The 114622-nt window shown below is 34.7% G+C and overlaps 3 protein-coding genes across 3 annotated transcripts; all 3 read right to left on the bottom strand.

The window, feature by feature from the left end:
* Positions 1–9331: 9331 nt before the first annotated feature.
* Positions 9332–33807, bottom strand: LOC123542638 (fibrillin-1-like). The gene is made up of 31 exons (XM_053531569.1): positions 33687–33807; positions 33029–33160; positions 32759–32887; positions 31678–31791; positions 30630–30890; positions 30224–30346; positions 29867–29992; positions 28725–28850; positions 27900–28031; positions 27474–27551; positions 26255–26425; positions 25721–25840; positions 24728–24850; positions 23470–23595; positions 22576–22698; positions 22185–22442; positions 21466–21723; positions 20342–20448; positions 19801–19957; positions 18961–19218; positions 18368–18646; positions 17762–17788; positions 17311–17417; positions 16924–16985; positions 15362–15504; positions 13067–13169; positions 12658–12680; positions 11766–11883; positions 11473–11549; positions 10748–10827; positions 9332–9961 (listed from the first exon to the last, which is right to left on the bottom strand). The coding sequence occupies exons 1-31, from the start codon at positions 33787–33789 to the stop codon at positions 9896–9898; spliced, it is 4110 nt and encodes a 1369-aa protein (XP_053387544.1). The 5' UTR covers positions 33790–33807; the 3' UTR covers positions 9332–9895.
* A 218-nt stretch (positions 33808–34025) lies between these two features.
* LOC123542030 (mucin-like protein) lies at positions 34026–50047 on the bottom strand. Its single transcript, XM_053531306.1, has 22 exons — positions 49897–50047; positions 49523–49686; positions 48809–48976; positions 48005–48172; positions 47459–47632; positions 46499–46666; positions 45847–46014; positions 45508–45687; positions 44650–44826; positions 43864–43986; positions 43409–43533; positions 42964–43293; positions 42299–42530; positions 41617–41888; positions 41211–41421; positions 40311–40553; positions 39170–39328; positions 38730–38924; positions 37184–37435; positions 36603–36792; positions 35525–35694; positions 34026–34198 (listed from the first exon to the last, which is right to left on the bottom strand). Exons 1-22 carry the CDS (start codon positions 50022–50024, stop codon positions 34026–34028), a joined length of 4170 nt encoding a protein of 1389 aa, XP_053387281.1. The 5' UTR covers positions 50025–50047.
* A 5484-nt stretch (positions 50048–55531) lies between these two features.
* On the bottom strand, positions 55532–81571 carry LOC128551035 (deleted in malignant brain tumors 1 protein-like). Its single transcript, XM_053531305.1, has 13 exons — positions 81512–81571; positions 72414–72507; positions 71852–72011; positions 70491–70651; positions 69471–69635; positions 67502–67652; positions 66336–66505; positions 63147–63303; positions 59052–59218; positions 58385–58543; positions 57542–57698; positions 56400–56566; positions 55532–55692 (listed from the first exon to the last, which is right to left on the bottom strand). Exons 2-13 carry the CDS (start codon positions 72490–72492, stop codon positions 55532–55534), a joined length of 1854 nt encoding a protein of 617 aa, XP_053387280.1. The 5' UTR covers positions 72493–72507; positions 81512–81571.
* Between the last annotated feature and the right edge of the window lie 33051 nt (positions 81572–114622).

Raw genomic sequence — 114622 nt, 5'->3', positions numbered from 1 at the left:
GACGGAAAAGTTGGACTGATAGTGCAGGTGTATCTGTCTGAACCTAAATACGCTTCAGTGATTGGTAAAGTCAGTGCAGCTGTAATGGTCTGACAATAGCCTATTGTTGACAACAGAGCTGCGACTCGTAAGATTTGACAATTTAGGATTGCGAGTCGTAAGATTTGACAGTTGAGTTATGTGTCGTAAGAATTGACAGTAGAACCGAGAGTCGTAATTATGTGCCAAAACGATGTATGTTTTTATGTGACACTTAAACTGTTAAAGGGTTAACATTTTAGTTATTTTACTGTTTGGATTTTCACCTGTATTACAGGAATATATTGAAAAGTTTCTTATCATACGTTAATTGTTACTGTAATAATTATTAATTGACAAGTCAGTTTCAAGATGACTAATGCCTCGAAATGTGTAATATACATTATTATCAGTGCTTCCACAGTTTAGGAGAAATTTTTCAAAATATTCATTTGCACAATGTAAGACAAAAATGTTTATATGACACTAAAAATTGATCAAACGGGTGAAGTAAAAGATATTGGTAAAAAAAATTCTGCATTATTTCAAAAGCGCTACAATGGTTTACTAATTTCTGCACAATATCTTGGTTATTTATAAGAATATATCTTGCAAAAATCTCATATTTATACGTTTGTACCACTAGTCACTTTGAGAGTATTCACCTTTAGCTTACCTGAGCACACAGTACTCTGGGTGAGCTATTGTGATCGCGCACTGTCCGACGTCCGTCCGTCTACACTTTCCTTTAAACAACATCTTTTCCTAATCCATGTTACATCATCTAGTGGTCCTCTACCAAGATTGTTCAAATTAACGCCTGGGGTCAAATATGGCCCCGCCCTGCGTGGTCACATGGTTTATATAGACTTATAAAGGGAAACACTTTGAACATCTTCTTGTCCAAAACCACAAGGCCCAGGGCTTTGATATTTGGTAAATAGCATCATCTAGTGGGCCTCTACAAACAGTGTTCAAGTTATCTCCCTAGGATTAAATAAGGCCCCGCCCAGGGGGTCCCAAGTTTTACATTACCTATAGGATAAAATCTTTTTTAAAATCTTGTTGCCTGAAACTGCAAGGCCTAGGCATTTGATATTTGGTATGATTCGTTGCCTAGTAGTCCTGTACCAAATTTTTTCGAATTATGCTAGTGGGGTGAAAGAGGCCTTGCCCTGTGGATCCAAAGTTTTACATAGACTTATATATATAAAAAAACTTTAATAATCTTATTGTCTTGTCAAAGCGCGAGGATTAGGTCTTTGATATTTGGTATGTAACCTAGTGGATCTGTAACCAGATTGTTCAAATTATGCCCTTTTTAAAGCGAATGGACTCCAGATGTTGGCTAAATTTAAATGATTTTTCTTTAAAATTGAAGTTTGCCCATATAACGAACATCAGACCATGAGTTTTTATTTCTAACCTTTTTTAGAAAAAATGTTTAATCAAGAAGATAAACATGACTGTCTAAGCCGGTAATCGAACCCGGGTTTCCTCGGCAGTAAAACCATACCAGCTTGACAAATACACCTTGGAATTTCGAAACTAACTACCGTTTATATAAAGCTTACTTAAGACAGTTTACATTCGGTACCATGTTTCAAAAGCTTTTCAGTTTTTAATGGACAAATTAGTAACAGTTAATTCAAAAGTTTTTTTTTTCTATAAAATATAGTCTGTCAGTAAATAAGTTTCGAAACCTTTTTAAGGAATTGAACAAAAATTCCGTACTATTCTAAAACAGTTATCTTTGTTGTCCTACGATCTAGAGGGTCAGTCCCAAATTAAGCGCCATTGAGATAGCAAAAATTAGTTTACTATGCCAAACTACATACTTGACAATATGGAACGCCGTAGCTGTTATATGTCGGGATATTTCACGTTAGTATGACAGAGCGTAATGATAACATTTCAAAATGGCGTTTCATAATGACATTAATGTTAAGAAGTATGTTATCCTGTCGGAATATACTATTATTTTGCCTACCGAGCTTGCTATTATGTTCAAAAGCTTTGTTATCATGTCAACGTGTGTTGTTAACTTGTCCAAATAGAGTCTTATTATGTCAGCTAGGGATGTTATGTCAAAGTGAGGAGCTGACTTGTCAATATGATGTCTTATTATGTTACAAAGTTCTGTTATCTTGTTAAAGTATAATTAATCTTGTCTAGCTTTGTAACATAATACTACACACTGTAGACAAGATCTCTCGTGAATTTGACATGATAACATAGCTTGTTGACACAATAAGACACAATATGGACACTTTGACATGATCATGATGATAATTTGATTACATGTAATGCCTCGACATAAGACAGCTGCGTTGTTCCATATGAAAACAAGTTACTACACCCTATCTATGTAAACACTAGATAAGCTTCTATGATATTAACAGAACTTCGTGCTAGGCTTAAAATATACATGTAACCTATATCATGCTGGAAACGACTGGCTTTGCCTTAGTGACCAGTGTAGATCATGATCAGCCTGTACATCCTTGAAGTCTAATCAAGATCTGCACCTGTTTGCCATTCAGTCCGTATATTTTTTATAAGCACCCCTTTTAACAGTTAATGGGGGACAAGTTCATTAAATAACGTTTATGGGTTAAGGGTTGATAAATGTATATCAAAACAAAATATGAATTTGTGATACCACTAAAAATAGCGACAGTTTTTTGTCAAGCCCTCTTGCGGAAGCAAAGACATAGTTGTCCAAAAGGCTGTCCGATGTATGTGCGTGCGTCCGTGTGTCCGTGCTAGCGTGCATGCGTGCGTCCAGATTTGTTTGTCCGGACCATAACTTTGACATGCATGGAAAATTTAGTTTATATTTGGTATGATTGTTAACCTCAATGAGAAGGGACGTCATGTGCAGATCTCAGGATCCTAACTGAAAGGTCAAGGTCACAGTTGGAGGTCAAAGATCATGGCAGATCTTGTCCGGTCCATAACTGTGACATGCGTTTGGGAATCTTGTTAATATTTAGCATAGTACATGTTTAACTCAATGAGACGGAGTGTCATGTACAAACCCCAGGCCTCTATCTTAAAGGCAAGGTCACAGTTAGGGGTCAAAGGTCATTTTAGAGCTAGTCGAGGCCATAACTTTAATAAGTATGGATCAATCTCTTTTAAGCTCATCTTATATTTTGAAAAACAAAAAGATGACTTACTCTCATCACTTGATCGCCGCCGACGTCGGCGTTGTCTGGTTAAGTTGTATGTTTATGTCAGCTTTTCTCCTAATCTATTGCTTTGAAACTTACAACCCTTGTTCACTATCAACAGCTGACTCTGTACAGCAAGAAACATAATTCTATGCTGCTTTTTATGGCACCTTTGGGACTTAGAAAATATCAGATTTCTTGGTTAAGTTTTGCGTTTAGGTCAACTTTTCTCCTTAACGGTCAAAGCTATTGCTTTAAAACTTAGAGCAGTTATTTACCATTACATGTTAACTCTGCACAGCACGTATCGTAACTCTACATTGTTTTTTGCAGGAATTATGGTCCCTTTTGGACTTAGAAAATCAGATTTTGTGGTGAAGTTTTGTGTTTAGGTCAATTTGTCTGTTAAACTATCAAAGCTATTGCTTTAAAACTTGCAACACTTATTCACCATTTAAAGCTGAAGAGTAGGAAACATAACTCCATCCTGCATTTTGCAAGAGTTATGGCCCCTTCTGGACATAGAAAATCAGATTTCTTGGTTAAGTTTGGTCTTTAGGTCAGTTTTTTTCCTAAACTATTAAAGCTATTGCTTTAAAACTTGCAATTCCTATTTACCTTTAAAAGCTGACTCTGTACAGCAAGAAACATAAACTTCCTATTGCTTTTTGCAAAAATTATGGCCCCTTCTGGATGGTCCCTTTTGGACTTAGAATATATCATAAATAACACGCAGGTAGGAAAATATTTCTACTATACAGATTAAAAAAATCATAAGAGCGTCTGCACCCACAAGGCGGTGCTCTTGTTTTTCTTTGGCGTAAATTTTCACCTCTATGAGATGGAGTGCGCAAAACCTCGGGTCCCTATCTCAAAGGTCAAGTTCACACTTGCGGGGTCAAAAGACATTTTAGAGATTATATGGGCTGTAACTTTGCCAGTGCATAAAGCAATCTTTGTATTATTTGGCATTAATGTTTGCCTCAATGAGACAGAGTGTCGCGTGCAAGTCCCAGACCCCTACCTCGAAGGTCTGCATCATAGTTGACATTTGTATACAAATTGTGCACATTTACACTGCGGTTAGCTATAAATGTAATGATAAAACAAAACCGGAACTAAACATTGTTGTTTGTTTTGAAACGTCATGACGTTTTTCCTGTTTACGGACGTTGGTTTCCCGCGCTTTGTTTAAATACACTGCCATAAGAAATAGTTCTAAAAAGAAAGCCGTTCGATTGATATTATTTTTATTATTATTTCTTGAAATCGGTATGCAAGAAAAAGCTTCTGTCACTGGTTATAGGTGCAGATGGAAATATCCGGCTCTCGGTTAACTGATTAGGCGGTAACTCGGCAGGGAGCCTCGTTACCGCCTAAACAGTTACCCTCGAGGCCGGATATTCCTACCTGCACCTACAACCAGTGAAATAATCTTATATTCTTATGTGTTTCTGTTATGTATTTATCTGTCAGTAACTAAAGTGCATAGCCTTCTTAAAAATATAGCCATAATTTTTATGCCCCGGCATCTACTGATGCGGGAGGCATATAGTGATTGTCCTGTCTGTCCGTTCGTCCGTCCGTACGAGGTTAACCAAATGGGGTCGTTTCGTCTAGCATCAATACCCCTTACTAGAATGACCTGATACTAATGCAGATGTAACCTGTGACCATTCCTCATCTTCAGACATCACCTGACCTCAGTTTGACCTTGACCTTGACCTAATTTTGGACTTAGGTTGCTTTATATGGGCCATCTCCTGGTTAACCAAATGGGACCGTTTCGTCTAGCATCAATACCGCTTACAAGAATGAATTGATACTAATATAGATGTAACCTGTGACCATTCTTCATCTTCAAACATCACCTGACCTCAGTTTGACCTTGACCTCGTTTTGGACTTGGGTTGCTTTGTATCGCAAGGATGCCACTGGGGGCATCAAGCGTTTATTGAACACAGCTCCTTGTTTATATAGAAATCTCGTAGTACGTTTTCATTTACAACAGCACCATAACAGCATTGGCGTCGGTATCTATATATATTAACATTGCAGCCCAAGGAGACAGTTTCAGAAAATGAAAATATTAACCATACAGACAAAACATGCATGCAGAGCAATTCTATCGGTAGACATGGAGACCGATATTAAATGCGAGAAAATGTCCGTACCAGAAGAACAGCAGAAAAATGACGAAACAGACCATGTTGCATTATTCCCACATACAGCTATTTGATGTGTAGCCGCTGTTACACGATGTTGTCAATATTGTTCCGTTATTTGATACAGACTGTTTGTTTGTTCTTTGGTTAAACACCGTTTTTCTACAGTATTTCAGTTATGTAACGGCGGATAGTTAACCTAACCAGTATTCCTGGATTCTTTACCAGTACAAACCTGTTCTCCGCAAGTAGCTGCCAATTTCCCCACATGAGTCAGAGGTGAAGGACGAATGATTTCAGGCACAATGTATTTTATCAAATCGTCACGGAGAACATAATCCTCGCCGGGGATCGAACTCGCGACCCCGTGATCTGTCGATCCGTAGATCTGCGCTCTCCCAACTGAGCTAAGCGGACGAGCTTGATACAGACGGTATTTTACCGTTAGTAACAACGATTTCTCCACAAATGAAATAAAATACATACCGGAAGTGTCTCTTTCCAACAGTCTTCATGTATTTAATGTCATGTCGAACCTCTAGTGCTATGCTATGCATGTGCTAATCCATTGGGGGTGGGGTGAGGGGCTCCCCGGCGAGTGGTTGAGGCCGCTGACGTCAAATCACTTGCCTCTAATCGATGCGGGTTCGAGCTTTACTCGGGGCGTTGAACTCTTCATGTGAGGAAGCCATGCAGCTAGCTTAAGGAAGGTCGGTGGTTCTACCTAGGTGCCCGCTCGTGATGAAATAATGCATGGAGGGACACCTGGGGTCTTCCACCGCCATCAAAGATGGAAAGTCAACATATGACCTATAATTGTGTCGGTGCGACGTTCAACCCAACAAAACTAATACACGAGAAGGAGGAGGGTGAGGGGTTATGTGACTCGCTATTATACCTATCTATATAATGCAACTGAATGCTTCAAAATCGTTTTCATGCAGGTATTCCGTGTTGGTTTTACAAACATTTACCCAAATAAAATACAGAATTAGAAACCAAAAGTATACACAGGATCCCTAGTGTGTCACGCAAGAAATTACCTTCTGTCAATTCCCTTTGAATACCTTCCGAACGACGTCAAAAGTTCGATAAAGTGAGACAGGATGGGATTATAGGTTTACCCGTCTGTCCGTGTGTCTAACTGTCTGTCAGTCCGTGATCTTGACCAAGGAACCAGCTGGGGCAAGTCTTATCAAGCACCATATCGTATCGAACGACCAAAGTTTTGCCTGAACACTACTGCTAATATCAGTAATGTTACTGATTTCATGAGTAACTGTTCAAGATTTTATGTGTAGGCCTACGGGCAGGTAGCATGTTTCCTGTATAATGTGTCCATTTTCCAAGAAAAGAGATATCACAGTTTTGACCTACGATCGATTTTAGTCGTACTATGTTTGATATGTTTGTGTCTTATGCGCTACACATCGACTCATTATGGTGACTATTTGTGACTAGTTATTCAAGAATCCTTCATGCTTAAAGACGTTATGGCCCGGACACGAAAAATGAACCGATCTTATTTTTTGACCGCTAAGTTGTCATTGACCTTAGAGCCAGGGACCTGTGTCTTGTGCGCGACACATTGTCTTGTGATGGTGAACATTTGTGACAAGTTATTTAAGAATGTCTGAACGCATAAAGAAGTTATGGCACGGATACGAAAAAAATGACCCTTTTTTACCTATGACCTCTTAAGTGTAACATTGACGTTAAAGACAAAAGAAAACGGAGAGGATGGGCATTAACTACATATTGCCTATGTACGAGAGGTAGGTGTAATTGTATTCAAGTAATTGCAGGACCAAGTTTATGAGAGCACACATACAAGCAGACCGGAAGGACAGACCGCATGGTGACTCCAAAACGTTGTCGCAGAGATAATAAAAAAACTATGAGAAACAATCCCTATGAACACTACAGAAGTACTTGTTTAAAACTTACTGATATACAGTACCAATAAAATAACACAATAAAAATATTTGAAAATATCATAAATTAACTGTACAAAGCAGTATCCGGAATTTCGTCGGAATAAAAGGTCTATACCCACTATCATAATAAATCAGTATTTAAAATAAAACAAACTAAAATTATTACACACGAAAAAGGTAACCTTTCTGGCAAAAAAACAACAAAAAAACGAAAGGAATTTTCAAAGTGATGTCCGACACAATATGTTTTTTTTTTCTGCTCCTTGATTTCTTTCCTGCTTCTTTTTTTTTTCTAGTGAAACTTATTTTCCTCATTTGTGTTGTTTAATCTGATGCCATTATTATTGGCCAGATCAGACATTAAACATAGAAAGTTTGCAAATCGAAAGGAAACATCTTCATTTACAACATAGACTGTCCACTGAACTCACAAAAATCCATCACAAATACTCCGCGTCTGTGGGCGAGGAGAAAAACAGCTGAGAAAGGCTTTTTACCAATAACTTCAATACTATATTACTATTGAAACTTGCAGGTTTTATTGGAATAAACGTCGACATAGAGCGGAGAGGTACAACTCGTTTTAATGGGTCAACCGTGTTGTTGTACTTATAAAACAGACTGGCCCGATTTATAGGTTGGTCAGGGCTACGGATATGTATTGTATTTTGCCATCGAAATATTTCTATTAACTGCTTCTTCCCCTTCCATTTGGATCCGTCCATGTTTACAAACGTGTTTATTTATTTTATGTACTATAAAGTGAGATAACCGAGGATAAGAAGAAATCAATCAAATTAAATACAGTACAATGAAATGCAGAAATATATCAAGGAAGTACTCGATTGCAATACGTTTCTTTTATTAAGCTGATAATATAGCATATCAATTGCTTACGAATACAATGTATATCTATTATAAAGATAATATATCACCGATAAATCATCAACATTAATAACAAAATGTAAAGTAAATAGTGTTGTCTAAAAACACATTAAAATAGTACAAACATGTTTTAAAGTGTTGAAGTGTATATAATGTTTATCCGTTACCATGCACGATTTTTGCTAACAAAAAAAATAAAATTTTAAAGTAATGAATAAAGGAGAACATTTAATGAATCATGTGATTGTTAAATAAATCCATCTGCTTAATTAAACGGTTCAAATCAGAAGATTCAATGAATATTGATATATTGCATGCTTGTTAATGGAGGTACATCCGTTTCTAGGATACTAAATGTTAATTCCAAATAATTTTATTAAACTACAGAAATAATTAACATGTTTAGAAATGTTTCAAGGGTTGATAAGAAGGCTGACATCTACGAACACACTGTTATTAAATGCTATTGTTTCAGTTGATTATTTGTTTAAAAACAAAGCAAATTGTCTGTATACTATAGTGTAACAAGTACTGAAAGGTCAAGCTATTGGTTAATGAGTCAGCTACATAATTATATTAATCAGCATTACTTCCAGATTCCTATTTTTAATGGATAAACAGCAGGCAGATGGGCAATCGGTTACCAATCTAGCAGGCGTCTTCTTTAGAACAATTTAAAACCTGCCTCTGAGAGGGATCGAAACTTCAATATTTAGGCTGAGAGGACGTGCCTTATCCATAAGGGCACTGCAGCTCGGCATTGTCTTTGACAAAACAACGTTAAATTATTACTCATTGTGATTAGTTTCTGTTTTTGCTCAACGACAGAACAGAGAAATACATAAACCAAGGCGACATTTTGCCGTGGAATCATCTAAAATACCTCCTTAATGTTGAAAATAAACATTTGACAAATCTAACATTTGTAGTCTTAGTATGAACGTAGTATGAAAAAATGTAGAATTTTTAATGTAAAAATTAATTGTTATAATGATTAGTAAGTAATAAAATGTACGAACAGATCCTTTTAGAAGCAAAGAATGAACCAAGCAACATAATACCAGTCCAGACTTGGTTCGACTGAATCTGTACATGAGAGTGTACGATAAAACGTGCACACCCCCCCCCCCCCCCCGCCCCCATAGGTTTATACAGTTTTCATGATGATGAAAATTGATGTACTACATGATCCTAAATGACAAGAAAATCTAAAAGTTTGGTGCAATAACTATAACAATTCAACTAAGCATGAATGAAATATATAACTTATTAGTTACTTTATATACTACACATATATAGATACTCCTGGGTATATAGTTCTTTAAAGTTGTATCATACATTTCAGTGCAATAAAAACTGATAACTAAAATCACTAATTAGAAAAAAGAACCCAACAAATTCCTCAATTTGATGTCTAAACTCGTAACCGTCTTGAATAACGTTCATACAACACTCGATCAGAACAATGTTTTTTTTCCAATAGATAAAAAAACCCATTGACAAAAAAAACAACACCACTGACCTCTTAATTTGATAGTCATAACACAGAAGCATTAAAACGGTATATTATACTTAGAATTTATAGTTATATATATTGAAGTCAGTGACGTTCACAGACGTTTTCGTATTGTTAATGATATAGAATAAGAAAACAAGTTTCGATTTCATCCAAAGATTGCATTAGAATACGTTGGGTAAGCCAAAGATCGGTGGTCTAGATCCAGTTTTCATAGTTGTATTCAGTATGTCTATCTCTAGGAATGTGGTACGGTTGGCTATACTGAAACAGAATGATTCTAAAATTTAAATTACAAAATCGTATTTCCATGTAGTAAAGTGCTGAAAAGTACACACGGCTTCAAAATGGAAGAACATCAGTAAGTGGTCATCTTTTGTCGAGGTTTCACAGGTAAAAATGTGTTCGCTGAGAGGAACTTTAAGAAAATGTTGAACAATGTTAAATTCATGTAATTCTTTCGATGTTTTTGTTGTAAAATTGCGACTTAAAAAATGCCATCAGCATGTGTTTGAAACTGTAACTGGTAATAAAGGAAAATTAAGGAAAGCCAAACAACAGTATGTATTTATTGATAGGTTTTATCAGTAGTTTCAATCATTTTGAGATAAAAAGAAACAAATATACGCGTGTGGAAAACTAAACATTTAAATCTCCTGAACGAATCGTATTTTTTTCCCAGTAACTTTACTTCCGTTAACAACGTTCGTTTACTTATATATTTATCTTTTATCACAGTGACAGGTACAAAATAAACAGATACAGTGCAGTTTTTATAAGAATTAGATCAGATCAATACCCAGCCTAATAAGGCTTATCAGTCACATAATACATTGTTGAGAAGTAATTCATTATGCAATTTACATTTACTGAAAAGAAAGTAAATATAATGTGGTGCATATATAATAAAATTGAGAACCTAACATTTGGTTGAAAAATGGACAAGGTGGTTCAAGCTTTAATGAAACTAACATTAAAATATTTCTATCTGTTTAAAAAGGATTTAACCAAATCACTTTCTAGCAGAGTTGATACAACGTTGTTACTTACAGCAGGGCTATTTCCGTATGATGACCCAGATAATTTGTTTTTCCATCTTAGAACACTACTTTTAGTGTCTGCAGAGTTACCTTCAATGGAAATGGTTCCAATAAATAACCTTCAGAAACACGAGCCATGCGAACGAGATGCCATATAAAACTAAGTAATACAGAATAAATATCGTGTACTTTAAACTACTACAATGAAGCGTTTTAGTGATAATTCATCCGTCATTCAAAATTCAGCAATCAATATTTATTCATTTTGGAAATATTTACATTGTTTAAATGTTTTATTAATTAATGTCGTCATTCATATTGATTATAGGTTTGATAATACCAAATCGTGAACGAATATTGCTAAATATCAACAACATCCAGTAGTAAATATGATAGCTGTTGGTCAGTGTTCATGGAAATCATCCATTGAAACATGTGAGCAGTTAAATATAAATGAGCCGCGCCATGGGAAAACTAACATAGTGCGTTTGCGACCAGCATGGATCCAGAAGAGCCTGCGCATCCGCGCAGTCTGGTCGGGATCCATGCAGTTTGCTAATGGTTTCTCTAATTGCAATAGGCTTTGAGAGCGTGCAACATGGATCCTGACCAGACATAGCGGATGCGCAGGCTGGTCTAAATCTATGCTTGTCGCAAATGCTCTATGTTGGATTTCTTATGGTGATGCTCAAATGTATTTAAATGACCTGAATTTCTATAATAGTGATACAGTACCTCTTTGCATTCCTTGTAATTTGCGGGCACCAGGACCAACCCTATATGGACTGTGACCGAACAAGCCAGTTCTTGCTCTGAATAATATTGCTTAGATATCAAAATCAAAATTATACTTAGGTTGAACAAATCCAGAGAAAAAAAATCAAGTTTGATATTCAAGTAAAAACAATTGCCATCTCTTAACTTACAACTTATTTTTGTAATTTTCATGAGATCTTTCGTGTTTAACTGGATCACACTGGAGTTTTCATATAAACAATACTTGTTTAAAAATATTTTTAAACGTTTACCTATGTTTCTTCATTTCCTGTTTTCTAGAGAGATGTCTAAAGCACACGCCAGTAATAGCCACGATAAGCACGAGAAACAGTACCGCCGCCGACAGTCCAGTGACCAACGACCAGTTTACTGAAAATAGGAAAGTAATGAGAGACAAATTTCAAAACATACTGCATTTCTTAAAGACATTTATAAATAGCATTTCAATGCCTGTTGATCCATGTCTTTTGTTTTATCTGAAAGTGTTGTGTCTGCCGCACAAGTGTTAGTAAATAGGATGACCATGAATAATAGGCAAGAATCACTACAGTCACGTGTGTAACTGCGAAATGTTAAAATCTAACTCTGTAATAACTGGATTTCTGTTGAGGTATTATTGAAAAATATAATGTAAAAATAATGAAAATTCCGAAACCTAATTTTTGCCATACTTTTGATTTGTAATTTCTGTTTCAGTAGACAATACACTTTAAATGTTACCAAAATTTAACGTGTTTACCAGGCATCAATATTTGTTATATTCTGATACCAGTATAATAAAGTATTTGCTTATTTGTGGATTGGATACATTAAAGCATAAAGGGTCTCCGTGGCCGAGTGGTTAAGGTCGCTGACTTCAAATCACTTGCCCCTCATCGATATGGGTTGGAGCCTCACTCGGGGCGTTGAACTCCACCTGGGGTCTTCCTCCACCATTAAAGCTGGAAAGTCGGCATATGACCTATCATGTGTCGGTGCGACGTTAAATCAACAAAATAAAAGAAAACAACAACAAAAAAAGAAAAAAAAAAACAAGACAAAAAAGCCCCAAAAAACATTAAAGCATAAATTATTAACTATATTCACAATACCGTAGTAGACCGTCGATGAATATTAACAAGTATTGTGTACAAAGGGACTTACCATCAGTTCCGTCTTCTATAAGTCTACAAGTAAGGAGAACATACTTTTAAATGCCATTAACATTATCATAGGTTGCAACTTGGTAACGATTTTATCTCTGTAAAGATATTGTGATTTTAAATTGTCCTTTAAGGACAAAGTACTGTAACAATAAGTTTGAATTGTAGTTGACTGCAAAATTTGTATAGTAGGTAGTGTACCTATTGAAAATTTGCAATTCATAGAATTCATACTTTTATCGCTTTTCCCTCACTTAATATAATAATCATCGACTTGTCTAGGAGGTAATAAATCTGTCTGGTTTTGTTATGAATTGGAATTGGTAGGTTGTTTTCTGATAACAGCACTTTCTTGGTCTATATACTTCAACACAGATAATTCAGTTTAGTAAAATAATCTCAAATCTTACCTGCAGGTAGGATAGTCGTTTTCAGCTTTGCATTCGTAACCCTCATTACAGCCTACAGCTGTCACGTTGTAAACTTCGCACGGTTTCCAATCTTTATACACGTCTGTCAAATACAATAAAGTAAACAGAAAAATAAATGAGCCGCGCCGTAAAAAACCAACATAGTGGCTTTGCGACCAGCATGGATCCAGACCAGCCAGCGCATCCAAGCAGGATCCATGCTGTTTGCTAACGGTTTCTCTTATTACAATATACTTTTAAAGTTAACAGCATGGATCCTGACCAGACTGCGCTGATGCGCAGTCTAGTCTGGATCCATGCTTGTTGCAAAACCACTATAATTTTGGTTTTTTCATGGTGCGGCTCAAATACATTGCAATGTATCGTAATATTTATAACATAAACTATTCACAAAACAAGAGGGTCATGATGACCCTAGATTGTTAACCTGAGAAATATGAGCTTCATGTTTCAAATGTCAAACTGATGCTAAATTATCAAGAAAATAGGTAAATAGATTACATTCATAGTCACAGAAAGTCAATGTAAAATAGCTGTGCAAAACTGTATATGTCATTCAAATTTCAAAGCAGTATCTTAAAAACAAGAAAGTAGGTCAATTGGTCAAGGTCATAGGCAAGTTACCCCTTATTTCATGGGATATCAGGTAATAATTAAACGGTCTAGGAAATATCATAAGATAATATTTAAAGTATTCTTTTCCTATATAGCTGATATATAACCCTGTGGTATAATTTGAACAATATTGTTAGGTAATATCAAGACTATGCTAAATATCAAATATCAAAGGCCTATGCACTCAACTTTCACACAAGAAGATTTTTATTTTCTGTCCTAAAACACGGGACCACCAGGACACGGCCTTCTTTCGCCCCAGGTCCATAATTTGAACAATTTTGGTAGAGGAGCTCAAGGCAATGCAACATATCAAAAGCCTACGCCTTGTAATTTCAGGCAAGAAGATTTTAAAAGTTTTTTTTTCTACGTAAGACATTGTAAGCTTAGGACACCCTGGGCGGGTCCTCTTTTCCCCTCAACAGCATAATTTGAAACGAATTTGAATCTTGGTAAAGGACCACTAGCAATGCTTCATACTAAATATCAAAAGTCTAGGCATTGTAATTTCAGGCAAGAAGATTTTAAAAGATTTTTCCTACATAAGACTATGTAAACTTGGGACCCCCTGGGCGGGGCCTCTTTTCACCTCAGGAGCATTATTTAAAAAAAAAATCTTGGTAGAGGACCACGACCACTAGCAATGCTTCATACCAAATATCAAAAGCTTAGGCCTTGCAGTTTTAGACAAAAAGAGTTTTAAAGTTGTTTCTCTAAACAAGTCTATGTAAATCTTGGAACCCCTGGGACTGGGCTTTTTTTCAGCTCAGTGTAATAACTTGAATAACTTGAATCTCGGTAGTGAATCACAAGACAATGCTACTTACCAATACCAAATATCAACGGCCTGCGTCTTGCGGTTTTATACAAGAAGAAATTTAATATTTTTTTCCTTTATAAGTCTATGTAAAACTTAGTACCTAAGGGCCAGGTGCCTCTTTTCACCCCAGCGGCATACTTTGAACAATCTTCATAGAGGACCATATTAGATAACGTCACATGCCAAATATCAGGTTCTATGCCTTACGAGTTTGACCAAAAAGATTTGGAAAGATTTTTTCCTTTCGATTGCCATGGCAACCGGAGTTCTGAGTGTAATTTAACTCTTAGAACAATTTTGAAAGGAGATCAAGCAAGAAACATACAGGCCAAGTTTCATAAACTTCCTCCAAACGGTTTTAGGAGAGATATTGTTTAAAGGAGAGTCTGGACGGACGGACGTCGGACGATCACAATAGCTTACCCAGAGTATTTTGTGCGAAGGTGAACTAAAACAAGAATACCCCAACACATGAGTTATACATGCATATAAAGGAAATATTCCAGTGATTAAACTACAAGTATGTTTGAAAATAATAATAATCTATATTTGTGTTTTTTCAATATGTTTATACAGTCAAACATGTACTACAGACGAGCTCCGAATTAACACTTCTGTAACACCTTCTGATAAAGACCTTTTCACGGTTTACAAGCAATAGTGTATATGCACGTTACCTATATTTAGGGTCTGCGTGTCAAAAAAAAATCAGTTATCTTTTCTTAGTGGTAGTATTACAAACAGGTTTTACATATAGACTAGTTTTGTTACACATTAGGTCTAAGTTTTGTTAACATATGGTAATGAAATACTAACCGCATCAGTTTCGTAAAACTCACCTGATGAAGCCGTGATATTCTCACCATATAACGATATTTCAGCACCCTTTTCAAGATCCAAGACCGCTCTTGTTAAATTCAAGGCAACGTCTTCCACTTTCTCACCATACACAACAGTGTAATCGACGAGGATGCTTCCTGGCCTATCGATATATAATTTCAAATTGAGCTTAGCAGTTAAAACCAACTCATTGATACAAAGTAAATCTAAATGTTTGGCACTGAGATCAAGAAAAATAATATAGCGACACTTAACAAAAACATTACTTGTCTGATAGCGTCATTTGAGTATAGAGCCAAGCCAATGAACTTACGCAACAGAAATGTAAAGATATTAGTAGGTTGAGTTGATTTTGTATTTTCTATGACAATTTCAATGCATTATTGAAGTCAATGAAGTTCTACTAAGAAAGATTACAGCCTTACATGCATTCAAAATAATTTGCACAGTTAACATTTACACGATACTTTAGTGATACTGCTTATCTACAGTAAATAAATATGGAGCCATGATACCTTCTCCTTTGTTTATTTTTACATTTAGTTTTTGGTAACCAGCCCCGCCACGACAATATCAAGTAACGTTTGCTTTTTTATCAACTAGCGTCCAAGGAAGGTGAAAACAGAGTTTACAAGGCATTCAATTATGCAAAAAACTTCGTTCTTCAGACATAAGTTCATTGATGTGTTACGTTTTATTCACCGATTTTATAACAAAACCAGTTCATGGTTATAATATTGTCAAAACATTCCAATACTTCAATAAAGTCACCACTGCAATAAACATTATTTTGATAATAAATAGATGCGATGTTAAAATTTTATCAAACCATACAATGCATTACTCCGAAAAGAAAAAAATAAGATAATATAGCTAAATCATATATCAGTTCAATACATGAACAATGTACATCTTAGAACATTCTTGCGTCCAGTGTATAATTTCTTAGATAAAGATAAATAACCAAAGATAAAGGCTACGTTTTTAAGAACGGAGTACGATAAAACTGCAGCGGAGTACGATAAAACTGTAGCGGAGTACGATAAAACTGCAGCATCAGAGAAACACAAGTACAAGATAAACGTATACACAAAAATAAGTAGAAAATGTAACATATGTAGACAACAGAATCTATGTCTAATGGGCATTTATAAGGATTGTATAAAATCTGATCAGCTGTACTCGTATTTTATCTACACGAAATGTCTGTTCATGTAAATTATGGTCGTTTGTTTGTTTGTTTGTTTTGGGTTTAACGCCGTTTTTCAACAGTATTTCAGTCATGTAACGGTGGGCAGTTAACCTAACCAGTGTCCCTGATTCTGTACCAGGACAAACCTTTCTCCGCAAGTAACTGCCAACTTCCCCACATGAATTATCAGAGGTGGAGGGCTAATGATTTCAGACACAATGTCGTTTATTAAATAGTCACGGAGAAAATACGCCCCGCCCGAGGATCGAACTCACGACCCAGCGGTCCGTAGACCAACGCTCTTACCTACTGAGCTAAGCGGGCGGGGGTCGTTCGTTTGATTATAGTACATGTATAAGTTAAACATACCGTATATCATGGATAATAATGTCTATTGGTGCAGAGGTATATCTCTTGAAATAGTCCAGTAACTGAAACAGTTTAAGATATTATGAATAAAATCTGGAAATATGAAGTCAAACGTTTATATAACAAGAATGACTTTTTTACATTTCACTGGTGCTTTGCTATTAGAAAATAGCATTTTGTATGAATTTAATCTTTTTGTATTTAAATCCAAGAAGGAATGTCTACTTGCAACATATTTCATTGGTGTTGTTGTTAAAAAACATTTTACTTTCAATTGTGTTTTATTATAGTAACACTTTATATTTTATTTAAGACTGACAGACAAATATATGTAGGAAGCGTTATTTTTATACACATAAAATGTATTGAGGTACTAGGCGAACTTACGCTGCGTTTAAGTTCCAGTTGAAGTGTGTTGAAAATGTTTGCGGAATCAAGATTAGTTCCAGCAGGCAAATCAGTTTCAATCGCAATACTATGGCCAAACGATATACCTAAAGATAGCTTAGATATTTTAAAATACTTGCATAAATGGTTGCATGAAGAAAGCAAAATAAGACTCAATTTAATCTTTAAGCTACAAACACATTAAATAGGAATATTAAAGAACAATTTGTTAAAAGAATGTAACATTGAAACATTTTATGCATATACACAATGTAGATAAACAGTATGCACACCTTCGAAGTCTGTTAAACGAACGTAAAGCAAAATGTATGTGTCATTATCTACATAATTATGCATGACAATACAACAAATGTATACTGCTCCTTCATGTTTACATTCAGTACCACATTGAGTAAATTGTAAAAATAATAACACCTTTATTCTAACTTACCAGGTTTTGGAATTGTTGGTCGAACATCTAAAACAAGAAACAGTGGAATTTTAGACACAAACCAAATTCATTTACAATTGGAAAAAATGATTCGATCATCTCTAAATAAAGGCACTATGTATTTCTTTTAGTAGATAACGTTTACCTTTGAGTCAAAAGATTAGATATTGCTTAATAAAAGGTCAAACGATTTCCTCAGGAAAATATTATGTAATACATCTGTTTAAAGGTCTGTAATAGTTATATCTGAATTTTCTAATTTTGCATTTTTGAAGAGTGGTTTTTGGAGGGGTTAGAGTTGTTGCACTTTCCATTATCTCTCATGAACAGACTCAGTCTGACCGAGTCTGCTATTATTTTGCTTGGTTGTATTTGACCTTCATACATATTTTATCAACTATCACAACAGCAGTCGTAAAACGTCTCCCCTGTACTTGGATTCAGTGTTGTTATATTTCCCATTCCTTAGAGATCATGGACTTCATTCAATATCAATATAATAAAGTTCCACTTAAGCCGGTGTTTGGTTGCATTCTATGCTTCCAAAGGCTCTTCTACAGATTTTGTAATTTTTTCCCCAACCAAAAATATTCAATGTTGTTTCACCTTCAACACAGAATCCGCCTGTATCCTTTTTAAACCCTCTCAGGCAGTCACACAGGAACGATCCTAAGGTGTTAACACAAGTTGTGTTTTTCATCGTAATACACGCGGCGGTTTCCTCGCATTCGTTGACATCATCGTTGCACGTGTCTCCAATCCAACCATTTTTGCATTTACATTTTCCTGTTACTGTGTCACATGTTTGGTTTTCATTTACTGTATTGGTCGCGTTGCAGTTGCAAGATTCAGAGCAATTTTCACCATAGGTACTTCCGGTGCATTCTGAAATTAGAAGCATGCAAAGAATACTGTCGGTGGTACAGGATTTAAATGAATTCAAGAAAATTATAAAAATAACATATCAGTTAAGCCTGCATTAACTTAAATGTTCATCTTCTGGAAAGTCATTTTGCTTTTAATGACTTATTGTCAGTTACTTGGTTTACATTAAGAGAATGTTTACTATTTCCCGAATACCGAATACCCAATTCTTTTTATACACACAAACTGTGTAGTACATGTCTGCATGTTCATGATTTTACAAGTGATATATCATCCAAGTTCAGTTAAAATATACATGTACTTCGAAAACTTACCATCACAGTTTCCATTTTCTTTTTTTGAATAACCTAGGTTGCACCTGCATTCAAAGCTTCCCAATTTGTTTACACATGCAGAATTATCCGGGCAAATATCTTCAAAGTCACATTCATTGATATCATACTGACAATTAGACCCTTTCCATCCAGATTTACACATACATATTCCAGTTTTTGCGTTACAGAACATTGTTTTCTTCACTTCGCATGTACAATGTGATTCACAGTTATCTCCGAATTTCCACTGATCGCAGTCTAAGAACAGAAAAAGAAAGCAAGACTGGTTCTTTAATAATCATCTGTCAGGTGTTTACGTAACCGTTCAAACGTGTCCATCTTACATGGATATGTGAATGATATATTTTTAAGCAGTTTAAACGTATATTTTCAAGAACTTAAAATAATGGATAAGAAATGATATCAAATATAAATATATATCTCTGAAAAAAAAAGTTAAACTTCATTTGATGTCTAGTTTGTATAGTGACACCTTGAATTATCTAATTTCTGCAATTTATTTAAACACTGTAAATGTTATCTTCTTGCATGGTATATGTTGTGTTGTAAATAGCAGTGTATAGCATCACTAGACCTAGCTGTTAATATTTGTTTTACCTGTTTACAAGATATGAATGAATTGTTTGCTCTTAACAAGTATACATATACCTATCCATAATAGACTTAATTCTTAACTCTGCAATACACTGAGGAAACAGGTGGTGTATATGTAGCGTTGACAAGATGTGATTTATATCAATGCTAATAAAAACATGTACAAACACAGCATGATGCTACATATTTTTGAAAAATCATTTAGTACATGTTTTATGACCTAACCTGTACAAACATCGCCTTGTTCTCGAAAGCCCTTGTCACATTCACACATATAAGAACCATCCTCATTTATGCAGGTGGAGTTTGCTTTCGTCTGGCAGGTATTAACATTTTCTGTACACTCATCTATATCACGAGAACACTGTTCACCTTCCCAACCCTTTCAACAGACATCAGAGTAATATGATAATATTGTTTACTATCCACCCACCCATCCCTTTAAAACAAAACGCAATGTGGTAAGCATCTAAAATGTTTACTGCAATAATTACTTCGGAGAACATGGCATATTTCCAGGCCTCAGAAGAGTGTGCATTCGGTTTTAACTACCACTAAACTGGTGAACTGGTTGTCAATGTGTGAATTCTACTAAACCTTAACTCTCCATACAGTACACGTGTAAAATCCAAGCAAAATAAACTAAATTTGATTATTATTCTTTATAGATTTTATAAGAAGATACAAATGTCTAGATATAGCAACGGCACTATTGGGCGCACATACAAATGAGATAACTATATATGCAGAATTAACAAAAATATACCTCTTTGCAATAACAACTTCCGTTTTCATTGTTACAGGCATGGGTGGTATCCAAATTGCATGCGCAGGGTTCACCGCAGTTATCACCGTACATGAAATTGTCACATTCTAACAAAACAAGACAAATATTTGTATTCAATTTATTAAAAAAAAAAAAAAAAAACTTTTGTATTAGGATAAAATCATACCAAAACGTGTAAGTCTACCCGTGTGTTTAATCTTGATGCGACAAATACACAGATAAGTAAAGTAAATCGGAAAATGCCACTTGTAAGTTAGTTCCATTATTGAAATAATTTGTAACTGATATATACTATCATTTTTGTAATCATAATAATAAATAACATTAAAGAGAAGATGCGCTCGTAATATTCCAAATCAAAAGTCATCAAAAAGGACACATCAATATGAACAATAATTACAAATACAATTATATATTTGAGTAAAAAAGCTTTTTGCTTATAACTGCTAAAACTTTCATCAAAATACTAGAAGGTACACAAACAACTTTACGAAAATAAACATCATTACCGCTAATAAGGAGATTAAATCAAGTCCAATATTGCAAAAATGACCCACACTAAATTTCATAAAAGTTACTAATCAAGCAGAGTCATCGGTAAGCATTTCTTGAAATAGGAATGACAGTACCATGTTGTACTGTCATTTCCTTGAATGTTTATTGAAATTCTGAAACTAACTGCACTGTACAGGATGCGACATTACCACAAGGTCCTGATTTTCATGCAATGTTCTTTAAATTATGACCAGGGTTTTCGACAAAGGGATTAAAATGTCTTACTTTTTTTCCTCAGTGGAGCATAATGCTCGAAAAAAAAATGGACGAAGCATGTCGGTGAAATGTACAAAAATATTATAATAGGTTATGTAAACTATTTAACTGAAAACCGTCGAAGCCACAAGTCTCCCCAGGCCATTGGGAGACAATTAATGCAAATACAGACTACCATGCAAATGACGTAGGCATAAGGGAACATGCATGGCCTTAAATTCTATTTATTTTTTTGCCAAAATTCAGAAATTATACTTTTATATAACTGAAATATATAAATAAATTAATGACCCTGTATTTAATGAAAAATGGTTAAGTTATCTTCTACATACCCTTGCATAGTTTGCCACTTGTCTTTGAATATCCCCTATTGCAAATACAGTCAAAACTTCCATTCAAATTCACACAAGATGAATGTTCCGGACATACAGATTCATCGGCACACTCGTTGATATCAACTTCACAGTTGGTGCCCTTCCATCCTGATTTACACGTGCAGTCACCATTTTCTGCATTGCATGTTTCTGTGTTTGAAATCTCACATGTGCAATTTGATTTACAGTCGAGTCCATAGTTCCACGGTTGACAAGCTGAAATATTTTCATTATCGCATACCATATATATTTACTGCATTACATAGAGTCTACAGTATCACAATTGTAGCTAATATACACCTGAGAATGATTGTAATAAGTACTGTAACTGAATGAATTATTACGGCTCTCATTATTATGGAAACTAAACACAGGAGAAAATGCTTCAACGAGCAAGATTGCGACGTCTTAAAAAGCTTTATGACCAGAAATAAACTTGAAAAAAAAAAAAGATTTACATGGGAAAAATGTAGATTAGAGGACATTGCAGAATGTCACAGTAGCAAGACTCGTTCACATTCCATAACCCATTTATGTTTGTAATATTATAATAAATCATGATACGCGTTTGTCATTTTGTCAAACCTGTTTTATTTCTCTTGTCTATGATGTATAGACGATACATGGTTTTCTAACCATCGACATTGTTTTATCATAAACAGTTATTTTTAACCTACCTTCGCAGTGGGTAGCTCCGGTTTTAAGATATCCTCTATTACATTTACACTCGTAACTTCCGGCCGCATTTTCACAAATTGAAGTATTAGGACAAACAGTGTCAGACTTGCATTCATTCACATCCTCATCGCATACAGTACCGTTCCAACCAGGTTTACATATACACATTCCAGTTTCAGGGTCGCATTCTTCTGTTTTCAGTTTGTCACATGAGCAATTCTTTTTACACTCAAGACCATATGTCCATGCATTACACTCTGAAAAGGGGTGTTTTAGTGTAATATATCATTCTTTAATAATGGAAATTAGAAACAATGACAAAATTATAAAGTGCGCGGCTGTGATTAATTTTTGAGTATATATTTGTAACTACTTCAACTACACAATTACCTCGGCATGTTACTCTGTGTTCTTGTAAATAATAGCCAACGTCACAACTGCATACGAAACTTCCATCAGTGTTATTGCACTGCTGGGAACATGGATTTTCATCTGCCGTGCATTCATCTATATCTGTAATATATATTTATATATGTAATCATATATGTAATTATATATATGTACGAAGATTGATCGGGAAGTTCGTAGATTGTTCGTATAACGGCCTTATTATTTGTCGCATCACGACGGAACATAAAATAAAATTTGATAAACATTTTCTAATAAGCTTGGGGTTGAAATAAAAATACATATGATTTCAACGCGTGTAGAGTTGTATTTATTTTAAAGTAAAAGTCTAAGAACTTCCCAATCACCTCTCCTATAAACGAGTTTTCTCAGTTCCACTGAGTATCAAAGATACAATTGTAGCCTGTCAAACCTGTCTATAAAGACCACCCTAAAGGGTGCCAAAATGTTGTCTTTATTGGGAGGTGGTCTTTATTCACAGGTTAAAATACACTGTAAATGTTAAAATGGGAAACAAAACATGCGGTCTTTAGAGCTAAGTGGTCTCTGTTCAGAGATGGTCTTTAACACAGGTTTGACTGTATATTTAATGCGATACTTTTTAAATGAAATAGACCAATTATGAAGACAAGTAACGGGATATACTGTGCATATCATTTTTCTTCTACTTACATAATTACCAGCCGTTTATTTGCATTTATATATTTATGTAATAGTATATAATATTTTTCTCACATATTGCAAACAGTAAAGGTGCAATGGTTCGATACTATTAATTCTCGTTATAAGATTCGTTATGTTTATTGGGTATTGTACATGCATGATATAATATTACGAATTAACAATCATTTTATTCTTGCTTATTGAGCTGCTTACCATCACAACTATCTCCATTTGGATGAAAACCATTCATGCACGTGCAGCTTACTACGCCGTTGTTAACATAACAGAATGCATGTTCCGTACAGTTTTTCATTTCCTCTTCGTTACATTCAATTTCCGCTAAAATAGTCCGGATGAGAAATCAATGCATACTCAGATAAGCATTTCTAAAACGAGTTCAAGGAAGTTTGCATGTATACAATATTTATGTTATTCTTAAACATGTTAATGAAACAAAATGGTGTCCATATATTACGGATATCCACACTATGTTATATTAAGACACAAAAGTGTGAATTCGTTATTAGCTCTTTTACAATAAAACACGTAAACTGAACTGAACTTTGGGACTGATAAAAGGAGAAAATTATCGTAAAAATTAATCCGTTAAATGTTACTTCCCCTTGTTATTGCGAAAGTTGTACCAAATTCTTTGACAATCCTTTTAAGATACAGGCTATACGACAAAATGACATACATATTACATCTCTGAGCTAAGTATTTTTATTATGGTAAATATTTGAGCCAAACTATTAGAATAATAGTTATTAATCATTGTAAATAACAACAACTCAGAATAGCACAGAAAAATGAAGCAATGCCCTCCGAGGGTGACCTTGACTTCTTAACCAGAGGTGCAGGTCTGGCATGTTACGCTTTATTTAGTAATGGTAAATGATTGTTCAAGGTACTTGAATATCCCCACATTCATACAGAAGTGATAGAACAAAAATAATTTCAAAGTGTGACTGTGACCTTGAACATAGCGACAGGGTTATTAAACGCAACACATTGTCTTGTTATGGTAACTTTTTTGCTGTTTACTTGAATACCCATCTTTTAATGAATAAATCTATTGCGGACTGAAAAAAAACAACCTTAATCCTTTGACATCTAAGGATGACCTTGGCTATCAAAGCAAGGTATAGGTCCCGAACGTGAAACGTTGTCTTGTTATAACTTACATTTGTGTCAAGTAGTCAGAACATTCGTGCATGCATTAAAATGTCACGGGTGATTTTTCCTAGTTATTCTTAGTTATTCAAAAATCCAACATTGCACAACAAAGTTATTGACCATACAACAGATTCCGTGGTGCCTCGATGTGTATAAAAATTCAAATGTAAACACAATATGGAAATCAAAAATATATAAAACCAAAGTGTGGAATTAGGTTATGAAAAATAACAAAGTTTTAACACAGGCCAATCAAAATTTTTTTTTTTAATTTTAGAACGACATTTTTACTAACGTTTACAGGATTTCCTGTCAGTCAAATCAAGTCGGAAACCGCTTTTACAGGAGCATATATAGCTCCCGACAGTGTTTTCACAGACTTGATCGCAATTGTGACTGCCTGAACATTCATCCAAATCTGCAATGATAATAAACATTTTGTAAGTTATGATCAATCAACACTTAAGACTACCTTGTGAGTAGATTTTTTTATTATTCATAACGCGTTGTTAAGGAAAATTTAGTTGATTTAGGAAGATGTACAAACACTTCCTCGTTCTTCATGTTTTATATGACAAAATGTCTAAACAGAACTGACCTGCAATGACTTAATATCTTCAGAGAATTTAGTTACACATATATCGTAACAAAAGCTTTAAAAGCTTTACGATGATTAACTACACTTCCCCTTTTGCTTTAGCCTAACCTCAGATGAATGACCCTTAAAACGCATCTTATAAAGACCAGTAGGACTGAAGTGCCTTTGTATTTATCTTTTCTCCTATTTCGACGTGTCATTAAAGTCAGTTAATATAATCTTCATGACATTGGAATGAGATTGGCGTAATACACGGCTTAATACATACTCAATTGTTGATTGCATAATTGTTATGCAAACATTCATATATTCATATATATAGACTGTTGTTGCTTTTACTACCGACATGATGAGCTGCTGAAACGTCTCTGAAACGTCGCTGTTCCAACCTGCTGTTTTAATTATATACTTCTTGATACTTTTGGATGATAGAATACATTTAATTTTTCTATAATAGAATTTACATCAACCGGTACAAGTGGGCCTGAGGTGTATAGCACATTTCATTTACCTCTAAAGATAAGACTCGATCAAAACCGAGTCAACTGTTATATTGCTTGGTTCCGTTTTCTTATTCCAATGATCGTTGTTTCCTTTGGTGCTAAAGATAATAATTCTCTGTATTCAAAAATAATACCTACATTTCTATGATAATCGATATACTTGTTTAATAGTTTATATTATGATTACCTGTACATTTTTCTCCCTTTAAAACAAATCCCTTATGACAGGTACAAGTGTAGCCCCCTTCTGAGTTGACACATTGTTGATCACATGAATTTAATTGTAAATCATCACATTCGTCTATATCTGATAATGCAAAAGATAAGTATTATTGACAGATAAAATATTAGTTGTGAAAGCTGCTAATTACTTACCTGATCTAGTTTAACATGGTAACATGACGCCATACAAAGTAAATACAAGTGTACATATATTTAGACCTTCTGCAGGTAAAAATTTTCAATATGAAAATAATAATTCACAAAGTAAGATGCATATACGAATAAAGGACAAAGCGGTTTAAACGGTTCAGATTAATGAACATTTTAAAGTAAAACAATACGACTGAAGATTTTAAAGTAATTCGAAAACGAGCTTGACTTTAGAATTACGACTTTGGTGGTACCGCGAATACTTAAAATGATAAATAAGTGTTGCGTTGACAACAAATTGACAAGATTGTGATTTAATGCATGTATCCTGTGGGAAAAAATGAAATACCTTGACAATGTCCTGAAATATTTCTGTAGCCCGACTTGCAGGAACATGTCGCACCTCCTCGCAAATTTACACATATCGCATTTTCAGTCTGGCATGTGACCTGTCCAGTTTCGCATTCGTTGATGTCAATATCGCAATTATTTCCAGCCCAACCAGCATCACAAATACAACCTATAGAGATAATTGTACCATTTTATCAATTATTGACTGTACAAACATCGAAAGATTATGTGATGAATACCGAAAATTTGATAACACGTAGTCTCAAAACTACAACTGTGATTTTTCTTAAAAAAATCATATACGGCTATATAATAATTAGTGACACGCTGAAGGGAATATAATATGCTTACAAAAGAGAATTGGTTTTCACTGAGCGATTATTGACGAGTGTAAGAAGCTACCTATATTAAAATGATGATTATTTTACACCATTTGTTGATCCTTTATTTCTATATCAAAAGCATCGAAAATGGAACCATATGAAGCATAATATAACCCTTTTTGTGACTGATAGGGACTAGATTCAAGGTGAGTACAAGCTGTGATATTTATCAAATTGTGTAGATAGAACATACTTTTATTGTGTTACCTTAATATATAACTGATATGAAAGAAAAAACCCTATAGTGTCACAGGAAAGAAAAATATTTTTACACGAAGCAAACTCCGAAGTAGCTTATATCAAAAAGTTTGCATAAAAATCATGTGTGATCGAAAAATTGTACTACAAATTACACCGAACTGTTAAAAGGCGTCTTAGTCTTTACCTAGATTCCCATTCTTTGCTTGAGATAATTTTTCCGATCAATATTTAAATATTTATGAAATGTTTTACCTTCTAATATGACTTATTCATAGAACAGTACACTATTTTAAATTAGGCCTGCATTAGTTTCAAGAAAACTTTTATATTATGCTTCCTGCTGTTTAACTTTTTATTTATTCCGTTAGAAGGATTAATAAATTGTATTAAATACTAGTCACTTAAATTATTCATCACTTTAACTCGTGTTTAGAAATCCATAGAGCAAAAACATACTTTTGCAAGGATTATATATGAATTTCAATGTGATCATAATTTAATTAAACTTTGAGACAATCCTGTATCAGATGCATAAAACAAACGCTCAGAGAGACAAACCAAAAATAACTGAAAAAGAATGCAATTTGTATTATATTATCGCTTTGCATAGGTTTATGAATAATGAGTATACACCTTTAATTTTGTCACATGTCCCGTACAAACAGCTACAATTTTGCGAACAGTTTCTGCCATAGTGATAGTCATCGCATGCTAAAATTAGACAAAATAAATTTCAAACAAAGATTAGATGATTTTAAGTTTTACCAAAGCTTAATTTAGTCAACTAACTAAAATACAATATACAATGTACGTCATGCCTTCGAGCCTTATGGGAAAATGGGCATTTACAACTGACCACTTTCCATTGTTTTTCACTTTTGACAATAAAAATGTTACATATTTCACATAAACATAAATTTCTTATGATATTTTTGTAAGAGAAAGTTGTAGTATATATAGAACTTAGACAAGAGAAATTCAACATACAATTTACACAATATTAAAATATTCGTTTGATCAATTAATTTTAACAATAAGGTATAGATTCTTTGTAAACACCTGAACATGTTCTTCCGTCATTCTGAAGTTGTGTCCCAACTGGACAGTCACATTCATAAGAACCAGCCGTATTAATGCATGTAGCATCAATGCTGCACTTGTTTCCGACACTGTCTTCACATTCGTTTATGTCTGAAATGAAATCAACACGTTTTATTGAATTCTAAGTTTTCATTTCCATGTCTTTTAAAGAAGTTGCAATTAATCCGTTCAATCATTTTATTATTTTCTGTATATTTCGACAAGATATCAAAACAATGAAATGTTGATTACTAGCTTTTAACACGCTACCAAACTTTATTAACATATTCGTTTAGGTACTTTCCTGATCAATTACGCATATAATAAATGAGAGATGAGAATCATTGTTATTAATAAGCTTATACTCATACTTATGTTCATTATTCTAAACGCTGTAGCATGTTAATAATACAAGGTCGTATTGGGACGTAGGACGAGTAAAAATAACGTATTGACCTCCCGCAGTGACAGTGACGTCCAAACAATGTGACACCAAAACCTGTAACTGTTTGTATATGTATTGCTCATTTCCCAAGAAGCCTTACTGTTGATGAATTTATGGATGCAACAATGACTGCCTCTTAAGTTCGGTCAATATGAAGATCTCTTACATCATTTAGGGTAAGGGTAAAGATAAAGGTGTTTTACCGTGACTTGGTGAGATATAACATAAGCTGTTCGGAGCTTTTGAGCGACACTTTTACAAATAAAGGCTGAAAACTGGTACTTATCACTTTTTCAAGATTGATAAATCCTCATAAAGACTAAGTTGAAAGGGTTTACCTGTATATGATTATTAAGTACCTGTACATGTCTCGTTATCGGAGTCCAAATTATAACCTTTCTGACAACCGCAAACCGCGTTCCCCTCAGACGACACACAGAAATGTGAACATGTTAAATTATTGTCTGCAAGGCAAGGGTCTGACACTGCAATAGAGTAGTAAGATGAATCAAACATTTATCTCGTACTGTGTTCCACCTTTGTAATACACTGCAATCCATGCGATTCATTCCTCTATAGAAAAACGATATCTAGCGACATCCGAATAAACCTCAATACAACGAAAGGTTTAACCTATTTCTGTATGACGCAAAATGTATGTACATACTAGCATCAAACACTCGACAAAAATAATAGCACAATATCAATTGATTTCGTCCCATAAACGTCTCTGACGACAACAATTTCTCTCATAAAATCAATTGAAAGCTACAATAAATCGTCATTTGATACGATTTTGGGTTCTTTACAGAAAACATATTTAGCCACAAACAGCAGTCCGTAACTGTTATCAGGTAGCTGTAAAATGTCTCCCCGTACTTTAAATCAGCGTTGTTATAGTTTTATCCTTTGGAATCATGGTGTCTGTTCAATTAGAATTTAATAGACTTACTCTAACGAATGTGCTAGGAGCGTAACGCGTGTCGCAGTTTCTGTTACCCCTCATCAGCAGACCCATCATATCGAGTCTGCTATTGTTTTGATAGGTATGCTTCCAATGATCTTTTAGTGCTTTAAATATCATACTTAATAATAAAATCTGTAAAAAGATCCTTTGGAAGAAAAGAATGCAACCAAGGATAATAATAGCAGACTCGGTTTGGTTGAGTTTGTTCAAATGAGATAATGAAATGTGCAACACCTCTCACGCCCCCTAGCACCGGCTTAAGCGGAATTTCTATTACACATATGTTGAATGGTCTCCATGATTCCAAAGGGCCAGAAAATATAACAACACTGAATCCAAGTACGGGGAGACTTTTTACAGCCACCACACGGCACTTAAAGATTGCTGTATCGATAGTTGAGAGATAATGAAATGTGCAACACCTCTCACGCCTCTAGCACCGGCTTAAGCGGAACTCTATTACACACATATGTTGAATGGACTTTATGATCCCAAAGGACCAGAAAATATAACAACACTGAATCCAATACTTACATTTAATACAAGATTGTCGATCATCATTGAGAGTATATCCAGTATGACAGGCACAGGTGTACAATCCTACATTATTAGTACACCGTTGCTCACACTTATCAGTTCCCAGTGCACATTCATCTATATCTGGAAATTATCAATCAATCTATCATTTAATCAATCAACCAATTATGTTTCCTACTTATTTTTCTTATTAGATTCTTTTCTGTTGTTTTGGTATACACACAAAATAAAAGTTACGTCGTGTTTTAGATACTGTTTAATTAATTGTTTTACATGTATGTCCTGAAAACCAAAATACATCCTTTATATTTTTAATTAAAACACTCGGACAACCAATATAACAATATAATATACCTGTGCAAGATGTTTCATTGTATTTTGTATATCCGTCTCTGCAGCTGCATGAATAGCTTCCAAGTGTATTAGTACATTCTTGCATACATTCATTCAATTGTATGTCAGAGCATTCATCTGTGTCTATATACATTCAGAAAAAGCGAAGTCGTGGTTTAGTAATATTTCATCAAAACAAAAAATTTTTTTATACTAGAATTAATACAGTCTTTACACTGAATCTGATCCCTTTTGCCACTAAGTTGGGAAATATTATATTATTGAGTGTTTTAATAAAATACACATACACTAGTTGTTTTGATCTGAGTTAACATGAAATCTACGTTTTGGGGATTGCAAAAAGAACAACATATACAGTTTTGGTCATATGATCTTTTTTTATCAAATATGTTGCAAAATTATTTACCTTCACAGTCCCCTTTCTCAGTTAAGTGATATCCAGTTCTGCAAGCACATGTGTACGAGCCTAAACTATTGACACATGTTTTCCGTGGATCGACACATATTTCAACTGAAGCCACACATTCGTTTATATCGTTATCACAAGACACACCCTGCCATCCAGCATTACATATGCATCCTTTAACTGGATCACACCTATCTGCGCCGCGGCCAGTACAAACGCATGTTTGTTCGCAATTCTGTCCCCAGTAAGGAACTTCACATGCTTTAGCAAAAAAAAAAAAAAAATAATAAAACATTAGTATGTATAATTGTAAGCTAAAAAGAAACTGCCACTGGTCAACCATGGACTCTTTCAGTTTTTGCTTTTATACGAATCGTTGGTTTAGAGCCACATTGGCATAATCGAGAGATGTAATTGCATTTGGGTAGAACCACCGTAAAATAGAAAAAGTGGAAACTTCACAGGTCGCTCCGCACGACAAAAACAAAAATGTTGCAGGCTCTGTTTGATTGAACCTGTTCATGGCCGGTACAGGAAATGATGCTTCGTATACGCCCTTCTAACCCCGGGTTGACAGAATTCAAATTTACACATGCTATAAGTACAAAAACAATTAGAGACATCCAGATGTATCAACGGCGTTCTTCTAAGACTTTCCTAATTAGCTTGATGGCTACCTTGCCATGAAATAATTATAACATCATTTAATGTTTTTAAATAAGACGGTACAGGTCAAGCAATTCTAAGGTGTTTACCTAAACCAAGAATTCTCAAATGATAGCTTAAACATAAAATCAGTACTTCATAAATGTACGTCTGTTTTCTGCTCTTGATGTCAGAAGTGCATAATGTCAAAATGGTACGTTTTACTTCACTTAACTAATAGTAGCCTGAAGTCAATCTAGTAAAAAAGTACAAATCTTGACATTTACCGTCATTCATGTTAGAGATTATGATCTGAAACAAATCTAGCTTGTAGTAAATCCTGGAGACAGTCATAACTATCTCAGACAAGTGCAATATCCTGGTAGGTTACCATCGTAATTACCTGAGCATGTAGTAGGTTCCTGGAGCCGATACCCCGTAAAACATACACATTGAAAACTTCCAATAGTATTTACACAATCATGTGGACATACACCTCGGCTGCATTCATCTACATCTAAAACCATACAAAATCATGTTTCAAAAACTTTTTTGTAGCAATACAAATCCTCTCTAACTGGACACAGTATAATCATATTTACTTCTGCAACAGTCAATACAATTGTCTATGAGAATACCATTTTCATATTCTGCAAACATCAGCCCAAGTTGAGTGTTAATATGTGATATACCGTAAATGCAAACATTATTCGTTATTTTTGTCTAAAAACATCTTTGTTTTACGTTGTTATAAGTTACAAGTAACTCGTGCACGTAGGTTATATCCCGGTTTAATTTCGTTACTAATTGTCATATTATTTAAACAAACGGAAAATTTGTTTTGCAAAGTAAGTTGAACGTATATATCGAATGTCAATTTTTCATTAGAGTACAATAGGATTTCATGCAAACAGCGGCAATCAGTATCATAAACGTTTGGTCAATTTTATTGAAATAACAAAATGTAAAAAATCATCTTTGGGCAAATAACATTCACTACCTTAGGTAACTACAGTTATTAGAATGGCGAGTAAAATCTCTTGTTCCTAATACGTATTTGATTTGATGTATTTTGCTGAAAATGTATTTTGTATATCAACGGATGCATTTGTTAAAAGTGTATTTTTATATCGGTGGAGGATTTTCATTAAGAAATATTTTACAGTTGGACAAATATCTTGCTGTAGTCATACTTATTAAAGGTACAGATAATCCTGGTAACGTAACAAGATGTTCGGAGGATGTTAGACAAAACTTGAAGTACAAGATATATCTTATGTTCTATCTAAGAAAGAAGAAGCTTTCAAAGCAAAAAATGCACAATCATCTGATATTAGTGCTTGACATCGTAAATTTAGTTCACAATCATAGATATCTCACCTAATCATATTCAGCCTAACTGTTATCATGATTTGAGTGGAGCGAAACTGCTATAATTTCGTCTTGAAACATGTTTGAGATAAATGTAAAAAGGTTGAATCTACCTTTGCAAACTTCTTTTGATTCGTCAAGCTCGTACCCAGCATTGCAAAAACACTCTGGCTTCCCCTGGACTAATGTGCATCCACTCGTGTTTGAACAGGCATTCTTCTCCGATGCATTACAACCTCCGTCTTTTGTGTAAAAATGTGAGCATTCATAAATATATGTTCATTTATAAAGGCTGCCGAATATAATCTTGCCTCATAATGAAAAATATTAAATACAATGGTCTATTTAACTAACTAATAGATATAATGGAAAAAAAGCGATACCTGAAACTTCAGTACATGACCATGTTGCTGCGTCAAATTTGAACCCAGGATAGCACTGGCACGCGAAACCTCCTTCAGTATTTTTGCATATATGTGTACAATTATGCAAGGCCTGCTCACATTCATTTATATCTGAAATGTGCAGTACAGTTTAACGCATTTGTTAGATAGAACGCGTGTGTACACGCCTGCATCTTATCAAATAGCGCAGTAAGAATAAACATTAAAACCATTTAGACATAGACTAAGCAATTATACAACTGTTACAATGTATAGAATGAAATTATATGTTCAACTTGTTGGATTATGCTACTTGTATGAATTTGGCTTAAGGTTGTCTTTCTTTCATTCCGATTTGGCCCTGACATTTTGCCTTTATGTTTTATACAACTTTTTTAGATAAGCCGCTTTCCTTATATAAACAATTATAATTTGTCCTAAACCAGTGCAAAGCATCCTTTTTATCATGATAACTTACGATTACCGTTTAACATTGTGTCAGTTTACGGCAAAATATATCAAGTTCTTGTCGTTTCTAGCTACTGATTATTTCGAATGAAGCTTGTCGCAAAAATTGATGCTAGTTAATAATTGCTAACACATGTAAAATATAGTTTGTGGATACATTGTCAAAGCAATAACAACAATGACATCTTACCTTTACATTTACTATTATTTCTACTGTCAACTCTAAATCCATCGTTACAAGAACAAACAAAGCCACCCTCTCTGTTAGTACAGCTATGTTCACAATCATGCATGCCTTCGGTACATTCGTCCACATCTAGAGAACAATCAGTAAAAGCAGTAGCTTTCTATCAAACTAGTTTTGGATTTGTACGTGTTTGAGACAAAACATTAGTGTCTATGAACCTCTTTTTTATTCAATATCATAAGATTAAATATTTCTAGCTGATAACAGGCATTGTACGTTGTTAATTAAGACATCTTTTGCTTAATTTAACTTTAAAATTGATATACAAAATAACAACAAATTTTAAATACCAATGCACACATCTCCGGTGTTATCGGTAAAGCCAGCTGGACATGGACCGCATACATACGACCTGTTTTGTGCCTTTTGTTCTTCAGCTGTTAAGGAAGTGCAGTTTCTCTGCAGAGAACATGGGTTGGCTAAACATCCATTAAAGTCTTCCTCGCAATTAATACCTTTATTAAAATGAAATAAAAGCGGAGTTTTGTTTGGACTTAACGATTTGTATTTTGTCACATTTTAAGTCCCAACAATTACAATATTTGGCAATCAACAGGAAAATCATTCGTTTAGTAGGCGATTTAAAAGAAACACGTATTTATATACGTTTTGTTATGTTTTTGTTGGGTTTTGAGTAGGATCGACACGAAATCTTCCACTTTTAATTGTGGAAGAAAACCCAAGGCAAAGATATGGGTATTTCTTCAGACAAGATAGGTGGGCCGGTGGTCTAGTGGTAACACGCTTGACTGTCAATCCAGAGGTCCGGGGTTCGAATCCTGGTCCAGGCACTGGAAATTTCTGAGATGCTCTTGAGTGTCTCCCACCTAACTAGAGGCCTGTACTGCTTCTTCCCAGGAAAGACGGCTTCGCGTGTATCGGTGCTATACACCGGGCACGTTAAAGAACCAGACTGTCTATTCGAAAAGAGCTAGGCTAAGTTAGCCGGACACGTCTGTATCTGAAAAGTTCTCTCTGTCTGTTCTGGGGGGTTTATCTCACTCTGTCCCTCTGGTCAGATCGCTCTGTGTAGAGGATGATTTCGCGCCCTGTGTGGCTGCAGTATATGTAAAGCGCCTTTGAACGTGTTTATCATGAAAAGTAAATCTGGTATAATAATAATAATAATAATACGTGGGCAGGACCACTGACCTTTTGCTATATTACTCACATAAAAGAACTTACTACGCCAACGCAGTGGTTAGGAGCAAGTATTTGAAAGTCTACGGTTTCATCAAACTTGTCAAACACTGCTACAGATATGAATTTCGTTTGATCATTGCTGATTAATGAAATGCCTCACACTGCTTTTTATTTACAAAAAACAACATCACCTATTCTTGGACAATAAGGGCCTGCCAACTTTGTTCAAACTAATAAAAAACACCATAAAACAGCTATTTCCTATTGATGACAGCACGGCAAACATCTCAAACATCTCAAGTAGACGAACCACAAATAAGAACTGTACTAGAAAGTTGCAGTTGACGGGCTTCTTCAAAGCAATCATTCATTAGCAAGTACACTTGAATTTTATCAAATATATTTAAAATTGGAATTGGATAGGAGTGAGACGATGAAAACGAAACAAACTAAAAGCAACTTGAAAATAGGGACATTGCCTGACACTGTTACCGTGTAATATGACTGTGCTATAAGCATTTGTTTATGTAAGATGTTTGTTTTACACTGGAACGCCCTCCTCCATTTTCGAAGGACCTATGAGAAAACTGTTGGTTTAACAAAGTATGTATGTAAAATAAACTATGCAGAATGCTTACCTTGATACTGTGGTTCACATACACACTGAGCATATTTAAAATGGTCACTGTCAAGGCTGTCTACCCTCGTTTGGTTTGTGCAGTTTCCATGACCGCTACAATGTGTGCAATGAATGATATTCACAACAAAAGCCGGCGAAAAACGACCTTGTTCATTCTTTGAAGAAACTCTGAGAATGTAAAGGGGAAAGTCATGAAAAATGTGAAATTTTGATTTGAGCAATTGTTAGACAGGAGTATCTTTACTTGATTTTTTTAAAAATAATAATTCCTTCTTGTTTGAAAATGTTTAAATTCTGGATTACAGCATTGTTTGAATAATATCAAACCAAACGCTTGCTGAAGTCGTCTGATTGGTTCAAATAAAAAAAGAGTAAAGATTATCTAGTTGCTGAAATATATTAATTTTGTAGTTGTCTACCTGTTTTATTATTTCTGGATGTGATGCAAAATAACTGATAAATAATACTGATTACTTTTTTTTTATTTGAACCAATCAGACGACTTGTTCAGCAAGTGTTTGATTTTACCTCCAAAATGATGTCGATTACACACAGTATTAAACTACGCTTTGAACACATCTAAAATCAAAGTTAAAACCAAAGCAAATGTTTATTTTTTATGCTTAGATCGGCCATATCTATCTTCTTTTTGCTTAATAATTTCATTTCTCCGCACAGAAAACACGAGGGCGTAGCTATCACGTCGTCATAAGAATTATAAATATAAATACGTGATAATCACATATCAAAAACTTGAATTCCCGGCTAAATATAGAGGCATTTCTAAGTTTTTATTCCTAATTTTAAAATGTTTAAAGCAAGACTTAGTTTGCGGAACGTAACCCACTTTCGGGTGTCTTCAGATTCTAATGCATAGCATTAATAGAAGACGATTCTAATCCGATTGTATAAAATTGTATTTCATGCACTACGCTTCTTATTTAAAAGATCCGTTAAACTTGCAACCAAAGGATTTGCTCAGTCTTTATAACAAAGTAGAGTTAATTCTAAGTCTTCGTCTGAAATAGAAATAAATAGTTTGTAACACAGAAAAATAATAATACTAGTAAGGTTACCGTATATATACAGGGTCATCAGTTTCCTGAAAATATGTTATCGCAGATGACGCTGGATCTATTGTAGCATTTACATTGTTCTCGAGAAAATGTAATTCATCTCCAGATTCAACATTGATACTGCAAGATACATTCCGACCTTTCTCAGCAAACGTTACGTCACATCCTGTAAGCGATGGAACTGTTACTTCTGAAACAAAGATAAGATGCAACATGTAGAGACAATTATCAGTTACTTCGTGTTTATATGTTAATAATAAAAGTGTTTATTTATATGTCAACGAGAAACAGTGTGTACATATTCTATCGATTATAAGTTTAAATATATGTTTAAAGATTTTACCATTTAAACCATATTAAAAGGGTCATGCTGTGTTAAGAGTACCTATGTTGATATTCTCCAACAAATGCAAGTATCATGATACCATTTTATATAACTTTCTAATTCTGATCACAGATTGCATTGTCGAATTCGGATGCTAATTTTAATCGTATATTTACTATCTGCTAAAGTTGTTTTTCCTTTTGATGTTGATGGTTCAAAGGGAAACAAAGTCAACAATGAATACATTATCGTGTACCTAGTTCTAATTTTGTAGAGACAAACTCTTCTTTAATTCTACTTGTTTGATCAGCTATTTCCATACTCTCTGTGAAAACGAGATCGAACACGCACTCGATATTTTGGGAACCATTACATGCTTTCTCTGCTGCAGCTCTTTTGTCAGGATCAGCTTCATCAAGAAATCGCGGCACGTAGGAATCATTATGAAAGTCGAAGTGAGACTTATCCTCATCATATTTAAATGCTGAATCGTTCGCATCTATTGACCCTAGAAGTTTAATACAAACACATTACACAACAAGGCAGTAAATGAGGGTCATACAATGAATACGTAGACTGATGTCGTTACTCAGAAAGTTGCCAGTGAAGGCGTCTTATGTTGGTGCCATTTTGACGGATAGTGTCTTAGTTACGTATGTACACAATCTGTCATTGCTGAATAATTGTGTTATTATCATTTTCTTTAAGAAAGGGGTTAGTAGTGCGGTCGAAGTCAAAGAGGTGCTCATGAAGTCAACTTTTTTTACAAAAAGACATTTCGTTTTTAACAAGATTACGATATCACTCTTTGTTAATGCAAAGCACACATTTATCTGAAGTATTTAGCATTCGTTCCACTGGATATCATAGAAAAATGATCTTTATATGTATAATGCCGAATCAAGCTTTTAAACTTAATGGTAACTGATTAATTGAGCAAGATAGGTTAAAACAGTTAAAACTCTTGTATTCAAAAGTCCCTCTAGGTGTTTCCTAAGTTGTTTTTTTTTTAACCATTTAGTGTTTTGCTCATTTGCAATGTAATGTTTGCCCAAAGTTCAAGATGTGTTTGTCATGTCATTTTTTTAATATAAGACCACGTATGACTGCCCTCGACAAAAATGATTACATGTATTTAAAACTGGAATAACGAACTGAATTTCAATTATGCGGAGATAACTCTTAAATATAATAAAAAGACACACGTTGTTTGTGTGATTAGCAAACATTTATGTAATTTTATTTGCAGTCAATGATGTCTTTACATTTAAGAAGTCAACACGTGACCTGGGATGTTAGCGTGTTGCTATAGTTATTTAAATTACCATTAGATTGCTATGGCTATTCAATAACCTTTAGGGTTTAACTGTGTGATGTATTTCTATTCTAATAATTACAGTTGCAAGCGGACGTGTTAATGGTTAAAACGTTACCAAATATACTTAAATGCACATAGAGGTTACACAGTTAGATCCAGTCTACGTATTTATTGATCAATCCTACATGTTATTTTATTAATACTAAAATGTAATGTCATAACTAATATGATTTTTATTCAGTGTGATTTGTCATTCATGTATCAATTACGTTGACATTTGTATATGACTTTATTGGTACATTTTTATTTAGGGTGTTTTGCCATTCATGTATCAATAACGTTGACATTTGTACATGATTTTTAATACATTACAAGCGATCGTATTAGCCTATGATATGTATCATTATCTTTACTTCATTACAGTTTGCATCGACGAAACAATGCATTTACATCAAATTGGGGTCTAATATATCATAATACATACACGTCTTTCCATACTCAAAAACTTCTCTTTCTGTAAGATTTGGCTTCAATACCGTTCCATTAGGCATTGTAAAGTCATTGTCCGGGTCACCATCGTAGTTTCCAAGCAATCCATTTGTTAGACCTTTTAATTCTTTTGGAACACCCGTGTTTAACGACAGCATTCCAACATTTACTGATATATTTAGCGAGATGCCTACATAGAACAATAGAATAAATGGCAATGTGTTACTTTTCGACGACTTATGCATGATAAACAAATTTGTTGTACTACTTCGTGTATTTTGATCTTCTGTTTGATTTACGTATAGGATAAGCATACAAGGATTCGATTAGTAGAGTTTTAATAAAATTGTTAAAAATTTAAAATCCATGGCTTTACCTATCATACAACTTAGTTTTAAATAAGTGATTTACGATGCAAATTATAAACACTCATACCACTTGTAGTGAATAAGACACTGAGAGTTTCGTCCCTTTTAGAAATGATATAGCGCCCTTCAGTAGGATCATTCGGAGAGTAAACAAATGGGTTTTCTGGGTCAGTACTGCTATAGAACTGTTTTGTGAGATCTACGTTGTTTCCGTATACAATCATACCTGCGACATAGATAAATGTCATTTAACCAAGAAGTAAGGTTGAATACTCGCTCCAAACCATAAAAACACGTTTCATGTTACACCCTACAGCGGGGTATATAAAAGGAACCATGGTCTTTAATCATGCTTTCCTCAACTAAAACATGCAGTTCGGTTAAAAGATACTATACATATATTGAACAAGTGGTAAGATATGTTCGATCGTGCACCAGTCACACTCTCAATATTTCATATCGCAAAGAACTCCGCATGTTTAATGCTTTTGTCAATGTTACAGAAAAGACTTGGATGAAATTTCCTAATTCCGGGCTAGACTAAACGGCCATGTGAACGTGTTAGGCGAAATGTAAACAAGTTGCAGAATATAGGTATTAAAAGTTATATGATAAAATTTGAAATGATGAAAAAAAGTAAACTCAGAAATGATTTGCGTGCTGTGGGTTTCGTTTTGGGGAGGCTGCGTTTTTGGTACGTGGAATTCCCTGTTTGATATTTGTCTTTGTTTTTTTTTGGGATTTAAAGTCATAGAGCGATATACATCTGTAATTTTTATCATTTATAATGCACATTTTTGTTGCTTATGCACATTCTAGCGAACACGTGTAGTTGAACGGCGACTGACATATATTTCCATATCAGCCAATCAGAAAAATTTTGTTATCTAGATCGGAGTTATATTAGCGAAGTTCATCCAAGTTTTTTCTGTATCTTTTATGAAAATATAAACTATGTGGAGTGTCTCCGACCTGCGCGTTGTAGGTAAGAAATGCGCGACTAAACTTGATTAGTATCTTTTTTTTCTATTCATGACAATGGTTTTTAAAGTTTACTTAGGTGTAGTGCATAACATTTTTTCTAGTCTGGTGCCAGTGGGTTGAACAAAAGTTATCTCAAGAACGCATCATCTTTATCAGGAACATTTTGAAATATATTATGAGACTGCCAATATTGATAAAAATAACATTTATATCTAATATCGTACCAGTCTTTTCCCTGTTTATTTCCACATGTAGAGAAGCATTTGAGGAATCTTTAACAGCAAATGCACTGAAAACTGTCGCATCGGACAGGTTACCATCTTGCTTTATGGCTCTTTCTGTTCTTGCCTGAAGGTCAAATGTCAAGTTGGTTGTTCGTACACGTAATAGTGTATACTCTCCAAGTCCATTGAAAGTAAAATTCATTCTGTCGAGTGTTATGAAATGTGGATCTCCCCAGAATGCTCCTGCAACACAATGTCACAAACTCTGACAAATAATGAGCAAGTTACCTAGATCTAGGATCAATCTATAATAAATTAGGTGCATAGTGTACAATCGTTTTCACCAACACAAACAATGCGTCCATATGCATACCTAAAACAAATCGACAGTTAAACGCGATATATTGCATACAAAAACACGAACTACCTGATATGATATAAAATAAATATCGATCGACTTAGTACCTCTCTTCTTGTGAGAATTTTGGTCTTGTTGGTTTTAACGTCTAACATACACAATTATAGCTCATATGCTTTTCGATGGAGGGAGAAGCTGCCAGGTGCCCTCTCACTTTAACTGTTCCATCACGGACGGACTCCTAGGTAGAACCACCAACCTTCTGTAAGCCAGCTGGATGGCTTCCTCACATGAAGAATTCAATGCCCCGAGGAAAATTCTAACCTACATTGGGGAAAGGCAAGTGATTTCTAGTCAGCTGCCTTTTCCACAGGACCAAGGAGACTTCTTTTCTTGTAAATAGTCATTCCCCGTACTCCGCATTTGTAAGCAATTATTTAAGTTTTAAATGCTAATACTATGATATTTATGCTCAAATATTGATTAATAGTCTCTGTAAATATTGTGACAATTACGATAACTGAAGATACATTTGGTCATACCATAATCATATGGCGAAGATAAATAACACGATCCTGTCGGTCTTAGCTGGTAGTACAAGTTACAATAATTTGATTTAACACAACATTTTGTTTTTGGGATAACATCATTTACAATATGATCCAAGGGATAGCGTGGATGATACAACTGAAATCCCCCAGCTAGCGGACGTTCATATTCCCAGAGCCAAGTTCGCAAGTCGTAGCAACAAGACTGAAATGACAAAAGAATTACTTTCATAATTTTATAGAGCAGTTCTGTATAAAACTGATAGATGACAAAGAACATGTATAAATTCGCTATGGCAGTTTTGGTAGTGTACATAACTTCATACGACTATTTTAAATGTACAAATGTGTCACGTGAATATTGGGTCATGTCAATAATACTTATCAGAAATATCATAACCTTTCCGTATTTTCTGAAGTTTCCCACATGAAGCATATCTACACAGACGTGTTGAACATCTTTCCGCCGCCTCTGTAATCCAATTTTCCAAAACCATGGATCGAATCTAGATAGCCATATATCACATGGACATTCTGGGGTAAGGCTTGCAATATAATCAAGACGTTTCTTATCTTCATAATTATCATTATACCATCTGATACAATCAACAGCATCGTTTACATATGGAACGCCGTGTTTATGCAATGGCCGAAAAACCAGCCCAGCAACATCTGCAGATAAAACAAGAAAATCAAAGATAATACTTCTTTCTTATTTAACTTACAGCGTCATTATTTTGGATCAAATCATGACTGTCGAATATTTTTAATGGTGGAAGAAGAAAATTATATGTCTTCGCCGTGAAGTGTTACTGGCACAGTTTGTCTTCAGGGTAAAAAGTTCGGCCTACATTCAGCGGACTTTACCCTTCGATCACTGAAGCCGCAGAAATACATGTATTAAATTAAGCTAATTTTAGTACAATTTTTCAGTACTTGCAACAGGCATTTACGTCTTTGAAAAAATAATATATAGAAACACATATTCAAATAAAAGACTCTGATAGAGTTTGACTTTTGTAATATTTACACACACAGCGAAGCTAGACGCACAGCATGCTAATGTATATCTGTTATCTTACCACATTCAGAATTAGGCACTTCTGGCTGTAGGTCCAGTTGTAATACTTGTCGCGTAAAGGCGTACGGGTGTGTGAAGGAAGACAATGAATCACCAGTGCCTACATGCACACCTACCCATACTGGAGGGCCGTTAGTGTCATTGTCATTCCATTGCATTAGACCGTGTCCATAAATAAAAAACACATAGGTTGACTTTCCGTCCGACACAAGTACTGCTTGAAACGTCGCTGTCTACAAGAATCATGAAGAAACATTTTTGTTCAAACAATTGCACGAATAATAATATTACAATTTGGATCAATTATTTTGAATACATTTACAACAATTTCCGTTGAACTGCGTTACAAACTCTTCTCTTTCATCAAAGAATGTGTTTCTGCGGCTATGTGCAGTCAAGAAGTGAACAATTATATTTTACCATTACTTCAGGACTTGGACCGAAGAAACACTAAATTTATTTGCTCTTACGATAATTACGTTATGGAGTGTTTGTAGCCAAAGGATGTCTCATCGCAAATTTCAAAGTTTCGATACATTTTATAATACCCTTGTACCTGATTTAAGAGACATTTCAACAAAATGTTGAATTTTTCAAACACATTTTAGGAAAAAATTACATCATTTAGAAAAGACAAACTTTACATTGTTAAAAAAAACCACATACCCTACTAATGTCGAAGCCTATTCCTAACGCTCTTGTTTCATGCCATGTTGCAATCAAAATGAAGCTCGCCTCATACGAATTCAGATCTCCAAATTTTACTACAATATTTTCAACATAAGAAATCAAGTCAGCGTCATCCTTCATTCTGTTGTATGAATTCAAAATATCATATGATCTGTAGTAAACAGGACCAGAAGTCCGTCTATCTCTTGGACCAAAAAATGGGGCAATGATGGTATTTTTACCAAAGGTCAGTACTCTGTCTTTTTTCCTTGGTGGTGTAGGATTCGTGTACCGAGAGTCAAAGCTAAGAAAGCCGTATGAGCATACCTGTAAGAGAAAAGAAAACACAAATATGTTTCAAGGAAGAAAGATAAAAAGATTGCTTCTTGATAGCGACATTTGTACTTCTACATTTGAATACAAGATATCAGAAATTACTTACATATAGATTTGTGCGAATTTTTCTAGAAACTGGTATTCCAGGTGGAAAAGATATTGTCGGTCCACATACTTCTGTTTCCTGTATATAATCGTCACCTTGGTCAGATCCGTATGGTAAAAGTGGCACTGATTAAATTATGAAATATACAATAATATAAGTGTTCGATCTAGATGATTGTGTAAGTAGCTGTTATACCAAATATGTCAGTTTTATCACAATTTATGTCATGCTTTTAACACTTCGTTTTCATAATTTTTCCCAAGGATATTCGTAAAACAGCCTGGGAGTCTCTATAACTAAATATAAGATAATCTGAAATGTTTCTTATAAGAATTTGAAACGATTCTTTTGTAAATTTAATTTACATTGTATTTGATTTTTGACGCTTTGCTTTTATCTAGATACATGTTAGTATTGATGTATTCAGTTGCGAAGAAGAAAGGCAAATGACATACTTTTATCACACTTCTTCGTGCGAATGTCATATATTCCAGTGAAACATGCACAAACAGAGTCAATGCACATTGAACCCTCCATTAAACAGTATTCTTTACTTATGCAAGGTCCTCCAACTTCAGCTGTAAAAACAAAACATCTTTTTTAATTATGATGGTATTTTAACCAAAGCACGCAACGCGATTCTGAAATTATTTCAACCAAACACAATGACAAAATAACCACTTTTCAATATATCTGAGGACAGACCAAGAGTTCTACTCAGTGAGGCCATATATTTGTAATTGAGATGTTGAGGCAGCGTATCAACATTGAATCTGACGATCCATTTCAAATTTTTATTAAGCTTTTACAGATTCGCCTACGACAATTCGCCGAATTAAATATTTATGTAAAAAATGCTAACGAGGGCGTTTGATACACAAAGACTGTGTATAAAAGTCTATAACTGTTTTAGTGTGGTAGAACAAGGGGTGTGTGACAATTTTGCATTTCATTATAATCTTATTTTAATTTGGGGGAGATAAATCATGAACATTGTCATTTAGCAATAACCGTTTTACACTTCAAGATAAAACTGTAAATGCTGTAGCTTCTACTCTCCACTAAATTTTACTGCATGACGAGTCCTCCTAAAGTTGGTATTTAGTGCCATAGAAGGGTTAAAAACATATATTTTATTACTGTGCATAGTAGGTTTAATATACTGTTTCGCAAGGCAGACATAACTTCTAACAAAAAATACTGAACTATTTTGACACGTTTCCTTTTCGTTTTAGACTTACATTTAGCTACACATGTTGGAGCTTGATTATTCCATTTGCCATTTTCTCCACATTTTGATTTTTTATCACCAACCAAGAGGAAATCTTCATTACAGGTGAAAGTTATCTTAGCTCTGTATTTTGTTCCTTTTGAATCATCTATGTTACCGTTCATTGGAGCAGTAAGATCCCCACAATCTTATATAAAAATACACATTATATAAGCAGTAGATAGATCAATAGCATTACTAGATACATGTAAACCGGAGTGACTTTTCCAATGATATAAATCTACAAGACGCAATATCACACCCTTGTTGTTAATGTCAACTACCGAATCATGTCCATGTGTTAGTTTCATGCATATCTTTATATGGAACTGGACATGAGACATGGACAGGATATACAAGATGTTACGATAAAAATATTAAAACTAAACTGGAATTCAATGTCGATTGTTTTCTTAAAACCGTAATTTTCTCACTTCCTTACGGACTTTCTTTCCCGAGTTTCGCATAGATACGTTAGTAACTACGTCCTGAAGACTTTGTCATTTTTATTATTTCTAGAATAGAATATACAATACATTAAATCTTGAATGTAGGAATAGGAATACCCGGCTCTCTGGTAACAGATTTCGCTTTATTTCGATAAGGCTTCGTTACTGCCTAAACAAATACTCTCGAGTCCGATATTCACATCTTGTACTTCAGTTAGAAACAGATTCTTTAAATACGAATGATAATTTTTTTAAGATATTTTTTGCAAAAAACATTATAAATGCATTACTTCAAAGTTAAGATCAAATCAATCAGTATCAACAACTATAAATAGATAACATTGATGTTCTAACCATGTAGTATACAGTATTACATTTACCAATCAATTTACACGTAGGTCTATTGCTCCAAACCCCACCATTATCACATGTAACAACATTGTCTCCATGAATTTCATATCCAGTGTCACATTCTATAGATGCATAGTTACCGAAAACGAATTCATCTATTCTATCGGTGTCAGCAACATTCCCGTTTTCAGGCGTAGGATCCGGACAGACTGAAACAATGCATTTGTTAAATAACCGTCATCCAATAGAACAAATAACGTAAATATAATTGTATCGAAATTAAGAACTAGAATATTATGATGACTAATTTAATACAGAATGAATAATTTGAATATTTTGAAAATTTACAAAACTGAATGCAATCCTACCTTGGACTTTGCAGGTAACGGATTCATTCCACCCCGTACTTGTACATATTACTACAGAAGAACCCTGTATGTCATATCCTTCATCGCACACTATAGTAGCAGATGAATCAGTATTTGTTCCAAGAGATGTGTCAACTTCCCCATTGGCCACAGAAAACTGCCCGCAGTCTGAACATAATATACAATGTGTCCATTATTATCTCGCATTTTACGCATTTTTGGCATTTTTATATAGGTACGGACCCGTTCAGGAAAACATCAGGTTTTTAATATGATACAGAAATAGATGAAGGATTTCAATTCGGCCTATCTTGCAAGATGGTTAAGGTCACTGACTTTGAAAACATTTACCCCTCATCATTGTAGGTTCAGAGCCTCACTTGGGTAAAGAATTCATACTTTTGAAGAAGGTAAGTCATTAAGTCGGTTAGAAAACTTCGTTGATTCTTTTCAGGTACCGGTTTATGCCTGACAAAATGTGATACCAGATACCAGAGGCCTTTTATGTCAATTAAGAACTGATATGAGTTGTGTTTATGTAACATTTAACCCAACGGAAACAAACAAATGATGTTTAAATAAACTAAGACGGCTCGTTGACATCTTCACAAACATTGACAACACTGCTATTAACCGATTTGATGTGTTTTACCTGAGGTATCACATCTCGGATAATCTGACCAAGTACCATCAGCTTGACATCTTATTATGGAGTCTCCAGTTATGTTGTAACCAACCTCACATGTTATTTCCAAAACTGTATTATATGTCGTCTCGGAGCTGTTTGCAGAGCCTTTTTGAGGAACAGGAGTACCACAATCTGTGAAAACAAAATTCATGTTCACTGTAATTACTATGATGATATAGCTTTCTCGAGACTTTAAATTGGCTTGTCTAACAAAATGTGGTTAACGTTTTAGGTAATAAATGGAAATTGAAATTGAAATTTCAGAACAATAAATCGTTATTGTTTAAACGCGTGTTTATTGAGTGTGACAAAATAAACAACTAAATTAATAATTTACATTACAATTGTTTGAATAACACTAACAGAAAAAAACAAAATGAGTGTTTAGTAATATGTATAACCTTTTGAGTCATTGAATCCCATAAATACATTTCTGTCTACCAAAGTAGATATACAACTGGCGGAAAGTCCATGAATATAAGTGAAAATAATGTAGTCCATACAATTTTTGGCTTCCACATACATGTATTAAACGCATTGTTTTTCTTGTGACTTTTATTCATTTAATAATTACAACTATTACTCAATTCATAGATTTGCGCGTTACTGGTTGGCTGCTTCAGCACACGTGACCAACTTTTATTTCTCAATAAAGCCATCACGTATTTATTAGATGTAATTGATATTCATAATTTTACGGACTACGTTTTCCTTTCTGAAAAAAGTCGGATTTTTTTTTTCAAATAGGAAACAAATGGAAAAAGATTTTATATTTGTAATTATAAGAATTTAATGGGATTTTTCTGCATTTTATCTATATATGAACAAAAAATGCTCTGCAGAGCCTTGTATTTCGTCATTTTATCAAACTTGATAAATTCAGTATGATAAGACAAGACACGTAATATTTTTTAAGATTCTTACCTACAATTTCACAGTCTGGCCATTCTTCCCAAGTTCCGTTTGCAAGACATGACACGAGTGTGTTAGCAGTTGGAGTATATCCTTTCCAACAACTAATGACAGCTGTCTCACCAAAGGTTGTCTTATTATCAAGCAATGTTACATCAGCAAAATCTGGTTCAGGATCACTGCAATCTACAAACAAAAACTGAAATGTCTAACAAACTGAAATTTTGATTCTCATACAAAAGATATAAATACGAACGTGCTCTAGATTCCTCCAACAACCGACCCTTTTATCTTCCCTTTACCCCTTCTCCCTTTCCCTTCTGTATTTTCCATATAGTTATAATGTACTTGTTGGATGTTTGAAGCAACCGTCTACACTTTTTTGTCCGTTACAGCTTCTTTTTGTTGAGGGCCAGCCTACTTTGCGACGCATGACTCTTTGGTTGGGTTTGGGGTGCTCTGTGCTTCCGTGAAATCTACCTTAACCTTTTACTCAGTACATAAATAGTGAATAAATTCACAGCAATACATAACAATATAAATATCTGATTTAATTACCTATGATTTGACAGACTGGATCATTTGTCCATGTTTCGTTTGACTGACAGGTTATGACAGAGTCGCCTACCAATGTATAGCCGTCATCGCACCATACCATCGCAACTGTTTCGTTAATAGTAGATGTAGTGTTTATGTTACCATTTGATGGTCTAGGATCACCACAGTCTACGTATAAATACAGATATTGCACAAAAACCTGAGCATGCTAGAATAATGGTTTAATTTTCTTTACAAGATTGGCATTTATGTTTTTACAGTTATTGTCTATATGTAATACAGTTAATTTGAGGTACACAGAAAAAATAACCTGTATGTTATTTCCCAAATTATAACATCTTACTACGCGGTGTTTCAATTGGCGTAACACTGCAACATCCTATTATGAAATATGTCATTTGAAACAGTTATAAGGCAGATAAACATGTTATGGTAACAGTCTCGATAGCCTAGTGGTAGAGCGTTGGCTTCGAGTGCGGGGGTAGTGGGTTCGGTCCTGGGCCGCGTCATACCAAAGACGTGGAAAATGGTACCAGTAGCTCCCTTGCTTGGCGCTCAGCATTAAAAGGGAAACTGGCCTCGTCTTTTATACCCTCGTCGCTATCGATTCAATCGAGAATGAGGTGTCGAGAGTGATTAATATAAGTTATAGAACTTCCTTCACAATCGACCTAAAGCAGATTATGTATAAACAAACAATATCTTCAAACAATTGCTTAATTATTGTTTTCGAAATGTAACCTAAATAGAAGATTATAAAAACGTTTTGTATGTTAGCTAACAAAAGCTGTAACCCATGATTACCTATAAGTTTACAGACGGGTATGCTACTCCATGTCCCGTTAAGCTGACATATAATATCAGAATCGCCAATCAGATTAAAATCCTTGTCACATGTCACATGAACTGCTGCTCCGTAATTTGTAAATGTTGAGTTTATATGTCCATGTTCAGGTGTAGGGTCACCGCAATCTGAAATGTGAAATGATAATAGTTAACTAGTAATTAAACTAGACGTCTTAAATGTATGTGTTGGATAATAAGATGACAATAAATACAAGTCATGGAAATAAATATACAACATAAATACACTCTTTACTTCATGTTCTGATGACCTGAAACCAGTTTTGAATAAAGACAAGAACTATTACTATGAATGTTGGCACATTGGTATTTAGCATGTATACGAGTTTATGTATTGCTAAATATCATATAACAAAAATATTAGTTAGTTTGACATTGGGTGGACAATAACAACGTCGGACATAAAAACCCAAAAATATCAAATGTTAATATTATGGCAAATAAGAAAAAGACACTTTGACCTTTATGAAACAACTTGGTCACTGGAAATTTTGTATGCTTTCTTTGATTAAAAAAAGAACAATTCGTATCAACTCCCTTCCCAAATTGACATTTAGCTAGTAAATCAATATAGGCACAACAGCCCTAGAATAAACATATGGTAAATATATATATGTGTAATTATTAACATCAACAAGGTAAATTAATACGAGCCTGTGCAAACAACAGAAACATCTTTGTCATGGTTACAGTTGTCATATGTAATATAGGTGCAGTTGTTAATATGTTTTGCGTCTCCCTCACAGCTCAGATCGTCCACAAATATTGGCCCTGTGCCTGGTCCATAATGGGCACCGACATAATACGTTACTGCTGGACTTTGAATATAAATACAATATGAATGAAAGTGAGTGCTGACTTTTAGTAACATGTTTGTGTTTGAAAACAGCAATTTATATTTGGAATTTGTAATCATCTGTAGATCAGTTTGCTCGTGTTGAAATTATATCTCGACTAACTTATGAAATCAACTATTAACAGAATAATTAATTATTGTTAAAATCTTTAAAAAAGCCTTGCTTGCTTACGGGTATCCTAGCATGCTACAAATAGCATTAGCCTCTTGCATTCCAAAACCATCATCGCATACTGTTCCCCATGTATCAAATGATTTCAGCTCGACCCTTCCAGTTGTTGAATTTGGACCACCAGCCATCCTTATTTGTGTTACATCCAATGGGAAACCTGTATAAAACGAACTCGAATGATGCATCTTAAGTAAAGATGTAAACGTTACATGAAATCTAGCAGAATTTAGATAAAAAATAAAGTTAGACATCTTTTATATTACAAATTATAACAATATTTTTTTCATGCTGCCATCTTAGAAATTGTAATGATAGAAAGCTGAAAGATACGTTTTTTCTGAAAAGACTTTCATATAGATTTTTAAAAGTTTGATGACTGGAAAAAATATATATCGGAAATGCTAATTCCAATAAAGAGTTCACGATGTTATTATAGTAAAACTAAGACCAAACTGAAAATTATAATACCACGGAGGATAAAAGCAACCATTTACGTTAAATATATACATCTACATCTCCCAAATATTTCACTTGTAAAAACGTTTGAAGTAAATAAATTGTATTGTTTGCATGAACAAATCAACAAATTTATCGCAACAAGCTATACCGAACTATCACACCAACTAAACAAGACATTTATACGAACTATATTCTTGACATTCTCCTTCTGTGATCCAGGTTTGTGTCTGGTTATCACACGTCAGTTTAAGCTTCCCAACATATGTCCGATAGTAGGAACAGTCGGCAAACAACGTAGATCCGCTGAAGGTGAAGAAATCAACACCCCAGAAGTAGATATCTGGTTGTCCACAGTCTAGAGAAATTTGATATACAAAAAATTGTGTAAAGTTTACAAACTCTATAATATATAAAGGGGGAACATTCAGATTTTTTTTCAAACTTATCTAAATACATCATCAGTCTTTACTTTGTCAATTAGGCTATGCTGATCAGCACAAAGTATCCATCAGTATTCAACAGTTTAAGGTAGTCCTGCATGTTTGGGTCGAAATTTTTTTACAATGTAGAATTTGATTAAACTGAAATTTTTCAAAAAGTTCAGATTATTTCCTAGATAAAAATTCAGCAAATAAAAAGGAAGGATCGTGTGTTGATTTTTCGCTTAGATGATTTGAAAATTTTGGACCTTACGCAATATTTCACTAAGGGATGTCTATGAGAAAATCATAACTTTCATAACATTTTCGCGAATTGAATTTTTGTGACACTGTACATTTTGATGAAATTTCTCTCAGTTGTAAATAAACACATGACCTGTACATTTGGTAAATAAAATTGCTAGGTCTGTGCTTATTTTTAGAAAATGTAACCAGATTAAAGTGAACTGAACATTTTACGCTAATTTTAAAACATATTTATATTTTTTGAACGTGTCATATGTTTTAATATGATATTTTTACTTTAGTAATGTAGCAACAGTGCCATTGTAATACATTTAGTCACAGGTTTCGATTAAATCATATAATCCAGGCTTTATTCTACGTTTTCCGGATAAATGACGTTACGCCATCACTTCCGGTTAACCAAACGTGCAAAACTAACTTAATTTATAAATTATTACATTTCTTAAATGATTGCTATGACCATCTTCTGTCAACAACTTTAATATTATAAAGATTATTCCCTATATTTAACAATTCACGTCGAAGGGACATAAAATAAAATAATCACGATTCAGCTAAAGCAAATTCCCAAAATAATGATTTGTTTAGAGTATAAATATGTTGCTTTAATTTAGCTTTTCAGAACAGGTTAAAAAATATGATAACCCTGCTTCGGGGAAATGTACAATTTGTTATACTCTCCTAAAACCTATGAAATCAACAAAGTGGCCTCCGTGGCCGAGTGGTTAATCACTTGCCCCCCCCCCCCACCCCCCCGATTGATGAGGGTTCGAGCCTCAATCTGGGCGTTGAATTCTAAATGTGAGGAAGCCATCCAGCTGGCTTACGGAAAGCCGGTGGTTCTACCGAGGTGCCCGCTCGTGATGAAATAATGCGCGGAGGGGCACCTGTGATCTTCCACCACCATCAAAACTGGAAAGTCGCTTTATGACCTATAACTGCGTCGGTGAGACGTTAAACCCAACAAAACAGATGAACAAAATTTTATCCACAAACCATTGCAAACAACAGATATGTCTCTCCCGTGGCTGCACTCATTCAGAAACAAATATTTGCAGCTACTGAGGGAATAATCCTTATCTTCACAAAAGAGCTGATCAATGAAAACTGGGCCACTTCCTTCGCCATATATTGCACCAGTAAAATACTGTGCTGCCCTGGAAATTAAGAAGCAATCGAGTTATTGGTGGTGACCTTCCTTAACCTGTATAAAATGTCAGAACTGCAGAGTACTATCAGCTTTCAAAACCGATTAATAAAGTTCTACACTATTAATTAGTTTCCAGTGTAGATTTCTAAATAATTCAAAACAAATAAGTTCGTCAAAGTAAAAAACGCAGCAGTACAATAAATACATAAACATTCAATTCTTGCATAAAAACTACTTTTTTCACTGGATCCGCCCATGTATTAACGGGAGAAAAATCGTGTGCAAACAAGGCAATTCACGTGCTGTTAATACCCGATTTTTATTTTCGAAATGCTTTCCCAGGGACGTATATGTAATTCTGCGCAGACTGACATCTGGTATCTGCGTCTTTTTTCTTTCATAAAAACCTCTTCTTGAAGCATTAAAAATGCAATCTAAACCATAGAATGTTTTACTGTATCAGTAACTAACGCCATTTGCGCTGCTGCCAGCATTGTTCGTACTCGTTTCTTCCCTAATGTTTACTCCCCTTTTAGAACTCTACGTCAATTCAGATTTTGTAGACAACCGTGAATGTTAATGAATCGCGTGTTTACCTGTGCGATTCTTTGTTTTTAGGTATCATATTTATGATTTTGGTAAGTATCAGTCAGTATGTTTTTATCTAATTTCTCGAAGAATTTATATAAACAGCTTGGAAACTTGACACTACGTTCGTACTCATCCGTACTCCAACTGCGTGTCCGTACTCAATGTAACTCGAATGTAAAGTTATTATTCTTGAAATTGTGATCGAGTCCACCAAATTGTGAAATGATATGAACAGTTATTGGTAATTTTTTGTTTGTAATAATGAGAGATAAAAAAATCGCTTAAAAACCTTCAGGATGTGCTCTTGATAGTGTTGTTTATTTCCGGGCCCTGGATACGGATATTTAAAACATGTTTACCGTTTCCAAGAACAACTGGAATGGTAAATAAAAAATGTACCGGAATCGTCAAGTCATCACATATGAAAACAATACATAAATCGTCGTGAAATATATTTTTATGCAAGAATAGCGACCATACACGTTTGTTTTATGTATTAACGCCTGCAGAAGCCCTTGGGATATGTTTGTGACCTCGACCTTCGGTCTCGGTCACAAACAATCCCGCGGGCTTCTGCAGACGTTAATACACAAAAAAACGTGTATTATCCCTACATTAACACTTTACCTTAGTCCAAGCAAACCACAGAATAAATCTGCAGCTTTGATATTGAAGTTTTCATCACAAATCGTTCCCCATATACCGTTTATGTTGATTTCCGCGCGTCCGTCATATGGGCCAGTTCCATTGACTGATCGTGCAGCGGTAATGTTTAAGGTTGGTCCTAAAATTGTAAAATGTGTAATATAAACCAAATTTTAATCACAGTGAAACATATCTAAATTATTAGTAAATTACGTAAAACGTACACATTATTGTACCTTGAAATAAAAGAGATATCCGTATTGTCATACAGAATGTATCAAAACCATTATTGAAAAACATATTGTCTCAAAGAATACATCAAAACCATATTATGTAATAGAAGATATCAAAACCATATTTTCTTATAGAAGTTACCAAAACCATATTATCTTAGAGGACTTTTGAAAATCATGCTGTTTCATAGAAGTTATTAAAATATTTTGTCTCAGAAATTATCAAAACCATATTGTCTCAAAGACGTTATCAAAACTATATTGTCTTAGACAAGTTAGCAAAACTTTAGAAATGAATTGAAATAATTACCGTAGCACATTACAGAAACATCCTTATTATGGCCGCAGTTATAGTAGTTATCAACAGCATATTTACAGTCGTTTAATGGAGGGAAGTCAGTATTAGTTGAAGCTGGACACTCAAGTCTATCTACATAAATTTGCCCACTACCCTGACCATATCTAGCTCCGTAAAAATAACTTCTGTATCTGTCAATAACACAAACAGATAAAATTATTGACTGCGAGAAAACGAACATGAACTTAATTATTGTTGTTAATATACACATATACTCAGAAATTTAAAATATATAGGATCGAATGCTTGTGTTTTATTCTTATAATACTGCGAAATAAAATGTATCTGTCCGTGATATTTCCTATGATTTAAGATATTTGCACAATACAGGGTGATTTCAAGACATAATTTGGAATTATCTTAATATGCACTAAACGTTTTAGTATCATAATCTATGTTTAGACATAATTATAATAACTTTGCCGTTTAATAGATTTTTGGCGCCCTTTTTGATGAACAATACTGCTGGACTAAACTTCCAACTTTTCATTGTTAAGAAGTGAGAAATCAAATTTCATTCAATATTGTGTGCATGTTATGCATGTGGTAAGGTTTTCTTGTTTATTTCATTACAGTTACAAGCTAAAGTGTGATAAGTGCTGTGAAGTTTTTAAGGAGTCATGACGAGTTCTTTAAATCACACTGAATGTGATAATTCTGCTTTGTCTGTGACTTTGACAAAAATGTGACAAAGTGCTGTTTGTGATATTATTCATTTATTTTATTCATGTTATATGTTACGATATACTGTTCTTCTCCACAGCAGATTAAATAATCCAGTAGCCAGAACTTTTAGCTGTGTTTACTTGTTATTTTTATGTTTCTGGATAGAAGTTTAATGCAGTAGCATTATTTCCCACAATTCCACCGGTAATAGGTAACTGTAAACATCCAAGATGGCGACCAGGGTAGGTCAAAACATGACCTATTATTTCCAATAATTCTGTTCCCAGGTGAATAAAATTAACTTTTAATGAAAAGAAAATACTTTTTTCTTGAAAATGAGTTTAATTTTAGTAAGCATATGAATCAAATGTCATGTATTGTGGAATATCAATCATTAAAACACCGGTAATGGTACATCCAGGATAAACTTCATTTATTATTGAGGGGAGGGGGATACGGGCCGTACCAGCTGTTGCCCATTTAAACAGACTCTGTCAACACGAGTTTGCTTTTACTTTGTTTGGTGGTTGAGATCCATGCTTTTAAAGGGTCTTCTTAAAGCAGCTCTGCACGTTTGGTAAACTGGAAGTGATGGCGTAACGTCATTTATCCGAAAAACGTAGAATTAAGCGTTACCGGATATTTATGTTTAACACAACCTATCATTGCATGCAAACCACATAAGCTGCAATCATATCATACTTATTTCCAAAAGCATTTATACAACAAGTATACGTCACTTTGCATCTAGTGAATCCAATATTTATTACATGTGTAACCCAATGTGAAAGTATGAGGTACTGACATCACAACACATAAAATATTTTTTCACTAAGTAATGGACTACTTACATCAAGCCCAGCATTTTGCATACGGCCCTTGCACTGTTCGCGTAGAATCGATCATGACATACTGTTCCCCATGTACCATTGACCTTTAGTTCAACACGCCCATGATATGGTCCATTAGTACCAGCAAGTCTAATATCCTTTATCGGTAACTGATATCCTGTGGGACATTTTATGTTTTATGTAATTTGCACTTTTGTTGTGGCAATCTGCATACGTTTTGCAACTAATACTGTAAAATCATTTAATTTTGTATGCATCAATTTTCGTGGTATTGGACAAAACGGCAATTTCGTGGGGATATGAATTCGTGGATTTCAAATCTTGAATATAAAATGAATGGAAATTTTACTTCTTTGTTAGGATTAAATTTCGTGGATTGACTCAACCACGAAATGCACGAAAATAAGTCCCTCACTAATATTAATGATTTCGCAGTAGATTTTCAACCAGAAAGTCTCAATCTATTTTGATACCTATATCTTTACCAAATGTGATTCTTTTCAATTCTCTGAATATTCAAGGCAATATATGTACAAAAACAAAATGTTTAATTTTCGGTGTTAAACTGATTGAAATGCTTTAAATACAAGGCCAAATTCGGAACTGACAAGTTACCTAGTACCTAAATGCTATAAAAGCCGACGTTGTAATAACATTGCCATCATTAACAATTCGTACGTTATTTTGAGACAAGCTGTCACGACTTTCAGCATTTTGTAACACATATTTAAGTATATTAATTTGAAAATATTGTACATTGATTCAGCCTACCCTGGGTTTTAAAGATCAAATGTATTATATGTATGTCCACGTTATGCAGTCACAATAGTATAACTTGCTTAATGAACTATTTTAAACCAATACCTGTACAAACAACAGCTACATCGTCATAATGGGTACAGTGATTTGAAATCTCATAACTGCAAAGGTTGATATGAGATTCTGTTCCCGTGCAATTCAACTTGTTGACATATATTGGACCTTTGCCTCTTCCGCTGTAATGTCTGGCCTTTATGTAATAACCACTATATCTGTTCAAGTATATAAAGCGATGTTATACTTAATCAAAAGAATCTTACAAATGTGTCCACATAGATCTAGGAAACCTTTATTCTGAAACAAAAATCACTTTTTACACTTGATCCGGGCATGAATTAATGATTGTAAATCTTCATGAACAAAGCAATCTGACAGCTTAAAACGCTTTTTCAGTTAAAGATACAGTCGCAGAGCCCAATAGTGTTGTTTCTGCACAAACATTAATAAAACAAGTTATCTTGGGAATCTACATAAGAAATATGCTCATTCATTCTTGATGGAATACAGTTTACTATTGTATTGTTACTAACCGCTTTTGCCATGGCAAATGTAATTTTCTCGTACTGATTTACAAAAAACTAGTAATGATATCATATCAAAACATACTAACTTTAAAATAGGTGGGTTAATGTAACAATGTAAGGCAATTTTCATTTTTGTAAAGCGCGTATAAATATGTGCTGAATTTGCCAAATACCGGCGTGGCAAAAAGAAACCGGCGGCTATTACAATATGAAACGTCTAAATTGTAACCAAACGGTATCTCATTGCACAGATTCGGCTTTACCCATGTTCTTCAATTGTTTCCCTCTTTTTCTGCTGTCAGAGACCGCATACGTTTTGTGTAGACTTTTTAATATGCTTTATCAATAATATTCCAAAGTATTATCTGGTACATTTATATCTTACTTTAACCTCTAACATCACAAAATAATCAGGTAAGCTCGTATCAAACTACACTCATAAGCGAATTCATTATTTTTCGATTTGCGTTCCAGTTATTTTTAACAGAAAACGATATGCTAAATGATCGTTAGATCAATGTGTGTTACAAAATGAAAGAACTATTATCGTTTAGTTTATTTCAATGTGTATACCACTGATAATCGTCTAGCAAAGAACTTTATGCAACGTTTCAAAAAAATTATACACAGCATTATTAAATGAAATATATAATATGTACTTACTCTAGTCCAAACATTTTGCAAATAACTGTTGCATCTGCAGAATCAAAATTAGTGTCACAAATTGTCCCCCACGTTCCATTGACCAAAATTTCAACACGTCCTTCGGAAGGTCTATAACCATTCTTTAACTGAATGTCACTTATATTGAGTGGAAACGCTGCAATGAATATACAATGAAATATTAAACTAAATAAATAATAGAAACGATTTTACAGACACTTTGTTTCGTTCTTCTAACTTTGAACTAATTACCTAAAACAATAGAGATTACTTACTGATTACAGGTAAACACCTCTTTCAATTAGAAGGTCACTTTGTCATTTCGACTTTGACTATAAAGGTACTGGCCAAAAGCTTTGAAATAGTCACTACGATCAAAGATTTTTTAGGAGAACCTTGTCTCAATGCTTAGTGTATTGATATTCGGATAATTCGGATAGTGTTGATAACTGACTGTTGAGTAAACCGCATAGACAAAGAACTCATTAGTGACTAGATGATCTTGAAATATTTTCCCAGATAAAATATATTTATCACCCAAACAGGTTATTAACAACATCATTTTTTTTTTTTTTTTGATTTTTTTTAATAGTTCTGTCATGAGTTAGGGCTTGCAATAGAGAAAAAATATTGGAATAGGTTTTCTCCAGTAGTAATAGTTATACTCGAAAAAAATCTCCAAGAGCGACAAATGTTTAGGCATTTGAAATGTATACATTCAAATACTCTTACAGTTAGAATACGTATGCTTCCAAAACGGAGGGGGAGGGGGGCGAACGATTTTTACAAATAAACAACAAGATGACAAGGTAGATTGAAACAGATAAAGATCATGCTCCATACCATGAAGTGGAGTGCATCTTTGTTCCTCGGACCAAGTATTATTATTCAGACATTTCATTTTTATCTGGTTTGGGTAGAATCCTGTATGACAAGTCACTGTTAGTTCGGTGCCATTGAATGCTACTGGAAAACCATTATAAATATCTGGTAGACCGCAGGCTGAAAATTCATAGCAGAACATATAGTTAAAAAATACTAGCGAAACGCATATAAAAAATACTAACGAAACGCATATAAAAAAGATACTAGCGAAACGCATATAAAAACTTTACAGTATTCTCAGAGCCAGATGAGTATTTTAGCTAAATGCGATCTATACCATCATCACAAAATAAGAGCCTTAATGAGAACTGCTTCCAATAGTGTAATATAATATAATGCTCTTTGACTCCAAAATTACCCTAAAATAACAAGCTGCATGTAGGTACTTGTACATCACTTTTGCATAAATCCTGTCTATCAAATTCTGTTTCACACAAAATTCTGATTACGATTTCATTTTCATTTCACAGGTTTATCATTTATAATACTATTGGAAGTTTGTGCATTTCAGATGTAACAGTAGCATTAAGAATAACAGTTTATATATATATATATATATATATATATATATATATATATATATATATATATATATATATATATATATATATATATATATACATACATGTACAAGCTATGGATAAGTCGTACAAGTGAGAGCTTGAAGAACGATACGGATAATATAATGTACAGCTATTTATAGTACTCTTTCCTGCATAGCAACGCATGTCGTGTGTCAGTATTGGCCCAGTTCCTACCCCATATATTGCAGTACCAAAATACATAGCTAAGCTAGAAAAAATAGAAAACAATTCATTAGATGATTGTATAAATTTCGTTTCATTGCATTACGCTGAATAAATTTCGCATGCAATATCTTATAAATAATATATATCGGTCAAGGATTAGTCAACTAAAATAAAAAAAATATCCAAGTTACAGGAATGATCATATTCAAAAACGGTTTTGTTAAATCCCATCGGGACTGAATTTCTGTCTCTACCCGATTTCGTCGTGCACTAAATTTTGTTTCTTTTGATACTCTGTCTTCTGCAAAGGCATTGGGTACATGCATTCGGGGTTTTAAGGTATGCTTTTTTATATAAACATGTGTTTTACATGTCAAGTCCTCTATTGCCATTGCGTGTGGCAAGGAATCACCTGATGGGAATTACTTCAATCCACACTATCTTGTGACTCTTGAAAAGTGTTGGGGTAAGAGTGTGGTTAGATGCACACCATAAACATGTTTAAGCTCCACAATGGTGTTTTGCCGATGATCGTTCCAAGGCGGTGCCCTAGAGTGTTACTATAATTGTTTGTTTTCGCCTCGTGTGTTTTCTTTGTATGTGTTTTGTCTTGTGCACGTCTTAGTGTTGTGAGTTGTGATTTGGGGAGGTTGCAGTTTTGGAACCCGAAATTCCCGATATAATATTTATTCTTGTTTCCTTGGCGGTGTATCACAAAACTACAGAAATATTTGGTATACAAACAAATTCTTTACCACAATCTACCGGTTCAATAGATATTTACAGAACTAACACCGTACAGCAGGATACTTAAAATATTATCAAAATGTTGTCCCTGTTGAAAATGAATGTTATTCGCAAAAAATAAAAGAAATTGGATAGCTGCTGGAAACTACGTTTGGCCAAAGATCGTGAAATTCTAGCATTGATACATTTTTGCAAATGCGTCAATAGGAAGATGTTTCAAAGGCGTTGTACAATTCATAAATGTCGTCCCTTTCTGCAGTTCATTCCCGTAATATTTTCAGTAAATAAATTTCTCATTTGACAATAGATTTGTAGAGTTATACTCATGTCTTATAGGCTGTTTAGTTTGCATTTAGAACAAAAATTAGTATACTTCTATTGTCGATCATTAAATTTTCAAAAAAAAATTGCAAAAATCGTTAGTGGTCGAATATTGAAATATCACTCATTCGTTCTGTTTATCATTTAATAGTCCTATACGAGAGTTGTCCAAATATATCGTAGATACTGGGGATGACATGAAAATAATTGATATAATATGTTGTCATCGCAGATTTTCGGTCGCCTTGGGACGCAATGTCTGACATTACCGTAGAGTATATGTAATGTCATTTACAAACTAGTTTCCGCTACACGTTTCGATGCCTCTCTACTTACAACAACGTCTTAAAGGATATACAATGAAGCTATTATATATTTTACAAAGACTCTGACGACGCATCTTTCGACGCCTGCATTTGTACAGGATGTGATTGATTACTCGTATGCATGAAACTATTCCTCAACTATAGCAATGGCGGCTTTACTTTATTTATCACATGTTTGACGGCGCGGCAGTGTAATAAAGCCATTACATAAAATGACAATACACTAGTGTAATAAAGCTTTGACGTCGACGGCGTGTAATAGTATAGGAGACGTTGGTCAAATTGTCTTGTTTATATAGTAAAAGAAAGTAGAATTTTTGATGTTTCGACAGGAAAGGCTAACATGTGATAAAAAGAATATTACATTTGTGACTTTCCACATTGAATTTATTATTTTATTCAACTCGTTTAAAAAATTCAATATGAAAAGACACTCATGTAATATCTTCTATAAATGGACGTTTAGCGATCTTATAACAGTCTGAAAACGGATAGTTGTGCTGCAAGTGTTGCGCTACTCACATGTATCGGACATCAATAAAAACTAACAAAACAACATTTTTTTTTGTATGATTATTTTATGATAAAAATATTTATAGCTTATTAGAAATAGACAAAATGGACATGTTTGCAAGATCGTTGCAATCGCGCGCCAATAACATGAAAATAATTCCAAGATTCTAAGAGTATACTTTTTAAAGGGACAAGCCTTGTTTGTTTTATGTCACTCGATACATGATACACGTTAATCATGGTGGCAGATACATTGATTTAGTTTAATCATATTTTATTGTTTTCTTCAATACAAATTTACCAGACATTCATACAAAAGTCGAACTAGATTTAAAAATATTATAAATGCATGGATATACAGTTTACATATCCTTTCTGCAGCCTTAACTTATTAAAACGTATTAGCGTCTGATAACCCTTCCACGCTTCCGTACAAACAACATTTATTACACGAAATTTATTTTGAATAAAATTTCTGAAATGTCTAGGTCTGCAGCTCTCAAATACGGTTATATCTTACATCCGAGGCATATACTGACACTCTCAGACAAATACGGTTATATCTTACATCCGAGGCATATACTGACACCCTCAGACAACATCAAAAATGACCTTTTGAGCGATTTCATGAAGTTCCAAAATTATCAATGTACCCTTGGTCTGTTACGGACCCCTGTGGGATTTGTGTTTATCCCGAACTCAAATATCTTTTCGTAGATGAAAAGCATGCATGCCATACTAAAGCCCAGGTAATTTCAATTCGTTAGAAAGTGCTGAAAAATGACTCCCAAATAGCAAAAAAAGGAAAAAGAAGTCCACGCGCATACATTTAGACGGGATGACCCTTGCTCGTGACCCCTGACTATCTACGAATCAAAATACAGCTTTTGTTTTCAAGTTTATCATTTCTGCTTTCGTTTTCTTTACTTCCGGAAATAGCTGAAGGTCGAGTGACGTCATTCTCTGTGTATGCCTGGCTAGATTGCATCAATTATTTGCTGGCCGTCCTAAGGATACAAAAGGAAAAGGGTTGGGCCATAAGTTTCAACAACATTAGCGGGCTGGCCCTTCCCAGATGATACATTGATCAAGGTCGTTGTTTTAGTTTTCATCATAAAAATCATGCACAATCATTTGTATTTGAAGAATTTGAAATGGAACATTGCTGGCAAATTTAGATTTTAATAATGTTTAAATATATAATTCTTTTCACGACTTTAATACATGTATCTATATTTACAAAATGTATCTACGTTCATGTGAATTGAACGGCAAAGCTAGAGGGTAGGGGTATAAAATGTTGACGCTTTTATTTATCTAGATCTTTTTTTTCAACACGATGCCATCTTGGTTTTGAAAAAAAAGCTATTACAAGACATATTTATTCAATAACTTTTATAAATGAGATTTTATTAGGTACGTGAGACATGTCACTGCATCGCATATGTCTACCGTATTTGCAATTGCCACAAAAAGTTTTTATTACGAAAATGCAAATGACTTGTCTATATCGTCTGCCCATGAATTTAGCTTTCTGCACTTAAAACAAGGAATGTTGCAGCTGGAATAAAACTGTCGACGAAACGGTTACCCATTATTCTGTGAAGCAGCATTACGGGTAACACGCCAAACGTTCCTTTGGCGGGAATAAGTATCCGACTCGCAACAGAACTTTGGATAAAACGTCACTTGGCAGCAAAATATAGTTAATCATTTATTTTCAGCAGTACGAAGTCGAGTACAAAACATAAGATAAGCCTTTGTTTTTCCGCGTTTATCTGTTAATCTGTTAATGTTTAGGATTTAAAGAACTATTTCGATGCAGATTGTGTGTATATTTCAAAGGGCGCATTAATTTTAAATATAAAGCCAAACATACCTAGTTGGTGGTAGATTTTAATTGAAAAAATGATTTTAAATCAAAAGGTATGATAAATAGAAAACAAGGTTTCTGTCTTCGTGAAATTAAATTTATTAAGTACGTCTGCGAAAAACTTTTATTTTTTCTTTGCCTAATAAATTTAATTTTACTAAAGTCTAACCAAATATTCTCCACGTATTTACCTTGCACCGTGTGTATTGCAGATTGTCTGAGCATCATACATGTCAATATATCTTCTATCTATTGTTCCCCAGTGACCATCAACTTGCAATTCGATGCGGCCGTCGTTTGGGCCAGTTCCATTTACCAGGCGTGTGTCATTAAAGTTTAATGGAAACGCTGTAAAAACAACATTGAAGATTTGTTAAAATAAATACATGATTTTAAAAGGATTTCTATTTTATAGTGATGAGGTCGTAAAAACTAAACCTGGCTGCGCTTAATAACACTTTAGGAAAATATTAAATGGTAAATAATCGCTTCTCGTGACGGACAAAATTAAATTTTGTAAAATATAAATTTTGTTACATGTATTAATTCAAGGTTTAAAGAAATACTATTACTTTGATCAATTGACTTGATCGATGTATTAAAGGTATCCATCGGATAGTAAGGCATCAAAATGATCGTTTGGTTCTGGTGACATGCCAAACAAATCAGAGTAGATAGGTCATTTTTTTTTCATTATTGTCAAAGCATTTTTATTCGCGTAGGACGAATTTTCGCGTATTATTTTTTAATTATATTTTTTCATTACTAAAATTGAAAATGCGCGAATGTCCCCTATTTATCCCTTCATTCTGTATCAGTTTTATCACGACTCTTTAAAATGAGGTAAGGATTTGTTCTTTGAAATTGATAGCTCTTTAAAAAATACAGTTTTATATAGAATATATAGGGAAAACTATTTACCTGTTTGTAACCGATAAGAAAATGTGGTCGAAAATTGAAACATGTCAATTTATAAATATATATATATATACTGTATGGATTAGATTTGTCAGATTTTGGTAAAGAAATGAGTATCTATTTGAAAATTTGCTACAAAAGTTGATAAAAGTATACATTTTTCACTGTTTTGGATGTATTTCTTTCAAAATAATGCAAATCTACACTCTACATGTTGCCCATTTATAGCTTTCAGAGGGGACATTTGGTATATTTCAAAGTGTAAGTGTGTAATTTGCTTGCAGATTGTAGTGAAAATTTATAAAATAGGGCAAAAGCCAGCCCAGGCTAGAAGATCGCCGCGACATCAATTTTGAAGGGAAATTGGCGCAGAGACGCGCGTTACTGAAAATGCCATAAAATCTTGAAAACTGATTCAATGATGCTGAAACTTGTTATTTTTTATGCAGAGATGTACTGGTACTTTTCAAATGAAATTGAGACTTTTACACTAGTTTTTCTTGTTGGTTTTATCATGGCGAGACTCATATCAATTTTGTTTTGAAGTTCCTTTCAAAATATTCTGTACGCTAAAAGTTCGTTGTGTTACGTAAAAATTATAAAAAAAAAAAGATGTGAAATGAAACAATAATGATTTTTCGTGCATTTCAAATGTGCAACATCTCTTCTGTCTTATAGCGGAGGAATCTTTTGTATAATAATATAAAACAGACAGCAAGATTAACGGAAAAAAACTATACTGAGCCTAGGAACAGTGCAATTGCACTTTAAAACAGTCGTTGAGAATATTAGTCAATCTGTATAGATAAAATGAAAATGATCAAACCCTTGTCGTCCCAAACAATGACTTATAAATGACAATTACCTTCTATATTTTGAGGACACTAAACGAACACCCGAAGAACCAAATAATTAACAATACTAGTTCCTGGTGCGGCCATCACATGACCGTAAGGCCGCTTTGAAAGTAAGCCATATATATGTGCGTGTGCACTTTGGAAAGAAAATAGATTACTTAGTTAGCAATAAAATGCTGTGAATGCGCATGAGACAGGAGCAAGGATATAATTTCCTGACGTATGGAATTATGAGAACAAAGGTCTTGAGATATGGCAGGGTGAGATGTTTAAAATTTGATATTGTGTTCAAACCTTAACTGGTATACCTTAAGTCATCATGAACAAGTCATTTAGAAAATGACAGAAAGCTTACAGAAATCTATATTGTTATAAATAAAAAATGCTTTAGGTAGTTCGGCACACTTGAATTAAGCTTTTTGCTATAATGTAACATCTGATTAATCTTGTCATAGGGTCGTGTGCTCGATGTTTTGCTAGACTGATTTCAAACATGTTTTTCTCACTCAGAGTTTCTTAATTAGGGTGTATTGGGAAAATCACAATTTTGATAACATTTTCCTTTTTTTTTCTACAATTACACTTCTCATAATTGTTAAAAACATATGGTTTAAGATAACGCGAGATAAAATGTATACGTTCATGTGCTAGTTTGTGCGATATTTGCCCATGATTAGAAGATATTGTGCATTTCAAGCACGTTTTAAGACATGTTTTGGCATTATTTAACCGGTCACAATTAAACTGATTTTTATTTTCGTACGCCGAATCTAGGTTTTATTCTACATTTTTGAAAAAAAAAGAATGCCGTTACACCATTGCTTCTGGGTTACCAAACGTGATACCTACCTTACACGCGAATGGAAAACGCAGGTATAAAGAATGAAAACTGCAACAATATACCAGACCAATAACGGCAAAACGCTTAATAGTACAAACGAATATCCACATGCCACAGCAAGTTTAGGATTAGTTTTGGTTCTAGACACCCGTATTGTACTTCACATTTGTACTCGTTCAACCTTTCTTACAGATTATAATCTCTGTAATAATGTCTTAGAAATAAGCTCTGGCACTTTAATCTTTTGATTAGGACCAGAGAAGTCATATCTTCTCTTTGTGAAGATAAATCAAGCTGCAATGAATCTAATGTATGTAGAATGTGTGCATTAAAGGATATCATCAATTTCAGAACAGTTGAATTTTGGTAAAGATATGACACATGCTTAAATAGACAAACGGTGTTCATGTTTTCCTTCTTACTTTGATATAAGATCTTTTAACGCGTCATGTTCTTCAGTCTTGGATAAAACTTTTAAAACGGACAGAGACGTGCAAATGCCAGTTTAAGCAGCCGAAAAATTGTCTTACACAAAATACTATGAATAATCATTGTTTAATAAAATTTAAAACTAACCTGGGGTCAAACCCGGTAAACGAAATCATATATCCTTAACAGTATATAGCTTGATCAATAAACGCATTTGGCTTGCTTCGGACAGAATGCCCTGATGACAGATAAAAATGCCAAATCATACAGAAAGACGGTGCCAAAAACTAAATTCTAATAAAAAGTAAACTAAAATTAATAACAGTACACCATACCTCTGCAAGCAACGGCCACATCCCGACTATGATCTGTACATGACACATCTAGGCTATAAGTGCATTCATTAAAATCTGCATTCGATCCTGGGCAGTCAAATTTGTCTATGTGAATAGGACCTGTTCCAGCTCCATAGTAGTATGAAGTCGTAAATGTTTTTTGATAGTAGCTATGTGTATAAAATAATCGAGCCGTGCCATGGGAAAACCAACATCCGCGCAGTCTGGTCAGGATACATGCTGTTCGCTAACAGTTTCTCTTATTCCAATAGGCTTTGAAAGCGAACAGCTTGGATCCTGACCAGACTTCGCGAATGTGCAGGCTGGTCTTGGTCCATGCTGGTCGCAAACCCACTATGTTGGTTTTCTCATGGCGCGGCTCATGTCGTTTATTGCACATAAATTTGAATAGAAAACGCTATAGTGGTATAACTAGACAGGCTTGATGAGCTTCAATCATGTTACATACTTTAAGAATATAAGTACGAACATTTATAAACAATGCTGTCCATAAGCCAGATTGATCTAGAGTTATACGCTGGATTAATTGATAGTTTTGCAATGCGTATGTATATTGTGTCGGTGGATTAATTTAAAGAAATAAGATAACAATCTATAAAATATCTTTGAAAATATTATAACATAAACAAACACGATGATAACAGACATTTGTTTTAGTGAATATGTCTATAAGGAAATGGAATGTACTAAATTTCATCTAAAGTTTTGCAAAACAAACTTAAACTCGCATTCAATGGCTTTATCTATCACATTCATGCATAAATATAAGTTCCTCTAAAAAGTATACATCTAGCAGTAATAGACCTTTCTAATGTAAACGTAAATCGAAAACGGATTACTGAATCCGTAAATGTTATTTGCAAATAATGGTCTAAGGGAGATACTATTGCATTACTATTGGATGAAATTGTCTCCTATATACCACAAATTAGCCTAAAATTTTAAGGATTCAGTATTCCGTTTCGTAATTACGTTTACGTTAGAAAGGTCTAATACCAATCTTTCAATGATGGCTTAAATCGTAGCACATCTGATTCAGCTGATATTCATTTACTAGCTGCATTGTAGTAAACATATGTATTAAATCAACCATATAATAAGCAGCGTCTTTATTCCATTTACGTAAGTATAAAACATAAATGTACCTTTTTGCGCCAAACAGTTTTCTACATATTGACAATGCTTCCCACACTGAAAATGATGTGCTGCATATTGTTCCCCAAGTTCCATTCACAAGTAACTCAACTCTGCCATCATACAGCCCAACACCATTAACAAGCCGAATGTCTTTGATATCTGATACACGAGTAAATTACCGTTAATGTACTTTAGAATTTTGTTTTGTGTAAACACAATAATATTTACTACCAAAGTATCCTGTCAGATGCACAGATTAAATAATAGTCTGGTATTATATTCCTACAAATTATCTTTCTGAAATACAACCTGTATTCAAACTATTTTATTTATATCTCATTGGATACAAAACAATCAATTGTTGAACTGCTTCATTTGTGACGTTAATTTTTATATCAGTGAGCCTGCAACAACTTTGACATACAACGGAAATACATATAAATATACTCTATGACTTAGGGTTTCACGCTAACTGGAAATACTGTTTTTAAAATTTTTAATGTTAAGTTTTTATTTTCATATACAGGCTCCTGATATCGCGAAATCCGTAACAAATTCAATCTTAATTTTACGTATTTACGCTTGCGCTTGTTGTGTACGATTTATTATTTAAACTAGCTTTGTTAGCGTTAGAATTGGAGTAGGATACCGGTACAATCTGACTAAAGTACTTGATCTTCTAAACGAAGATCTGAAAACGACCCATTCACATTCGTCTTCTGTATATTTTGGATTTCCAATATTGCTATTTTTATTTTCGCAAATCTATTTTTGTTTGAACCAATCAGACAACTTGTTTGAATGTCAAAGAGTAAGAAAAATTTGCAGTTAATCCAGGGCTCGAACCTGGGACCTCTCGTTTACAGAGCAAGTGCCCTACCGACTGAGCTAACCAGCTATCTGAAATCTTTCGACATAAAAATTGTTGATATCAAAATCCAAGCCGTTTTAAAGCTTGCAGAACGCTGTAAGGTAGCTTTTGATTGGCTAGCGGAAGGGTTGTCAGAACGAGGCCATCAATAGCTCGTTGTCAGATCCTATGCGTAGCGTAATAGTAGATGTACTTTAGTCAGATTGGATACCGGTATGTCAGATAGTTGTTGCCGAATATTGTCGGCTACTGTATATATTGGCTATTTATCTCAAACGTTCAAATATGCATTTTCGGCCATTTGAAAAACAAGTTTGAAGAAAAAAGTTTTACCAGTATGTATTTTTTATAAACGTATTTTTATAACGGGTAAATACAAGCAGAGATACAAAAGTAACTTTTAAACACTGCTTTCGTAGAAAGTGAATACTAACAGTACATTTGCTAGCATCTACAGCTTAAAATTTGAACAGTTCGTCAAAATGTGATGTCAAATATATGACATCTTTTCACTTGACACTGTTTTTGCTTTTCTTATGATATTCTCCTGATAAAATAAAAAGAAATAACGCAGAGTTTTTTTCTTTCTTATTGTTTGCACTAATTGAACGCCTAATGATATTTACTAGATTTTGGACGGTGTTTTTAATATATCAAAACAACAGTTAATAGTTTTAGGCCTTAATATTGTGAAATCATTAATAGTCGTGGAGGACTAATTTTCGTGGATTTCGTGGCTGAGTTAATGCACGAAAATTAATCCCAATGAACAAGTAAAATTCCCATTCATTTTATGTTCAAAAGTTGAAATCCACGAATTTATATTCCCACGAAATTGCCGTTTTGACCAACATCACGAAATTTCATGCCCACGAAATTAAGTGATTTCACAGTATATACCACAGGGAAAATGCTAAAGCATGAAACATGATAAACATTGGTTGGAAAAAGAAGTAGCTTTTTTCCAATGGATATTAACAGTACGTAGTAATACATACTTAACGAATAGAAAGAAACAGTCCTACATGACGTCCAATATTACGAAGTTTCACTAAGAAGTAACAATTTAAATCAGTGTATGAAATATCATCAAAGAACCATCATACCTGATGTTACAGTACAATTTATTGACGGTATAGACCATGTCCCTCCTTCGCAGACACTTGTATCAGTGTTTGACCTGAACCCAGTTTTACATGCTGCTGTAAGCACCTTTCCATCCTCTGATATTGACTTGACGTATCCGTTAGATACATCGATTCCGCCACATTCTATATCAAATATGTCAATTACTCTATCAATATATATTGTCTAGCAGTCGAACATTATCTCCACATTAAATTTTAAGCATTTTCCTCTTATCTCAAAGTAAAAATATTTAAATATTATAGATTCTCAAAATAAAAAAAAGATCAGAAACAATTATTTGGTCTACTATATTGTTCTACTACTGACTTCAGTCATAGCAAAACGGAAAATATGTGAACCTTATTCTAAAACCAGCTTCATGTATGATCGATGCATATTAAGTTAAAGATCTGCTCCGCGGCTATTCAAATTCTATTGTGTGTATGCAACCCATGATTACAATAGGTAACAGTTAACGGCCACGTGCCACACTTCTGCACGCAAAACCACAGGTATTTTATATAGAATTTAATATAAAATAGACTCTATTTTGACAGGCGGCACTGTTCATAGTCAGGATTTTCATGCTTTTTCAGTGATAGTTTAAGGTTAAAAGGTTGGACGGGAGCAGGTCTTTAAGTATGTTTATTCGAGAAAGAGCAGTAGCGTCACGCTCATAACCACATTTCACAGTGAATGCTTTGTTAAGTATATTCGATAGACAACCATAAATTACAATTGTGCGTTGCATAAAGTACAATCAAAACAACTTTAAATTACACAGTGAGCAGCTACTACCCTCGCACGTTATTTGTAACAATAACATGTTAATGTTATTATTGAGAAAAGGGGACTCGGATAGTGAAACCATTATCCGTGACAAAATAGTTGTACTATTTCTGAATCGTATTGACTATAGAAAAACCTCTGAATTACCAATAAAGACATAATCGACTTTTCCGATAATGTTTTTGTTATCGTTCTCTATTTATACATACCTGTGCAATAAATGCTTATATCCCTAGCATGTGTGCACTGTACATTTACATCAAACTTGCACTGTTTGATATGTTGCTCGTTTCCACCGCACTTAAACTTTTGAGCAAATATTGGACCAATTCCCCGTCCATAAAAGGCACCCTTAATATAGGCTGTCGCTCTGATTAAAATAAAGATAAAGCCGAATGAAACTGATACTACATGACAGAAAACATTTACATCTATATCAATTACATATGTTACGTATTAAAGAGAGGACGTACAGGGTGTTACATGATTTATTCCTCTCACGAACAGACTATTCAACGGAATAATTAGAATTCATCATATCTTATCATTACCGTTTCGGCCTCATGACCTTTATCAAAATCGAAATAAATTTTGATCAAGGCCATGGATCCGAAACTTTAATGAAATAATGAGAATTCACTCTATCTTATCATTACCGTTACGGTCTCATGACCTTTATCAAAATCGAAATGAATTTTGATCAAGGCCATGGATCCGAAACTTTAATAAAATAATGAGAATTCACTCTAGCTTATCATTACCGTTTCGGTCTCATGACCTTTATCAAAATCGAAATGCATTTTGATCAAAGCCATGGAACCGAAACATTAATAAAATAATGAAAAAGTACACTGTAGAGTGAAATCTAGAGAATTTGTTGTTATGCAGGCATAGTACTAGAAATCAATCAATGACACAAATATAAATCCTATCCCTGTATTTAACTGTACACATGCATGACACAAGTTAATAGGACTTACGAAGTAAATGTATGATTAAAAACATAGTAATAAGTCATTTCATTGTAATGTCATTTTTCATAGTAAATATTTAGTTTTTTCTTGTTTTAATATAAGATGTGTGATATGATACAAAAACATTATAGCTAAATTGCAGCTTAAACAGTGGATCTGAATTTATTTTATTAGACTTTAAACATTTCCTAACGTCACACAATAATCATGTATTTAACAAAGTTTTTGCATTGAGATAAATTCTTCCCGCAATAAATGTATAACTGGGGATTAGATATTTATCAATGATTTGATAGGTTGGACTATCTGCAAGGGCAGTTACATAGAAATAAAATAGGATGATTCAGAAAATTTAAAAAATATGCTTCAAAATGATCAAATCAAGACTTAAGTATTATATTCAGATTTAAATGTTACATATCAGCAACCAGCTTTATTTTTGTTTTTCATATTTTCATAAAATTTTAGGTACTATATCAATGTTATATGCTAACAAATTAAGAAAAAACAACACATGCATTTCAATTTAATAGCGAATATTTTGAAGTAATGCTAAAAATAAGATAAAGTAAGATAACGAAAATAATTTTACATACGTGAGATTCATTGTTCTACACATGACACTGGCATCATTTATATCAAACGAATCATCACAGACCGTTCCCCAAACCCCATTTATATTGACTTCTACACGACCACCAAATGGCCCTGTACCGTTTGCAAGTCGAATTCCACTGATGTCCAAGTAATCGCTTCCTATTTATAAAAAAATCAATTTGTACTGGGTAAGAGTACCTTACCCTATATACTGAACACGTTTTGAAGATTTCCTTCACATATAAAGAAAAACAAATGATAAATGGCGGAAAACAGATAACTTGAATACAAATGAAATAATAAGACAATATTACGCATTTTATTTTATAAAGACAAATGAGCCGCGCCATGAGAAAACCAACATAGTGGGTCCACTATCAGGATCCATGCTGTTCGCTAACGATTTCTCTAATTGCATCAGGCTTTAAAAGCGAAAAGCATGGATTCTGACCAGACTGCGCGAATGCGCAGGCTGGTCTGGATCCATGCTGGTCGCAAAAACACTATGTTGGTTTTCTCATGGCACGGCTCAAATATTGCTGTAGTAAACGATGGTCTTACCCGTGGCAATGCCGATCAAGGCATGAAACAATAGCACCACACGTACAATGTGCATACTAATGAGTTTCTCGCACACCATCTTATTTCTTCGTCTCTGCAACAATAAGTAAAACACATAAACAATAAAATACCTTAGCGTTACGATTTTTGCTCTTTTTTTGTATAAATATTAACATTTGCATTAAGCTTCATGCATGCATGTACTCATTTTTTTCCCTCCGCCATCAAATCTGGAAAGTCGCAATATGATCTATACTTGTGTCTTAGCCTGGCTCCCTGGCTGCTTGGTTATTTTTTATATAAATACAGGAAACATTTTATTAGAAAATTTTAAGCCTCTTAAATAGCACAATTTTATCTGATGGCTGAACCATACACCTATGTTTGTAGCTAGGGGCAATAAGAATGTCAATGTAGAAACAACCTTCTGGAGTTACTTCCCTCTTAATGAAGAAAACTGATATTTGTAAGTAAAAACAAACATAGGGATGGGAGCCAGTCTACTTGTGTCGTGTTAAGCTTAATCTAAACAAAGACAAAATCAAAACAGAACAAAAATAAGTTATCAAGCAGGAAACTCTTTTTTTTTTTTTTTTTGCTATTACAGCTACAGAATGAGCAGTATGGGTAACATAAACTTATTATATAGAATTTCGATAAGCAGTCAAAATCGTGTTGAATTTTACCATATTAAAACTCCTGATACAAATACATAAGGGGACACTTAATAGAGATATTCAAAATGGACCACGAAGTGAGCTTGTTAACATCATAAAATTTGAAATTCATCAAGCAGAAACATGATTTTATCATGCAATTTATTCATGCGTTTGCTTTAAAATTACCCAATCGTAATGTTGGAATGAAAATAGCAAATTTATTGAGCTATAAAACATGTCTTCTTTATTGACTGCTTATGGAATTTTTATATAATAAGTTAATGTTAAAATTTTCAAGTTGTTATCCGATGAAACTGTACAGCATTTTTATAAACATATATAAATTTATTTTGCAATATTTCCCAACTTCGATGCTATTAAATTATTTAGTGGTTTTTTTATTATACTTGTTTTAAACCATCCTGAAGCTAACAACCGTATAGAATGGGAGAATAGGACTATAGCATGTCATAGTTACAGCTGATTTTGAGCTAAACGTGCAGCGTTGCCTAAAGCATACTAAAATAAAAAAAGGAAAACCACAGGCACCTAAACAAGACATAGACAAAAATGTTGCAGGCTCGGTTTGATTGAGCCTGTTTATGACGGTAGTGGAAGTGCAAGCTACCGTCCACGCCCTCTAGCCCCGGGTTAAGCAGAATCCAATATGTACACATGTCATGATTACCAGAATGTAATTTAGAGACATCCGCAGATGTATACTAAGGTTGGTTTATTCTTTTGAAGATAGAAATCAATGAAATCTATATATATAGTCAAGCGCGTATACTGTAGTAATAGACTTAACGTGTTGATCTATATTGATAAAGTTCTCTGTAGTTATTCATTGCAGTCTTTAGTTTTCTTTGTGAAAATGAACAAAGGTGTATAACATTTTAGATAAAATTCACTGATACGTGAATATTCATTACATCATTCAGTTTTTTCTCGCGACAATGTGTCATTTAAGAATACATGCAGAAGAAGAAGTATGGAATTGAACTAGACATTGTTAAATATTAGGCCCATTTGCAGAATTCATTTAATGGCGTTAAGATGGGGTGGGGTGAGTTAGGTGGTTATAAAGGGTGCTGCACGTTTCATTTTGTCTCAAGGACAGACACCGTTTGCATAATAAACTATCCATTTTAATTCGAACAAGAGTCTTCTAGATCTGTCATTCTGCTTGTTGTATGTTTCTAATAATGTTCTTATAAAAACATACTGTCAGTAGTACCAGTGCCATCGAGTAATCTTTACAGATATTTTTCGTCTCAGTCTGCAGGTTATCTAAAATATATATCTGCTCGGCTGCTTTATTGTAACATTTAGTAATAAAGTACATTTAGAGAAAACATGATTTACTTTCAGTACAGAAACGGTTGTTTTTTTTTGTTGTTGTTTTTTTTAAAGGAGGAAGACTGTTTTACCTTAAGATATTTAAATAAACAGAAATACATGTTTTGTAGATAAATAAATTCACTAGTTTCATTCCAAAATTACGACTGGGTAATTTTAATGCAAACGCATGAATAAATTGCATGATAAAATCATGATTCTGCTTGATGAATTTCAAATTTTATGAAGTTAACAAAGGTGCACTGCTAGTCCTTTTCTCCCTTTCTATAGGTTGTTAGCTTCAGAATGCTTGATAACATAATAAAAAAAACTCTGAATAATAGCATCGGAGTTCAGAAATATTGCAAAATAAATTTATGTATGTTTATAAAAATGCTGTACAGTTCCATCGGATAACAACTTGAAAATTTTAACATTAACTTATTATGATTTCATAAGCAGCCAATAAGGAAGACATGTTTTGTAGCTCAATAAATTTGCTATTTTCATTCCAACATTACGATTGGGTAGTTTTAATGCCAACGCATGAATAATTCCATGATAAAATCATGTTTCGGCTTGATGAATTTCAAATTATATGAAATTAACGAGTTGACTTCCTGGTCTATTTTGAATATCTCTAATAAGTGGTTTGTTAAACAACGATTTTGACTGCTTATCGAAGTTCTTTATAATAAGTGAAACGTGAATATTCATTACAGCATTCAGCATTCAGTTTTTCGCGCGAAAATGTGTCATTTATGAATACATGAACGACAACCTACAACTGTAAAATCACAGTAGTATATCTACATAATACAATATCATAAAAAATTGAAAGCTTTAAAACATTTTGATGATCACAAACATAAAACATAATTCTTTCAAAGGGTTAATTTATTGTGACCATGAAAATGCTACTAGTGTTTTATTATTTCATTTCAGATTCTTCCCTGTATCTACATAAAGCATGCAATATAATTAGTATTCAATTAAAATTGTTATCCACGTCTATTCATACATAGTATACATGGTAATCTTCCCTTGTCCTCTCAGCCAATCAGAAGAGAGGGACCGATGTGATGTCATGTGGTGAAAAGAATGGACCCTGTACCCTTGGACCTCGTCCTAATCTGGAGAATCCTCCAAGACATTTCAATGAAATCCTGGAAATGTGTTCCATAATGGCAACAACTTTGTTCATACAATATTTTAAGTCCAGACTTTCTTCTCTGATTGGTCAATCAGACAGGGTATGAGGTGACGACATACAGGCAAACCTCACCCTCACACCACATTTACCGAAAAATCTGGAAATATCCGATTGTAATTCTGTTCTAAAGTACAGTTTAAGTGTAGGTAACTCTGTTCTAAGTATTAGTTATGTACTCTTACTTAGGTATATGACTCTGTTCTAACGAGACTGGTAGATAGAGTAACTACAGAGTTATGTACTCTTAGACAGTACTGTAACATAACATTGACTATATACCTAGGTATCGTACTATATTACATACATATAGAACAGTAGTCTCCGTCGTTTAGACGCCTAAGATACGGTGAGTGATACGTATCACTAAGGTAGTACTAGTAGCAGTTAAACCCCACCTCAGTTCTCATTTTGATTACGGGTAGATCACATACAACGCGTAACGTTCCACCAAAGGCGATACCGCACATTGATCCTCTTTGATCCTCTGATTGACAGGATATCGTGTGATCCAACGTGATGTAGCACGTTTTTGACAGTGTTTTCTAGGCGCGTAAATTTGTCTATAATTATTCATCTTCAAAAAGATTCAAACAAGGATAATTACTTTGTTTTAGATGTGAAAATATTAGAAATCAATTCAATTTAAACACAAATAGAAAGTCAACCTTTTATTTTTTTACATGGTGAAAACGACTGGCTGGTTTCGCATAAATATCTTCATAGAACACCGACAACCTGTCACTGAAAATTCTAAATATTTGCATTCTTTTACAAGTCATGTGGCTCGAGGCAGTATAAGTCTTTTTGATTAGTTCAAAGGAACGTCATAACGTAATGTAGGGTGTGTCATTAATTATTCTCATGTTATTTTCTATAATCATTACAGATGACAATAATTATGAAACTTTTAAATATTAATAAATTTGGGTTCAAATGTAGTAAAACAAGTACTGGAATTCGTTACAGAGATGTATGTAAAAACATGTTAACTTGCCCATTAACTCTTCTATACATGCTGACGCTTGTGGTGTTTAGCTCACCTGTCACGAAGTGACAAGGTGAGCTATTGTGACCGCTTGATGTTCGTCGTGTGTCGTGCGTCAACAATTTGTAAAAAATCTTCTTCTTGAAAACCAGTGGGAATGATCCTTGGGTGCCCCCTCCCCCTTTCAAAACTGTTCAAAGAATTGAATTCCATGCAGAACTCTGGTTGCCATGGTAACCGAAAGGAAATACTTTAAAAATCTTTTGCTCAAAAACCAGGAGCCCTAGAGTTTAGATATTTGGTGTGAATCATTGCCTAGTGGACCTCTACTACAATATTCAAATCATGACCTCGGGGTAAAAACTGACTGACTCACTTGATTTTACATAGGAAAATCTTCAAAATTATTCTAAAAATAAACAAGAATGCCTAGAGCTTAGATATTTCACATGTGGCATTGCCTAGTAGACCTCTACAAATTTATTCAAATTATGATCACTTGATTTTAAATAGGAAAATCTTTAAAAATCTTCTTATCAAAATCCAGAAGCCCTAAAGATTAGCTATTTGACATGTAGTATTGCCCAGTGGACCTCTACTAAAGTTGTTCAAATCATGATCCAGTGGTCAAAATTGACCCCGGCCCAGGGGTCACTTGATTTTACATAGGAAAATCTTAAAACATTTCCTAAAAATCAAACAGAAGGCCTAGAGCTTAGATATTTCTCATGTAGCATTGCCTTGGGGACCTTTACAACATTTGTTCAAACCATGACACCGGGGTCAAACTGATCCCGCCCCAGGGGTCACTTGATATTACATAGGAAAATCTTTAAAAAAATCCTAAAAATAAAACAGAAGGCCTAGAGCTTAGATATTTCACTTGTAGCATTGCCTAGTAGACCTTTACAAAATTTGTTCAAATCAAAATTGACCCCGCCCCAGGGTTCACTTGATTTTATATAGGAAAATCTTCGAAAAAAATCTAAAAATAAACCAGAAGGCCTAGTTCTTAGATATTTGACATGTAGCATTGCCTAGTAGACTTCTACAAAAACTGTTCAGATCATGACCCCCGAAAAATCTTCCACAATTTTCTAAAAAATATACCAGAATCCCTAGAGCTTAGATATTTGACATGTAGCATTGCCTAGTAGACCTCTACGAAATTTGTTCAAATCCTGACCCCCAGGGTCAAATTGATCAAGCCCCAATTTTCTAAATTTAAACAAGATATGATAGGCCGATCTTGCATAGAGTGTTTTCATATGTGTATGAGTTATAGGACAAGATTCTAAGAGTTCCCCCTTGATTCTTATGCGTAAATCAATGCGTTTGTATTTCATATTCTGATGATTGCTACCGGAACAAAACATTACTTTGTAAAGAAGATAAAATTGCATATTCTGACATTATATTCTATAAAAATTTGGTGAATAAAGTATCTGTCTGTCTGTGTGTCTGTCTAAAGCAATTAAAGAAGAAAATTTATGACTCGTGGCATGTGAATAAAACGTAATCTTTAATTTGCCCCTTCAGTAATTGTGAAAATAAGTTTGTAAGTAAGTGGGTAAGTGTCACGTATAAGACAAGTGCAATTTATCATAAAGTATACAATGTGCGCATACAATAGCCTTTACATACGTGCGTATAGGCTACGTGCGCACATGCGCACGCGATAGCTTTGAAAGCTTCATTTTCTCTCTTGTGTCTACGTTCTGAAGAATGTTTTGTTCTGTCATACCTTGCTGTAACGTACAAATAATCTATTATTTCTATTCAACTGATCTAACGATAAATATGAGTCACATACAGCGCGATGTGCGTTTCTAAGCTTTTGACATTGACAAATTTATTTAACAACGAGACCTTTCTCATAGGTCACCGGCTGTTCCTTAAACGATCTAGCAGGGCAATCTATGGCAAATCGGCTTATAAAATCAATTACCAATTTATGACTAGTATACAAACAAGCTGCTAATTACACCATCCATCCCTCTATTGTATAAAATTGTATGACTTTATTTTAATAACAGGGTCTACTATTTATATTTATACACACTGTGATAATAAAACAGGCAATTTATGAAAATTGAAATAATCAGACCCAGGGCACTAGTTTTGACTGTTAACCTGCAAGTCATTCAGTATCTGTATAATGTTTCAGCAAACCAAAGAGCTAAACAAATAAATAGATAAGCAACTTGAAAGACATATAGAGCCTCATTTTCTCTCTCGTTTTATGTGAACAGTGAGAAAATGTGCAACAAGGCCGTGACTTAAGAATTATACGCGGAATAATATGCTTGCATTTTTGTACAGTTCACGTCGGTTTCAATGAATGTATGGTAATTGCCACAAATACATGCTATATACTAGATACAGCGATAAAATCAAGTGTAAGACATTAATAAAAAGGAATTTCAATAGATATATATTGGAACAGGTTTTGGCACAAAAATGGAGAGGATAACATTTTGTTTCAATACAAGACCTTGCTTATTTTAAACAATCGTGTTCAAACAAAAAATAAAAAAAAAAAACAAGAAAAAAAAAAAAAAAAAGAAAAAAAAAAAAAAAGGTGCATATTTCTCGATGCAAAATTAATCACCTTTTTGATGCATATTTAGAATAGCTTACAAAATGCTAATCATTCGACTGAAATTCAACGACACCTGATCCGAAGTTTAATTGTTGATATTTCAAGAATATACTGACGGACATTCTACTACAAAATAAATGTATTTAAAATGTTAGTTTATATCAAGTTGAATTAGATCAATACTTGTTTTTTTCGGGATTTACTGGTTAAGTGACTTTTGATTAAAATGCTACGTTATTGTAAATGTTAAGACTAAATGAGTATGCGTCCAACTGTTTTCATTGCTATGTTTGATGATTAAACATTGTTTCAAATCTACATTCAAGTCTCTAAAAATCTGGAAGAGATTAGAACAAAAAAAGAAAAAAAAAAAAAAAAAAGACGGATGGAGGTAGGAAAACTATTGAATATATTGTCTAGTCCGAGTAAAATCCAATGATAAAATATTTTCTGCTTAGACAAGTGTACCAATTTTTAGAGGCACGTTCAATTACTATCCAGTATCATTGATAAAAAGACTCACTCAAACCATTACAAACCATTATGAGCCGCACCTTGAGAAAAGCTACATAGTGCGTTTGCGACCGGCATGGATCCAGACCAGCCTCCGCATCCGCTGTTCGCTTTTAAAGCCTATTGCAATGACAGAAACCATTGGCGAACACCATGGATCCTGACCAGACTGCGCGGATGCTGGTCGCAAACGCACTATGTTGGTTCTCTCATGGCGCGGCTCATATCATGTTGCTAGGCCGCATTCTAAGCTTCCATGTGGCACTTTTTAGACATTGCTAACTAAGAACGACATCAGCGTGGCGGCTTTGAAAAGCAGTCGCACTTAGAACAAAAGGTGATGTTTTTTCTGGTCCCTTGTATTCTCAGAGTCTTCACTGATCTTTTGTGATTACTGAATTAATCCAGTGACTCTGCTCAAGACAGTTCCACTCAGATTAACCTTTACCCTGCTAAATTTCTAAAATGGACTGGTCCATCATTCCATTTGGGCAGTACCATTTTTTTTTGAAGGGGTGTTACTAACTGTAAATTTACTGAATCAATAGAGAACAGTGCAGACCATAATCAGCCTGCACATTCATCTTTGTCTGCACTTGTCGCAAAGGCAGAATCACTTGCCGCCAGCAGGCTAAAGAGTAATGTATCTAATGAAAATACATAATGTTACATAATGTTCCTTCATCCAAATATCTTAAAATAAGCTATTACATTTCTGGGTTATACACGCTACTGTAAGTCTTGGTCATGCCAATGGAACCATTAAGATTTGTCATTTTATAGAAATATATGAGAAATCTCTAACTAGTAAATATCCTAAATGCAAATTTTGCGTGTGGAAAAAAAGATAAAATTTTACATATGTAATAAATTAAGGTTTTATGTCCAGATTACGATTTCAGTTTCGTTATTTTTTTAGTATACAGTTTTCTATCAATTTATCAAACATACTGTGGTATGTTAACGACATGCATTTTTTTTTTTTTAAGATTAAATTATTTCGTGCGCACTACATCTAACCTCGGGCGCACGACATTTTATCTCGTGCGCATGACATATTATCTCGTGCGCACGACATATTATCTCGAGCGCTAAAAGTCTTATCTCGTGCGCACGACATCTTATGTCTTGTGCACGGCATCTCATCTCGTGCGCACGACATCTTATCTCGAGTGCATGATATCTTAATCTCGTGCGCACGACATTTCAGCTCGTGCGCACGAAATCTCATCCGGAGCGCACGACATCTTATCTCGTGCGTACGACATGTTGTATCGTTGCGCACGCAACGTGGGACTTTGGCTTAATCTTAATATCAACACTCACATTATATGTGTTATTTACCAATTCATCAATACGAAGTTTTCTAAGAAACTGAAAATAGCTGTCAGCGGAATGTCTGAATTAACGTAACATACCGCGACATGCGAGTTTAAATGCATCAAAGGAACATGTATTTATTTCTCGTTTCCCATGTTATTCCTGCTTTTTAGCATTTTCCGTATATATTTTATACACAATATCTGACAAATTATCAATAAAACGTGTATGTTTTATAACAAACGTCTGACAAATAACCAATAAGTGACAAATTATCCAAATAACCCGGCTATTATGAAGCTTTGAAAAAAAAACAAAAAAAAAAAAAAACAAATGGTTTGGAAATACCAAGTTTGGACGTAATTCTACATATTTTCAAACAATTGACTTTAGCAATCGATATGTAGATTTTTGAACACAAACTTATATTGTTTCTACCTTATACTGAAGATTTAAATAAATATTTACCGTAAATCATTAATCCTTCCAAACTGTTTGGATAAAACTCGCAAAGTAAAATTACTAGCTTCTAATATTTCGATTAAAGTAACAAGGAAGAGAAAATATATCATTTTGTTGGTTACGCCCTGACTTTTTTTTACAATTATCATAAATATTTTCAAAAGTTTATTTATAAATCAGCTTTTAGGCGATTATAATACTTAAAACACATTCTTTACCGGTATACCACACCCAGATTATTTTCTGATATCATTCATTGGGAAGAACGTAATAATCAGCTGCAGTAACATGAAATATTACGACTTACGTCGACAGTAGTTTTTTTAACCATTAGCCCGCTAAATTTCTAAAATGGACGGGTCAGCTATTCAGTTTGGGCAATACCGTTTAGTAATTCAAAGGAGTGTTCACTGAAAATTTACTGACTAAATAGCGAACAGTGCAGACCATGATCAGCCTTGGTCTGCACTGGTCGTAAAGGCATAATCACTTGCCGCCAGCAGGCTAAAGGTTTACTCACGTGGTTTCAATTTTAGGCATCAATTACATACATCACTGTGGTTCTCATAAACACGAAGTTTATACATGTAGGATAGTGTACAGTATAGTAACTCTTAATCCTAGTAGCCCGCCCGCTTAGCTCAATAGGGAGAGCGTTGGTCTACGGATCGCGGGGTCACGAGTTCGATCCCGGGCGGGACGTATGCTTTCCTTGACGATTTTATAAAAGACATTGTGTCTGAAATACTTTGACCTCCACCTCTGATTATTTATGTTAGGAAGTTGGCAGTTACTTGCGGAAAACAGGTTTGTACTGGTACAGAATCCAGGAAGACTGGTTAGGTTAAATGCCCGCCGTTTCATGACTTAAATACTGTTGAAAAACGGCGTTAAACCAAAAACAAACAATCAAACAAACTTTATCCTAACCTTTATACATGATATGACTTTTGATCATAGTAGTACACGTATCATTCAGAATATATAGGGTTAATCACACGATCTATCCAAACTTGATGCTTTGAGCTTTCATGTGGCGTATCCAGTGCGCTTAGATATATGAATCTAGTATTATTCATTAATTTTGATTTATGTTGAAATCAAAGTTTTAAAAAGATCCCTTTAAAAAAGAAAGCAACCTAGAACAACAGAGCAGATTTTGTTCAATTAAGTCTGTTTATAAACTGTAATTAAGTGTAAAATAGAAAGAAGTGGAAACTTCACAGGTCGCCGCTCAACACGACAAAAATGAAAATGTTGCAGGCTCGGTTTGATTGAGCCTGTTCATGGACGGTAGTGGAAATGCATGCTACCGTCCACGTCCTCTAGCCCCGGGTTGAGCAGAACTCAACATTTACACATGCTAAAAGTACAAAAAGCAATTTAGAGACATCCGTAGATGTATTCAAATGGCGGTGAACATGGAACCTTCATGATGGAAGGCGTGTAATTCCATGTAGAGCGGCGTTTGGTCCCCAGATAAAATAATAGGTTTGCCCCAAACGAGAAAACAATGGGCAGAACTAAACAAACTGGAATTTAGAAAGGGGATATGAGGTTATGGAGCCTGCGTAAAGCAAGCACCCTATGTCTTCAGAAGCCTTAAAGGTGGTTAGTTAGATTTTGATTTTGATCAACCAGTGGGTTAGTTCAGAGCTCTGAGCATTTGCACTGAGTTCTTTAAATACGTCAGATTTTAAAAATTGATTTTCCTATCCTGGTTTCCCAATTAAGATTTTAGCATTAGTATAAACCAAATAAATAATTTGCTTAAAGAATTTTATGAATACATGTTTAAGCACTTTTGTATTAAAGTTGTCAAAGATTTTCATTGACAAGTATATATTTTCCAAATTAAGTTAGAAAATTATTTTTACCTCCCTATATCTATGTCGGTTTCGCATTAAAGATAGAATGAAAGTAGATGAATTCCAAAGCTACAGACTGTTCTTTTTTTTTTTTTTTTTTTTTTTTTTTTTTTTTTTTTTAATAAAAAAGAACTTGGTCTTTGTTTCAGGTAATTGAAATAGCCCAGCATTTATCAATTTATCAAATACAAATGTAAAACTAGAAATTATATTGAAATGAAAAGAAATTGACTACTTTATAAATACTTTCATATATTGAAAATAAAAAATACATAGAGGATATTTGTTTGTTTCAGTGAAATATCAATTTTATTTCACAAGTGAGCATCAAAAACTGATATTTTCACGAGTGGCGTAGCCACGAGTGAAAATGACTTTTTTTGGTGCTCACGAGTGAAATAAAATTGATATTTCACTGAAACAAACAAATTTTCTTTTTATTTCATGTGTAAAACTGTACTTTCGTTGCGTAGTTTATAAAATGTCGAAAATCGCGGGAAAGATTAACAGAAAGCATAACACAAATGACGTCATTTTAACGACGTCATCGTTATTTTGGTCCCCGGTATTCATAACGCTCGGTATATAATTTGACTTCAATCGCGACGGATGACCAGAACTAGTTCGACAAAAACAGTGAAAAATAAAAATGATAATGTACTGTTTCCAAACTGTGGATTATCACTTTTATTTCACTGAGAAAACTCTATAATTCACTGGAAAACATAAAATAAAAATGTATCTTGTTCGTTTATTTTCGATCAGAGTAAAGTATTGCAAATTGATAGCAATTAAAAGGAAAATATTAGGTTTTGCAAAATTGCACGGAGAATATAAATTTTCTTACGCACGACTGCTTTAAGATAAAGTAATATTTATTTTGCACAGTTAATATTTTATCTATGGTTTAATGTGAAAATGTGGATTTAGATATTTCTAAAATGCATCTTTATACTACTAAAAATCATAATAACTTGGTATGATTGAGTCTCTTCATGAGAGAAATGTACAGTCATAATCTCATGCACCCTTGATGCAGCATCGTCTTGCGTGTAACTGTATTGCTAAGGAATATAGAATGGGCTTAGTGACCACAAAAGACCCATAATAGTTACAGGTCTTTTTAGTACAGATATTTTTTATAGATGTTGTTAACTATCTCAATATATATATTTAAATAGCCGTGTCGAATGTAAAAAAAAAAAAAATAGTTTCTCCGTACTTTGACTCAGTGTTGTGATATTCCGTGGGTCGCTTGGGGTTATTGAGTGCATTCAAAATAACTGTAATAGAATAGAATTCCGCCTAAGCAGGTTCTTGAGGGGGGGGGGGGGGGGGGGGGTCTGGGGCGGGTGAGGGATGTTTCTCAAATCATTACCTCTCATGAAGAAATTTCATATGAGTCTACCATTATTTAGTTTGGATGCTTTCTACGCTTCCAATATCTCCTGTGGAAAGTCACAAATATAATTTTTTTTTATCACATGTTAGCCTTTCCTGTCGAAACATTAAACATTTTACTTTGTTTTACTATATAAACAAGTCAATCTGACCAACGTCTCATACACTATAAACGACGTCGACATCAAAGCTTTATTACCAACTTCAATCTAATGACGGCACGGACCTAAGTAAATATCTCATTCGGTATATCGATCGAGGGATCGATCCCAATTTTCGTCGCTTCGCGCAGGATCGATTCCCTATCAATTTAAAGGTAGAGTTTGGAATAACAACAACACTGCCCATATGTGTACTGATGTGCAAATCCGAAGTCAGACGCTCTGTGCACGTGCCGGAAGTACATATTTTTTAATTCGATAGTATTTATCTAATTAGGTATAACGCATGCTAACGTAGAGCGATCGATCCTCTATTAACATTTAATAATGCTATAGTGCTTCCATTTGACCGGATGGGTCCATTGTATTACACCAGGGCTGAAATCTGCCGACTGGTTCCGGATTTCTAAAGAAGTTTCTGATGTTAATTAACAAGCTCTTGTACAGGAAAGTAATGCGCATCTGTAAACTTATGCGGACACGATGTCTTTGTTTTTGGGTGAAGCATTACCTAATAACAGCAATTGCAACTGAACATCTTTGTATTCGGACAACACAAATAAAAGGTGTGTAAAAAGTTCGTTCCTATTTCAACCATTCCAAATAAGGTAATTAAAACATTCAAACAAGAATTCGCTATACAGTCAGTAAATTTTTAGTGAATACCCCTTTGAATGATAAATGGCATTGCCCAAACTGAATGATGGACCTGTCTATTTTAAACATTTAGCAAGGTAAGGGTTAAGAAATGAAGGTGTTTTAGTTTTCTTTTGGAAATGGAATACATGGGTGTGTTTTTATAGGAATTATTATTATTATTATACCAGATTTATATAGCGCCCTTTTCATGATCAATTTCACGTTCAAAGGCGCTTTACATAGTTCAAATGTAGCCACACATGGCGCATAATTCATCCTTTACTAGTACAGACACAGAGTGATCTGCCCAGAGGGACAGAGTGAGACGAAGCCCCCACGACAGAGAGATCAGAAATCAGATACAGGCTTGTCCGGCTAACTTAGCCTAGCTCGTTGCGGTTCCTGACCAGTACACCTCTAGTTGGATGGGAAACACTGAAAAGCGTTTCTGAAAATTCCCGAGTAGCTGCCGGGGATCGAACCCCCGACTTCAGGATTGGAAGGCCAGTGTGCAAACCACTGAGCTATCCGTCCACCACAGGAAGACATCAGAAATTAATTTTTATTTGAACTGTAATCCATACCTTATAATTACAGTTTGCATAGTTTGGATTTAACCCTTAGCCTGCTAAATTTCTATTATGGACTGGTCCATCTTCCAATTTGGGCAGTACCATTTATCATTTGAAGGGGTGTTTACTAAAAATTTACTGACTGAATAGCGAACAGTGCAGACCATGATCAGACTACACGGATGTGCAGGCTGATCTTGGTCTGCACTGGTCGCAAAGGCAGAACCACTTGCCGCCAGCAGGCTAAGGGTTAAGTGATAAATGGTAAACGCCCGCTAAAAATGCACGATATCGAAATCGCTTACTGAATGATTTAACAATATTATTCTTTGAGGTCACTGATCCTTGACTGCGCTTGATCAGAGATTTTCATGGGGGCAAGGGACAGTAAATTTGAAAACTCCACAACTCTGCGCTGATACCAGTGCGAAAATAAATCATAAAAAATCCAATTTCGACAAATTCAAGGCAATTTTTGAGCGAATGTCTCGCATAGACATAGCACTTCATTATGTGACATTTTCATTTTGCCGATTCTGTTGCTTCTGTGATAAAAACGAGTAAAACGCAGGTTTCAGGACACTAAATTTTTAGACAAAAATGGCCCAAAATGCACTCCTTGCGTGACCTGTACCGTATTATCTGCAAGTGACTGAACTAAAACACATGCATATTTTTAAAGCATGGGGCCAGACGAAAATAATGGTGGGAAGAAAAGTATCTCATAACCGTTTACTTTTGCCGCAAATTTGAGCGAAGCTGGATGGATGGAGGACCGTTTCCAATTCGTCTGACTTCCGTTACCTCAGTAAAGTTTTAGACCGGCCGTCTACATGGAGTTAGGAAAATCGATACATGCACATATTTATTTTACACAAATCACTCGTACGCAGGAATCCCTTTGTTCTATAAACATCATAAATAACCAGTTGAATATATATGCCTGTAAAGTACATATGTCTTTTTTTTACTATGAATGTAATCTATTTACCTATTTTCTTGATAATTTAGCATCAGTTTGACATTTGAAACATGAAGCTCATATTTCTCAGGTTAACACTCTAGGGTCATCATGACCCTCTTTTTTTGTGAATAGTTTATGTTATAAATATTACGATACATTGCAATGTATTTGAGCCGCACCATGAAAAAACCAAAATTATAGTGGTTTTGCGACAAGCATGGATCCAGACTAGCCTGCGCATGAGCGCAGTCTGGTCAGGATCCATGCTGTTAACTTTTAAAGTATATTGTAATAAGAGAAACCGTTAGCAAACAGCATGGAACCTGCTCGGATGCGCTGGCTGGTCTGGATCCATGCTGGTCGCAAAGCCACTATGTTGGTTTTTTACGGCGCGGCTCATTTATTTTTCTGGTTACTTTATTGTATTTGACAGACGTGTATAAAGATTGGAAACCGTGCGAAGTTTACAACGTGACAGCTGTAGGCTGTAATGAGGGTTACGAATGCAAAGCTGAAAACGACTATCCTACCTGCAGGTAAGATTTGAGATTATTTTACTAAACTGAATTATCTGTGTTGAAGTATATAGACCAAGAAAGTGCTGTTATCAACAAACAACCTACCAATTCCAATTCATAACAAAACCAGACAGATTTATTACCTCCTAGACAAGTCGATGATTATTATATTAAGTGAGAGAAAAGCGATAAAAGTATGAATTCTATGAATTGCAAATTTTCAATAGGTACACTACCTACTATACAAATTATGCAGTCAACTACAATTCAAATTTATTGTTACAGTACTTTGTCCTTAAAAGGACAATTTAAAATCACGATATCCTTACAGAGATAAAATCTTTACAAAGTTGCAACCTATGATAATCTTAACGGCATTTAAAAGTATGTTCTCCTTATTTGTAGACTTATAGAAGACGAAACTGAGGGTAAGTCCCTTTGTACACAATACTTGTTAATACTCATTCGACGGTCTACTACGGTATTGTGAATATAGTTAATAATTTATGCTTTAATGTTTTTGGGGCTTTTTGTCTTGTTTTTCTTTTTTTTGTTGTTGTTGTTTTCTTTTATTTTGTTGATTTAACGTCGCACCGACACATGATAGGTCATATGCCGACTTTCCAGCTTTAATGGTGGATGAAGACCCCAGGTGCCCCTCCGTGCATTATTTCACCACGAGCGGGCACCTGGGTAGAGCCACAGACCTTCCGTAAGCCAACTGGATGGCTTCCTCACATGAAGAGTTCAACGCCCGGAGTGAGGTTCGAACCATATCGATGAGGGGCAAGTGATTTGAAGTCAGCGACCTTAACCACTCGGCCTCGGAGGCCCCTTATGCTTTAATGTATCCGATCCACAAATAAGCAAATTCTTTATATATACTGGTATCAAAATATAACAAATATTTATGCCTGGTAAACGCGTAAAATTTTGGTAACATTTAAAGTGTATTGTCTACTGAAAAAGAAAATACAAATCAAAAGTATGGCAAAAATTAGGTTTCGCAATTTTCATTATTTTTACATTATATTTTTCAATAATACCTCAACAGAGATCTAGTTATTACAGAGTTAGATTTTAACATTTCGCAGTTAAAAACATGACTGTAGTGATTCTTGCCTATTATTCATGGTCATCCTATTTACTAACACTTGTGCGGCAGACATAACACTTTCAACAGACATGTGTCACCAGACATTGAAATGCTATCTATTAATGTCTTTAAGAAATGCAGTATGTTTTGAACTTTGTCTCTCATTACTTTCCTATTGTCAGTCAACTGGTCGTTGGTCACTGGATTGTCGGCGGCGGTACTGTTTGTCGTGCTTATCGTGGCTATTACTGGCGTTTGCTTTAGACATCTCTCTAGAAAACAGGAAATGAAGAAACATAGGTAAACGTTTAAAAATAATTTTAAACAAGTATTGTTTATATGAAAAAACTCCAGTGCGATCCAGTTAAACACGAAAGATCTCATGAAAATTACAAAAATTAGTTATAACTTAAGAGATGGAAATTGTTTTTACTGGAATAGTAAACTTGATTTTTTTCTCTCGATTTGTTCAACCTGAGCATAATTTTGATAACGATATCTAAGCAATATTATTCAGAGCAAGAACTGGCTTGTTCGGTCACAGTCCATATGGGGTTGGTCCTGGTGCCCACAAATTACAAGGAATGCAAAGAGGTACTGTATCATTATATCGGGTCATTTAAATACATTTGAGCATCACCACAAGAAATCCAACAAAGAGCATTTGCGACAAGCATAGATCCAGACCAGCCTGCGCATCCGCGATGTCTGGTCAGGATCCATGCTGTACGCTGTTAGTTTTCCAATGGTGTGGCTCATTTATATTTAATTGCTCACATGTTTCAATGGATGCTTTCCATGAACACTGACCAATAGCTATCATATTTACTATTGGATGATGTTGATATTTAGCAATATTCGTTCACGATTTGGTATTTTCAAACCTTTAACCAGTATGAATGGTGATATTAATTAATAAAACAATTAAACAACGTAAACATTTCCAAAATGAATAAATGTTGATTGCTGAATTTTGAATGACGTATAAATTATCGCTAAAACGCTTCATTGTAGAAGTTTAAAGTACACGATATATATTCTGTACATACATAGTTTTATATGGCATCTAGTTCGCATGACTCGCATTGACTCATATTTCTAAAGCTTATTTATTGGAAACATTTCCATTGTAGGTATCTCTGCAGAGACTAAAAGTAGGATTCCAAGCTGGGGAAAGAAAGTATCTGAGATATACGGAAATAACCCTGCTGTAAGTAACAACTCTGTATCAACTCTGCCAGAAAGAGATATGGTTAAATCCCTTTTTAACAGATAGAAATATTGTAATGTTAGTTCCATTAAAGCTTAGAACCACCTTGTTCATTTTTCAACCAAATGCTAGGTCCTCAATTTTGTTATATATGTATACTATCATTATATTTACTTTCTTTTTATTGTAAATTGTTGATAAACGTCAAGGTTTTAAACATACTAACTTCTATAAGTAATACTCTAACTATTTTCTGAACGCTCTATGACATTTTGTCCGGCATACATTGTTTGTTAAACAGATTATTAAGTTCCACTCTACCTGTGACACCTCGACAAAAGATGACCATTTACTGATACTTTTTCCAATTTGAAGTCGTTTTTTACCCGTACTAAAACGTTTACTCGGACTGCACTTTTCTGTACTTTACTACATGGAAATACGATTTTGTAATATAAATTTTAGAATCATTCTGTTTCAGTATAGCCAACCGTACCACATTCCTAGAGACAGACATACTGAATACAACTATGAAAACCGGATCTAGACCACAGATCTTGGGCTTACCCAACGTATTCTAACGCAACCTTTGGATGAAATCGAAACTTAATGTCTTATTCTATATCATTAACAATACGAAAACGACTGTGAACGTCACTGACTTCAATATATATAACTATAAATTCTAAGTATAATAGACCGTTTTAATGCTTCTGTGTTATGACTATCAAATCAATGGTTTTTTTTTATCTATTGGAAAAACATTGTTCTGAGTGTTGTATGAACGTTATTCAAGACGGTTACGAGTTTAGACATCAAACTGAGGAATTTGTTGTTTTTTTTTTCTATTTAGTGATTTTTATCAGTTTTTATTGCACTGAAATGTATGATACAACTTTAAAGAACTATATACCCAGGTGTATCTATGTATGTGTAGTATATGAAGTAACTAATAAGTTATATATTTCATTCATGCTTAGTTTAATTGTTATAGTTATTGCACTAAACTTTTAGATTTTCTTGTCATTTGGGATCATGGAGTACATCAATTTTCATCATAATGAAAACAGTATAAACCTATGCTAGGGGGCGTGTTGCACATTTTACCATACACTCTCATGTACAGATTCAGTCGAACCAAGTCTGGACTGTTATTATTTTGCTTGGTTGCATTCTTTGCTTCTAAAGGATCTTTTCACATATTTTATTACTTACTAATCATTATAACAATTAATTTTTACATTAAAAAATCTACATTTTTCATACTACGTTCATACTAAGACTAGATATGTTAGATTTGTCAAATGTTTATTATCAACATTAAGGAGGTATTTTAGATGATTCCATGGTAACATGTCGCCCCGGTTTATATATTTTTCTGTTCTATCGTGGAGGAAGAAACTAATCACAATGAGTTATAATTCAATGCACTTGCTCTCAATCTAAATATTGAAGTTTCGATCCCTGTCAGAGGCAGGTTTAAAATTGTTTTAAAGAAGACGCCAGCTAGATTGGTAACCGATTGCCCACCTGCCTACTGTCCGTCATTAAAAATAGAATCTGAAAGTAATACTGTATCTGACTCATTAACCAATAGCTGGACATTTCAGTACCTGTTACACTACAGTATACAGACACTTTGCTTTGATTTTGAAGCGAATAATCAACTGAAACAATAGCATGTAATAACAATGTGTTGGTAAATGTCAGCCTTCTTATCAACCCTTGAAACATTTCCAAACATTTAATCATATCTGTAGTTGAATAAGGTTATTTGAAATTAACATTTTAGTATCCTAGAAACGGAGATTCCTCCATTTAACAAGCATGCAATATATCAATATTCATTGAAACTTCTGATTTGAACCATTTAATTAAGCAAATGGATTTATTTAACAATCACATGATTCATTACATGTCCTCCTTGGGAGATCGTTGATTTACGGATCGTGGGGCGCGAGTTCGATCCTCGGGCGGGGCGTATGTTCTCCGTGACGATTTGATAAAAGGCATTGTGTCTGAAATCATTCGTCCTCCACCTCTGATAATTCATGTTGGGAAGTTGGCAGTTACTTGCGGAGAACAAGTTTTTACTGGAACAGAATCCAGGAACACTGGTTAGGTTAACTGCCCGCCGTTACATAACTGAAATACTGTTGAAAAACGGCGTAAAACCCAAAACAAACAAACATGTCCTCCTTTATTCATCATTTTAAATTCTTTTTTGTTGGCAAATATCGTGAGTTGAACATTTTATATATTCTAACACTTTAAAGCATGTCTGTACCAATTTATAATGGTTTTAGACAACTAGACTATTTTCTTTACATTTTGTGAGCAATGTTGATGATTTTTCGTTGATATATTATCTGTTTATAATAAATTCGTAAACAATTGATATGCCATATTATCAGCTAAATAAAAATATGTATTGCAATATCGAGTACTTCCTTGATCTATTTCTGCTTTACATTGTACTGTATTTAATGTGAATGATTGCTTTTTATCCTCGGTTATCTCACTTTATAGTCCATAAAATAAATAAACGTACTTTTAAACATGGACGGATCCAAACGGAAGGGGAAGAAGCAGTTTATTGAAATATTTCGATGGCAAAATACAATACATATCCGTATTCCTGAGCAACCTATAAACCGGGCGAGTCTATTTTATTAGTACAACAACACGGTTGACCCATTTAAAGTTAAACGAGTTGTACCTCTCCACTCTATGTCGACGTTTATTCCAATAAAACCTGCAAGTTTAAATAGAGTAATTTAGTATTGAAATTATTGGTAAAAAGCCTTTCTAAACTGTTTTCTCCTCGCCCACATGAGTGTGGGCGAGTAGTATCTGTTATGTTTTGTTTTTGTGAGTTCAGTGGACAGTCTTTATTGTAAATGAAGGTTTTTCCTTTCGATTTGCAAACTTTCATTTTTTTTATTTTTAATGTCTGATCTGGCCAATAATAATGGCATCAGATTAAACAACACAACGAGGAAAATAAGTTCCACTAGAAAAAAAGAAGCAGGACTGAAATCAAGGAGCAGAAAAGAAAGCAATTTGTGTCGGATATCACTTTGAAAATTCCTTTCGTTTTCGCCAGAAAGGTTACCTTTTCCGTGTATAATAATTTTATTTTATTTTAAATATTGATTTATTATGATAGTGGGTATAGGCCTTCAAACGAAATTCCGGATACTGCTTTGTACATTATACATTTAATCTATGCTATTTTTAGCTCGCCTGAGCACAAAGTGCTCAAAGGTGAGCTTTTGTGGTCGCCCAGTGTCCGTCGTCCGTCGTCAGTCGTCGGTCGTCGTCGTCAACAATTTGACTGTTAACACTCTAGAGGTCACAATTTTGAGTCAATCTTAATGAAACTTGGTCAGAATGTTACCCTCAATAAAATCGTGGACGATTTTGATATCGGGTCATCTGGAATCAAAAACTAGGTCTCCAGGTCAAATCAAAGAAAAAGCTTGTTAACACTCTAGAGGTCACAATTTTGGCCCAATCTTAATGAAACTTGGTCAGAATGTTACCTTCAATAAAATCTTAGACGAGTATGATATCCGGTCATCTGGGGTCAAAACTAGGTCACCAGGTCAAATCAAAGGAAAAAATTGTTAACACTCTAGAGGTCACATTTTTGCCCAATTTTAATGAAACTCGTTCAGAATGTAACCCTCAATAACATCTTGGACGATTTTGATAGTGGATCATCTGGAGTCAAAAAAACAGGTCTCCAGGTCAAATCAAAGGAAAAGCTTGTCAACACTTTAGAGGTCACAATTTGAGCCCAATCTTAATGAAACTTGGTCAGAATGTTACCCTGAATTAAGACTTTGACGAGTTTGATATTGGGTTATCTTGGGTCAAAAACTAGGTCACCAGGTCAAATAAAAGGAAAAGCTTGTTAACACTGTAGAGGCCACATTTATGACTGTATATTCATGGTACTTGGTCAGAATGTTAATCTTGATAATCTGAAGGTCCAGTTTGAATCTGGGTCATGTAAGATAAAAACTAGGTCACTAGGTCAAATCAAAGGAAAAGCTTGTTAACACTGTAAGGGCCACATGAAACTTAGTCAGAATGTTAATCCTGGTGATCGTTAGGTCAAGTTCGAATCTGGGTCATGTTAGGTCAAAAACTAGGTCACCGGGTCAAATCAAAGAAAAAGCTATTTAACACTTTAGAGGTCACATTTATGACCATGGCCCGGTTGTTCGAAACTTTAACCGGCTGTTAAACTAACCTCCGGTTAAATTTTAATTTAAAATACTAGACTTGGTGGGACACACTAGTATGATGTTTTAATTTTATTGTAAAGATTTTCCAGTGTTCAAAATTCTTACCTCATACATTTGTTTTTCAAAGTCTTCTGAAAAACCGAAAAATAACCCGAAAAGTTAATCAACCGTTAGCTTAATCGCCTGTTAAAGTTTCGAACTATAGGGCCCATATCTTAATGAAACTTGGTCAGAATGTTAATCTTGATGATCTTTAGGTCAATAGGTCAGGTGAGCGATACTGGGCCTTCATGGCCCTCTTGTTTAAATGTTTTTATTGTGTTAGTTTTATTGGTACTGTATATAAGTAAGTTTTATACAAGTACTTCTGTGTTATTCATAGGGATTTTTATATTTTCTTTTTCATTATGTCTGCGACAACGTTTCGGCCCAGGGTCTTTATCTAGTCACATGCACAAGTCTTAGATTTAAAAATTATTTACATATTTTGCAATTATTCTGCACCCCATGTAAACGAATGTACTCCCCCGCTTCCGGCTGCGACCGATCAAAATAATAAACTGACCGCTAAAAGTTGGGGAAAAAACTATTTTAAAGTGATTAATGTATTTCGTTGGTGTGTATATTTATATTTTATTGGAAGCTGAACATTACTTATGTCTTTATATAATGTGTTAGTCTGATAACAGGTAAAATTATAGCAAACAAATCGATTGATCACTGATTTTGTCCAGAAATTATACAATGTCGGCATCACAATTTCACATGTTCATGCTTTAAAACACGATCGACATATAAATCCCACCGTTTCATGGATAAAGAAACGATACAAATTTGATATCATTTCTAAAACATCCAATTTGTTTATGACCGTCAATGAAAGAGGATTTGTTGTGATGTCCTGACTGTATGCATGTTTGCTTGCAGTACTATACAAATGTTTGCGACTTTTGTAAAAAGACTGTATGCCTGTTAGCAACTGACTTATTTATCAGATATCGGCTTTTCGTTTGCTCCTGTAGTAATTCTTCATAACCCTAATAAATTTGGTCCTGCAATTACTTGAATACAATTACACCTACCTCTCTAAAATCTTTCCACACACATAGGCAATATATAGTTAATGCCCATCCGTTTTCTTTTCTCTTTAAAGTCAGTGTCACACTTAAGAGGTCAATTTTTACTGTCCGTGCCATAAGTTCTTTATGCGTTCAGACATTCTAAAATAACTTGTCACTAATGTTCACCATTACGAGACGATGTGTCGCGCACAAGATAAAGGTCCTGCCTCTAAGGTCAATGTCAAACATAGCGGTCAAATGTCAAAAATAGGATAGATTCATTTTTCGTGTCCATGCCATAACGTCTTTATGCATGAAAGGATTCTTAAATAACTTGTTACAAATAGTCACCATAATGAGTCGATGTGTAGCGCTGTGGGCCTGTCTTACCTAACATAGTACGACTAAAATTGATCGTAGGTAAAAACTGTGATATCTGTTTTCTTGGAATATATGGACACATTATACAGGAAACATGCTACCTGCCCGTAGGCCTACACATAAAATCTTGAATACATGAAATTGGTAACGTAACTGGTATTAGCAAGTGTTCAGATAAAACTTTGGTCGTTCTATACGATAATATGTTTGATAAGACTAGCCCCAGCTGGTCCCTTGCTCCAAGGCCAGGATCACGGACATCCATAGGGAATCGACAGAAGGTAATTTCTTGCGTGACATACTTGGTATCCTGTGTATACTTTCGGTTCGGTTTCTTATTCTGTAATTTACGAGTGTGTATGTCTGTAAAACCAACAAAGCACGAAATACTTGCATTTAAACGATTCTGAAGCATTCAGTTGCATTATATACTTAGGTAGGATAGCGAGTCCGCCCCCCCCCCCTCCTCCCCCCACCCTCCTCCTCCTGGATTAGTTTTGTTGGGTTTAACGTCGCACCGTATGGTGACTTTCCAGCTTTGATGCGGTGGAAGACCCCAGGTGCCCCTCCGTGCATTATTTCACCATGAGCGGGCATCTGGGTAGAAACTACGACCTTCCGTTAGTCAGCTGGATGGCTTCCTCACATGATGACTTCAACGCCCCGAATGAGGCTCGAACCCACATCGATTATGGGCCAGTGATTTGACGTCAGCGACCTTAACCACTCGGCCACGAAGGGGTTCGACATTAAATGACATTATATACATGAAGACTGTTCAACAGAGATACTTCGGTATGTATTTTCATTTCATTTACGCCCTAAACGGACACAAATCGCATACTTAAGTCGCAAAATGGAATACAGTGTCAGTCACAAATAAGAGTTCAGATCAATATCAAAATTGGTAAGTCGGCATACAGTGAATGTTTTTTATCATCTAGATAAAAAGTAATTTCTTTCAAAAACACAACAGCTATGCAACATCTTTACATATATTCATGGAATATGCCTGCTTATTTCAGAAAACAACATGGATTATTTGACTGCAAATCAATTTGACATGTTATTCAAAAGTTTTGTGACTTGGTCGAGTGAATGCCCATGCAATGAGTATGATCAGTCAACATTCTGTTTGCATTTTGTAAACATTTCTTGTCTGTTTCATCTATTATATCACTTCATACACATATTTATGTTCAGCTTATCGTAAAACTTAAATACACACACCGTGTAAAGCAAAATAATTCATTTGAAGACGATTACTTACCAGTTGTTTGTTTCAATCGGTCGAAATAGGAAGAGTGGAAGTACAGTCGTTTATGGGAGTGTTCTGGATATTCATTCATTCTTTCTTTCGCGGAATAATATTGCGCTCCTAAAGTCGCGCAATATTTCCGCTGCAGAACTCGTGAATATTTCTCTATACAAATCTAATAACCTAAAATTATTAATCAGTCTGATCAGTAGTGATAAGTGTCATATTGATTCTAAGGCGAAGGCAAAAACAAATATTGACATTCAGCAGTGACGCTGAAACACTAAGGCGGAGGCAAAAACAAATATTGACCTTCAGCAGTGACGTCGAAACACTAAGGCGAAGGCAAAAACAACAAATGACCTTCAGCAGTGACGTCGAAACACTAAGGCGGAGGCAAAATCAAAATCAAAAATTGACCTTCAGCAGTGACGTCGAAACACTAAGGCGAAAGAAAAAACAAATATTGACCTTCAGCAGTGCCGTCGAAACACTAAGGCGGAGGCAAAAACAAATATTGACCTTCAGCAGTGCCGTCGAAACACTAAAGCGAAGGCAAAAACAACAAGAGCTGTCGGAGGACAGCAACGCTCGACTATTTAACAGCTTTGTCGCTTGAATGAATAAGAAAGTCGAAAAAGGGGCATAATTTAGTAAAAAAGTAAAATAGGGTTATGGAACCTGCATAGTGCTTATCAGCTCATGACAGTGGACAAGTGTATGAAGTTTCAATCCATTCCCATTAGTGGGTACTGAGATACCAGCTTACATATAAGAATTTAACTCAAAAACTCCTAAGTTGAAAAAGGGGCATAATTTTGTAAAATGCAAAGTTGAGTTATTGACCCTTTGCACTGCATGTCATATCATGACAGTGAACAAGTGTGTGAAGTTTCAATCCTTTCCCATTAGTGGATACTGAGATACCAGCTTACATACAAAAACTTAACCAAAAATTTCTATGTTGAAAAAGGGGCATAATTTTGTAAAAAAGCAAAATAAAGTTATGGGACCTGCTTTGTGCATGTCAGATCATGACAGTGAACAAGTGTGTGAAGTTTCAATCCATTCCCATTAGTGAGTACTGAGATACCAGCTTACATACAAAACCTTAACCAAAAAATTCTAAGTCGAAAAAGGGGCATAATTTTGTGAAAAAGCAAAATAGAGTTATGGAACCTGTGCAATGTAAGTCAGATTATCACAGTAAATAGGTGTGTGAAGTTTCAATCCATTCCCACAAGTGGTTACTGAGATACCAGCTTACATACAAAACCTTAACCAAAAATTTCTAAGTCAAAAAAAGGGGCATAATTTTGTAAAAAAGCAAAACAGAGTTATGGAACCTGTGCAATGTAAGTCAGTTTATCACAGTGAATAAGTGTGTGAAGTTTCAATCCATTCCCACAAGTGGTTGCTGAGATACCAGCTTACATACAAAAACTACACCAAATCGGGACGCGGACGCCGACGCCGACGCGGATGCCGACGCATGGGCGAGTCCAATAGCTCTACTATTCTATGAATAGTCGAGCTAAAAATTGACCTTCAGCAGTGACGTCGAAACACTAAAGCGAAGGCAAAAAACAAATATTGACCTTCAGCAGTGACGTCGAAACACTAAAGCGAAGGCAAAAACAAAACTTGACCTTCAGCAGTGACGTCGAAACACTAAGGCGGAGGCAAAAACAAAAATTGACCTTCAGCAGTGACGTCGAAACACTATAGCGAAGGGAAAAAACAAAAATTGACCTTCAGCAGTGACGTCGAAAGACTAAGGCGGAGGCAAAAACAAAAATTGACCTTCAGCAGTGACGTCGAAACACTATAGCGAAAGCAAAAAACAAATATTGACCTTCAGCAGTGACGTCGAAACACTAATTCGGAGGCAAAAACAAATATTGACCTTCAGCAGGGACGTCGAAACACTAATTCGGAGGCAAAAACAAATATAGACCTTCAGCAGTGACGTCGAAACACTAAAGCGAAGGCAAAGACAAATATTGACCTTCAGCAGTGACGTCGAAACAATAATGTAAACATTTACGTTCACTTGCTTTAGATGGTTTTGAAACATATAATATATTTCTCATTTCGAGTGAAACGTCATGAGTTTATAAAAATGTTATACAGTTCTATATCTTAAAGATATATAAAGAAGGCGTAAAAGTTGTGCAATTTCGCAATTTCTCATAAAAAAGACTTGGTCATACAGTATGTTGTATTATTTTGCGTCTCATCTTTTCACATGATCATCATTTAGTTTTATATAGCTTAAACTACAAGTCTTAGTTATTATTTCAAATTAATATTTTGAAAGCTTGTGGAGAAATCGTTGTCACAACGGCAGAATAGTCTGTATCAAACCCGCCTGCTTAGCACAGTAGTGAGAGCGCAGATCTAAGGATCGCGGGGTCGCGAGTTCGATCCCCGGGCGAGGAATATGTTCTCCTTGACGATTTGACATTGTGCCTGAAATCATTCGTCCTTCACCTCTGACTCATGTGGAGAAGTTGGTAGTTACTTGCCAACAGGTTGAACCAGTTTGTACTGGTAAAGAATCCAGGAATACTGTTTGGGTTAACTACCCGCCGTTACATAACTGAAATACTGTATAAAAACGGCGTTTAACCAAAAAAACAAACAAACAAACAGTCTGTATCAAGTAAGGAAACAATATTGACAACATCGTGTAACAGTGGCTACACATCAAACAGCAACACTAGCTGAATGTATGAATAATGCAACATGGTCTGTTTCGTCATTTTTTGCTCTTCTCCTGGTACGGACAAGTTCTCCCATTTAATATCGGTCTCCATGTCTACCGGTAGAATTGCTCTGCATGCATGTTTTGTCTGTATGCAGCGGAATGGTTAATATTTTCAATTTCTGAAACTGTCTCCTTGTGTTGCAAATGTTCATGTATATAGATACCGACGCCAATGCTGTTATGGTACTGTTGTAAATGAAAACGTACTACGAGATTTCTATATAAAAAAACTATGGCTATATTTTTAAGAAGGCTATGCAACTTGGTTACTGACAGATTAATATATTAAAGAATTAAATGCATAAGAATTAGTTGTACTTAGTTATTTTTCCATTCAAAGTTGAAAAGCGTTTATGACGGGGTAACAGGGGGGTAAACTGCCTTAATCATAAAGCTTTATATTTAACGACAGCTAACTTCGCATTCCTCTGTGGTGTACTGGTCAAGAACGCAGGAACTATTGTATTGTCAAGGTTCGATTTAGAAACAAAAACTTAAGTTCTAATATTCTTAATATGACCAAAATTCAATTTCAAAGAAATATATTTTTAGAGATATTCTAGGTGTCAGTGCCTATAATAAAGATTTTATCACTTCTGAAATTTAAAGCAATTAAAAATATCTTATTTTAGACACAGACACTTGGGGTTCGGACCTCCACACACCCCATTCTCCTACGCCCCTGGTTAAGTTTAGCCAATATATTTTAGCATTTTACCATGTATTGAGCATAGGTGACGATCATAAAAAAGCATTTTGTAACATTTCAGCGTGTTTTTAAAAAATGCATTTTTACCATCAATGCTCTCAATACTAGAAGATATGCAACTTCTCACGAACACTAGAGAAACAATAGCCAGTTAAACGTTTAAATGAACCCCTACCAATGAATCACTGGTATTAATCGTCAGATCTGTTACCATTCTGTTAAATGACACCGGTCCCAACAACTGTCGTTTGTATTCCGACGAGAAATCAATAAATAATATAAATCAATCTATCTAAATTCTATGGAACACTTCCTTGCGAATAGATCCCTGCTTTGAAGTGCGCATATCATTGCCGGGTACCAAAATCACACCCTGGTACCGGCGCTCCCAAGTACAGGTGGCACTCACACATACAGCGCTCGATAAGCGATTTTAGAGGAGCGGTGGTGTAAGTATTTCTTATTGTATCTCCGGTAATTCAAAAGTTTTCTTAAAATGAAAGATATCTGCGCCCTGATGAATAATTGGTGACTATGTTCTGTGAGTGTCACAACATTTCATCTTGAAATAAACAAAATACGGCGAGTTAAACGTGAACGTTTGACTCAAAAATGTCAAATGTCAAAACAGCACGTAAAATACTCGGTAAATACTCCAAATGTATTCATTTTTGATACAGTATCGTATAGCCATGTCTTCCTACAAAAACCAGTTCAAATTCCAAGACTTAATTTGTTATATTTAAAGAATGACTCGTGTTTAAAGATGGTATGGGGTTTCAAAACGGCACTCACATCGCACAGGTGTTAATTTTTTTGGCGCTCAACAAGTACAGCTGGAGAAAAGTCTTCAGAAACGTAGACCTTGTTGTTGTTTACTCTCAGTGTGGTGCCTGTATGATCATAAATCTTTATATCGTTAAAAAACTGACTGTAGAAGTCAACCTTTCTATGTTAAAACTTACGGCGACAATATTTTAACATTATTTTTTATTAAAAAGCTTCTTGAAAACTGATTGATGCTAAATTTTGATATGTCCTAGGATTTCGTTGAAAAATGAAAAACGTGCTTCAAAACATTCATATGACTCAGTGGGATCAGTGGACGGTAAGGTTTGCAAGAAGATATGTGTGTGCTTGCGTGCGTTTGTGCGTGCGTATGCGTTTGGTTAAACGCCGTTACTAAACAATATTTCAGGTTAATCTCAACGTTTTTGAATACCAGTATAATGCAGTGAGCATCCGTATGATATATATAGAGCCAGGTTGATACTTTTTTCGTTGGGGTGTGGAATAAATGTTTAATTATAGTTAATTAGAGTTAGTAAAACTCATTTATAACGGACTGACAAGTTTTCTATACTTTTCTTTAATTTTAACAACTTACCATACGCCTACATTAAATGTATAATAAATGTTGAACGAAAATATTTTACTTGTTTCATTAGATTTAAGATTCAGTAAACACTCATAACAGAAAAATAGAAGGTTTTTACGGTGGATGATTTACACCATTTCATCAATTCGCCACGCGACCCCGTCGAGCGAAAACACGAGAATTTAAAAAAGTTAAACGCGGAGTGGTTAGCGAGCAAAAATTCGATAACATGAGGCGACGCGGAGCGAAAACACGATTATGGGGATGGGGGGGGGGGGGGGGGGGGGGGGGGGGGGGGGGGTGCTGGCGTTGAGTGAGATTCAAGATGTAAAGCGGCTGGGTGCCCGGGTGCCCACCAATGTTATGCCTTTCAAACCTCAACTCTTGCTCGGAGCCCGCTGATCAGCCAGTTTTCGCTCGACTCCCCCCGACGATTTACATATTAAATCTAAATTTTTTGTCTGCGATTCTCCATACAGAAAATACTAGGAATAAGAAAGGGCGAGAGCGTGGATTGAAAACATGATAATTAGTGGGGCGCTGAGCGAAAAGTCGATATTTACGTTATAAATCGGCGCCTAAAATTAGCGGAAAGACGGAATGGCATATATCAGCCACCAAAGAATTTTGTTAAAATGTCTGTTCGGAACAAAAGACGCTCATATCTTAATATCTTATTAATTCAAGGAATTTATCAATTAATGAGTTCTTGTTTGGCTCTCTCAGGAATCGATGCGAGTCATTCCGATTTAATAGCAGACATGAGACGTAATGACTAGTTCCATTAACTACTGTTTAATCCAACATCAAACTGTTCTTGGTGGTGTAATCTCTACCACACATAACTAACCAGTCCGATTCATCTCTTTTCCGCTGTAGTTGCCTTAGAGCTGACGATTTCTCCACATTTCTGAAGACCTTTCTCTAGCTGTACTTGGTGAGCGTCAAAAAAAATGCACAACTGTGCAATGTGAGTGCCGTTTTGAAACCACTTACCTTCTTTAAACACGAGTCATTCTTTAAATATAACAAATTAAGTCTTGGAATTTGAACTGGTTATTGTAGGAAGATATGACTATACGAAGCTGTATCAAAAATGAATACATCTGGAGTATTTACTGAGTATTTTACGTGATTTTTTTTACATTTGACATTTTTGAGTCAAACGTTCACGTTTAACTCGCCGTATTTTGTTTATTTCAAGATGAAATGCTGTGACACTCACGGAACATAGTCATCAATTATTCACCAGGGCTCAGATATCTTTCATTTTACAAAAAGTTTTGAATTAAGAAATACTTACACCACCGCTCCTCCAAAATTGCTTATCGAGCGCTGTATGTGTGAGTGCCACCTGTACTTGGGGGCGCCGGTACCAGGGGGTGAAAATTGATACCGCTTCGACTGCATTATAACCGGATTATCGCTTCACCACGTGTTACACGAGGTTTGTTTACCAAAAGAAGTGATGATCTGGTTTAACATAGCCGTAAGAGTAACAATTTTGGTTCCCGGTTTATGACATGCACTACACAAAGCGAGGGTCCAGCGCAAGCAAGTGTTCCCATTGTTCGTGAGAAGTTGCATATCTTCTAGTATTGAGAGCATTGATGGTAAAAATGCATTTTTTAAAAACACGCTGAAATGTTACAAAATGCTTTTTATGATCGTCACCTATGCTCAATACATGGTAAAATGCTAAAATATATTGGCTAAACTTAACCAGGGGCGTAGGAGAATGGGGTGTGTGGAGGTCCGAACCCCAAGTGTCTGTGATTTTAGACGCAAGTAATTGGAAGTTATTTCATACCAGAATCTTCTATATGAAAATATGAGTTATTACTGCACAGTTTAAATGCAGAAACGACATACATGTTAACATGTGTGTGTGTATGTGTGTTATAAAGCAGCAGCGCGTGCTAGACAAAATCTAAATATAGGAAACACTTATTACATATATAGCTAACCGCAGTGTAAATGTGCACAATTTGTATACAAAAAATGTCAACTGTGATGCAGACCTTTGAGGTAGGGGTCTGGGACTTGCACGCGACACTCTGTCTCATTGAGGCAAACATTTATGCCAAATAATACAAATACTGCTTTATGCATTGGCAAATTACAGCCCGTATAATCTCTAAAATGACTTTTGACCCTCCAAGTGTGAACTTGACCTTTGAGATAGGGACCCGAGGTTTGCGCACTCCATTTCATAAAGGTGAAAATTTACGCCAAAGAAAAACAAGAGCACCGCCTTGACGGTGCAGACGCTCTCCTGATTTTTTGACTCTGTATAGTAGAAATATTTTCCTACCTGCGTGTTATTTATGATATATTCTAAGTCCAAAAGGGACCACCCAAAAGGGGCCACAATTCTTGCAAAAAGCAATGGGGAGTTATGTTTATGCTGTACAGAATTAGCTTTTCAAGGTAAATAAGAATTGCAAGTTTTAAAGCAATAGCTTTGATAGTTCAGGAAAAAGGCTGACCTAAAAACCAAACTTAACCAAGAAATCTGATTTTCTAAGTCCAGAAGGGGCCTTAACTGTTTCAAAATGCAGGATGGAGTTATGTTTCCTACTCTACAGCTTTAAATGGTGAATAAGTGTTGCAAGTTTTAAAGCAATAGCTTTGATAGTTTAACAGAAAAATTGACCTAAACACAAAACTTCACCACAAAATCTGATTTTCTAAGTCCAAAAGGGACCATAATTCCTGCAAAAAGCAATGTAGAGTTACGATACTTGCTGTGCAAAGTTAACATGTAATGGCAAATAACTGCTCTAAGTTTTAAAGCAATAGCTTTGACCGTTAAGGAGAAAAGTTGACCTAAACGCAAAACTTGGTTAAGTTTGACGTTTAAGATAGGGGCCTGGGGTTTGTACATGACACTCCGTCTCATTGAGTTAAACATGTACGCTAAATATTAACAAGATTCCCAAATGCACGTCACAGTTATGGGCAATTATGGGCCGGACAATGATCTTTGACCTCCAACTGTGACCTTGACCTTTGAGATAGGATCCTGGGATCTGCGCATGACGTCCCTTCTCATTGAGGTTAACAATCATACCAAATATAAACTTAATTTACCATGCATGTCAAAGTTATGGTCCGGGCAAACAAATCCGGGCGCACGCATGCACGCTAGCACGGACACACGGACGCACGCACATACACCGAACAGCCTTTTGCACAACTATGTCTTTGCTTCTGCAAGAGGGCTCGACAAAAAACTGTCGCTATTTTTAGTGGTATCACAAAATTCATATTTTGTTTTGATATACATTTATCAACCCTTAACCCATAAACGTTATTTAATGAACTTGTCCCCCATTAACTGTTAAAAGGGGTGCTTATAAAAAATATACGGACTGAATGGCAAACAGGTGCAGATCTTGATTAGACTTCAAGGATGTACAGGCTGATCATGATCTACACTGGTCACTAAGGCAAAGCCAGTCGTTTCCAGCATGATATAGGTTACATGTATATTTTAAGCCTAGCACGAAGTTCTGTTAATATCACAGAAGCTTATCTAGTGTTTACATAGATCGGGTGTAGTAACTTGTTTTCATATGGAACAACGCAGCTGTCTTATGTCGAGGCATTACATGTAATCAAATTATCATCATGATCATGTCAAAGTGTCCATATTGTGTCTTATTGTGTCAACAAGCTATGTTAATATGTCAAATTTACGAGAGATCTTGTCTACAGTGTGTAGTATTATGTTACAAAGCTAGACAAGATTAATTATACTTTAACAAGATAGCAGAACTTTGTAACATAATAAGACATCATATTGACAAGTCAACACCTCATTTTGACATAACACCCCTAGCTGTCATAATAAGACACTATTTGGACAAGTTAACAGCACACTTTGACACGATAACAAAGCTTTTGAACACAATAGCAAGCTCGGTAGGCAAGATAATAGTATATTCCGACAGGATAACATAGCGTTTTAACATTAATGTCATTATGAAACGCCTTTTTGAAATGTTATCATTACGCTCTGTCATACTAACGTGAAATATCCCGACATATAACAGCTACGGCGTTCCATATTGTCAAGTATGTAGTTTGGCATAGTAAACTAATTTTTGCTATCTCAATGGCTCTTAATTTGGGACTGACCTCTAGATCGTAGGACAACAAAGATAACTGTTTTAGAATAGTACGGAACTTTTGTTCAATTCCTGAAGAAGGTTTCGAAACTTAGTTACTGACAGATTATATTTTATAGAAAAAAAACTTTTGAATTAACTGTTACTAATTTGTCCATTAAAAACTGAAAAGCTTTTGAAACATGGTACCGAATGTAAACTGTCTTAAGTAAGCTTTATATAAACGGTAGTTAGTTTCGAAATTCCAAGGCGTATTTGTCAAGCTGGTATGGTTTTACTGCCGAGGAAACCCGGGTTCGATTACCGGCTTAGACAGTCATGTTTATCTTCTTGATTAAACATTTTTTCTAAAAAAGGTTAGAAATAAAAACTCATGGTCTGATGTTCGTTATATGGGCAAACTTCAATTTTAAAGAAAAATCATTTAAATTTAGCCAACATCTGGAGTCCATTCGCTTTAAAATGGGCATAATTTGAACAATCTGGTTACAGATCCACTAGGCTACATACCAAATATCAAAGACCTAATCCTCGCGCTTTGACAAGACAATAAGATTATTAAAGTTTTTTATATATATATATATATAAGTCTATGTAAAACTTTGGATCCACAGGGCAAGGCCTCTTTCACCCCACTTGCATAATTCGAAAAAAAATTGGTACAGGACTACTAGGCAACGAATCATACCAAATATCAAAAGCCTAGGCCTTGCAGTTTCAGGCAACAAGATTTTAAAAAAGATTTTATCCTATAGGTAATGTAAAACTTGGGAACCCCTGGGCGGGGCCTTATTTAATCCTAGGGAGATAACTTGAACAATGTTTGTAGAGGCCCACTAGATGATGCTATTTACCAAATATCAAAGCCCTGGGCCTTGTGGTTTTGGACAAGAAGATTTTCAAAGTGTTTCCCTTTATAAGTCTATATAAACCATGTGACCACGCAGGGCGGGGCCATATTTGACCCCAGGGCGTTAATTTGAACAATCTTGGTAGAGGACCACTAGATGATGTAACATGGATAAGGAAAAGATGTTGTTTAAAGGAAAGTGTAGACGGACGGACGTCGGACATTGCGCGATCACAATAGCTCACCCAGAGTACTGTGTGCTCAGGTAAGCTAAAGGTGAATACTCTCAAAGTGACTAGTGGTACAAACGTATAAATATGAGATTTTTGCAAGATATATTCTTATAAATAACCAAGATATTGTGCAGAAATTAGTAAACCATTGTAGCGCTTTTGAAATAATGCAGAAATGTTTTTACCATCTTTTATTTCACCTGTTTGATCAATTTTTAGTGTCATATAAACATTTTTGTCTTACATTGTGCAAATGAATATTTTGAAAAATTTCTCCTAAACTGTGGAAGCACTGATAATAATGTATATTACACATTTCGAGGCATTAGTCATCTTGAAACTGACTTCTTTGTCAATTAATAATTATTACAGTAACAATTAACGTATGATAAGAAACTTTTCAATTTATTCCTGTAATACAGGTGGAAATTCAAACAGTAAAATAACTAAAATGTTAACCCTTTAACAGTTTAAGTGTCACATAAAAACATACATCGTTTTGGCACATAATTACGACTCTCGGTTCTACTGTCAATTCTTACGACACATAACTCAACTGTCAAATCTTACGACTCGCAATCCTAAATTGTCAAATCTTACGAGTCGCAGCTCTGTTGTCAACAATAGGCTATTGTCAGACCATTACAGCTGCACTGATTTTACCAATCACTGAAGCTTATTTAGGTTCAGACAGATACACCTGCACTATCAGTCCAACTTTTCCGTCACGAACGAAGTCTTTGCTTATGTCAGATATCTTCTTTAAGTCAAATTTAACTGACTGATAAGCGCCAATCATATCTTTTTTAAATCTAAATGACAAGTTTTCTCTGCTTGTCTTTCTGTTGACCAGAGTGCATCTAATATAGCTTGTGAAACCCGCCGGTTTCTCTCTATGAAATGCTACTTCTAAATGAAGCCAAGGAATATTTACATTTTTACGACGAACACAGCTATACTCTGGGTTTGATTTTGTTTTCGCTGAAATTGAAATGGAGCTATCCCAAATTTTTACAGTCTTGTTTGCCGAAACCTGCATTTTATCAATTTCAAGAATGAAGAACAAGCTTTTTTCTTGCCAGTTATATACGTCAAGTGCATGATTACCACCAGATTGCTTCAAATCACCTGTTAAGAATTCTTTCAACGTCTTCACCTCTTCTTTCATTTCGACATTCGATTTCTTAAGCTCGTTTACCTTCGCTCTCAATTTAGCATTAACCTTGACAAGTATTTCATTTTGAGCGTCTGCTGGTAGAGGATACAACCTGTAAGCAATCTCAAGTTCTTCTTGTGACTTCTTTGACGCAAGTTTCACACATCTGTCACGAAGATCTTTCAAATTATAGAAACATGCTTCCTTCAAAAGCTGACACAATGTTTCTGCAGGTGGGCTGGACAATTCGTCAACACTTTCGAGCATAGCTTTCTCGCATCTTGCTTTAACGTGCATAACCTGGTATTCTTCAACCAACGGTAAGATCTTTAACGCGGTCTCGCAAGACACCTGTGACAGACTATTTGGATATATGCAGCGTAGGAATTCAATGACGTCATTCATACTTTTTCCAGGCAGCTCCACCTCGTTTTTAGTACTTTCCTCGAATCTTGACTGAAACATCCTGAAAAATACTGGTGATGCAAGTGCCAAAATATTTTTCGCGACATACAATTTTGTTCCTTCAATTAAAGCCATATCTGCACTCCATGATTTCTGCGTGAAATCGAAAGTACACGAATCACATTCCAAGTCTAGTTGACGTAGTCCTGCCTCTGACTGATCAATTAGATCTATGTCCAATATGTCGCTGTTTTCTCCTTGAATTTTATTTTCCATCTTTAATCTTTAAAATAATCTGTTCATAGATTTATGCAACGTAGCGTATCACAACCTTACAAATGGTGTATAGTAATGAGAAGGGAGCTCACTTGTAGTACAAATGGTGTCAAAGAGATAAAAGGGTACTAACTCTTAAAAGTATTAAATCTCTTTCACAGTCATTCACAACTTTCTATGTATTTTTAGAGAAAAAAAAACGTAAATTTGTAGATTGCACACAGAGATTTCTTTTAGCTATTAAATCGAGTGTTCATATATAATAAAGGATGTATGATGATGACAGGAGCGTAGCTGAGAATTTTGAAGTTGTAGGCCTGCTCCCCCATACGTATCTATTTTAAAATGGTGCAGACGAGCGCATTTCGGATTATAATTTCTCTGATTTATCTTTGACTTGATATTAACTAGCGAATAAATATAAAAGCATAGCACATGGTGGCAAATGTGGCAGTTATGTAGTGGAGGGTGTTCTGGAGATTTTTTAATCAAACAAGTAAAATGATTCAATTACAAGTAAGCTAGGAAATATAAAGAAGTCTTCAAAATGTTGTGTAAGTCGTGTACACAACAGTCTCACCAGTGTAGATTTTTGAAAACAAAAACCACAACCATTTACAATTGTCAGAAAATGTTTGAAATTTGAAAAAAAATACCGACTTAAGTAATCTGTTATATGCATCAGTTTCATTCAATGTTTTTCGTCAATCACACATTAATTCTAAAGTAGTCAAACCAATTTTAATCCTTTTCAATTTATATGGATATCTTCTGAATTTATCATCAGGGTTTGCAAAAAAACATGCAAGCTTCTTTCGGCCGACACAGGCCAAGGAATAAAATTTTCAGATGAATTTTACATTAGTATGGCAGCATTTAGACATTATTTGCGAGCTGACTTGAAGAAAATGCTCCTGCGACCCTCTGTAAATCCGGGCTTGATGCAAGGGTCATTTTCGAGATGTTCGAGGGATGCAAATATTATCAAAACCTAAAGACGCGTGCATTACATGCGATCTAAAATACTTGCGCAGTTCTTTTGTTAAGAATTACTTAATATTGAATTATATTTTACAGCATTATTCTCTTGCTGAGTGATATCATTTAGATGATAAAGCCTATTAAGTTAGTCCCTCAGCGCACATCCTTTATGCTTTTATTGCCTGTTTACGTATTAACATTTTTTCATTTTTGTTCGAAAAGTGTAGGCCTTAGGCCTGTGATGCCTACAGGACGCTACGTCGATATGATCAAACTCTGTGAGAGAAAAAACACAGGGCACATCTCTTGTGTGTGTGTGTGTGTGTGTGTGTGTGTGTGTGTGTGTTTTTTTTATTTATTTATTTAAATCTATTTAGATCTTCTTCGGCATTAAATCTCCTGCATTGAGTGTACGCACGCATTGAATGTATACTATTAAACCTATGTTAAACTTAACCCTAACCTTTAGTCAGTATATATTTGTGATTTAAGTTTTTATTCTTGCAGTTAAAGCAACGTTTCACAGTTTAGATACATCATTAAAAGGTATCAAGTCATTGTATATGATACAAGCACTTTATGGACATATGTTGAAGCATATGATTTTATTTACAATATGTAAATATTCGGAAACACTACTTTTAGGTTTTCTTTCCTTGCAGTTGAAACAACAATCCATAATTTAAATGAATTACTAGAAAGTAGCAACACATGGTACAAGCACTTGCTGGAAATATGTCGAAGCGTTTAATTTTATTGGAAAAATGTAAATATTGACTGAAAAATTGAAACAGAAACACTATACTAATATAAAGCGTCGAAACCCATAGTGGTATTCGGTATTATTTGAGAGAAAGAAAGTGCGTATATCTGAAATTCCAGGTTAAACAAACTATTTTGCGATCATAAAAATACATAAGGAACATTGAATTTTTCTTTATCAAGATATTCTAAGTAAAATGGGGGGCATAATTCATGAAATATTTGTGCCGGGGTTACGGACATTGTGTGGTACGATGTGAATGACGATGCAAAACAACTATTTCAAGTTTAAATCAAAAACATTTAGTAATAACTGACACCGAAAGTGTATCTACATTTTGATGGCCTGAAATTCTTAGTAAATAATTTGCGAAAACATGGTGCCATAGTAATAGACCGTGTATCACATGGTTTGGGCGACTTTTAAAGTTTTAGACAATTTCATCAAATGATAATATATTGAGATAAAGCGAAAGTGCTTGAAAATTTTAACAAATCGTGGTGGGGGATGGGAGAGAGAGAGGGAGAGAGAGAGGGGGGAGGGGTGGTGAACGCTGACACCGGTGCGGGGTTGAGTAGGATAGCTAGCTCTCAATCTACTTCTTATAGTCGAGCTAAAACTCCGTCTGGCCCTTAATATATTAAATAAGTTTTAAAACATTTTGAAAGAGATGCAAAAATGTTCTAGTACGAAACATTTATAAGTCGAATGTTGCTATCACATTTCTTGTAAGAAAATGACTTCCGTGTTTTATAAATAAGGTGGTTGCGCTTATTTCGGAAAATATGTAACAAAAAAAAAGAACACATGTCTCAGTTGTTAAAAATATCGACATATAAGTACTTTCACACATTTTTATACATAAGTGTGTCTTGCACTTTGTGCTCTGGTGAGCTAAAAAAAGGAAAACTTTACTTCTTCTTTAATTGTATTGATTGATTTATTTAATTTGTTGAGTTTAACGTGGCACCGACGCAACTATAAGTCATATGACGCTTTTATAGCTTCGATGGTAGAGGGAGACCCCAGGTGCCCCCCTCCGAGCATTATTTTATCACGATTGGGCTCCTTAGTAGTACCACCGACCAACGCCCCGAGTGAGGCACGACTCCACATCGATGAGGGGACAAGAAATTTGAAGTCAGCGACCTTACCCACTCGGCCATGGATTTTTAAAAATTTTAATGCGCCCATTTGAATAACAATATTTAAGACCGAAAGGACCGCTTCGAAATAATTTGGGCAAGCGAAACCATGGTACTTTAACAATATTTCTTATGAAATTCTCTTTTAAATTGATATCTTTTAAAGAAAAAATAAACTCAAAATAGTGTTCTTTTTTGTTTGTTTGGGATCACGCGTCCAAAATAGCCTATTGTACATTACACTTTCGTCCTCATACAACTTTCTTTGCTATTAAAATCATAGCAGTGTTTACTCATACATGTATCATGTCGTGAAAATATTGATGCCGAGATTTTGTTGAGATATTGTTGATGTCGAGATATTCTTGCTCTCGATATATTGTCAGGATATTGGTGATACCTGGATTTTTTTGATGTCGAGATATTGCCGAGATATTGTTGATGCCGAGATATTGTTGCTGTCGATATATTGTCAGGATATTTGTGATATCTAGATTTTGTTGATGTCAAGATATTGCCGAGATATTGTTGATATAGAGGTATTTTTAATCTCGAGATATTGTTGATGTCGAAATATTGTTGTATTTGTTAAATGTTTATGTTGAGACGGATGAAATAAGTCAGACAACATCTTTCCGAAATATAAGCACTGCTGTGAGGCCAAGTCTTTCGATCAAAACATTAAAAAAGTAAATATACTTTTGATAATTTAGAGAGGGGTGGAAATAAGTATAATCACCCAGAGTAACAAATACGTACTGTAACGTGCGTTATAAGTGTTTCCAGTGTATTATGCATAAAAACTTTGTTTTGACCAAAAATGTGGCTCCGGGTGTAAACAAGTATTTTCTTTGATTTGACCTAGTGTCCTAGTTTTTGACTCAACATGACCCAGATAAGAACCTGTCCATAATTTCATGAAAACAAACATTCTGACAAGTTTCATGAAGATTGAAGCAAAAAAGTGGCCTCTATTTTCCATTAATTTTACCAAGAGGCCTAGTTTTTGAGCCTACATGACCAAGATTCAAAATCATATATGACTTCATGATACAAACTTTTATGAAGATTGAATAAAAATGTGGCCCCTACAGTGTAGTAAACAAGCTTGTTCTTAGACTTAACCTAGTTGCCTTGTTTTTAACCCCATGTGACCCAGATAAAAAAAACACATCCGAGATTTCATGGAGACAAACGATCTGACCAAGTTTCATGTACACCAGATGAAAATGCAGCCCTATTGCATACACAAAGTTTTTCTTTAATTTGATCTGGTGACTTATTGTTTTATCCCAGATGACCCATATTCAAAGCTGACCTAGATTTAATCAGGACAAACCTTGTGACCAATTCTCATGAGTTTCAAACTAAAAATGTGGCCCCTAGAGTGTTAACAAGATTTTCCTTTGATCTGACCTAGTGACCTAGTTTTTAACCCACATGACCCAGATTCGAACTTGGCCTAGAGATCATCAAGATAAACATTCTGAGCAAGGTTCATGGACATAGGGTCATAAATGTGGCTTCTGGAGTGTTAATAAGCTTTTCCTTCGTTTGACCGGGTGTTCAAGTTTTTGACCCCACGTAATCCAGATTCAATCTTGGCGTAAAGATCATCAAGATAAACATTCTGGCCAAGATTCATGACGATTGGGTCATAAATGTGGCCTCTAGAGTGTTAACATTTTTTTCTTTTAATCTGGCCTACTGACCTAGTGTTTGACCCCACATGACCCAGTTTCGAACTTTGCCCAGAGATCATCAAGACAAACATTCTGACCAAGTTTCATAAAGACTGGATGACAACTGTGGTCTCTAGACGACGCATGACGGACGACGAAGCATGACAGACAATACCAGGTCAAATCGCTCACCTAAGTGCTCTGGTGAGCTAAAAAAGAAAAAATGTAAACAAATGTGGGATGGGTTGCGGGGTGGGGGAGGGGGTGTGAACAGGGTGGTGGGGGTGACCGGGTGTTTGTACACAACTTCACATGTTGATAATAAATGTTCATGGAAATGAATGAAGTTTAATGAAATTCTACCAATTGGTTAGTTTGTTACGTACAAATATGTGGATATTTAAACAATTAAAGGGCAATAACTCTGAAGCTACTAAAGTGATCCTGATGAATTTGAGTGTGCACTACCACAATACAGTCTAAATTAAGTTTAAGTTTCATAGTTCTAGGTCAAATGTGTCCTAAGTTATGAAGTTTATAGTATCCTATAAAGTTAACACTAGAAACTTCTAAGGGCCATAACTCTAGTGTTTCTTGGACAATCTGACTGAAACTTGACAGGCCGCATTCCTCTTTTGTGGTTAAAATGTATATAGAGTTATATTTTAATATTCCAAACTACTTCCTAGATATGGCTCTGACGGACGGAAAGACGGGCGGAAGGACAACGCCAAAACTATATCCCTCCACCTTCTGTAAGGGCATAAAAATGACGTTGGAGTGCATTTTCTGTCAAAAAGGAGGATGGGAAACAAATTTTGGAGAGGGGAATTTCAATAAGAAAGCCAAATCAAAGTCCAGGGCAATATAATGTTTTGATACTTCACCTAAGTAAATTTATGGTACAATGGTCATAAACTGAACAGTATAGCAAATAAAATTTTATTTTCACAAAAAGTCAACATAATGTACAAAATACATTGTGAAATAGTGAGCGAAACAAGAAATCTAGGTACACGTACTATGAAAGTATAATTTATCTTATTTTTTCTGTATGAAATATGATAGATATAATAGATTAACCTACATTATCTCTTTGTTCGCAATTAGAATTTAGCTCATATTCATATCAGCTCATACAGCCAAAAAGGCCTGTATCAATGCACGAGACTATAAATCATATTAATTTCAGTATGCGTCTTTTTCAACTTTTTCAGTCATATAAACTTGCAGCAGTGAATACATTGTTCA

The sequence above is a fragment of the Mercenaria mercenaria genome, chromosome 19 (assembly GCF_021730395.1).
Source record: "Mercenaria mercenaria strain notata chromosome 19, MADL_Memer_1, whole genome shotgun sequence".
Lineage (NCBI taxonomy): Eukaryota > Metazoa > Mollusca > Bivalvia > Venerida > Veneridae > Mercenaria > Mercenaria mercenaria.
This window is presented reverse-complemented; position numbering and strand designations above follow the sequence as displayed.

What these genes read in the sequence shown, in the direction of transcription:
- LOC123542638 (XM_053531569.1), bottom strand. Translation starts at nt 33,789, where the DNA reads ATGCATGATTGTGAACATAGCTGTACTAACAGAGAGGGTGGCTTTGTT. An exon ending in ATCAAAAGAAGTTTGCAAAG is followed by an intron (nt 31,792 to 32,758) that starts GTAGATTCAACC and finishes GTATGGTTTTAG; the next exon opens with ATGTAGATGAATGCAGCCGA. An exon ending in GGAACCTACTACATGCTCAG is followed by an intron (nt 30,891 to 31,677) that starts GTAATTACGATG and finishes TTTTTGCTAAAG; the next exon opens with CATGTGAAGTTCCTTACTGG.
- LOC123542030 (XM_053531306.1), bottom strand. Translation starts at nt 50,024, where the DNA reads ATGGCTGGTGGTCCAAATTCAACAACTGGAAGGGTCGAGCTGAAATCA. An exon ending in TCCAACATGTGTAGCTAAAT is followed by an intron (nt 43,987 to 44,649) that starts GTAAGTCTAAAA and finishes TTGTTTTTACAG; the next exon opens with CTGAAGTTGGAGGACCTTGC. An exon ending in AAATTCGCACAAATCTATAT is followed by an intron (nt 43,294 to 43,408) that starts GTAAGTAATTTC and finishes TTTCTCTTACAG; the next exon opens with GTATGCTCATACGGCTTTCT.
- LOC128551035 (XM_053531305.1), bottom strand. Translation starts at nt 72,492, where the DNA reads ATGGTGTGCGAGAAACTCATTAGTATGCACATTGTACGTGTGGTGCTA. An exon ending in TGTAGAACAATGAATCTCAC is followed by an intron (nt 70,652 to 71,851) that starts GTATGTAAAATT and finishes TATTTTAATCAG; the next exon opens with AGCGACAGCCTATATTAAGG. An exon ending in TGTAGCTGTTGTTTGTACAG is followed by an intron (nt 55,693 to 56,399) that starts GTATTGGTTTAA and finishes AATGTCCCACAG; the next exon opens with GATATCAGTTACCGATAAAG.